Below are 144,179 nucleotides of genomic sequence, written 5' to 3' on the forward strand. Positions count from 1 at the left end.
CCCTACTCCTGATGTGTTTTCTGGGGACTAGTCTAAATTTTTGAATTTTAAGAATAATTGTAAACTATTTTTTGCTTTGAAACCTAACTCATCGGGGAGCTCTGTGCAGCAGGTTAAAATTGTCATCTCCCTGCTATGCGGTGATCCCCAGGATTGGGCCTTTTCTTTGACACCCGGAGATCCTATTCTGGCTAATATGGATGCATTTTTTCAAGCCTTGGGGTTGTTGTATGATGAACCTAATGCTGTTGATCAAGCTGAGAAAACTTTATTGGCATTGAACCAGGGTCAGGATTCTGCAGAGTTATATTGTCAAAAATTCCGAAAGTGGGCGGTCCTTACTAAATGGAATGACGATGCCCTAGCAGCTCTCTTTCGGAAGGGTTTGACAGAAACTGTAAAAGATGTTATGGTGGGATTTCCTGTTCCCTCTGGTCTTGACAACTCTATGTCGTTGGCCATTCAAATTGATCAGCGTTTACGTGAACGTAAAACTACACGAGAGGTGTTGCCACCTTTCAAACGAACTTCTGAACCCATGAAATGTGATAGGGTTTTGTCTAGGGCGCAACGTCAGGAGTTTAGAAGGCGTAATAAGTTGTGTTTTTTCTGCGGGGATGCCTCTCATACTATTGCTGTCTGCCCTAAACAGGAAAAGCGGTTTGCTCACACATTTGCGGTGGGCAGTGTACAGCCTAAGTTCTTTTTGGCAATTACCCTGATCTGCTCCTTGTCTACATTTTCTGCTAAGGCTTTTGTTGATTCAGGAGCAGCTTTGAATCTGATGGATTTGGACTTTGCTAAACGTTGTGGTTTTCCCTTGATACCCCTGCGGACTCCTATCCCTTTGAGAGGTATTGATGCTACTCCTTTGGTGGAGGATAAACCCCAGTTTTGGACCCAAGGTGATAATGCGGGTCGCCCCGGACCACCAAGAAAATTGTAAATTTTGGGTGTTGCACAATTTACATGATACTATTGTCCTGGGTTTCCCTTGGTTGCAAACTCATAATCCTGTTTTAGATTGGAAATCTGTGTCTGTGATAAGCTGGGGTTGTCAATGTGTTCTTAGTGACACTCCTGTTTTCTCCACCTCTCCCCAGTCTCATGATATTCCTGACTATTTGGCTGATTTTTCTGATGTATTCAGTGAGAGTAAGTCTGTGTCTTTGCCTCCTCATAGGAGTTATGATTGTGCAATTGAGTTAATGCCCGGGTGTAAATTTCCCAAGGGTCGGCTTTTCAACTTATCGGTACCCGAACATGATGCTATGCGATCTTATATCAAGGAGTCGTTGGAGAATGGTCATATTAGACCATCCACTTCACCTTTAGGTGCTGGTTTTTTTTGTGGCCAAGAAAGATGGTTCATTAAGGCCATGTATTGACCATCGTTCCCTTAACAAAATCACTGTTAAATATCAGTACCCTTACCCCTGATTTCTGATTTATTTTCCAGAGTTAAAAGTGCCTGTTGGTTTACCAAGCTTGACCTCAGGGGGGCGTATAATCTTATTCGCATCAAGCACGTGGATGAATGGAAGATGGCGTTTAATACTCCGGAGGGACATTTTGAGTACCTGGTGATTCCCTTTGGGCTCACTAATGCCCCTTCTGTCTTCCAGTCTTTTATGAATGATATTTTCCGGGACTTTGTGGATAAGTTTTTGATCATTTATCTGGATGATATTTTGATCTTTTCCAGTGATTGGGATTCTCATGTGGAACATGTCCGGACTGTGCTCCGGATTTTGAGGGAAAATTCTCTGTATGTTAAGGGATCGAAGTGCCTCTTTGGTGTACAGAGGATTTCATTTTTGGGATTCATTTTGTCCCCGTCTGCTTTTGAAATGGACCCGGCCAAGATACAGGCCATTTATGATTGGGTTCAACCCACTTCTTTGAAGGCTCTCCAGAAGTTTTTGGGTTTTGCTAATTTCTACCGTAAATTTATAAGTACTTTTTCTGGTATTGTTAAACCACTGACTGATTTGGCCAAAAAGGGTGCTGATGTGGTGAATTGGTCTCCAGAGGCAGTTTTGGCATTTCAGGAGCTTAAGCAGAGAGTCACTTCTGCTCCAGTTCTACGGCAACCTGATGCCTCACTCCCATTTCAGGTGGAGGTAGATGCTTCTGAGATTGGTGCAGGAGCCGTTTTGTCCCAAAGAGATCCGGTGACTTCGAAGATGAATCCCTGTGCCTTCTTTTCTTGAAAATTCTCCCCATCTGAACGTAACTATGATGTGGGGAATCGGGAATTGTTGGCCATGAAATGGGCATTTGAAGAGTGGAGACATTGGTTGGAGGGAGCTAGACATCAAGTTGTGATCCTCACCGACCACAAGAATTTGATTTATCTTGAATCAGCCAAACGCTTGAATCCTAGACAGGCTTGGTGGGCCTTGTTTTTCACGCATTTGAATTTTGTGGTCTCTTTTCTTCCAGACACTAAGAATGTTAATGCGGACGCCCTTTCTAGGAGTTTCTTTGCGGATTCTCTTGATGTGACCGAGCCTACTACCATTCTAAATGAGGGTGTAGTTCTTTCCACCATTTCACCTGATTTGAGATGTGCCCTGGAGGAATTTCAGGAGGACAAACCTGAACGTTGCCCTATGGGAAAATTGTATGTCTCTGACCAGTGGAGGAAAAGAGTAATGTCTGAAATTCATTGCTCCGCGTTGGCTGGTCATCCAGGTATTTTTGGTACCAGAGATTTGGTGAGTCGGTCTTTTTGGTGGCCTGCCTTATCTTGTGATGTCAGGAATTTTGTGCAGTCCTGTGGGACTTGTTTTCGGTCCAAGTCCTGTTCTCGTTCTAGTGGGTTGCTGATGCCCCTGCCGGTGCCCAGGAGGCCATGGACTCATATCTCAATGGATTTTATTTCTGATCTTCCTGTCTCTCAGAGAATGACTTATCTGGGTGATCTGTGATAGATTTTCTAAGATGGTCCATCTTGTACCACTCCCAAAGTTGCCATCTTCTTCTGAGTTGGTGCCCTTGTATTTACAACAGGTGGTTCGGTTGCACGGGATTCCTGAGAACATTGTGTCGGATAGCGGAGTCCAGTTTGTTCCAGATTTTGGAGAGCTTTTTATTCCAAACTGGGAATTCAGTTATCTTTCTCCTCTGCATTTCATCCTCAGACCAATGGGCAGACTGAGAGAACAAACCAGACTATGGAATCCTATTTGAGATGTTTCATATCTGCTGATCAGGATGACTGGGTCTCATTTTTGCCCTTGACCGAATTTGCGCTAAACAATAGGGCTAGTTCTGCCACTTTGATGTCGCCCTTTTTCTGTAACTTTGAGTTTCATCCTCGATTTTCTTCAGGGCAGGTGGAATCTTCAGCCTGCCCAAGTGTGGATTCAGTGGTAGAGAGAATGCAGCAGATTAAGGACCAAGTGGTGGATAAGTTGTCCCACTCTCAGGAAAAATCCCAACGGTTTTCCAACCAGCATAGGACCATTGGTCCCCGGTTTAAAGTGGGTGATATGGTTAGGTTGTCTTCAAAGAATATTCCTATGAAGGTTGCGTCTCCAAAATTCAAGCCAAGATTCATTGGACCTTACAGTATAAGATTTTGGAAATCCTTAATCCCGTTTCTTTCTGTTTAGCTCTTCCAGTTACGTTTAAGATTCATAACGTGTTCCATAAATCCTTGTTGAAGAGGATTGTAGAGCTAGTAGTTCCCATGGCGGCACCTCCTGACTCTGTATTGGTTAAAGGTAATTTGGAGTATGAGGTAGAGAAAATATTGGATTCTCGTTTGGCTAGACGGAGACTCCAGTACTTGGTCAAATGGAAGGGTTATGGCCAGGAGGATAATTCTTGGGTCTCTGCTTCTGACATTCATGCCGAAAGATTGGTTCGTGCTTTTCACCGGGCCCATCCTGACTGGCCTGGTGGCATGGATGAGGGTTCGGTGACCCCTCCTCAAGGGGGGGTACTGTTGTGAATTCTCACTCTGGCTTCCCTCTGGTGATTACTGAAGGTAGTGGAGCTGGTCAGATTGACAGAGGGGTTGTTAGTTCTCTTTCTGGACTCCCTCTGGTGGTTACTGGAGGTAGTGGAGCTGATCTGATTGACAGAGGCTTGCCACCTGATAATGAAGAAGACGATTGGAGATTGGGGTTTCTGATTGGAATTTAAGACAGCTGACTCCCTCTATCCCTGCTGGTGATTTTCTTCCTGTGCCTTCTGAGGTCTGATGTATCCTGCTCTTTCCCTGCATGGTTCAGCTAAGTGGATCATTTGTTATTCTGTTTGCATTTGATCTGGTTTTGTCTATCTCTGCTTTGTGCAGGTCAGCCAGCTCCGGCTGGGGCTGTGCTGAATCACCACCCATATGTTACTGCATGTGCCAGTTTGTTTTGTCCCCTGTTATATTGGTCTCTTTTTGCTTTGCTTTCAGAATATACCAGAGTGCTGATATAGTGGGGGCGAAGTCGTGCGATTTCAGTGTTTTTTGTGCATCAGACGTGTTGGACTTTTTGCAGGGTTTTTTGCGTGATTGCAGACAGTGTCTTTCCTTTCCTGTCCTGTCTAGTCAGTGTGGGCCCCATCATTTGCTCAGTCTATTTTTCTACCTGCATTTGCGTTTTCATCTTATCTCACCGACAATATATGTTTGGGGGCTATCTATTCCTTTGGGGGTCTGCTCCGGGGCAGTTTAGATTTCCCCTTTCTTGCTTTAGGCTTAGTTAGCTCTCCGGCTGTGCCTAGGCGTCTAGGATCATCGTAGGCACGCTCCACGGCTACTGCTAGTTGTGTGGACAGGATCAGGGGTCTGCATCCGCTTAGTTACCAACCTCTCTGGTTTTCTGTGGCTTAGCTTGGGCCTGCTATCCTCCTCGGTGCTCATTCATATCAGCCATGCTCTGTGCAAAGGAGGGAGGGGGAAGAACTATGGACTTTGTCCGCTAGGACTGTGGTGAATCCCAATGAGAACTGTGCATGGTTGAAGATACGTTTTATGAAAAAAACATGGACTCCAATATAGCAAAGAGACTTTTATTTAGACTTGTGGTGCTAGCTGGAGGTCTGTAACCAGGCACCTGTTTAAAGCTGCTAAAAAAGGACTCTTATGTAGAGCCCAAGGACATGTAGAGCCCAAGGACAGATGCAAATAAGTTTTATACAAGATAAATGTGTGTTTTATATTGAATTGGTGTTCTGCCAGTACTGTATGGTCGGGTACGACCATGTTTTAAGGAGAGAGTAGTGTAAGGGGGTACGGAGGCTAGTTCATGCCCCACACTCCTTTATTACGTCCCTGAGAAGCTGGTATATTTTATGTCTTATAATATTGCCATATTGTGTCATGTATTGTATAAATATATTCTTTTGTTAAACAGATATATGGAAAATATAGGATTTAGATTTAGCCCACTAGGAGGCACAATAGAGTAAGATAGGAGTAGGTTAGACCAATAGGATTTAGTGAGTTAGGAGGGGCCAACTGGGATAGTTGGGGAGCCTCCTGGGGTTAGTCAGTAAGGGCTGGGAGCCAGGACAGGAGAGTTGTGTCCCATAACGCTTAATCTGGGGAGCCCAGCCGTCCAAGGGCTTGGGGCTGACAGTCACATGGCAGTGGAGGAATACAGGGCAGCATCAAGATGGTAGCAGCTAACTTCGTAGGAACAACCCTAAACGTCCGGGGTCTACGACCTAGCAAGGAATAGAAGAGCCATACTTCAACTTTACCTCTGGAGAGGGAAGCAGGCGGGGGACTCTTGAAGCGTATTAGTCTGACCAGTCAGGAAGCTGCGGTACTGAAGGTGACGGCACGACCCTGCGATATTCCTGGAGAAGTGAGGGACAGCACAGGGAACAGAATGGTGATAATTTGTGAAGAACCTTGTGCTGTTTCTGTGACTAAACTGGATGAGCTGACTAAAGTTGTTTTGTTGAAACTGGATTTGGATCTCTGACTGTCATTGTGTAGTGCTGAAGGAAAAGAAGGCCCAGCAGTCCAGGGAGGACCCTGCCTTGCAAGTAAGTGCACTACAGAAGGGACAGTGTCTTTATGTGATGGAGGGCCAAAGTGCGACAGAGCAGCCACCGTTAGCCACGACTACCCCCCTGGCCTCTGTTTCAGCAGCATCATGCTGGGGGGTTGTTTTGCTGCAGGAGGGACTGGTGCACTTCAAAAAATATATGGCATCATGATAAAAGAAAATAATATAGGGCAATACTGAAGCAACATCCAAATGGACAATGACCCGAAGCATATTGCCAAATTGTGACAAAGTGACTTAAAGGGAATCTGCCAGCGAGATTGTGCACAGTAACCTACAGATAGTGTCAGGTCAGTGCCGTTATACTGATTAAAATGATACCTTGGTTGATGAAATTCTTGTGGTTGTTGTTTAATCTTTGACTAAAATCTTTATTTTCAGTTTTCAGTTAATGATATGCTCGTGTTCCGGGGCGGCCTGTGGAGGGGTTATCATGTGGTGCCCTGATTAGGTTTTCACCAGTATGGCTTCTGACAGGTCACTGATCCCTCAGTGACCTTCCCCCTATTTTACATAATGAATATATTGAAAAAGAAATCCCCTTCTGCAGGCATGCTCCAGCGGTGGCACCTGCGTTCCAGCATGATCGCACGTGTAATGTGCAGTTAATTATTTTTATTATGGTATACATTAATTCATAAAAAAAAAAATCAGTCTGAAAATGGCAGCAGCCGTGCCGATATCTGCTACTACGCAGGCGGAGCCATCATTGCTAGAGAGAAAAAAAATTTCCTCATTCAAGATGGCGGTGCCTGCGCTATAACAGCTATCGGCAATCGTCATCTCAGAGGAGGATTTTTTTTGTTTTCTGAATTAATGTATACCATAAAAAAAAATTAACTGCACATTGCACATGCGATCAAGCTGCAGTGCAGGCGCTGCCGACACCTGCCTGCAGAAGAGGACTTTTTTTAAATATATATATAATGTTCATTATGCAAAATAGGGGGCAGGTTAGTGACGGATCAGTGACCTGTGAAAAGGCATACTGGTGAATACATAAGCAGAGCACCACATGAAGACCCCTCCACAGGCCTGCACCAGGGCACAAGCATATCATTAACTCAAAACCCAGGTATTTTTGTAGTCAGTATAACAGTGCCAACCTGACTGACACTGTCTGTAGTTTACTCCGCACAATCCTGCTAACAGGTTCCCTTTAATGATATCAAAGTCAATGTTTTGGAGTGGCCATCATAAAGCACTGACCTCAATCCTATTGAAAATTTATTGGCAAAGCTGAAAAGGCAAGTGCGAGCAAGGCGACCTACAAGCCTGGATCAGTTGCACCAGTTTTGTCAGGAGGAATGGGCCCAAATTCTGACCAACTATTTTGAGAATCTTGTGGAAGAATATCCCAAACGTTTGATCCAAGTTTAAGGGCAATGGTGCCAAATACTAATGAAATGTATGTAAACTTTTGACTTTGCAGTAAGTAATAAAAATGCCTTAAAACATTCTCTTTCTCTCATTATTCTTACATCAGTATAATACATGTGTTGTGGAAGGTCGGCTCACTCAGCTTCTTCCCAAGGTAAACACAGGAACACTTTATATTAAAGTATCTAGGGGGTTTATTTCTTCATAAACCATAAAGCCAAAGTAATAACACAGAACAGCCTTTCTGGCACAAATGAAAATAAAAAGTCCATACAAAGTCCTTCCCAGTAGGACTCTAGCTGTCACGGGGGAGTTGGGACAAAGCAGGAGATGTGGAACCTGGGCCCCTGAACTGCCCTTCAGGCTAAGGGGGTGCCCTGACTCTCCTTAACTTGGGGGTACACTTGAAGGTAGTGAGGCCCAAGTCCCCCACCCGTCCCTATCTCCTGTTTAGCCCTGAGCTAAACCACCCACCCCCTCCCCAGGAGGTGAGACAGAGAATAAAGTGAACGGCCCCCATTAACTCACAAAGGAAAATAAAACAGACACCATGGGGTTAAAGCAACTAAAACCCAAAACTTAGCTTTGCTCTGCTGCAAATGCTCCAAGCAACAGAGTAAGGATCTGACCAGCATCCAGCAGCAACTCCACTGCTCCAGATAAGCTGAACCCCCTCTCCACCAGGTAGGTCCAGTCTTCACCACGAATGGATAACAAATGAACAATATTACCAACAGTGATTTACTGCACATGAAGACCTTTTATAGGAAGGAGGGGGGAGTAGTCATCACCTGTTGGTTAATTCAAACGTGTAGCAACCCCAGCGGCCAACGGGGGCAAAACAGCACCAAAACAACTACAATTGTAGTAAACCCCAGCGGCCACGGGGGAAAAAGGAAAAAGGTTTCTATAAGAATCCACATTCTGCCACGGCTCCAAAAATGGACCGTGACAGTACCCCTCCTTCAATGAGGGGCCTCTGGACCCTCAACACTGCACCTCACCCGAAAAACACCTACGGTGCGGACGCCTAGGTCACCAGAGTTCACCTCAGTGACCACCTGACTCGCAGGTTTATGGAAAATGTGGGCAGATGGAAATGGCAATGTATGCTCCGGAGGCACCACAAATCTCCAGAGCGCCGACCTGGGGAACGAGTTGTGTATGGGCATAATTGGGGGTAACTCCAGCTGGTAAGTCTCCAGGCCGAGGATGGCCGACACCCGATACGGCCTGATCACCCGAGAACTCCAGACCCCAGTAACACACTTCCACTGGATGTTTTTGGTGGCCACCCATACATACTCATTCACACACAGGTCCGGACCTGAACGATTATTACCATTCATGCATTTGCCACAAAATGGTGAACTCTTCAAAGGACTGACAATAGAGGCGTCCCCCTGTGTCGTCATACTCACACCCCCACAATGCTCAGAAGGAGTCACCAATCTCCTCCGACCCCTCCTCCTACGAGGACTCCGACACCCAGGGTTAGCATGTGGTGAGGGTAGAGACTTGCCCCTACTCCCTGGCAGCACCTCTGCTGCCCCCACTGGAGAAGAAGGGGATGGTTGTAGAAAGATGGCAGAGACAGTAGCCCCTGGGCAGCAGCCCTCACACTGATCCCAGCTGACTACTTCCCTAGACCGCCAATCTATGACCGGGTTGTGTTTTTCTAACCAAGGGAGGCCTAAAACGATAGGTGATGGCATTCCCCCCAAGACGTAGCATGACAGGGACTCTTCATGCTGAGTCCCTATGCGCAGATGTATATTTTCTACGACTTGGGTCAACCGCCCCTGGCTCAGTGGGACAGAGTCAATGGCCTGGATGCTTAGAGGTTTTGCCAGCGTCCTACACTTCAGGCCATGTGTCTGGACAAAGTGAGCGTCCACCAGATTGACTCCTGCTCCACTGTCCACAAACACTGGTATGCCCTCAGGTACCCCGCCAACCACCACCTCTGCTGACATGCAGTTGTGGCCAAAAGTATTGACACCCCTGCAATTCTGTCAGATAATACTCAGTTTCTTCCTGAAAATGATTGCAAACACAAATTCTTTGGTATTATTATCTTCATTTAATTTGTCTTGAATGAAAAAACACAAAAGAGAATGAAGCAAAAAGCAAAACATTGATCATTTCACACAAAACTCCAAAAATGGGCCAGACAAAAGTATTGACACCCTCAGCCTAATACTTGGTTGCACAACCTTTAGCCAAAATAACTGCGACCAACCGCTTCCGGTAACCATCAATGAGTTACTTACAATGCTCTGCTGGAATTTTAGACTATTCTTCTTTTGGCAAACTGCTCCAGGTCCCTGATATTTGAAGGGTGCCTTCTCCAAACTGCCATTTTTAGATCTCTCCACAGGTGTTCTATGAGATTCAGGTCTGGACTCATTGCTGGCCACCTTAGAAGTCTCCAGTGCTTTCTCTCAAACCATTTTCTAGTGCTTTTTGAAGTGTGTTTTGGGTCATTGTCCTGCTGGAAGACCCATGACCTCTGAGGGAGACCCAGCTTTCTCACACTGGGCCCTACATTATGCTGCAAAATTTGTTGGTAGTCTTCAGACTTCATAATGCCATGCACACGGTCAAGCAGTCCAGTGCCAGAGGCAGCAAAGCAACCACAAAACATCAGGGAACCTCCGCCATGTTTGACTGTAGGGACCGTGTTTTTTTCTTTGAATGCCTCTTTTTTTCTCCTGTAAACTCTATGTTGATGCCTTTGCTCAAAAAGCTCTACTTTTGTCTCATCTGACCAGAGAACATTCTTCCAAAACGTTTTAGGCTTTTTCAGGTAAGTTTTGGCAAACTCCAGCCTGGCTTTTTTATGTCTCGGGGTAAGAAGTGGGGTCTTCCTGGGTCTCCTACCATACAGGCCCTTTTCATTCAGACGCCGACGGATAGTATGGGTTGACACTAGAGTTGAGCGACTTTTGGTTTTTTAGGGTCGCGTTTCGTTTCGTGAAACCCGACTTTTCCAAAAGTCGGGTCGAGCAAGATCGTCCGATTATAGGGAAAAGTCGGGGTCGTACCGAAACACGAAACCCAATGTAAGTCAATGGGGAATAAAAGTCGGCAGTGAGAGGAGGACAGGAAACACACCAACAGTGCCCATTTGAATGCCAAAAGCATCAATTCTTCTTACTTAAGCTTGTCAACCTTAATTAACTTCATAATACAAGTTACGCACTGAAAAATGGGGGTTATTTGGCTACAGTTGTGGGGGGGGGAGGGCTGGATCCAGGTTTTCATGTGCCCTGGGCGAAAGAGCGCCCCTTTAACACATACCACAACTCATCATGCTCCGATACGGCAGAGAAATAGCGGTATAGTACAATGAAAAATACTTCACTTTTAACATCTCATGGCGAGGCCCATCTATTTCTCCATACAGAATCATTGGTCCCATATAATGTTTGAAACAGTATATGATGAGCTCCACATAATGCTACAGTATATGTTGGTCCCCATGGATGAAGCTCCACTGTCTTATGGGCCCAAATAATGCTCCAAACATAATGGGCCCCATTTCTAATGCTCTAGTGTATAATGGGCCCTGTAAATGCTGCTCCAGTGTCTGATGTCCACCTTTGGAATATTCCAGTGTATGGTGGGCCCCATCTATCATTCTCCAGAGTATAGTGCTCCCCAAAAATTGCTGTCCCAACATTGAAAACAATCAAATAAGTCTCCTCGCTAGGGAATCCCTGTACTTGTCTGGACTCCTCGTCGTCCCCATCTTCCATCTCACTGCACAGTATTTCAACTTTGCAAGTGCTGTGATCCTGAGCAAGCAGGGGGGGCCCACTCGTTGGCGACGGCACTGGCACAGGGCCCCTGATAGTACGGTGGTGTGTCTGATGGCGGGTGGGCCGAACCTGCACTTTCATCTGCAGCTTCCTCTTTGTCACCGTGTAAGATGGAACTGTATATGGGAAGGGTAACCTGAGTTTCATCAGGGTCAGATTCAGGCCGTGTAGCGTGCGAGGGGAATGTAGTGGTCTGGGTCAATGTACCAGCAGATTCATCGAGCAGTGGCTGGGCATCAGTGCACTTGTGTCGCCCCCAGGAGTACGGTCACCACAGTGGCATTACCTTCTTCCTAGGGAGTGTGATGTCATGCTTGGGAGCAACGAACGATCTCTCTAGCAGGTTAACTGATTGGGCGGCGTTATTCCCACGAGTCATGACCCTCCGAACAGCGTTCATGAAGGCAAAGTGTTTGTTTTACGTGGGCAGTATGGTTGCAAAGCTGAACCTTAAAGGAATGTCCAGAAGGGCACCACCAGGAGTGGAGCCTACGGTTAAATTTGACTCCACCTGGGAAACCTCAACCATGCCAGCTACAGAACAGATGCACACATTGCAAGCTTAATTCCGTTAACGAACGAGACTCCGTCATGCCCCGCGGTCCGAGTCCGGCTTACTAGAGGGACACGTGAGGCTCTGGCACATGAGATTGGCCAATAACTGGTGTGTCATGCCCTTACATGTCCGTGGCTGCATGTGCGCTACACTGAAAAGGCCAGCGTTTGTCGCTTACAGGTGCAGATAACCCGCTGAACAACGTTAGTGATGGGGATCACTGATTACAATTATTACCCGCGAACAATGATTTCCCAGTAAGTGCAGGTCAACCGCAGTTCCGGAATTAGGCCTAACCGTCATTCCTGAAAAAATGAAAAACTTACGTATGCAAACCACAGGTGCTGTAGCTTGCTTAACAGCTCGCCAGCCGTTCTCACGCCCAGTATGGATTACACGTGATTGCACAAAGGTGAGAAAGGGTACCGTATCCCCAGATAACATGTATGGATAGCGTACACATTCAAAATATATGTCTATACATCAGGAGGCAGGCTCAGATGGTGTTAGGCCCAGTATGGCTTGCACGTGATTGCACAAAGGTTAGAAAGGGTACCGTATCCCCAGATAACAGGTATGGATAGCGTACACATTCAAAATATATGTCTATACATCAGGAGGCAGGCTCAGACGGTGTTAGGCCCAGTATGGATTGCACGTGATTGCACAAAGGTTAGAAAGGGTACCGTATCCCCAGATAACATGTATGGATAGCGTACACATTCAAAATATATGTCTATACATCAGGAGGCAGGCTCAGACGGTGTTAGGCCCAGTATGGATTGCACGTGATTGCACAAAGGTTAGAAAGGGTACCGTATCCCCAGATAACATGTATGGATAGCGTACACATTCAAAATATATGTCTATACATCAGGAGGCAGGCTCAGACGGTGTTAGGCCCAGTATGGATTGCACGTGATTGCACAAAGGTGAGAAAGGGTACCGTATCCCCAGATAACATGTATGGATAGCGTACACATTCAAAATATATGTCTATACATCAGGAGGCAGGCTCAGATGGTGTTAGGCCCAGTATGGATTGCACGTGATTGCACAAAGGTTAGAAAGGGTACCGTATCCCCAGATAACATGTATGGATAGCGTACACATTCAAAATATATGTCTATACATCAGGAGGCAGGCTCAGACGGTGTTAGGCCCAGTATGGATTGCACGTGATTGCACAAAGGTTAGAAAGGGTACCGTATCCCCAGATAACATGTATGGATAGCGTACACATTCAAAATATATGTCTATACATCAGGAGGCAGGCTCAGACGGTGTTAGGCCCAGTATGGATTGCACGTGATTGCACAAAGGTTAGAAAGGGTACCGTATCCCCAGATAACATGTATGGATAGCGTACACATTCAAAATATTTGTCTATACATCAGGAGGCAGGCTCAGACGGTGTTAGGCCCAGTATGGATTGCACGTGATTGCACAAAGGTTAGAAAGGGTACCGTATCCCCAGATAACATGTATGGATAGCGTACACATTCAAAATATATGTCTATACATCAGGAGGCAGGCTCAGACGGTGTTAGGCCCAGTATGGATTGCACGTGATTGCACAAAGGTGAGAAAGGGTACCGTATCCCCAGATAACATGTATGGATAGCGTACACATTCAAAATATATGTCTATACATCAGGAGGCAGGCTCAAACGATGTCAGGCCCAGTATGGATTTGACGGCCCAGACTACACAGCGGAGGAGCAGGGAGAGGTAAAGATTGCAAATGCTGGGGCCCTGCCCAAGCAAGGGGGGCCCACTCGTGTGCGTCGGTACTGGCACTGGGCCCCTCATAGTACGGCGGTGTGTCTGATGGCGGGTGTGCACCACCACCATCAGAGACACTTGATTGCACTATGAGGGACCCTGTGCCAGTGCCTGCGCCCAAGAGTCGGCCTATCCACCTGTCCAGGGCAACGGCACTCGCACGGTGTCGTGCGCTAGGTGGTGACCCCGGCCATGGGGGGGGGAGGCAGCACAGTTAGGGAGTTTTAGAAAGTGGCATATGTTGATCTTGGACATTCAGCTGATGCAAAAGGTGAAATAGGTCAAGTCCCAGGAAGAGGTGGACCAAAGCAAGCCATTTTTCTGTCACCCTATGTGTCATCAGGGGAAGGTGGGACAAAATCCTTGGAAACCCATGCGTGGTTCATTTTAATGAAGGTGAGATCATCCACATTTTGGGTTGACAGACGGGTCCTTTTTTCTGTCAGGATTGATCCAGCTGCATTGAAGACTCTTTCCGATAGCACACTTGCAGCTGGGCAAGCGAGCTCCTGTAAGGCATATTGTGCCAATTCAGGCCAGGTGTCCAGTTTAGCGGCCCAATAGTCAAAGGGGAATGACCTGTGTGGGAGAACATCGATATGGGAGGAAAAGTAGTTTGTAACCATAGTTGACAACTGCTGTCTCCTGTCACTTTCCATCGATGCAGTATTACCAGTTGTGTGAGCGGTACTTGAAAAATCAGTCCACAACATTGTCATGAAACCCCTGTCTCCAACGCCACTTCTGCTGTGTGCACCACGAACACCTCTGCCAAGCTGACCCCAGCCCGTACGGCTCGTGTGAGAACCATCACCGCTGCTGTGTGCTGGGAATGCCTCAAGCAACCGATTTACCAGAGTTGCTTGTTTATTAGCCGATATTAGGTCAAGGTTCTCCTGTGGCATGATGTTTTGTAATTTGCCTTTATAGCGTGGATCCAGGATGCTGGCCAACCAGTAGTCGTCATCGTTCATCATTTTGGCAATGCGGGGGTCCCTTTTTAGGATCTGCAAGGCATAATCTGACATGTGGGCCAATGTTCCCAGTGTCAATGATGCACTGCGAGTGCTGGTTGGAGGAGCACTTTCTGGCAAATCCACATCCCTCCAGTCACGCACAAACCCTGTACCAGACCTTGCCATGCCAACATTTTCACTTGCCCCACGAGATGCATCCTCCTCCCCTAAGTAATCATCCCCATCATCCTCCTCCTCCTCCTCTTCTTCCTCCACCTCGTCCAGGAGAGGTCCCTGAGCAGACAATGGCTGAATGTCATCAAGGATTCCCTCCTCCTCTTCCTCCTCATCAACATTGGCTGCAGAAGCCTGCTCCTTAAGGTGCGTCAAAGTTTGCATGAGCAGACGCATAAGTGGGATGCTCATGCTTAGGATGGCGTCGTCTGCGCTTACCAGCCGTGTGCATTCCTCAAAACACTGAAGGACTTTACAGAGGTCTTTCAGCTTCGACCACTGCACACCTGTCAACTCCATGTCTGCTCTCAAAGTGCCTGGCCGTGTATCCTCCCACAAATGCATTATGGCCTGCCTCTGCTCGCACAGCCGCTCCACCATGTGCAGGGTGGAGTTCCACCTTGTTGCAATGTCGATAATGAGGCGGTGGTTGGGAAGGTGGAGCAATCGCTGCAGCTTCTGCATACGAACGGAGTGTACAGGCGACCGGCGGATGTGCGCGCACAGTCTTCGCACCTTCTGGAGCAGGGCTGTTAACTCCGGATAATTTTTGAGGAAGCACTGCACCACCAGGTTCAAGGTGTGAGCCAAGCAAGGTATGTGGCTGAGTTTTGAAAGGGCTATGGCTGCCACAAAATTACGGCCGTTATCACTAACTACCTTGCCTGCCTCAAGATGTACACTGCCCAGCCATGACTCAGTTTGTCGCTTCAAGTACTCGCCCAAACACATCATCTGCAACACAGCCTGCTGACGCTTTCCACTAGCTGCTCGATGGGGGACACCTCGTGTGCAACAGTGGCAGCTGCAGATGGAGTGCTCGTACGACTGCGCTCTGTGGACGAGCTTTCGCTTCTGGAGGAGGAGGAGGAGGGTCGAACGCCTACAGCCAACTGTTTCCTATACCGTTGGCTAGGCAGCACTGTCCCACCACCGCTGTCCCCTGTGGACCCTGCATCCACCACATTAACCCAGTGCGCAGTGATGGACACGTAACGGCCCTGGCCATGCCGACTGGACCATGCATCAGTTGTGAGGTGCACCTTTCCGCTCACTGACTGCTTGAGTGCATGGACAATGCGGTCTTTCACATGATGGTGGAGGGCTGGGATGGCTTTGCGAGAGAAGAAGTGGCGACTGGGTAGGTCATAGCGTGGTACTGTCGTAAAATGGCTGCACATACAGTTGGAAGAATGTCTCAAGTGGGGTACCACAGGGCTCTGTCCTGGGCCCTGTATTGTTCAACATCTTTATCAACGATTTAGATGAAGGAATTGAGGGTAAACTGATTAAATTTGCTGATGACACAAAGCTAGGAGGGATAGCTAATACTAGAGAAGAGAGAGAGGATTCAAAAAGATTTAAATAAACTGGAGAAGTGGGCAGCAACTAACAGAATGGTTTTTAACAGGGAGAAATGCAAAGTACTACATCTGGGCAATAAAAATGAAAAAAGCATATATAGAATGGGAGGAATAGGGCTAAGTGACAGCACATGTGAAAAAGACTTGGGTATACTAATAGATCACAGACTGAATATGAGTCAACAGTGTGATGCAGCAGCAAAAAAGGCAAATGCAATTCTAGGATGTATTAACAGAAGCATACAGTCTAGATCACGTGAAGTAATTATTTCCCTCTACTCCTCTTTGGTCAGACCTCATCTGGAATATTGTGTCCAATTTTGGGCACCACATTTTAAAAAAGACATCAACAAACTGGAGCAAGTTCAGAAAAGAGCGACCAGAACGGTGACCGGTCTGCAAACCCTGTCTTATGAGGAAAGGTTGCAGGATTTGGGAATGTTTAGTTTGCAAAAGAGAAGACTGAGAGGAGACTTAATAGCTGTCTACAAATATCTAAAGGGCTGTCACATTGTAGAAGGATCAACTTTATTCTCATTTGCACAAGGAAAGACTAGAAGCAATGGGATGAAGCTGAATGGGAGGAGACACAGATTAGATATTAGAAAAAACTTTTTGACAGTTAGAGTGATCAATGAGTGGAACAGGCTGCCACGAGAAGTGGTGAGTTCTCCTTCAATGGAAGTCTTCAAACAGAGGCTGGACAGACATCTAACTGGGATGATTTAGCGAATCCTGCTTTGTGCAGGGGGTTGGACCAGATGGCCCAGGAGGTCCCTTCCAACTCTATGATTCTATGATTCTATGATTCTATGACTGCATAGGCCATGAGTTCGCGGAAAGCTGCGCTTTCCACCAACCGAAAGGGCATCATCTCAAACGAGATTAGTTTGGCAATGTGGGCGTTCAAACCCAGTGTACGCGGATGAGAGACTGAGTACTTTCTTGACCTACTCTTAGTGTCTGGGAGGGTGAGCTGGACTTGAGAGCTGCATATGGTGGAAGTAGCGGTGGACAGGGCGGACTGAGAGAGGGTTGATGATGGTGATGGAGTTGGTGTTCTTTCTGATGGCCTAGAATCAGTCTTTCGTTGATATAACAGTGGGATTCCCTGACTGCTGTGGCCTTGCAACGACACCTCAACATTTGCTGCTGTGCTAACCGGTGGGCTTACAGTGGGGGAAACAATGTAGCGTTGCTGACTACCTTCGTTGTGATCAGTTGCACATGTGGCACTTGAGGTTTGGTGTTGTGTCCACGCTTGCAAGTGCATGGTGTTTAAATGTCTAAGCATGCAACTGGTATTCACATTTTTCAGATTTTTCCCTCGGCTAAAGTTCTTTGCGCACTTCTTACAGATAACCTTGGCCTGATCATGAGGATTTTGTTCAAAAAAGTGCCACACTGCACTCTTCCTACTTTGGCAGACATTTTGCGGCCTAGCACGCTGTGATCTTTTGACCCTCTGGACAAGCTGTCCAGCAACTCTTTTGATTTTTGGAACCTGTCTTTGGAGTGCTCCGGGCCTGCCAGATAACAGCTGTTGCGATGTCGATGTCTGCTGTGGATGCTCCTCATCTGAGCTATTGGAAGCAGCACCCTCTTCCCCCAATGGATGCCAATCTGGGTCAACAACTGGGTCATCCATCACCTCCTCTTCAATGTCATGTGCACATTCCTCTGTGTCACCGTGTAAGGTGGTATAGTGTGCGGGAAGGGGCACCTGAGTCTCATCAGGGTCAGAATCTGGCTCTGTACACTGCAAGGACAATGTAGTGCTCTGAGTGAATGTACCAGCAGAATCATCCATCAGCGGCTGTGCATCAGTGCACTCCATGTCAGATTCATCTTGGCCTGGGTAATTCACCATTTGACTTGATAATCCAGGCATGGTATGTGAAAACAGCTCCATGGAGTAATCAGTAGTATGGCCTGCGTCATTCTTCAATCTTGGTTGGGGTGAAGGACACAAGGAAAGGTGTGGTTCATGAACATGAGCCTCCAATGACGACTCAGTGCTTTTACTTTTTACAACTGAAGAAGAGGAGGCGATAGAGCTGGAGGCTGAGTCAGCAATGTAAGACAAAACTTTTTCCTGATGCTCTGGCTTTAAAAGCGGTTTGCCAACTCCTAGAAAACTAAGCCTTCGAAGCCTTATGGAGCCAGACGATGACGCAGGCTCAACACCTCCTGCATTCAGTCCTATTTTGCTCTTGCCACTACCATCAGATCCACCACCAACACCATCATTACCAGCTGCCAACCCCCGCCCAATTCCACGGCCTCTTCCACCAGCCTTCCTCATTTTTGGTAGAAATGTAGACAAAATCCAACAAACTATATAGTAATGTAAAACAAGGTACAAGGTGTCTATAGGACAGGGGAGAATTTGAATTTCTGCTCACACTAGTGGACACTGGACACTTTTGGATTGTGTGAGGCCCACTGAATATCTGAGCGCTATGTCACAGGCTCGATGGCACAGCTGTGACCAAAGTGACTAGAGGATAAGTGAGATTTTGAATTTCTGCTCACACTAGTGGACACTGGAAACTTTTGGATTGTGTGAGGCCCACTGAATATCTGAGCGCTATGTCACAGGCTCGATGGCACAGCTGTGACCAAAGTGACTAGAGGATAAGTGAGATTTTGAATTTCTGCAGACACTTGTGGACACTGGACACTTTTGGATTGTGTGAGGCCCACTGAATATCTGAGTGCTATGTCACAGGCTCGATGGCACAGCTGTGACCAAAGTGACTAGAGGATAAGTGAGATTTTGAATTTCTGCAGACACTTGTGGACACTGGACACTTTTGGATTGTGTGAGGCCCACTGAATATCTGAGCGCTATGTCACAGGCTCGATGGCACAGCTGTGACCAAAGTGACTAGAGGATAAGTGAGATTTTGAATTTCTGCAGACACTTGTGGACACTGGACACTTTTGGATTGTGTGAGGCCCACTGAATATCTGAGCACTATGTCACAGGCTCGATGGCACAGCTGTGACCAAAGTGACTAGAGGATAAATGAGATTTTGAATTTCTGCTCACACTAGTGGACACTGGACACTTTTGGATTGTGTGAGGCCCACTGAATATCTGAGCGCTATGTCACAGGCTCGATGGCACAGCTGTGACCAAAGTGACTAGAGGGTAAGTGAGATTTTGAATTTCTGCAGACACTTGTGGACACTGGACACTTTTGGATTGTGTGAGGCCCACTGAATATCTGAGCGCTATGTCACAGGCTCGATGGCACAGCTGTGACCAAAGTGACTAGAGGATAAGTGAGATTTTGAATTTCTGCAGACACTGGACACTTTTGGATTGTGTGAGGCCCACTGAATATCTGAGCGCTATGTCACAGGCTCGATGGCACAGCTGTGACCAAAGTGACTAGAGGATAAGGGAGATTTTGAATTTCTGCAGACACTTGTGGACACTGGACACTTTTGGATTGTGTGAGGCCCACTGAATATCACAGCGCTATGTCACAGGCAGAAATTGGCTAGTGTATCACAAACTACAAGGTGTATGTAGAATTGGGCAGAGTAGGAATCTCCCTAGAGTGCAGGTCTGTAAGAACGGAACATGTCCTCGACTTATTCTCACAGAGTGACACAGATAGCTTCACTGTAGCTGTGATAACAGCCGTTACACGGTACTGTGTGAGGAGCGTACACCGCTGTATGGTGTGAAAACATGCACGCTCAGTACCTCAGCAGGACAAAAAAAAAAAATTGGGATTGCTTTTAAAAAAGCAGTTTGCAGCTCAGTACCTCAGCAGGACAAAAAAAAAAAATTGGGATTGCTTTTAAAAAAGCAGTTTGCAGAGCAGTGGGTAAACAGCAATGCAGCTGTCAGGAAGCCTTAGAAGGCAGCCCAACAACCAACACCACTGATACACCACAATATAGCCTCCCCTTGCACTGCACACACAGTGACTGGTGTGTTGTACAGGCACAATCGCTAGCAGCAGAAGCAGTTTTTTTTTCTTCTTCCCTGCCTAACACTCTCCCTACAGAATCAGCAGCAACCTCTCCCTATGCTAAGATCGGCAGAAGTAAGATGGCGGTCAGCGTGCACGCCCTTTTATACCCCCTGTGACGCCCACCAAAGCAAGCCAATCACTTGCATGCCCTTCTGAAAGATGGTGGTGACCCGTGCCTATGTCATCACGTTGCCCACAGTGTCCTTGGATCCTGATTGGCTGAAAAAGAGCGCAAAACAAACTTTTGAAACGCGACTTTGGCGCGTAAGTCGCCGACCTCGTGGCCGACCTCATCCTAGGGTCGGGTTTCGTTTCATGAAACCCGACTTTGCCAAAAGTCGTCGACTTTTGAAATTTTTCGACCCGTTTCGCTCAACTCTAGTTGACACTGTTGTACCCTCGGACTGCAGGGCAGCTTGAACTTGTTTGGATGTTAGTCGAGGTTCTTTATCCAACATCCGCACAATCTTGCGTTGAAATCTCTTGTCAATTTTTCTTTTCCGTCCACATCTAGAGAGGTTAGCCACAGTGCCATGGGCTTTAAAATTCTTGATGACACTGCGCACGGTAGACACAGGAACATTCAGGTCTTTGGAGATGGACTTGTAGCCTTGAGATTGCTCATGCTTCCTCACAATTTGGTTTCTCAAGTCCTCAGACAGTTCTTTGGTCTTCTTTCTTTTCTCCATGCTCAATGTGGTACACACAAGGACACAGGACAGAGGTTGAGTCAACTTTAATCCATGTCAACTGACTGCAAGTGTGATTTAGTTATTGCCAACACCTGTTAGGTGCCACAGGTAAGTTACAGTTGCTGTAAATTACACAAATTACAGAAGCATCACATGATTTTTCGAACAGTGCCAATACTTTTGTCCACCCTCTTTTTTATGTTTGGTGTGGAATTATATCCAATTTGGCTTTAGGACAATTCTTTTTGTGTTTTTTCATTTAAGACAAATTAAATGAAGATAATAATACCAAAGAATTTGTGTTTGCAATCATTTTCAGGAAGAAACTGAGTATTATCTGACAGAATTGCAGGGGTGTCAATACTTTTGGCCATAACTGTAGTACACTGAGAGGGCAAAATGGAGGAAATATACACTCCCTGGTCGCCTCCTTCCACACGACCAGGGGGGTGCGGCTCCTTAGATGGTACAGAAGATTTGGCGTGGGCTGGGCAGACCCTGAAAACATGATCAGTCTGCCCACAGCTAAAACAAGCCCCCACATCACGACAATCCGCAAGCAACACCGCTGGGGAACCAACTCCTCCCACCTGCCTGGGCTCATCCACCTGCACTTGTGAGTCCTCCTCTTCAGCAAGGACCCCAGGGGGCACATTCGCCAAAGCCGCAAAAAACTCGTCCACCGACCGTAGGGATGGTGAATCGGCCGGCAGGGAGAAGGCCCAGGATAGGAGATCACCTTCAAGGAGGGCTATAATGAATCCCACCCGCTGTACCTCACTCCCTAATGAACGAGTGCAGAGCCTGAAGTGTATCTTGCAGGCCTCTTGAAAAAACAAAAAATTCTCTCTCCCTCCAGAAAACCTGTCTGGGAGAGATAACTCGGGCTCTGGTTGAGCCTGCATCTGAGCTGAGGCCCCGTACCCCTCCCACTGCTGCAGCTGCTGCTCCACCACACCACGCAGCACCCCAAGCTCCTCAGTGAGGGTCTGCAGCAATTGGAGACAGGTCTGCATTAGGGCCATGGCTCACCAGGAAAAAATGGATGGGTTGGTAGTAATGTCATGGGGCAGTTGGGACAAAGCAGGAGACGTGGAACCTGGGCCCCTGAACTGCCCCTCAGGCTAAGGGGGTGCCCTGAATCTCCTTAGCTTGGGGGTACACTTGAAGGTAGTGAGGCCCAAGTCCCCGACCTGTCCCTATCTCCAGTTTAGCCCTGAGCTAAACCACCAACCCCCTCCCCAGAAGGTGAGACAGGGAATAAAGTGAACGGCACCCAATAACTCACAAAGGAAAATGAAACAGACACCACGGGGTTAAAGCAACTAAAACCCAAAACTTAGCTTTGCTCTGCTGCAAATGCTCCAAGCAACAGAGTAAAGATCTGATCAGCATCCAGCAGCAACCCCACTGCTCCAGATAAGCTGAACCCCCTCTCCACCAGGTAGGTCCAGTATTCACCACGGTTGGATAACAAATGAACAATATTACCAACAGTGATTTACTGCACATGATGACCTTTTATAGGAAGGAGGGGGGAGTAGTCATCACCTGTTGGTTAATTCAAACGTGTAGTAACCCCAGCGGCCACCGGGGGCAAAACCAGCACCAAAACAACTACAGTTGTAGTAAACCCCAGCGGCCACCGGGGGAAAAAGGAAAAAGGTTTCTATAAGAATTCACATTCTACCACGGCTCCAAAAATGGAACGTGACACTAGCCTTCTGGGACAAACATACTGCAACTCCCACCGGAGCTTCAGCCTGGAGGCTTCCTTCCTCCAAACAGACCAGACAGAAAGAAAACAGTTGCAGGACATTTAACTCCCTCCAACCACACCCTTGAGGTGGAGATACGGTGAGTAGGCGTCTGGCCCATCTCTTACACCTTCTCACAATAAAACCCAGTCCCTGATAGCTGCTGATTTACTCTCATCGGCCATCACATATCATGCTGGAGGGAAACTTATTGGTTTCACATAACGCAGGATAACAACCTTTGATACACATATCTCCCCTCACATATGCCACCAGTGAACCTGTCACAGTATATATATACACTCACTGGCCACTTTATTAGGTACACCTGTCCAACTGTGTGTTAAGACTTAATTTCTAATCAGCCAATCACATGGCGGCAACTCAGTGCATTTAGGCATGTAGACATGGTCAAGACAATCTCCTGCAGTTCAAACCGAGCATCAGTATGGGGAAGAAAGGTGATTTGAGTGCCTTTGAACGTGGCATGATTGTTGGTGCCAGAAGGGCTGGTCTGAGTATTTCAGAAACTGCTGATCTACTGGGATTTTCACGCACAACCATCTCTAGGGTTTACAGAGAATGGTCCGAAAAAGAAAAAAAATCCAGTGAGCGGCAGTTCTGTGGCCGGAAATGCCTTGTTGATGCCAGAGGTCAGAGGAGAATGGGCATACTGGTTCGAGCTGATAGAAAGGCAACAGTGACTCAAATTGCCACCCGTTACAACCAAGGTAGGCAGAAGAGCATCTCTGAACGCACAGTGCGTCGAACTTTGAGGCAGATGGGCTACAGCAGCAGAAGACCACACTGGGTACCACTCCTCTCAGCTAAGAACAGGCATCTGATGGCTACTTTCAGCAGGATAATGCGCCATGTCATAAAGCTCGAATCATCTCAGATTGGTTTCTTGAACATGACAATGAGTTCACTGTACTCAAATGGCCTCCTCAGTCACCAGATCTCAATCCAATAGAGCATCTTTGGGATGTGGTGGAACGGGAGATTCGCATCAGGGATGTGCAGCCGACAAATCTGCGCCAACTGTGTGATGCCATCATGTCAATATGGTCCAAAATCTCTGAGGAATGCTTCCAGCACCTTGTTGAATCTCTGCCACGAAGAATTGAGGCAGTTCTGAAGGCAAAAGGGGGTCCAACCCGTTACTAGCATGGTGTACCTAATAAAGTGGCCAGTGAGTGTATATATATATATACTGCGGAATGTGTGTGTAAATGCAAGTCAAATTTCATATATTTAATTTTTACTTGCTATAGCACTTGTGGTGTGACTGGTGGTGGTCACGTGGTTAATGGGAGGTATATGTCACAGGGATGGATGCTCCCTGCGATGCAAACCGGAGTACTTTGTCTCTAGTGTACATGAGCACTAAAGATGTTATTTAGTGCACAGAGTAGCTATGAGAGACGGGAGGGTCTGGCTACCCATATTGCCTCACCTCTGGGTGAGGGTGTTGACTGTACCCTTGTTTTCCTTCAGGACCTGCAGGAGTTTCAGGACCTGCCTTGAGGTCATGCCCATGTGATCCATACCTCACCTGTGGGTGTGGTTACAACTCAAATAATGGAGGCTGTGTTTAGCACATGGGCAGTAAGTGTGAGGGAGTCTGTCAGAGTGTGAACAGACTTCCATGTGTCCAGGTGGGACACACTACAGAGTAGTCTGTGTTCTTGGGAAGGAGAAGCCCTCCTGTGTGTATGGCTCAAGTCGTAGCCTCCGGGCTGGACATTGCCCTGACCTGTGTGTGCACAGGGCCTGAGGGAACAAAGCCCAGCTAAGGACTGTTTATGTTGCTTTCGACTGCTGTGAAGGATGGAAAGCGTGTTTTGTTGCTGTGAGGTTTATGGAGCAAATAAACTGAATGGACTCATTTTAACCCTGAGTGTGCCAGTGTTTTACCTCCAAGACCGGCAACGTGAGTAATCCCCGTCCACTCACATGGTGGAACGTTACACACTACAGAGTGCAACTTTATTTGTTTCTCATCAGTGATGCGCGAATACATTCCAGTCCTGCATGCTCACCACGTGCTTGATCACACTCCGATGCGGAGTTGGCTCCTGTTCCCATGTCTCCTTGGCTACATCCAGCAACCCCCTCAGATGCCTTCCATACAATAGCTCAAATGGGGAAAAACCTGTGGATGCCTGTGGTACCTCGTGGATAGCGAACATTAGATAGGGCAATAACATGTCCCAATCCATCCTGTCCTTGGAGACCACCTTTTTAACCATGGATTTAAGGATTTTTTTAAATCTCTCTACTAGGCCATAGGTTTGTGGGTGGTACACCGTCGTATGTAGCTACTTGATCCAGAGCAGCTTACATAGCTCCTTTGTCACCTTGGACAAAAAAGAAGTCCCCTGATCTGTGAGGATCTCCTTTGGCAGCCTAAGGGGACAAAACATGGCAAACAGCTTGCGTGCTATTAGCTTTGCCAAGGTGTGGCAGAGAGGTATCGCCTCTGGGTACCGCGTCGTGTAGTCCACTATGACCAAAATATGTTGATGGCCCTGGGCGGATTTCACTATAGGCCCTACCAGATCCATTGCTATCCACTCAAATGGTGCTTCTATGATAGGTAGAGGTACCAAAGCACACCGGTAGTTTGCGGTGGGTGAGGTTAGTTGGCACTCTATACACGTGTCACAGTACCTCAGAACCTCCGTGTAGACCCTAGGCCAAAAGAAACTCTGCAGTATGCGCTCCTGCATCTTTTTGGCCCCCAAGTGCCCTCTCAGCATGCCAGAGTGAGCCATTTTGAGCACCGCCTGACAGTAGGTTTGGGGCACTACCAGTTGTTCCACCACCTCATCCCGGACTTTATCCATCCTGTATAACAAATCTTGGTGGATAGCCATGTAGGGAAAAACTGCCTTGACACCCGGTTGCTGAGTCACTCATTCCATTTATCTCTATCACCTTTTCCCATGCCCGGGCCAGAGTAGAATCCTGGAGTTGATCTGTCCCGAACTTACTAGGGGACACTCCAGCTCGGGGATCGGTGGGTTCTCCTCGACCTCTCCTGTCAATACCTCTAGGGGAAGTTTATTGGTGTTACACTCTGTTCCTAGGTTGGCGACTCCTATGGCAGGTGTCCCTGACTTGGGATCTTCAGGTTCTGCACCCGGAATAACATTTACCTTGGGAGGGTTAACCCTGGTCACCCACAGAGACCAGAACAGGGGCAAGTCTCTTCCCAACACAGTCCCATATGGAAGGGTCTTCACCACTCCCAGCACATTTTATTTCCCGCCTGTCACGATACTAGTGGATACAACTGGACACCAGTGGCTAGGTCAAAGAGACTACAGACACAGTGGGTTGCGCAAGCAATATTGTATTAATGATCTGAATGCAATATAGCATATAAGTCCAGATAAATGTTCAGTCAATATGATAAATGGTAATAGCAGAGCTGATACTCTGCGACACAGCATGCAAAGTCACTGAGCAATGCGGGCACAAGACACAGACTCTTGCAGAGCGGAGGAACACACTAGCTGGCTGGAGTTCTTACTTCACCGCAGGTGTAGTCAGGCAGAGGTTCAGCAATCACTCGGTCAGCAGGCAGGGATCCAGACATGCAGGTTGGCAGAGGACTCCGCCGTTAAGAGAGGACCAACAGGGATAGTAAGTCCAGGCTTGGGACTGCAGAGGCACAAAGTCCAATACATAATACACAAGCAATGAATCAGAGCAGGTGCTGGCTTTATATACAGCTTTGGCAGGAAGCAAGATGGCCGACGTGGAAACATCAAGATCCATGTTAACTAAGGGCAAGTCTAAGGGCAAGAGAAACAGATTCCAGGACTAGATACTGACACCGCCACGGTGTGGAAAAAGTAACCTCCGCGGTCGGGGACTCCCGGAGTTCCCTATGGATACACTCCACCCCCACTTTCTGTCCATTGGGGTTGTCCCCAGGAACAAGGGACCCATGGACCAGAGTCACTATGTTCCCCGAGTCCAAGAGAGCCCCTGTCTGGTACCCGTTAATGAGTAGCTTGCACAGTTCTGGTTCTCTGCCGGCAGTGCCTGTAGTGGCGGTGCAGACTGGCTGGGCATACATAGACACATTGCGAGTATACCTGCAGTCCATAGGTTCAGCTGTCAGGGGGCAGTTGGTAGCCATATGTCTGGGCCATTGGCACCGCCAAAACTTGATATCTGCGGCACGACTGAACCTTGAGGCCGATTTAGGGGAAACGGGTCTGTTGTCACTCTCACTCTGGGTTACCCCCTCAGTATGGTTTCAGTTCTGAATAGCCCAAAAAGAGGGTTATGGGCTTTTCCCATGCTCCTGGGCTGGCGGTGCCAAACGTGACAGCTGAAGTGGAACAGTGTCCCATATAAAGTCCTGAGTGGCCGTATACCGCTCAATCAGTCCCACCTCCTGGCCCAGACTGCCTGGGTCCCCTTGCCCCACCAAATGCTTTATGGCTGCTGTCCTCACCAGCCGGTCGACCCCCACCTTTTCTACCATCTGGAACAGGGTTAAGGTCTCATGCTGGAGCCATTTTTTTACCAGCAGCAGCAAGTCATATGCCTGAGACCTGGCGGGACAAGACTCCGCAAACAATCACTGGTACACCCGAACATTAGTATTAATCCCCAATCGGGCAAGGATCTCACCTCTTAGCTTCTCATAGTCCAGTGCATCGTCCTGACTGAGGTCCAGGTAGGCCTTCTGGGCATCTCCCGTCATTAAGGGGGACCACCACTTCAGCCCACTGGGTCATCGGTAGGCTCTCCCGCTTTGCTGTGCACACAAAGATGGTGAGGAATGCCTCCAAATCCTCAGGACTCATCTTCCTCAACACTGACCGGACTTTATACCGGGCCTCCGATCGGAACGTGGTTACAAGTGGGGCCACCTCACGCATAGCCACTATCTACTGCATAAACAGGGTATTTGTCTGCTGCTGTTGCTGATTATATAGCTCCCGCTGCCGTTTTTGATGCTACTGCTGCTGCAACTGCAGCGCCTCTTGCTGCTGCCGCTGAAACTGTAACTGCTGCTGTTGCTGAGTGAGGATCAACTGCTTCAAAAGCTCCTCCGTTTTGTCAGCAGACTTGGGCTGCAGCATTGCTGGCTTGATTACTGACATGCAGCACTCTTTGGGGTATGCCTCAGTTCACACTGCCGGCATTCTCAGACAGGCAGTGACCCAGGAAAGTTGGCTCTGTGTTGCTTCATAGTGGCCGAAGCTATGGCAGAGCCTTCTTCTCTGCAGGTTTGCATAACAAAACTGACACACCCAGGGCCGCCATCAGGGCATGACAGGCCTTACATGTGTATGGGGCCCGGTGATTAGGGGGGCCCGACCATGCTGGCAGCCCGATCTGCGCTGGGGCCCCCCTACATTTTATACAGGCTTCTGCAGCTTTATTTTAAATTCAGACTCAGCGCCTGCCGGGCCCCCCGGGCCCCTCGGGCAGGCCCCCCCCGCACCATGGTCCAGCCAGCGCCGAAATCCCCCCCTGCACAATGGTCCAGCCACAGCTCCGCCCTCACCTGACGTCACACACTGCTCTGCTCCTCCACTTCCTCATTCAGTCAGTGTGCCACGTGGGACTAGGAGAGGGAGGGAGCCTCGCCGCTGGAGCACAGCCAGATAACAAGGTAAGAAGAATTTTTTTTTTTTTTTTTTGAGAGCGGCTATCCAGGGGGCCTGGGGCAGAATGCTGGACGCTGGGGCAGAATGCTGGGGGCAGAATGCTGGATGCTGGGGGCAGAATGCTGGGGGCAGAATGCTGGAGGCAGAATGCTGGATGCTGGGGGCAGAATGCTGGGGGCAGAATGCTGGACTCTGGGGGCAGAATGCTGGACATGGGGCAGGAATGCTGGGGGCAGAATGGACATGGGGCAGAATGCTGGATGCTGGGGGCAGAATGCTGGATGCTGGGGCAGAATGCTGGATGCTGGGGGCAGAATGCAGGACGCTGGGGGCAGAATGCTGGATGTTGGGAGCAGAATGCTGGACGCTGGGGGCAGAATGCTGGGGGCAGAATGCTGGGGGCAGAATGCTGGATGCTGGGGGCAGAATGCTGGATGCTGGGGGCAGAATGCTGGGGGCAGAATGTTGGACGCTGGGGGCAGAATGCTGGGGGCAGAATGCTGGACGCTGGGGGCAGAATGCTGGGGGCAGAATGCTGGACGCTGGGGGCAGAATGCTGGACGCTAGGGGCAGAATGCTGGGAGCAGAATGCTGGACGCTGGGGGCAGAATGCTGGACATGGGGCAGAATGCTGGGGGCAGAATGCTGGACGCTGGGGGCAGAATGCTGGACACTGGGGGCAGAATGCTGGACGCTGGGGGCAGAATGCTGGGGGCAGAATGCTGGACGCTGGGGGCAGAATGCTGGGGGCAGAATGTTGGACACTGGGGGGCAGAATGCTGGGGGCAGAATGCTGGACGCTGGGGGCAGAATGCTGGACGCTAGGGGCAGAATGCTGGGAGCAGAATGCTGGACGCTGGGGGCAGAATGCTGGACATGGGGCAGAATGCTGGGGGCAGAATGGACATGGGGCAGAATGCTGGACATGGGGCATAATGCTGGACACTGGGGGCAGAATGGACATGGGGCAGAATGCTGGACGCTGGGGGCAGAATGCTGGACATAGGGCATAATGCTGGACACTGGGGGCAGAATGGACATGGGGCAGAATGCTGGACGCTGGGGACAGAATGCTGGACGCTGGTGGCAGAATGCTGGATATGAGGGCAGACTGTGAGACGGGGCAGAATGCTGGACATGGGGCAGAAGAATGCTGGACGCTGGGGCAGAATTCTGGACATGGGGCAGAATGCTCAAAACTGGGGCAGAATGCTGGAGACTGAGGCAGAATGCTGGACGCTGGGGGCAGAATGCTGGACATGGGGGCAGGCTGTGAGCTGGGGCAGAATGTTGGACGCTGCGGGCAGAATGGTGGACGCTGGGGGTAGAATGCAAGACACTGGGGCAGAATGCTGGACATGGGGGCAGAATGTTGGACATGGGGGCAGAATGTGACAGTGAGACACAGGAGGGGGCAGAATGTGACAGTGAGACACAGAAGGGGCAGAATGTGACAGTGAGACACAGGAGGGGGCAGAATGTGACAGTGAGACACAGGAGGGGGCAGAATGTGACAGTGAGACACAGGAGGGGGCAGAATGTGACAGTGAGACACAGGAGGGGGCAGAATGTGACAGTGAGACACAGGAGGGGGCAGAATGTGACAGTGAGACACAGGAGGGGGCAGAATGTGAGACACCGGGCATGATTGGAGATAGATGGAGCAGGGTCATGGGGCAGGATGGATACGATTTAGACAGATTGGTCAGGAGGGAGATCATATGGGGCAGAATGGATACTGATGAGGGTGGGATGGGAGAACATATGGCTGAAGCCAAAAATGAGACACACGGTAGTCAGGATGGGGGATATTATTACCATAGGGGCTAATTAAGGGATATTATTACTGCAGTGATGTATTTTATTTTCTTGAGGATACTGTTGTAAATGGGGGGGCGGTCCTGTTACTGTGTAGAGTGATACTATGTCGCCTTTTTTTCTTCATGTGGTGTAATGTAGAAGTTGGGAAAAAATAAGTAATGTGTTCTGCAAGCGGAGCTCTAGATAACTGTGTTATTTCCTGCAGAGACAAGTCCTGGCTGGAAGACGTGATGGCGATCTGTGCTGGATGAAAGATGAAAAACAAAGATGAAGGACTTCACCTAGAGACATCACTGGTGAGTTAGTGTGTTACCTGTACACTGACACTATGTACAGAGGTCCTGTGTATAATGTCACCGGTGATCACTGTGTTACCTGTACATTATATACAGAGCTCCTGTGTATAATGTCATTGATCACTATATTACCTGTACACAGACACTGCCTACTAAGTACAGATCTTGTGTGTATAATGTCTCTTATGGTCATAGTATTATGTTTTTTTAATTAATGTCAGTATTGCAGTATTCAGTCTCCATGTGGTGGTAATATGTGGTCTGGGCGTGGTGCAGTGGTATTTGTCCCTTGTATATTCTATTATTTGGTCACTTTGTGGTGGTAATTTGCGGTCTGTTCATGGTGCGGTGGTATTTGTTCGTTGTATGTGATATTATTCGGTCACTATGGTAGTAATATGTGGTCTGGTCATGGTATGGCGGTATTTGTTCCTTGTATGTCTTATTATAGGTCACTATGTGGTGGTAATATGTGGTCTGGACATGGTGTAGCGGTATTTGTTCCTTGTATGTGGTGGTAAGTTGTGGTCTGGACATGGTGCGGTGGTATTTGTTCCTTGTATGTGATATTATTGGTCATTTTAAAAAATTTAAAAATAAATAAAAATATACCTAAATTGTATTGCATATTTTAACAAATATTTAATAGGTTACAGTAGAGTAGGGCCTGGCCAAAAGTGTCTACCCTGTTATGGTGGCGACTTAAAACAATCTTTTGGCCAAAGCAAAAGCTGCTGGCTATATGTGTGACCTGGTGATGGGAACTGTTAATGTGTGATAGGTGAGAAGTGGAGTTTATCCAACAGAGAGCGGTGGGACTGTGGACAGTTCGAGTGGTGGAGGCGGGGCTGGATGGAGCCTGGGCGGAGTCTAAAGGGGGCCCCGAAAATTTTGCCAGTATGGGGCCCCGAAATTCTTAGTGGCAGCCCTGGACACACCCAACGCTTTAATACAGGGTTAGTACAAGGAACCTGTGGCTGTAGGCCACTTGGAAGATCTGTCCGGGAGGAAGCGGACCGCCCAACTACTATCCTGTAGTCTGCTTCAAAAATAAAAGCCCATGGCTGGTTTTCTTAAATCTGCCTTGGGCAAATAGCTTGCCCAAGACCAATTCTTACTTTTATTTTGCACCGCAATCACAGCTATGCCTGTGACTGTAATGGACTCCTGCGGCCTCAATGCGCTTCTGTGCACGTCCTGGGGGACACACAGCGACCGTCACACATGACATCCGTCACTGCCTCACAATAAGAATAAGAATGTTCTGGCTGCTACGACTGTGAATGAATAAACAAAAAATAAATCCATAGGTCCCAACTAATGATAAGCAGAATGCATAGATGACATCGCGCCGAACCTGGCTAATCAAAAGCCTGGGCCGGATTGTGAGAGATTTGCCACGTCCCATCCAGCTGCAAGGTACCACTGAATTGTATGCTGAACCTGAGTCCTGTGAATTGATTGGCTCATCTCTAGTGCCAACTGTCACGGATACAGTGGACTGTTTCGGATTTGTGTTTTCCCCCTGCAGTCTCTGGCATCTGCTGAATGTTCCTCATTGCCACAGCCCCTCTGACATCTCCTGCTGGGGTAGAAAGAAATGATAAATGGGTGTGGATGGGGTGTGGCCATGGGCATGGTCAAAATGTATCCCTCTTTCTCAGACAGGAGGTATGGTAATGCTAAGGCCTGTTTCACACATCGGTTTTAGTGTTCAGTCAAAATCCACTAAAATGGCGGATAGCGGATCCGTTCCTGAACTGACCACAGCGTTTGTCACCGGACCGTTATTTTAACGGATCCGTGAAAGGAAGAATTTTAAAGGAACCGCTGCCTGGGGAAGGAAGGAAGGAGAGAGAGAGAGAGATTTTCCAGCCGCCAGAACAGAGTTTAGGGTTAAATTTCCGGCTGAGTGAAGTCTTTCAGCCATGCGCAGTGAAAAGTGCGGTTCCTGCCGCCCGAAAAAACGTTACATGCTCCGTTAGGGCATGTCGGCGGACGTCAAAATTTTGGCGGATCCGCAAAAAAACGGATCCAACGGATGGCCATCCGTCAAGATCCGCCGGTAATGCAACTCAATGGGAAAAAAAAAGGATCCACCAAAAAAAATGGCAGATCCGTTTTTTTTCAAAACGGCGGATTTTGACTGATGGACAAAAACTGATGTGTGAAACAGGCCTAATCCTGTCATATGTGATGCGGTGTATCTAAGGCCTCTTTCACACATCATTTTTTTGCCTTCAGGCGCGATCAGGCTTTTTTTTGTAAAACCGGATCCGGCAAAATGCAATGCCGGATCCAGTTTTTCCCCATTGACTTGCATTAGCGCCGGATCGTGCCGGATGGCATTGCGTTTCATCCGTTTTTTGCCGGATCCGGCAACTTGTCTCATTCCGGCGTCTGGAAAAAACGGCTACTGTAACGTTTTTTGTCTCCGGCGAAAAAGCCGGAAGCGCCGGATCCGGCGCTTCCAGCTTTTTGCTACAATGAAAGTCTATGGGCGCCGGAATGCGCCGGATCCAGAAAAAGACGGATCCAGCCACCGGATCCGGTTTTTTTAAGTCTGCGCATGCTCAGATCCAATTGGCCAGCCCCCAGGAACAGATATAACCTGCTAGACGGATCCAGCAAAAAAACGGATCCGTTTCTACAGTTCTCCAAAATTTATGCCGGATCCGTTTTTTCTAAAAATAGCCGGATCCTGCCTGACGGCAAAAAACTGATGTGTGAAAGTAGCCTAATACTTTCCTGTGTGATACTATCTGCTGATCTGTGTATCTGATTCTATCCTGTTTGGTGCAGTCTGCTGAGCTATGTGTCTAATCCTATCCTGTGTGATACTGTCTACTGAGCTGTGTATCTAATTCTATCCTGTGTGATGCTGTCTGCCAAGCCATGTATCTAATCCTATCCTGTGTGATACTGTCTGCTGAGCCGTGTATCTAATCCCGTCCTGTGTGACACTGCCTGCTGAGCCGTGTATCTAATCCTATCCTGTGTGATACTGACTGCTGAGCCGTGTATCTAATCATACCCTGTGTGATACTGTCTACTGAGCTGTATATCTAATCCTATCCTGTGTGATGCTGTCTGCTGAGCTATGGGTCTAATCCTACCATGCATGATCCTGTCTGCTGAGAGCTATGTGTCTAATCGTAACATGTGCAGTACTGTCTGCTGAGCTGTGTATCTAATCCTATCCTGTGTGATACTGTCTGCTGAGCCTTGTATCTAATCCTACCATGTGTGCTACTTTCTGCTGAGCTATGTATCTAATCCTGCCATGTGTGATTCTGTCTGCTGAGCCATGTACCTAAGCCTACCTTGTGTGATACAGTCTGAAGAACTTCTGTAACTGAAACCATCATGTGTAATACTATCTCTGTCTACTCTATGCACTGCAGTCCTATTATGTGTGGTAATGTCTGTGAAGCTGTGTATCTAAACTGACAATATGTGATTAAAGCATGAAGGAATCAGAAAGAGCTATTACATATACAGGTGCCTCTCACAAAATTTCAATATCATCAAAAAGTGAATTTATTTCAGTTCTTCAATACAAAAAGTGAAACTCATATATTCCATGGAGTCATTACACACAGAGTGATCTATTTCAATTGCTTATTTCTGTTAATGTTGATGATTATGGCTTAGGCCGGTTTCACATTAGCGCTTTTTAAGCGCACGCACGGCCGGGGGTAGCTCCGCCCCCGAGCCGGCTCTCTGCCCGGCGTGCCCGCCCCTTGCTTGTAGCGCCGCCTACTAGCGGACAGCGGCGCCTGCGATCGGCGCACCCTATCTTTAGCATAGGGTGCGCAGATCGTGCGCAGGCCGTGCGCTAGTTGCGCTTTGACCTGCGCTGCGCACTTTTGACGGTGCGCCGTGCGCGCCAAAATCAAACTTTTCGGATTTTGGCGCGCACGGCGCACCGTCAAAAGTGCGCAGCGCAGGTCAAAGCGCAACTAGCGCACGGCCTGCGCACGATCTGCGCACCCTATGCTAAAGATAGGGTGCGCCGATCGCAGGCGCCGCTGTCCGCTAGTAGGCGGCGCTACAAGCAAGGGGCGGGCACGCCGGGCAGAGAGCCGGCTCGGGGGCGGAGCTACCCCCGGCCGTGCGTGCGCTTAAAAAGCGCTAATGTGAAACCGGCCTTACAGCCAATGAAAACCCAAAAGTCATTTTCTAAGTAAATTAGAATAATTAACAAAAAACACCTGCAAAGTCATCCAAAGTGTTTTAAAGGTCCCTTAGTTTGTTTCAGTAGGCGCCACAATCATGGGGAAGACTGCTGACATGACAGATGTCCAGAAGACAGTCATTGACACACTCCTCAAGGAGGGTAAGCCACAAAAGGTCATTTCTAAAGAAGCTGACTGTTCACAGAGTGCTATATCCAAACATATTAATGGAAAGTTGAGTGGAAGGAAAAAGTGTGGTAGAAAAATGTGCACAAACGGAATAACTGCAGCCTTGAAAGGATTGTTAAGAAAAGGCCATTCAAAAATTTGGGGGAGATTCACAAGGAGTGGACTCCTGCTGGAGTTATTGCTTCAAGAGTCACCATACACAGATGTATCCAGGACATGGGCTACAAGTGAATTTATTTCAGTTCTTCAATACAAAAAGTGAAACTCATATATTATATAAGTCATTACACACAGAGTGATCTATTTCAAGTGTTTATTTCTGTTAGTGTTGATGATTATGGCTTACAGCCGATGAAAACTCAAAAGACATTATCTCAGTAAATTAGAATACTTTATAAAACCAGCTTGAAAAATAATTTTAAAATACGAAATGTTGGCCTACTGAAATGTATGTTCAGTAAATGCACTCAATACATGGTCGGGGCTCCTTTTGGCAGTGCGGACAGGTGCCACGTGTTGCTGGAGAATGAAATTTCCATCTCCAAAAAGCTTTTCGGCAGAGGGAAGCATGAAGTGCTCTAAAATTTCCTGGTAGACGGCTGCGCCGACTTTGGTCTTGATAAAACACAGTGGACTTACACCAGCAGATGACATAGCTTCCAACATCACTGACTGTGGAAACTTCACACCAGACCTCAAGCAGCTTGGATTGTGGCCTCTCCACTCTTCCTTCAGACTCTGGGAACTTGATTTTCAAATGAAATGCAAAATTTACTTTCATCTGAAAACACCACCTTGGGCCACTGAGCAACAGTCCAGTTCTTTTTCTCCTTGGCCCAGGTAAGACGCTTCTGGCATTGTCTATTGGTCATGAGTGGCTTGACACAAGGAATGCGACACTTGTAGCCCATGTCCTGGATACGTCTGTGTATGGTGGATCTTGATGCAATAACTCCAGCAGCAGTTCACTCCTTGTGAATCTCCCCCAAATTTTTGAATGGCCTTTTCTTAACAATACTTTCAAGGCTGCAGTTATACCGGTTGTGCACCTTTTTCTACCACACTTTTTCCTTCCACTCCACTTTCCATTAATATGCTTGGATACAGCACTCTGTGAACAGCCAGCTTCTTTAGCAATGACCTTTTGTGGCTAAGGCTACTTTCACACATCAGGTTTTCGGCGTCAGGCGCGATCCGGCGTCGTGCCGGAACGCCGGATCCGGCAAATGTTTAGTAAAACCGGATGTGACGGATCCGGTTTTCTGCCGGATCCGTCTTTTTCTTGACAGACAAAACCGGATCCGTCTCATCCGGTTCATCCATTTTTCTATCCGTTTTTCGACGGATTACGCCGGATCCGGTTTTTAAAATTGACCCTTGTGGCCTTCCGAACGGGATTGGCTACTGGAAAACTATATATAGCATGTTCCTACAGCCCTTCTTTGACAGGTTGTAGAGGAGAAAGTGCAGGTTGGAGAGAAGAGCAAGTTTACTGGCGAAGATGGATGTTGTCATTGGAAATATTTTGAAGAATTTGGCGGATTTTACAGCGGAGGCAAATCGTTTGAGGGTGATTGTTCTGGAGAAGGAGAGAGCGAGACAGCAGCGCATCAGGCATCGTAGAAGACGTTTGTGGATCCACCCCATCACAGCCAAGAGAATGACGCGTGGGGTCTATTCTACACTATGCATGGACCTTCGACGAAACCCGGATAAATTTTTTGGATATGTTAGGATGAAAATGGAGAATTTTGATTACTTGGTGGAGCGCATTGCACACCTCATAAGAAAAGCGGACACCTATTGCCGCTTCTCCGTTTCACCCGCAGAGCGTCTGATGGTGACTTTAAGGTAAGCCACATTTATTGGATATGATCGCATCAGAGCACACTTTCACTGCAATCTTGTTGGTGGTAATTTGTATCTCCAAGTGTTAGGTCAGTTTTGGTATAATGCTGTGATTTAAAACTAATTTATTGTTTGTTAATTCCCCACAGATTTCTTGCAACTGGAGAATCACTTTCGTCACTGCATTTCCAGTACAGACTCGGGATTTCCACCATATCTGGAATAGTGAAGTACACATGCCGTGCACTGTGGGACTCCTTAGCTGAAGAGTTTTTACCAGAGCCCACAACAGAGAGGTGGATTGAAATTGCTGAGAAGTTTCAACAGATATGTCAGTTTCCAAACTGCTTGGGCGCTGTGGACGGGAAACATATCCGCATTGTAAAGCCAGCTGGATCTGGATCGGAATATTTCAATTACAAGAAATATTTTTCAATTGTCCTCATGGCCATCGCTGACGCGGAATACAAATTTATTGCGGTTGATATTGGGGCCTATGGCCGCTCCAATGACTCTCAAGTTTTCAAACTGTCTGCCATGGGGCGTAAACTGTATGGAAACACCTTCCAGTTCCCACCACCTAGACCGCTGCCGCAAACATCTGGTCCACCTATGCCATTTGTCTGTGTAGGGGATGAAGCCTTCCAGCTGTCAGAACACCTTTTGAAACCGTACTCTAGCAGAGGATTGACAAGACCAAAACGCATTTTTAATTACCGCCTCACAAGAGCAAGAAGAATGGTTGAATGTACCTTTGGTATTCTGACAGCCAAATGGCGGGTCCTATTGACTGCGATCAACCTCAAGACAGAAACTGTGGACGAGGTGATCAAAGCGTGCGTGGTACTCCACAATTTTGTTATATGCAAGGAACCCATTTCCATTGAGGACACCTCTGAAGAAACCACCTTGCAAGATTACCATGACATTACCACTAGAAGTTCTGTGTGTTTCAGTAATGAGGGACAATTTTGCACTATACTTTGTCACCTCAAGGCAGAGTACACTGGCAGGATGACAGAGTGTGAAAGATTTGTGCCCCAAACTTGTGTACCTTCTGTACCAACAGTATATACCTTTGCCAACCAAAGTTGGCTATCTTGTCATGGTCTCTATTTTTAGCTTTAGGCCACAGGTGTGTACCTGGTTGTGTTTTATGCAAAGTATTTCACCTTTTAACAAAAGTTGTGTACATTGTTAGGAAATCACCAACAATAAACACAACTTTTTAGGTGAAATACTTTGCTTCAAACACAACCAGGAACACAACTGTGGCAAAAAGCTAAAATTTACCCACAGTTATATACCTAGTTTTGAATACCATTTCACCTTTTAAATACCCTGTATTTAACCTTTTTCGCCGCAGAAAGAAATGACAGACAACCAGTGTAAAATAATTTAACTTTTATTGAAAAATGTTTTTTTTAGTAAACTTTTTTAAAATTTTAATAAACATGTTTAATAAAAATTTGAAACTATAAAACTGAAACCATAAAACTGGTCATTTTTATTTAAAAACACACATTATAATTCTGTGTAGTGTGTGGTGGAAATACTGCTGTAGGGGCTGCGGGACACTTCGACACTGGGAGTGTGGAGAGAGGACTGGGATCGTTGTGGGGAAGGAACAGTTAGAGGTGAAGGTGTGGAAAAAACTACAGAATGGGTGGACATGTGGGAAGCAGAAGAGGTGGTGGGTGGTGGAGTGGAGGGTTGGGCAGGGACTGTAGGAGCAGATGATGTTGATGGCAAGTTGTATGGGGAAGGAGTTTGGTACGGGGCAGGTTGCTGGAAGTGGGGAGATGTCTGGTACGGGGCAGGTTGCTGGAAGTGGGGAGATGTCTGGTACGAGGCAGGTTGCTGGAAGTGGGGAGATGTCTGGTACGAGGCAGGTTGCTGGAAGTGGGGAGATGTCTGGTACGGGGCAGGTTGCTGGAAGTGGGGAGATGTCTGGTACGGGGCAGGTTGCTGGAAGTGGGGAGATGTCTGGTACTGGGGAGGTTGCTGGTACTGGGGAGTTTGCAGGTACTGTGGAGGTTGCTGGTACTGGTGAGGTTGCTGGTGCTGGGGAGGTGGCTGGTGCTGGGGAGGTGGCTGGTGCTGGGGTGGTGGCTGGTGCTGGGGAGGTGGCTGGTGCTGGGGAGGTGGATGGTGCTGGGGAGGTGGATGGTGCTGGGGAGGTGGATGGTATGTAATAGGAGGGGGAGGATGGAAAGTGGCTGGAGGTGGATGGTATGTAATAGGAGGGGGAGGATGGAAAGTGGCTGGAGGGGGTGTAGATGTAATAGGAGGGGGAGGATGGAAAGTGGCTGGAGGGGGTGTAGATGTAATAGGAGGGGGAGGATGGAAAGTGGCTGGAGGGGGTGCAGGTGGAGGAACTACTGTGGTGGGAGGAGGAGGAGGAGGTTGGGAGGTAACTTGCTGGAGAGCAGCGTGGCATGAATGCATTACATGCATCTGCTGGGCAGGAGAGAGCATTTCCATGCGCTCCACAACAGACCTGAAAAAGGTGTGGTTTGGCGAAGATCTTGCTTCTGAATGCATGGTTTGCAGAAGTGTCTTCACCTCCAGAATGCTGGAGTTGATCTGCTGATAGCCTGCGGAGATTTGCTCTGACAAGACTTTTAGACAGTTCTGGAAAGATGCATTCAGATGCAAGAACTCTGGCGCATAAGTCTTTTCCTGACCCCTCTGCCGCTGCCGCCCAGTACCCGCAGGTGTACTAGAGGTGGCAGGGGCAGAAGGGTGGGGTAAAGGGAAAGCGATCTCCTCACCAGCAGCTTCATGTAATGTAGGCGGCCACGATGCTCCTGTGCTGGTGGATGGGACAGATGGGTCGAATGTGTGGGAAGGCTGGGAAGGTGCAGATGTACCGGGGCGGTCGAAGTGTCCCTCGGTGCCGGTCTCCTCAGGGATCGCCTCAGAAGGGTCCAATCGTGCAGGCTCCCGAGTGCTGCTCACCGTGCTGTGGAATAAAGAGAAAAAAAAACAATTAAAATACTGACATGGTATGGCCCTGGCTGAAAAAAAAATTTACATCTAACATTTTTTTTCACATGTGGTGTGTAATATTTACCTTCTGGTGACCATTGTTTCCCGGAGGAACGACAGGGCTTCTGCGTACTTGTACTTGCTCCTGCGTCCTCCAGATCCACTCGGGGCCCGCATCTCTTTATTGAACTCCTTCTTGAAACGATCCCTCACAGACCGCCACCGATTCACAATTCTGTTCCCTGAAACGAGAAAGGAGTGGTTAGTATACAACATCAGTGTTTCCCAAACTCCAGTCCTCATGGTCCCCAGGGGTCATGTTTTCAGGATTTCCATAGTAAATAGAAATCCTGAACACATGATCCGTGGGGACCACGAGGACTGGAGTTCGGGAAACACTGGTTTACATCAAGCAACCGGTACTGTATATACTTACGCTCTGTAATCTGGGCCCGAACATCGAGGTCCTCCCAGCGGCCCACAAGGAGCGAACAGATTTCCTCCCAGAGTCGTCGGGTAACGATCAGGTCAGCGTGGCGGCGGTCAGCCATATTCCAGAGCGGCTCCCTTTCTCTGACAAGATCGATGAGGCGGTCCATATCAATCCCTCCATCCTCAACGTCAGAGTCGGGAGCACGCTGTGAAGGCTGTTAAAGAAAAAGACAAAAATAACATAATTAGCCTCCACAAAAGAAATGAAATAAAAAGTGCAAAAAAACAAAGCAAAAATATTTATACTTACACGCTGGTGATCGCCGACGACCCTGGGAGGCACTGCGAGCACCTCTTGGCCAAGCACCAGATTGGGAAGACTAGAGAAGAAAACAAAAAAGTTATGTCTTTGGATGTAGGCATTTGTTTGCTGTGTGTGGTCTGCAGAACATTGTTTTCTATGTGTTGTGTGTAGTGTGATGTTGTGTTTCTGCGTTTGATGCAAAAAACTTACCAATTGTGAGCCCACTCCAGGTGTCTGTCCACCCCTTCCTTCTTCTTCTGGGAGCTCCTCTTCATCTTGTGATTCCTGTTTTGAAATAAAAGGCCATGAATAGACATATATTACAGAGAAGATGGATTTTGGAAATAAAAACTTACCGTCAAACGCTGACGATGTGAGGGAGGGCTCCCAGAAGATGATGTGCTGTCTTCCTGGTGGCCATACTCCATGCCTGTGGGTGGTGTTGAAGCTGCTGCCATTGCTGCTGCTGCTGCTGCATCTATTGGGCGGCTGTTGAATAAAGAGAAACAAAGGGCCAATGAATATCTTGATATTCAATAGCCCGAGTTTGGAGGAATGGGTTATTTGATAATTACCGTCTCTCCTCTGCTGCTGGCCTCCCCTCCTCAGCATGTTCTATTTGCTGCTCCATTTGGGGTGGTGGTGGTGCGGATGGTGCTGCAGTGGTCTCCTGCCTTCTCCTGCGCCTGGTTGCTGTCTTGGGTGGCATGTAGGGTGTGGCTGTGGGTCCCACTGTCTTGCTTTTATATATGTCTTGTGGGCAGAGCTACTGAGCATGCTCAGACCAAAAAACCGGATCCGGCCGCCGGATCAGGCTTTCGCCGGATCCGGCGCATTGCGGCGCTCATAGGCTTTCATTGTGTGAAAAAGCCGGACGCGCCGGATCCGGCGTGTCCGGCTTTTTCGCCGGAGACAAAAAACGTTACAGTAGACGTTTTTTCCAGACGCCGGATCGCGACACATTGCGACACATTGCCGGATCCGGCGATAACCGGATGAAACGCATGGCCATCCGGCGCGATCCGGCGCAAATGCAAGTCAATGGGGGGGAAACCGGATCCGGCATTGCATTTCGCCGGATCCGGTTTCTGTCAAAAGCGCCGGATCGCGCCTGACGGCGAAAACCTGATGTGTGAAAGAGGCCTTACCCTCCTTGTGGAGTGTGTCAATGACTGTCTTCTGGACATCTGTCATGTCAGCAGTCTTCCCCCTGATTGTGGAGCCTACTGAAACAGATTAGGGAACCTTTATAAATGTCTAGGAAGCCTTTGCAGATGTTTTTGTTAATTATTCTAATTTACTGAGATAATGACTTTTGGGTTTTCATTGGCTGTAAGCCAGAATCATCAACATTAACAGAAATAAACAATTGAAATAGATCACTCTGTGTGTAATGACTCCATATAATATATGACTTTCACTTATTGTATTGAAGAACTGAAATAAATTAACTTTTTGATGATATTCTAATTTTGTGAAAAGCACCTGTATATTATATCTATCTCGGTAGAGCAGCTGCTCTGGTACATGGAGTCTCATATGTGTCCATCTACATCTAGCGCATTAAGTGGGTAGATGAGAGATACTGTGCAGTCTATTCACTGTCACACAAGTGGCAGATGCTGGAGTTGAGCTGCCATTCACCCATCGTTATTGTAGGTCAGGTGAAAGCATTTAATACAGTTATGTACAATATGGGTTAAATCCGCTATATTATATTTTTTACCATCGGCTTCACACAAAAGCCTCATTCATGTGGATTTATGAGTCATCCTGGCCTGGTTTTTGGAATGTGCAGGAATAGGTGGAAACGAACAGTTTTCAGCATAACAATTATAAAAAAAATATAGCGAATGGGAGGACCACTCAACATCCAGGAGACAGGGCCTTAATGGATCACTCTGGTGGCGCATTGTACAAAGAGTGGAACATTTTATCACAGGGGCACAGGGCTCAGAGAGCGATGCATTAAATTGTCCTTAACCCATTATTGGCCAACGAGCTGAATAAAGTCTGAAAGCACAGTGTCTACAAGGTGCAAAAAAAATAAAGTAAATCTGTCAGAAAACTAAAGTCATACTATAGATTTTAATCCTACAGCGTGAATGTCTTAAAGGGGTTGCCCGGGCTTTTCACATAATCTCAGTACATATCTGGGCTGCAGAATTATGACAATAAGTAATTTACTTTCTGTCACTAGTTTGCACAGTTTTCTAGATATTCTGAACAGAACGTCCAAGGGGGGGTGTCATGGCATTGAAATGAGAACTAGTCGTAACCTCCTACTCTACTCCAAACATGCCCTCTATAGCAACTACCCCACCCTCCATATCTACAGGCCCTCCCCGTCCACATGAAGAAGCCCTCATCACACAGTAACAAATCCTCCCCCTCTAGCAGCCTCACTGCAGTGAGCAGCTGCTCCTCCCCCAGACACACACTGAACAGTGATCTATGGAAAGTGAAACTAGTGAGGAGGGAAAATCATCCTGTATTCTGGGACAGGCTGCTCCCATCAGTATTTGTGTCATTAGAGACACAGTGCTCACACATACACTGCACCAAATCTGCTGCTGTGTGAAGACATCAGTGACACAGAGCTGTCTCATTCACACAGCAGAGGCTTTGTCACACAACAGATTACATCAGTGACTGCCATCCCCTGTGCAGATTAGAAGCTGCAGACCCCAATCACTGGCCATCACACAGTCTGTTCTCACTGCTGCCAGCAGCCTGGGAGAGTGAGGGAAGGAATTACTGATAATGAGTTATGTATTGTAATCACGGAGTGGCCCAGAATACAGGTCGATTTTCCCTCCTCACTAGTTTCACTTTCCATAGAACACTGTTCAGCGTGTGTCTGGGAGAGGAGCAGCTGGGTGGTCTGCTCACTGTACTGAGGCTGCTAGAGGGGGAGGATTTGTTACTGTGTGATGAGGGCTTCTTCATGTGGACGGGGAGGGCCTGTAGCTATGGAGGGTGGGGTTGTATTTGAAAGGGACCAAGATCCTCACAATGTTCAAAAATTCACCTAGAAAACATCCAAACTCCCTGACAACACAGATCAAGTATAACACCAGCTGCATAAATCTAATTATAGACAGGCGATACCCAGGTTATACCAGCTGTACATATCTAATTATATATAGGAGATGCCAAGGTTATACCAGCTACACATACAGTGCCTTGCGAAAGTATTCGGCTCCTTGGAACTTTTCAACCTTTTCCTACATATCATGCATCAAACATAAAGATACCAAATGCAAATTTTTGGTGAAGAATCAATAAGTGGGACACAATTGTGAAGTTGAACGAAATTTATTGAACGAAATTTATTGGTTATTTAAAATTTTTGTGGAAATTCAGAAACTGAAAAGTGGGGCGTGCAATATTATTCGGCCCCTTTAGCTTAATAATTTGTTGCGCCACCTTTTGCTGCGATTACAGCTGCAAGTCGCTTGGATCTGGACATCTGGCGGAGGATATCAGGCACAGCACATCTGGAAGTGGTCATCAGACACCGACATCGGACCGTGGTCATCAGGCTCCGGATGAGAGGCCACGGTCATCGGGCTTCGGACATCTGGCAGCGACCTAAAAAGAAACCCAAGCGGTCTGGTGCAAGCCCCGCTGGGTTGGACTGGAATCGGCCGGGGATTGCACCGAATAACAAGCTGAGCACAGTAGCAGAAACTCAGCAGACACACCGGACTCCAACTTCCAAGATGAACCCAGGTTAGATCACAGAAAGTCAACTAGCAAACAATCACAGTCACTGGGCACAGGGTTCAAACGCAGAGGGATTCCAGAAACATAACAGCAGACACAGTTCAGACAGGGTCAGGTACAGGACAGGTAGAGGATCAAGGATTCATACCTGGATATACCGCCTCCAGGGCAGGGCGCAGGAACAGGACAAAGCAGGAATCAAGGCAGGGACTTTGGTACCAAAACAGAGACAGGAGAGGTCCAGGGACACAGACACCAAACACCAAAGTTCAGGAGCTATGTGAGTAGCTCTGGCCCCACCCAGCAGGGAAGGGAAAGTTTATATAGGAGCTGCCCCTCAGCAATTGGCTGGGGACAGCATTTCAAGTACACATACTAACACTGATAAAAGCAGAGGAGGTGTGGCCGTGCACCCCCCTAAGCACACAGAAACCATTGCAGCACAGTCAGTGCAGGAACTGAGGCTTAGAGCACCTGGCATCGTCTGCAAGCCTAGACACACATGGAAAGTCATGCACCAGCTGCAAATGATCTCGCAACCTGCAGACAGCTTCCACAGCGGCAACCAGGGACCACACATGCGGATGGTCAAGCAGCAGATTTCATTGCTCCACAAATCCAACCCACTTACCAAGCGCAGAGTTGAGCAATCTAGTCCACAACTAGCTGGGATCCGAGCCATCTCATCCGCTGGCCGAGCGGGGCTCAGAAAAAGTCCTACTGTCCATACATGCTCAGCTGAGTCCAAGGCCAGAGCTTCTGTCACGGACTGCGGCCATGGACGTGGCCCAGCAGGCACCTCCACGCCAACGGCGGGGGACGCCCACCCCTCGCCAACGGCGTGGAGGCACCTACTGGGCCGCGGCCGCTGCCGCAGTCGTGACAGAAGGAGATTTGCACTCAAAATCTCACGATACATGGCCCCATTCTTTCTTTCATTTGCACGGATCAGTCGTCTTGGTCCTTTTGCAGAGAAGCAGCCCCAAAGCATGATATTGCCACCCTCATGCTTCACAGTAGGTATGGTGTTCTTTGGATGCAACTCAACATTCTGTTTCCTCCAAACACGATGAGTTTTGTTTCTATAAAATAGTTCTACATTGGTTTCATCAGACCATATGACATTCTCCCAATACTTTTCTGGATAATCCAAATGCTCTCTAGCAAACTTCAGACGGGTCCGGATATGTACTGGCTTAAGCAGGGGGACATGTCTGGCAATGCAGGATCTGAGTCCCTGGTGGCATAGTGTGTTACTGATGATAGCCTTTGTTACGGTGGTTTCAGCTCTATGCAGGTCATTCACTAGGTCCCCCTCATGTGGTTCTGGGCAATTTGCTCACCGTTCTTGTGATCATTTTGACCCCATGGGGTGAGATCTGGCGTGGAGCCCCATAATCGAGGGAAGTTATCAGTGGTCTGTATGTCATCCATTTTCTTATTATTGCACCCACAGTTGATTTCATCACACCACGCTGCTTGCCTATTGCAGATTCAGTCTTCCCAGCCTGGTGCAGGGCTACAATTTTGTTTCTGGTGTCCTTCGACAGCTCTTTGGTCTTCACCATAGTGGAGTTTGGAGTGTGACTGTTTGAGGTTGTGGACAGGTGTCTTTTATACTGATAACAAGCTCAAACAGGTGCCATTACTACAGGTAATGAGGGTAAGACAGGGGAGCCTCTTAAAGAAGAAGTTACAGGTCTGTGAGTGCCAGAAATCTTGCATGTTTTTAAGTGACCAAATACTTATTTTCCACCATAATTTGCAATATAAATCTTGCCAAATCAGACAAGATAATTTTCTGGATTTGTTTTCTCATTTTGACCCTCATAGTTGTGGTCTACCTAGGATGTCAATTACAGGCTTCTCACATCTTTTTTTTGGACGGCATGTGACTTAAATATGAGTGTCTGAGCAAAGGGTCTGAATACTTATAACCATGTGATTTTTCAGGGTTTTTTTAATAAATTTGCAAGAATGTCTACATTTCTGTTTTTTTCAGTCATGATGGGGTGCAGAGTGTACATTAATGAGAAAAAAATGAACTTTTTTTTGAATTTACCAAATGGCTGCAATGAAACAAAGAGTGAAAAATTTAAAGGGGTCTGAATACTTTCCGTACCCACTGTATATAATTATATACTGCTTTCCATTCAAAGGTGAAACTCAAACAGAATATAAGTTCACATCGTGAATTGCACAAAACGTTCTATGAGCGCCACATACTTTCTGTCCCTAAAGTCTCTGCAGCCCTGTAATATAATTTAAGGGATGAACACCTTTTACAGGACCTGAGATGTTCGTCATTCCTCATGGATTAAATTGGATGTAGGGAGCAACTGAAAGATCAAGGTTAGAGAGTTCTGTAATGGGTCCTCAACTACCTGTAATCCTAAAACTGCACCATCAAAAGTCTCAACACCTACAATGACTCATACTGTATGATGAAATGTACAATATGTGTTGAGGAACAGATTGCAGAGGTGAAACATTACACATATGTAATACATAGAGAACATGACTATATTTTCTATAGGGAGCACGCAGCACTTATAAGGAATTTTGTCCTACCCTTCATCATAATTAAAATAATGCTCTCTGCACACCTAATATAACTGTCATATATTATAAATATAATATAAAAGAGAATGTGAGCATACTGTCTATCCATCACTAAAGATCACCGGGGACCTCCCTGAGAATGCCGCCATCACAAAAGGTCAGCAGTGACATCACTGAAAATGCCACGTATCCATCACTAGGGAGCAGTGGTGACATCACTGAGAATGCTGCCTATCCATCACTAGAGATGAGCGGTGACATCACTGAGAATGCCGCCCATCCATCACTAGGCATCAGCTGTGACATCACTGAAAATGCCACCTATCCTTCACGAGAGATCAGCGGTGACATCACTGAGAATGCTGCCTATCCATCACTAGAGATCAGCGGTGACATTATTATTATTATGCATTTATATTTCGCCATTTATTCCATGGCGCTTTACATGCGAAAAGGGGAAATATAGACAAGTATAATAAACATGTGTAAGACAAGGGACACACAAGTACATAAGGAGAGGGGACCCTGCCCGCGAGGGCTCACAGTCTACAGGGATGGGTGAGGATACAGTAGGAGAGGGTAGAGCAGGTCGTGCGGTGGTTCAGTAGACCGAGGATCATTGCAGGCTGTAGGCGCCGCGGAACAGGTGGGTCTTCAGGTTCTTCTTGAAGGTTTCCGTTGATGGTGAGAGTCTGATGTGTTGCGGCAGAGAGTTCCAGAGTATGGGAGAGGCATGGAAGAAGTCTTGTATGCTGTTGTGGGAAGAAGAGATAAGCGGGGAGTAGAGAAGGAGATCTTGAGATGATCGAAGGTTGCGTGCGGGTAGGTACCTAGAGACCATGTCACAGATGTATGGAGGAGGCAGGTTGTAGATGGCTTTGTATGTCATGGTTAGGGTTTTTAATTGGAGCCTCTGGGAAATAAGAAGCCAGTGAAGGGCCTGGCATAGGGGGGAGGCTGGGGAATAGCGGGAAGACAGGTGGATTAGTCGGGCAGCAGAGTGTAGGATGGACTGGAGCGGAGCCAGAGTACTAGAGGAGAGGCCAGAGAGTAGGAGGTTGCAGTAGTCGAGGCGGGAGATGCACTAGTGTTTTTGTGGTATCGCGGTTGAGGAATGAGCGGATCCGGGAAATATTTTTGAGTTTGAGTTTGAGATTGCCACCTATCAATCACTAGAGATCAGCAGTGACATCAATGAGAATGCCACTTATCCATCACTAGAGGTCAGTGGTGATATCACTGAGAATGCCACCTTTCCATCACTAGACATCAGCTGTGACATCACTGAGAATGCTGCCTATCCATCACTAGAGATCAGTGATGGCATCACTGAGAATGCCTCCTATCCATCACTAGATATCAGCTGTGACATCACTGAGAATGCCGCCTATCCATCACTAGAGATCAGCGATAACATCACTGAGAATGCCACCTATCCATCACTAGACATCGGCGATAACATCACTGAGAATGCCACCTATCCATCACTAGACATCGGCGATAACATCACTGAGAATGCCACCTATCCATCACTAGACATCAGCTGTGACATCACTGAGAATGCCGCCTATCCATCACTAGAGATCGGTCGTCACATTGCTTGGGATGCAGCTTGAGATTGCCACCTATCAATCACTAGAGATCAGCAGTGACATCACTGAGAATGCCACCTATCCATCACTAGAGATCAGCGATAACATCACTGAGAATGCCACCTATCCATCACTAGAGATCAGCGATAACATCACTGAGAATGCCACCTATCCATCACTAGACATCAGCTGTGACATCACTGAGAATGCCGCCTATCCATCACTAGAGATCGGTCGTCACATTGCTTGGGATGCAGCTTGAGATTGCCACCTATCAATCACTAGAGATCAGCAGTGACATCACTGAGAATGCCACTTATCCATCACTAGAGGTCAGTGGTGACATCACTGAGAATGCCACCTTTCCATCACTAGACATCAGCTGTGACATCACTGAGAATGCTGCCTATCCATCACTAGAGATCAGTGATGGCATCACTGAGAATGCCTCCTATCCATCACTAGATATCAGCTGTGACATCACTGAGAATGCCGCCTATCCATCACTAGAGATCACTGGTGACATCACTGAGAATGCCACCTATCCATCACTAGAGATCAGCGATAACATCACTGAGAATGCCACTTATCCATCACTAGACATCAGCGATAACATCACTGAGAATGCCACCTTTCCATCACTAGACATCAGCTGTGACATCACTGAGAATGCTGCCTATCCATCACTAGAGATCAGTGATGGCATCACTGAGAATGCCTCCTATCCTTCACTAGATATCAGCTGTGACATCACTGAGAATGCCGCCTATCCATCACTAGAAAGCAGCAGTGACATCACTGAGAATGCCGCCTATCCATCACTAGAGATCACTGGTGACATCACTGAGAATGCCGACTATCCATCAATAGAGATCACTGGTGACATCACTGAGAATGCCACCTATCCATCACTAGAGATCAGCGATAACATCACTGAGAATGCCACCTATCCATCACTAGACATCAGCTGTGACATCACTGAGAATGCCGCCTATCCATCACTAGAGATCGGTCGTCACATTGCTTGGGATGCAGCTTATGAATTCCTTTCAGCTGCATGGTGGACTTCTTACAATATTTGTAGCACAGGCATGGTTCTCATGATAGAGGTAGGTGAAGAGGCTAAATAAAGCCCCCGTGATACAACCTGGGCACAGTGGAACAGCAGTGACATTACTGAGAATGCCAAATATCTATCACTAAAGATCAGCAGTGACATCACTGAGAACGCCACAAATCCATCACTAGAGATCAGCAGTGACATCACTGAGATTGCCACCTATCCATCACTAGAGATCAGCAGTGACATCACTGAGAATGCCGCTTATCCATCACTAGAGGTCAGTGGTGACATCACTGAGAATGCCACCTATCCATCACTAGAGATTGGGCAGCAGAGTGTAGGATGGACTGGAGCGGAGCCAGAGTGCTAGAGGGGAGGCCAGAGAGTAGGAGGTTGCAGTAGTCGAGGCGGGAGATGCACTAGTGTTTTTGTGTTTTAGCGGTTGAGGAATGAGCGGATCCGGGAAATATTTTTGAGTTTGAGTTTGAGATTGCCACCTATCCATCATTAGAGATCAGCAGTGACATCACTGAGAATGCCACTTATCCATCACAAGAGGTCAGTGGTGACATCACTGAGAATGCCACCTATCCATCACTGGAGATCAGCGGTGACATCACTGAGAATGCTGCCTATCCATCACTAGAGATCAGCTGTGACATGACTGAGAATGCCTCCTATCCATCACTAGAAAGCAGCAGTGACATCACTGAGAATGCCGCCTATCCATCACTAGAGATCACTGGTGACATCACTGAGAATGCCGACTATCCATCACTAGAGATCACTGGTGACATCACTGAGAATGCCACCTATCCATCACTAGAGATCAGTGATAACATCACTGAGAATGCCACCTGTCCATCACTAGAAAGCAGCAGTGACATCACTGAGAATGCCGCCTATCCATCACTAGAGATCACTGGTGACATCACTGAGAATGCCGACTATCCATCACTAGAGATCACTGGTGACATCACTGAGAATGCCACCTATCCATCACTAGAGATCAGCGATAACATCACTGAGAATGCCTCCTATCCATCACTAGAAAGCAGCAGTGACATCACTGAGAATGCCGCCTATCCATCACTAGAGATCACTGGTGACATCACTGAGAATGCTGACTATCCATCACTAGAGATCAGTGATAACATCACTGAGAATGCCACCTATCCATCACTAGACATCAGCTGTGACATCACTGAGAATGCCGCCTATCCATCACTAGAGATCGGTCGTCACATTGCTTGGGATGCAGCTTATGAATTCCTTTCAGCTGCATGGTGGACTTCATACAATATTTGTAGCACAGGCATGGTTCTCATGATAGAGGTAGGTGAAGAGGCTAAATAAAGCCCCCGTGATACAACCTGGGCACAGTGGAACAGCAGTGACATTACTGAGAATGCCAAATATCTATCACTAAAGATCAGCAGTGACATCACTGAGAACGCCACAAATCCATCACTAGAGATCACCAGTGACATCACTTAGATTGCCACCTATCCATTACTGATCAGCAGTGACATCACTGAGATTACCACCTATCCATCACTAGAGATCAGCAGTGACATCACTGAGAATGCCACCTATCCATCACTAGAGATCAGCGATAACATCACTGAGAATGCCACCTATCCATCACTAGACATCAGCGATAACATCACTGAGAATGCCACCTTTCCATCACTAGACATCAGCTGTGACATCACTGAGAATGCTGCCTATCCATCACTAGAGATCAGTGATGGCATCACTGAGAATGCCTCCTATCCATCACTAGATATCAGCTGTGACATCACTGAGAATGCCGCCTATCCATCACTAGAAAGCAGCAGTGACATCACTGAGAATGCCGCCTATCCATCACTAGAGATCACTGGTGACATCACTGAGAATGCCGACTATCCATCAATAGAGATCACTGGTGACATCACTGAGAATGCCACCTATCCATCACTAGAGATCAGCGATAACATCACTGAGAATGCCACCTATCCATCACTAGACATCAGCTGTGACATCACTGAGAATGCCGCCTATCCATCACTAGAGATCGGTCGTCACATTGCGTGGGATGCAGCTTATGAATTCCTTTCAGCTGCATGGTGGACTTCTTACAATATTTGTAGCACAGGCATGGTTCTCATGATAGAGGTAGGTGAAGAGGCTAAATAAAGTCCCGGTGATACAACCTGGGCACAGTGGAACAGCAGTGACATTACTGAGAATGCCAAATATCTATCACTAAAGATCAGCAGTGACATCACTGAGAACGCCACAAATCCATCACTAGAGATCAGCAGTGACATCACTGAGATTGCCACCTATCCATCACTAGAGATCAGCAGTGACATCACTGAGAATGCCGCTTATCCATCACTAGAGGTCAGTGGTGACATCACTGAGAATGCCGCCTATCAATCACTAGAGATTGGGCAGCAGAGTGTAGGATGGACTGGAGTGGAGCCAGAGTGCTAGAGGGGAGGCCAGAGAGTAGGAGGTTGCAGTAGTCGAGGCGGAAGATGCACTAGTGTTTTTGTGTTTTCGCAGTTGAGGAATGAGCGGATCCGGGAAATATTTTTGAGTTTGAGATTGCCACCTATCCATCATTAGAGATCAGCAGTGACATCACTGAGAATGCCACTTATCCATCACAAGAGGTCAGTGGTGACATCACTGAGAATGCCACCTATCCATCATTGGAGATCAGCGGTCACATCACTGAGAATGCTGCCTATCCATCACTAGAGATCAGCTGTGACATGACTGAGAATGCCTCCTATCCATCACTAGAAAGCAGCAGTGACATCACTGAGAATGCCGCCTATCCATCACTAGAGATCACTGGTGACATCACTGAGAATGCCGACTATCCATCACTAGAGATCACTGGTGACATCACTGAGAATGCCACCTATCCATCACTAGAGATCAGTGATAACATCACTGAGAATGCCACCTGTCCATCACTAGAAAGCAGCAGTGACATCACTGAGAATGCCGCCTATCCATCACTAGAGACCACTGGTGACATCACTGAGAATGCCGACTATCCATCACTAGAGATCACTGGTGACATCACTGAGAATGCCACCTATCCATCACTAGAGATCAGCGATAACATCACTGAGAATGCCTCCTATCAATCACTAGAAAGCAGCAGTGACATCACTGAGAATGCCGCCTATCCATCACTAGAGATCACTGGTGACATCACTGAGAATACTGACTATCCATCACTAGAGATCAGCGATAACATCACTGAGAATGCCACCTATCCATCACTAGACATCAGCTGTGACATCACTGAGAATGCCGCCTATCCATCACTAGAGATCGGTCATCACATTGCTTGGGATGCAGCTTATGAATTCCTTTCAGCTGCATGGTGGACTTCTTACAATATTTGTAGCACAGGCATGGTTCTCATGATAGAGGTAGGTGAAGAGGCTAAATAAAGCCCCCGTGATACAACCTGGGCACAGTGGAACAGCAGTGACATTACTGAGAATGCCAAATATCTATCACTAAAGATCAGCAGTGACATCACTGAGAACGCCACAAATCCATCACTAGAGATCACCAGTGACATCACTTAGATTTCCACCTATCCATCACTAGAGATCAGCAGTGACATCACTGAGAATGCCGCTTATCCATCACTAGAGGTCAGTGGTGACATCACTGAGAATGCCACCTATCCATCACTAGAGATCAGCGATAACATCACTGAGAATGCCGCCTATCCATCACTAGACATCAGCGATAACATCACTGAGAATGCCACCTTTCCAACACTAGACATCAGCTGTGACATCACTGAGAATGCCACCTATCCATCACTAGTGATCAGCGGTGACATCACTGAGAATGCCTCCTATCCATCACTAGATATCAGCTGTGACATCATTGAGAATGCCGCCTATCCATCACTAGAAAGCAGCAGTGACATCACTGAGAATGCCGCCTATCCATCACTAGAGATCACTGGTGACATTACTGAGAATGCTGCCTATCCATCACTAGATCACTAGAGATCTGCGGTGACATCACTGAGAATGCCGCCTATCCATCACTAGAGATCAGAGGTGACATCACTGAGAATGCCGCCTATCCGTCACTAGAGATCACTGGAGACATCACTGAGAATGCCACCTATCCATCACTAGAGATCACTGGTGACATCACTGAGAATGCCACCTATCCATCACTACAGGGCAGAGATTACTTCAATCTAGCCAGCTGCTGTATACGTGTGCATGTAACAAGTGGCAGGTTTCTATGAGGTCTTGTAAATTATTTGATTCTACAAGCGAGTCAGCAGTAGTAAAACCTGACTGAGCTGAAAACCTTTATAGGAGATGATGGTCCAATTAAGCTTTACGTAATAAACCTGGAATATTGGTTTAACCCAAATCTGACAAATTCATCTGGCCATGGGGTGTTTTGGGACCCATTGTCATGGTGTCATGATCCAGTGTTGGATCTGGCAGTATTAAAAGCACAAAGTGAACTTTTTTTACTTTGGTTAAGTTCAAAGGTGTTTTGACTGTCCCCGGTGGTGGTTGTGGTATTGCACTTTGGGTTTTTGTGCACTTAATTAGGTATCAGGTGTGACATCCTATAAAGGTGTGCTAGAGGTGTGCAATCACTGCCTGTGATATTGTGAGTTTGTGTCCACTCTGTTTTTGGAGAGCCTGGATGAAGGATGGAGCTGGTGAGGAGTCCTGCGCAGCTTAGCCAGGGGGGACGTGTTGCAGCTATGGTGTCTGGACGAAGGGCTGGCATGGCGTGGTGGGGTCGCAGTGATGGTGTCAGCGGGAAGTGTCTGCATGGGCTGGTGGAGTGGCGACTATGGAGAGTGGCACTCACCATGTGGGACTTGGCCGCTAAGCTGGACTCAAGCATGCTCGACTTCGTGTCAGCAGCTGAACTCGTCCTTGGGACTCTGGTTCTAAGCAGCTGCAACTGGTGTTGGACTCTGCTCCAAGGTTGCACTAAGGTGAAGGATCCTGTTATGGTGATGGATCCGGGTGGAGGAGAAGATGCACTCAGGTGGAGGGCTCTGTTGCTAGGAGCGCACGCAACAGCGCAAAGCTAAGTGGTGTTTCCCCTGTATTGTCTCTTTCCTCATGTGTGTTATTAGTGCAGTGGTGGGATTAGTCTCCGCACCGACCCATTCCCTAGTGAGGGTTTAGGGTCAGGGCGAGCTAGGGCGTTGAGGTACGCGTGCGGCGCCCGGTGCGAAACCGGCATAGGGAACGTTAGGAGTGCAGGGACACTGGCTCAGGGGAGCTCAGGAGGTCTCCAATTCCCTTTTCCCTATTGCAGGGCCCACCATTGTTAAAGTTACCCAGGTTCCCCCCTTATTATTTAAATGCGCCTTACTGGAGGCGGTGTTTCCAGATATGTATGCATGGCGTGTAATACCTAAATCCGCCAGGTGGAGGCGGCGTATCCACCTGCACGTATTATTTAAATTCGCCCCACTGGAGGCGCTGTATCCAGGGTCACGTGTGTTATGGGTTCGCCTTGCGGTAACACCTGCACCCAGACACACGTGACCATGACATTATCACAGGCCATACAGTTTTTTTTTTTCTGGTGAGCTTTGGCCATGTGGAGACCACTGAGTAATTGCTGCCGGGCCTCACTGATGTGAGTGGGGAGCGGCAAGGTGTGTTAGAGCCGCTGCAGCAGCAGTTATCACGGTCTGGGGCCTCTGCTCAGATAACCAGAGGAAAAAAAAAGGCGGCTGCGGTCTGGCAAAAGCCCCTAGAGTCGCTGCTGGGGAGCGGGACTTGCTCTCGCACTGGGAGGTACCCAGGCAGGTGGGAGGAATGGTGCCCCACGGAGCTGCCTGGTACTCCCCGAGGTGAAGGGGTACATCCCTGTGGTGAGCAGACTAGGTGTGTAGTCGCTGCTGGGGAGCGGGACTTGCTCTTACAGGGGACGCACCCAGGCAGGTGGGAGGAATGGTGCCCCACGGAGCTGACTGGTATTCCCCGAGGTGAAGGGGTACGTCCCTGTAGTGAGCAGATTGGTGAATAGTCCGCGGGGCTCATGCCAAATCTTCGATGCCGCCCCTCCTGGTCGTGTGGAGGCGGCCAGCGAGTATATATATATTTTCCTCCATATTCCTGCGGCTATGGTACTAAAACCCCCTAGAGTCGCTGCTGGGGAGCAGGACTGGTTCATGCTGGCGGGCGCACCCAGGCAGGTGGGAGGAATGGTGCCCCACGGAGCTGCCTGGTATTCCCCGAGGTGAAGGGGTACGCCCCTGTGGTGAGCTGACTGGTGTGATAGTCCGCGGGGTTTTATGCCAAATCTTCATACCATCGAAGAAGCCGCCCTCCTGGTCGTTTGGAGGCGACCAGCGAGAGTATATTTCCTCCATTTCCCAGTCCCCTTCTCCTCCTGGTGTGTGCAGCAGGTGTGCTGCGGGGGAGTAGGGACAAATCTCTACCCTCGCCATTAACCAACCCTGGAGGCGCAGTCCTCATGGTGAAAGGGTTGGAGGGTGGTGTCCCTTGGTGTATAGCGGGGGTGTGAGTGTGGTGACACAGCGGGACGCCTCTGTTGTCAAGTCCAGAGTGAGTTCACCAAAAAATGACAAATGTATGTGTGCAATAAACGTTCAGGTCCGGACCTGTGTGTGAACGAGCATGTATGGGTCCCACCAAAAAACATCTTGGAAATGTGTTGTGGAGTCTGATCAGCTCTTAGCATACATACACATACATAATCTCGTTCCCCAGGTCGGCGCTGTGGAGATGAGTGGTGCCTCCAAAATGAACATGTATTGCCAATACCAGCGGTGTTTGTCATGAACCTGAAGTGTCAGGTAATGGTGGGGTGAACTCAGGATCTGGGCGTCCCCGCTGTAGGTGTTTCCCTAATGAGGGGTGGTCTTGAGGGTCCAGAGGCCCCTCATTAAGGAGGGGGTACTGTCATGATCCAGTGTTGAATCTGGCAGTATTAAAAGCACAAAGTGAACTTTTTTACTTTGGTTAAGTTCAAAGGTGTTTTGACTGTCCCCGGTGGTGGTTGTGGTATTGCACTTTGGGTTTTTGTGCACTTAATTAGGTATCAGGTGTGACATCCTATAAAGGTGTGCTAGAGGTGTGCAATCACTGCCTGTGATATTGTGAGTTTGTGTCCACTCTGTTTTTGGAGAGCCTGGATGAAGGATGGAGCTGGTGAGGAGTCCTGCGCAGCTTAGCCAGGGGGGACGTGTTGCAGCTATGGTGTCTGGACGAAGGGCTGGCATGGCGTGGTGGGGTCGCAGTGATGGTGTCAGCGGGAAGTGTCTGCATGGGCTGGTGGAGTGGCGACTATGGAGAGTGGCACTCACCATGTGGGACTTGGCCGCTGAGCTGGACTCAAGCATGCTCGACTTCGTGTCAGCAGCTGAACTCGTCCTTGGGACTCTGGTTCTAAGCAGCTGCAACTGGTGTTGGACTCTGCTCCAAGGTTGCACTAAGGTGAAGGATCCTGTTATGGTGATGGATCCGGGTGGAGGAGAAGATGCACTCAGGTGGAGGGCTCTGTTGCTAGGAGCGCACGCAACAGAGCAAAGCTAAGTGGTGTTTCCCCTGTATTGTCTCTTTCCTCATGTGTGTTATTAGTGCAGTGGTGGGATTAGTCTCCGCACCGACCCATTCCCTAGTGAGGGTTTAGGGTCAGGGTGAGCAAGGGCGTTAAGGTACGCGTGCGGCGCCCGGTGCGAAACCGGCATAGGGAACGTTAGGAGTGCAGGGACACTGGCTCAGGGGAGCTCAGGAGGTCTCCAATTCCCTTTTCCCTATTGCAGGGCCCACCATTGTTAAAGTTACCCAGGTTCCCCCCTTATTATTTAAATGCGCCTTACTGGAGGTGGTGTTTCCAGATATGTATGCATGGCGTGTAATACCTAAATCCGCCAGGTGGAGGCGGCGTATCCACCTGCACGTATTATTTAAATTCGCCCCACTGGAGGCGCTGTATCCAGGGTCACGTGTGTTATGGGTTCGCCTTGCGGTAACACCTGCACCCAGACACACGTGACCATGACACATGGACCCTAATGTCCTTAAAAACATAGGAACCGAGTCGGGCACAAAGAAGGATGGAGCAGAGGAAGTAGATTTGTTTCTGGAAGTATGACTTGTGCTGTCTATATAACCTGCCAGTTGTGAATGACTGTCTGTCAGGCATGTCAAGCATAACTTCAACCAGAGGCAACTGGATCTTGCATAGACTATTTTCTCAACTAGAAAATGAAATCTTCACTATCTAAAAAAATAGCTACCAAGGTGGGCACTTTAGAAAGTGTCTAACTCAGGTTGACTTGAAATATTTCCTATAAGACCCTTTGTTACCTATAGTTTATACACCACATGTTATAGCAATAACCCCATTTACCTACAGAGACCCATTTTACTAATGTATTTTGCTCATTAAAAAAATTGGCATGCTTCAAAGAAAATGACTGTGGTAAATGTGCAGAAAAAGGTTGATTGATGTCACCATTTGCTGTGTGATTTAGTGATATTAATAAAAATGTATAGAAATGAAGTTACCCCCCATAGTCTGGATCCAAAGTTTACTCTATGAATACACAATGTGAATATATAAGAGGGGATTGGGGTTTAAAATGCACCCTGATTCGGTATTAGGAAACTATTTTAAAATGAAAATTCATTTACAGGAATTGTTTTGTTTTTAGATGTAACTGTTGCAATTTCGTGTTTTATGTTCTATGCAGACGAGGCATGATTACAGTATGTTTACCATAATTATGGACTGACGTTTTCATTTTTCTCCATCTTTTGAAACTTTTTTCTCTAAATTGTTGTTAAATCGGTCGAAAGTTTAGGATTATGTTTGATGAATCTTTTTCAGCCCACGGTGTTTATGATGCTTTCAAGACGAAGGTAACGGACGATATGGAGCTACGGTGACATCACCACTCTCTATACGACCAGAGGGGCGTATTAATGCATACTCTTAAAAGGAGATGAAGGCTGGGGTCGTAGATGCGAGGGTTAAGATGAGCAAGGAACTTTAATGTTATTGCAGAGGGTTGCAGTAGAAAACATCTGATACTAAGGAGTAATGTGCTTCTTGTGATTCAAGTGGCTTGTTTTTGTTCTTAAAAGGATTTTCCATGGAGATTCTGGAGATGTTTGCTTTTGATGCTGTTGCCCCAGCTTTCTTTAGACAATTAGGCAACTGTTTTTGTCTGTGGGGGAAATACAGAGAGAATATAGAACAGATATTTACAGACAGTCCTTATCCTGGATGTGCCCCTATCCCTCATTCCCACAGTCCCTATCCTTCAATTCCTTATTTTCCACTTGCTTTACCAATGTCATTACGTATTATTATGTATTTGCTCTTGCCAATAAAGCTTAATGTATAACATATTGATCTGTTTATCTTTTATCTGTCTATCATTATATTTATTTGGTAAATCTTAATATCATGCAGTACATTATAAGCTCCATGACTCAGCCTTCCCATAGAAGAAAAGCATGTCTCTGAGCAGTCGGCAGGATTCAGGGACCTGTACAAGCATCTATTTGCTAAGAGATCTATCTCGGCAATTTAAATTAGTGTCTATAATTTGCATTTGTTACATAGTATCTTCTGGTTCCTAAGCAACATACTAGAACACGTCATCGGGATGGATGGACATCTACTTGGCGTTCCATTTCCGGATTTTATATATAGATACATATGTCAGGTTACATATGTTACAGCAGGAAGAGGTCTGACCTTGGTGACCTCCTGACGACAATATGGCATTATATAGACCCGGTAAAGTGGCAGACGCTGTCTGGAGATTTACCCTGTCTGGTTATTTTATTTCCCTCCCATAATCCTCTCTGTTTAACACCTGCTCTTAAATGATTACGCCATTTATAACAAGAGAAAATGCGACTGCATTATCAACCATTGTATACCGGCACAAAAATAACATTTGGTAGATGAAGTATGTGCCCCCGGGTGAGGGAGGCAACATGTACATGAATTAGGATGAGATTCTTTGTACATGCGGTGATGTATGGGATTAGAGTAAAAACGAATATTAGAAAATAAACATAGACAAAGAAAAACGTACTGTCGCTCCCTGTAGGTGACGACATCATGAAAAAACCACAGCCACAAATAAAGCTGACGCCTTATCTGACCTAGTCCTAAACCACTAGGAGAATGCCCACTGATCTGCCTGATCTGCTTTCTTAAAGGGATTGTGTCATCAGAAAATGAACAATTGTCTACAACCTGTTATCATGTAAAACAATGTTTAACCAGTTCAAGACCGGGCTATTAACCCCTGTTCCTGACCAAGTATATTTTCAGGGTTTTTCTCACAGAGCTGTAAATTTTTTTTGGATTCGGATATTCAAATAATTTTGTAATACTTTTTTTCATGAAGTATGTTGATGTAATTTTTGTTATTTTCATACTCTCTTTTTGCCAGTATCAGTAAAACAAAAGTGAATATATATGCTTTTCTCAGTTTTTTTTTTTTTATTATTTATTAATTTTTAAAACCACCATTTTTAAAAGGAAGACTGAAGTACATTTTTAAATTTGTTCACCTTTCCATAACAATCATTTTTATATATCAGACACTTTTTTTTTATTTTCGATAAGCACAAAACTAGTAGGAGAAAGCTGGATTTTTTTTCTGCCTATTTTTCTACATTTTTTTTAAATGTATTTCATATACAGTGGGGAAAATTAGTATTTGATACATTGTCGATTTTGCAAGTTTTCCCACCTACAAAGAATGGAGAGGTCTGTAATTTTTAACATAGGTACACTTCAACTGTGAGAGACATTTTTACATAATAAACTTGAAATAAGTATTTGATCACCTACTAACCAGCAAGAATTCTGGCTTTCACAGACCTGTTAGCTTTTCTTTAAGAAGCCCTCCTACTCTGCACTCATTACCTGTGTTAATTGCACCTGTTTGAATTCGTTACCTGTATAAAAGGTACCTGTTCACACAATCAAACACACTCCAACACCTCCACCATGGCCAAGACCAAAGAGCTGTTTAAGGACACCAGAAACAAAAACCAGCAAATAATTCCAGCGGATGCTTCCTACTTGGCCATAAAATCCATTTTATTTTTATCTTTTAAAAAAATTCCATGTAGCAGAAACCCAAATATATACAGGGGGTCAGAAGAAAAAAGGGCATACTGCTGCTTTATGCGTGCAGGCTACGCGTTTCGACCTTACTAGGTCTTCTTCTCCTATAAGAAGACCTAGTAAGGTCGAAACGCGTAGTCTGCACGCATAAAGCAGCAGTGTGCCCTTTTTTCTTCTGACCCCCTGTATATATTTGGGTTTCTGCCACATGGAACTATTTTAAAAGATAAAAATAAAATGGATTTTATGGCCAAGTAGGAAGCATCCGCTGGAATTATTTGCTGGTTTTTGTTTCTATTGCAACATGGGTGTGCCTCTCCCATTACAACTCCGTGCGGCTTCCTGGCAGTGAGCAGAACCACTAAGGACGTCTAACTGGGTGAGCTGGCTATAATTTTTCTTGTTTGTTTAAGGACACCAGGGACAAAATTGGAGACCTGCAGAAGGCTGGGATGGGCAACAGGACAATAGGCAAGCAGCTTGGTTAGAAGGCAACAACTCTTGGCACAATTATTAGAAAATGGAAAAAACACAAGATGACTTTCAGTGTTTCTCTGTCTGGGGCTCCATGCAATATCTCGCATGGTGGAGTAAGGATGATTCTGAGAAAGGTCAGATATTAGGCCAGAACTACACGGGAGGACCTGGTCAATGACCTGAAAAGAGCTGGGACCACAGTCTCAAATATTACCATTAGTAAAACAATATGCTGTCATGAATTAAAATCCTGCAGGGCAAGCAAGGTCTCCCTGTTCATGCCAGCACATGTCCAGGTCCATCTGAAGTTTGCCAGTGACCATCTGGATGATCCAGAGGAGGCAAGGGAGAAGGTCATGTAGTCAGATGAGACCAAAATAGAACTCCATTTGACGTGTTTGGAGGAAGAAGAATTGGGTCGCCCTCCCAGGGCCGTGGGGTACTCGGTACCGGGCCGGTGTCAGGGGGATGTGTCACAGCAGTGGTAACCCGGTCCGTGGCCCTGGGCGCCCAAGTAATCAGGGGTGTTGAATGGTGGTTTGTAGTTAATGGAATAGTTCGTGACGCCACCTGTGGTGTTCGGCAAGTGGGATGTTGGCCGACGCTGCATGCAAATCCTCTTGGGCTGGTGGTGTGTTGCAGCCAAGGTGGTGAAGCTCCCCTCAGGTGGAGCTGTAGCTCCAGGGCAGTGTAGATGTAGGGGCAGAGGAGAGGTACAGGCGGTGTAGAAGCTGGTACCCAGATGTAGTGGTACAGGGTGTGTTGGCGCAGGAATAATTGGTGGACAACAGAGGCGTGCAGTTCCAAAGCGTTACTCAGTCTGTAGCACACACTGATGCCTGCCTCCATGCCGTGTCCTCCGGGTCAGGGACTCAGTCAACCTCCAGATCAGATGGAATGCTCCCTTCCTACACTCCGCCAACATGTGCCTTTCCGAAAGTCTCCTCTCATAGCGCCTTTAAGTGTGAAGTACTCCTAGTACTGAGTTATACTGGAGTGCCTCCTGACAGATGTTCCCAAGAACTCTACTTGTACGGCAGACAGCTGTAGCCTGCTTCGGGGACTCCTCTCTCCTGAGTCCCGGCTCACTATTCACGTTGCTGTTGTGCCCCCAAGTCTTAGATGGGAGTAGTGCATCTACAGCCCACTACTCCACCAGTGTCTGCTGCAGGACCTTCAGTATCCATACAACCTCGGGGACCGGGACCCGGCCTTGCGCTTAGACTTCTAGGCAGGGTTCTCCTCTAACCCATGTCCTCTCTGTTCCCTTTTACTCCTTCGTTCCGTACTAATCTCTCTCTCTCATAGAAGATCAGGTTTCAGTCAAATGTCTTTCTCCTTCTTTCCTTTCCTGTGCCAGTTGGCTCAGATCACTGAGGCAGCTGCAGCACTCCTTCCTCCATCCCTCTTCCAGGCATCCTCACTCCTCTCTGAGTGACTCTCTCTGACTCACTGACTGACTGAAAACCTAAGCCTTCCCGCTCTTTATGTATTCTAAACTCCACCCGCCTCCCAGCACGTTTCGTGTTCCAAGCAGGGAGCCACCAAAGGTGCTCTGCTGATGTGAGTTCATTTTCCCCTTCACCATTGAGGTCTGATGAACTCCCTCTTCTGGTGAACGAAGGTAGTGAGGCTGATTACCAAGCACCTGGGCAGGATGATGATGACTGGGTGACGGGAATTACTGACTGGATATAAGGCAGCCGACGCCCTTCTGCCTTGCTGGTGATCTCTCTGAGGGATTCTAGGAGACCAGTCTGGTTCCTGCTCCTCAAAAGCTAAGTATTCTGCTCTACTTTTTGCATTTGTGTTTTGGTTTTGTTTTATTTCTGCCATTCCCTGCTGGGGTGAGCTGAATTCCTTTTTGCTCTGTCTTCAGAAAATACCTGAGTACTGATATAGTCTTTTTGAAGCCTAGCGTCTTCAGGGCTTTTTTTTCCTATCAGCTGTTGGCTCTTGTTTTGATAGGGTTTTGGCGGATTACAGACAGCAGCTTTTCTATCCTGTCCTATCTAGTTAGCTTGGGCCCCATCATTTGCTCAGCCTATCTTTCTATCTGTGTGAGTGTTTTTTCATCTTGCTTCACCGTCATTATGTTGGGGGCTGCCTATTGCTTTGGGGTCTGCTCTGGGGCAGTTTAGATTTCCCTTTCTGTCTTTAGGCTATGTAGTTCTCCGGCTGTGATCGAGGGGTCTAGGGCACCGTAGGAACCCCCCACGGCTACTGCTAGTTATTGTTGATAGGTTCAGGGGTCTGCAATCCGATAGCTGCCAACTTCTCTGGTTTTCTGGACTTAGCTAGTATTTCTTTTTTTGCCTCCTATGGTGACTCATTCATAACACTCTGCTACACTCCAAGCAGGGAGCCGCAATATGGCTTTGCTGAACTACCATGTTGTGTGGGATGCGAGTGGAGCGTGGTTAGGAGCCTCCAACTCACCTGGATGGTGGGGTACCACACCTCAGGAGGAAGTGCAGTACCTCTGTGGCAAGTGCAACCCAACTGTGAAGCATGGTGGGGGAAAGATCATACTTTGGGGGTGCTTTTCTGCAAAATGGACAGGATAACTGCACCGCATTTAAGAGAGGATGAATGAGGTCATGTATTGTGAGATTTTGGCCATCAACCTCCTTCCCTCAGTAAAAGCATTAAAGATGGGTCGTGGGTGGACCTTCCAGAAACTAAGGAGTGTTTCCTTAAGAAGTAGTTCAAGGTCCTGGAGTGGCCTATCCAGTCTCCAGACCTGAACTCAATAGAAAATCTTTGAAGGGAGTTGAAAATCAATGTTGTCTGGAGAAGATCTGTATGGAGGAGTGGGCCAAAATCTCTTCTGCAGTGGGTGCAAACTTGGTCAAAGACTACAAGAAATGCTTTTCTACTGTATCAAATATTTATTTCATGCAATAAAATGCTAATTAATTACCATGTGTAAAATAATACAATATGATTTTCTGGCTATCTTATGGACGCTGGGACTAGATGAAAAACCACAGTTACCGTTTCCTCAATGGTGTCATTAATTACAGCTTGCCTGAGGCAACAAAAAACCCCATCTAAAGACCATAAAACACAACCTTTAATAGCTGCTTAAAGAAATAAATTGTTTAAAATCCTAACAAAGGTCAGTGTGCAAAAGGAGCAGATCAGGTTTATCCTATCTCTTACTGATCATAGTTACAGTGCTCGTCTCCTTATTCATGTGCATTTGCCCTATATTGTGGTTTATAGGGATTTCATGGTTCAGCCGTTACCTAATTCCCTTCTGAGTACCCACGCACACAAGACCAGTGTAAACTAAATTTGCCCTAAAGCCTCCCCAAAATGTTTCACTAGAGACCTGACGTCATCAAAGGATAGAGGCTAAATGATATTCAGTACTCGCTCAGCTGTGTGCAGCGAGAATAACCTGTTATTACATCTCCACTGAGGTCACTTGTAGCACTGCCATTCTATTATGTGATACCAAGACATTTTTATATTTATAACCTATAGAGCCCTTATTGCTATTGATACTTGTCAGAATGTACAGTGGAGGGAGGGGTGAAGTAATAAATCAGTGTATGGCTAGTTTCACATTTATGGACGGAGGGCTGCGGACTTCCTCTGTGATGCCCCGCCCCCTGCTGCGCCTCCTCCGGTTAGCTCCGCCTATTTCTGCATGCGGCCTGCGTACCCTATCTTTAGCATTGGGTACGTAGGCCGTGCCGCAGTATGCGTATGCCGCCGCATGTGTCGTTTTGATGGTGCGGCGATCCGAGCAGAACGCATCATGTTGGAATTTTATGCGGGCGCCGCATCGTCAAAACAACGCATGCGGCGGCATACGCATACTGCGGCACGGCCTGCATACCCAATGTTAAAGATAGGGTGTGCAGGCCACATGCAGAAATAGGCAGAGCCAACTGGAGGAGGTGCGGCAGGGGCGGGACTTCACAGAGGAAGTCTGCAGCCCTCCGTCCGCAAATGTGAAACTAGCCTAAGCTCTAAGATGCATCACACCCCGCTGTTCTACCACCTGGAAAATCAGTAAATGTGCTTTTGGTTCATTTCCTTTAATAGCAGAAAAATAATGCACAGAAATTGAGCAGTGTTTTCTCAGAGCAAAGAATTACACTATAATTAATTTTGTGGCACGGGACGGTGTAACTGCTGGGATAAATGCACAGGGCTTCTGTTTATACATTTCTTTATTTAAGCCACAGCTACAGTAATGAAAGACAAAAAGTCTACTGATGAGTTATGTGCAGCTTACAATCCCAGCAGACATTACTTCTGACTCTCGAAGGCAGTACCAGCTTTAGTGTTGTCAGCAACACTGTGTGTCAGTATTATTGGAGAACTGTATGTGTGCTGTTATTTACAGTATAACAGTGGAGGCAGCACTGTTGTTGGTATTATTTGAGCACTTTATGCCTGGTGGCATTTATTACTTACATTTGCAATGTTTGGTGGTGTCACGCTGTGATGGACTTTCAGTAAAGGGAGGTGGCCTCAAATCGTCCCTGGAACTGGGACTCTAACTATCCCTGCCAAAGGGGTACTCTTGATAGTAGAGAGGCCCAAGTCTCTGACCTTACTGATCTCCAGTTATTCACTAAGCTGTCCCCTCCCCCATGAGGCCTGGGACAAGAAAGTTATTGTATCAACACATAGAACAGACAGGGGTAAAAGAAAGCAACAAACATACAAACCCTCCTCATAGTTACAGGGGTATAAAGGGATGGATAGGAATATACCAACCAAATTGTAACAGGAATATGTGGAAAGCATTCACCGAAAAACAGCACGCAACTATCTCCAGTAGCAACATGATCTCCAATACAGCACAGCATCTTCAAGGAGCTAGAAAGCAAAGATTTCTCTAGCAAGACAGAGAGGGTCTGGTCAGGTTTTATAGGGGGAGGTAAATGGAGCTGCAAGTTTCTGTCCAGAATAGAAAGGGTCATAACCTTTTCATCCCCAAAGGAAACAAAATTAATTTAATATGGTATCCAAACACACAAGCTACATGGAAAATCTGCCATTCACAATGTGCAGTGATCTTCTGCCCCCAGGTCTCCAAGGTTGAGGTGACATACTTATGACAGGTGATTCCAGCACTGTATGTTGGTATTATTTGAGCACTGTGTGTATGTTGTTATTTACTTATTTTACAGTGTATACTATAGGTAATAGACGAGCACTGTATGGTAATATTTATTACTTTTATTTATAGTGCATCATGGCTGTAATTGAATACCGTATGGTGGTATTTATTCAATATATAGTAGTGGTAATTGAGCACTATGTTTTTTTATTTGCAGTGTATAGCAGTGGCAGCACTACAATGGCATGCAAAAGTATTTACCCCCTTACCTTTTTACCTATTTTGTTACATCACAACCAATGTTTAAATATTTCTGTAATCAGATTTCTATGTGATGCATCAGCACTAAATAGTCTAAGTTGTTAAAGTGAAATGAGAAAATAGAGACATAAATTAAATTTATGGGATAAAATAACTAAAAATTGCCATGTACATATACACTCACTGGCCACTTTATTAGGTACACCTGTCCAACTGTGTGTTAAGACTTAATTTCTAATCTGCCAATCACATGGCGGCAACTCAGTGCATTTAGGCATGTAGACATGGTCAAGACAATCTCCTGCAGTTCAAACCGAGCATCAGTATGGGGAAGAAAGGTGATTTGAGTGCCTTTGAACGTGGCATGATTGTTGGTGCCAGAAGGGCTGGTCTGAGTATTTCAGAAACTGCTGATCTACTGGGATTTTCACGCACAACCATCTCTAGGGTTTACAGAGAATGGTCCGAAAAAGAAAAAAAATCCAGTGAGCGGCAGTTCTGTGGCCGGAAATGCCTTGTTGATGCCAGAGGTCAGAGGAGAATGGGCAGACTGGTTCGAGCTGATAGAAAGGCAACAGTGACTCAAATTGCCACCCGTTACAACCAAGGTAGGCAGAAGAGCATCTCTGAACGCACAGTGCGTCGAACTTTGAGGCAGATGGGCTACAGCAGCAGAAGACCACACCGGGTACCACTCCTCTCAGCTAAGAACAGGAAACTGAGGCTACAATTTGCACAAGCTCATCGAAATTGGACAGTAGAAGATTGGAAAAACGTTGCCTGGTCTGATGAGTCTCGATTTCTGCTGCGACATTCGGATGGTAGGGTCAGAATTTGGCGTAAACAACATGAAAGCATGGATCCATCCTGCCTTGTATCAACGGTTCAGGCTGGTGGTGGTGGTGTCATGGTGTGGGGAATTTTTTCTTGGCACTCTTTGGGCCCCTTGGTACCAATTGAGCATCGTTGCAACGCCACAGCCTACCTGAGTATTGTTGCTGACCATGTCCATCCCTTTATGACCACAATGTACCCAACATCTGATGGCTACTTTCAGCAGGATAATGCGCCATGTCATAAAGCTCGAATCATCTCAGATTGGTTTCTTGAACATGACAATGAGTTCACTGTACTCAAATGGCCTCCTCAGTCACCAGATCTCAATCCAATAGAGCATCTTTGGGATGTGGTGGAACGGGAGATTCGCATCAGGGATGTGCAGCCGACAAATCTGCGCCAACTGTGTGATGCCATCATGTCAATATGGTCCAAAATCTCTGAGGAATGCTTCCAGCACCTTGTTGAATCTCTGCCACGAAGAATTGAGGCAGTTCTGAAGGCAAAAGGGGGTCCAACCCGTTACTAGCATGGTGTACCTAATAAAGTGGCCAGTGAGTGTATGTATTCACCCCTTTTGCTATGAAGCCCCTAAAATGTTCTGGTGCATGTAATTACCTTCATTAGTCACATGCTTAGTGAAAGGAAGTCCACCTGTGTGCAATCTAAGTGTCACTGGGTCTGTCAGTATATACACACCTTTTCTGAAAGGCCACAGACATTGCAACACCATTAAAGGGAATCTGTCACCCTTTTTTTCGACTATTAGCTGCTGGCACTGACATCAGGGGCTTATCTACAGAATTGTGTAATGCTGTAGATAAGCCCCCCCCCCCCCGTTGTAACCTGAAAGATAAGAAAAACAAGTTAGATTATACTCACCCAGGGGGCGGTCCGGTCCGATTGGTGTCACGGTCCGGTCCAGCGCCTCCCATCTTCTAACGGTGATGTCTTCTTCTTTGCTGCCTGTCGTGGCTCCGGAGCAGGCACTCTGCTCTGCCCTGTTGAGGGCAGATCAGAATACTGCAGTGAGCAGGCGCCAGACCTCTCCCGGCGCCTGCGCACTGCAGGACTCTGCTCTACCCTCAACAGGGCAAAGCAGTGCGCCTGCGCAGGAGACACGACAGGAATAAAAGAAGAGGCCGGCATCGTATGAAGATGGGAGGTGCCGGACCGGACCGCGACACCCATCGGGCCGGACCGCCCCCCCCCCGGGTGAGTATAATCTAAAGTGTTTTTCTTATCTTTCAAGTTACATCGGGGGCTTATCTACAGCATTACAGAATGCTGTAGATAAGCCCCTGATGTCAGTGCTGGCAGCTAATAGTCAAAAAAAAGGTTGACAGATTCCCTTTAAGCAAGAGGCACCACAACCAAGCAACAACATGAAGACCAAGGAGATCTCCAAACAATTCAGCAACAAAGTTGTTGAGAAGTACAAATCAGGGTTGGGTTATAAAAAAAATAATCCCAAGCTCCAACTATTCCCCAGAACACCATGAAAAATCATTATCATCAAAGGGAAAGAACATGGTACCACAACAAACCTAAGAAAAGGCCGCTGAACAAAGATCTCAGCCCAGGCAAGGAGGGCATTAGTCAGAGTGGCAGCACAGAAACCAAAGGTAACCCTGAAGAAGATTCAGAGGTCCCAAGCAGAGACTGGAATATCTGTCCATACGACCACAATAAGCCATACGCTCCATAGAAGTGGCCTTTAAGAAAGAGTGGGCAGAAAAAAGCCTTTACTTTTACACAAAAATTGTAAGGCTCGTTTTGCCTTATGCCGAAAGACATGTGGGAGACTCCCCAAATGTATGAAGGAAAGTGCTGTCATCAGATGAGACCAAAATTGAACTTTGTGACCACCAACATAAATGCTATGCTGGTGCCAAACTAACAGCTCATCATCCCAAGAACACCATCCCCACAGTAAAACATGGTGGTGGCAGCATCATGCTGTGGGGATGTTTTTCAGCAGCAGGAACAGGGAAAATGCTCCGAATTGAAGGGAAGATGAATGGTGCAAAATACAGTAATATTCTGGAGCTAAACCTGTTTCTGTCTGTCAGTGATTTGAGACTGAGATGGGACAGAGGTTCACCTTCCAACAACACAATGACCCCAAGCATACTGGCAAAGCAATACTTGAGTGGTTTATCCCCTTCACGATCATGGGCATATCCAGGGACTTAATGACCTTGGACATATGGATACGTCCAGGCGATTTTGCGCTTGCAGGGGCTTTGCGCATGCGGTTTCTGCTAGTGTTCAGCTATTCTGACAGCTGACACCCGAAACTCAGTGCCAGAAGCAGTGCCTGCACCGCTCCCAGCCCTTTAACCCCCTCTGCCCTCTGATCATCGACCATGTGATGTCGTTGCAGGGGCCCTCATTCGTTGCCATGATGACTCTATGTTGTCATGACAACATCCAGGTCACCATGCTCTAGCGAGCTTGTGCTCAGTGCATGATCTAACAAGTTTGTGTGAGAGCAGGCTGACAGTTCTAATGCATAGAAATGCTGTTACTTTCTGTTTGTGAGTACGCTGTACATTAAACAAGACATTATTTTGAACTTTCCAAGGTCACTACCTTCTCACTACACAGCAAGGACACTACAATATATATACATTACATTATATATAATATATTTTAACAAATTTTTTACCTTCTTTACTTAGTCCCTCTATAGGACTTTCACTTTCAGCACTCTTATTGCTGTTCTAATGCATTGCAATGCACCAGCATATATACATATATGTGTGTATATATACAGTGGGGAAAAAAAGTATTTAGTCAGTCAGCAACAGTGCAAGTTCCACCACTTAAAAAGATGAGAGGCGTCTGTAATTTACATCATAGGTAGACCTCAACTATGGGAGACAAACTGAGAAAAAAAAATCCAGAAAATCACATTGTCTGTTTTTTTTTTTTCATTTTATTTGCATATTATGGTGGAAAATAAGTATTTGGTCAGAAACAAAATTTCATCTCAATACTTTGTGATATATCCTTTGTTGGCAATGACATAGGTCAAACGTTTTCTGTAAGTCTTCACAAGGTTGCCACACACTGTTGTTGGTATGTTGGCCCATTCCTCCATGCAGATCTCCTCTAGAGCAGTGATGTTTTTGGCTTTTCGCTTGGCAACACGGACTTTCAACTCCCTCCAAAGGTTTTCTATAGGGTTGAGATCTTGAGACTGGCTAGGCCACTCCAGGACCTTGAAATGCTTCTTACGAAGCCACTCCTTCATTGCCCTGGTGGTGTGCTTTGGATCATTGTCATGTTGAAAGACCCAGCCACGTTTCATCTTCAATGCCCTTGCTGATGGAAGGAGGTTTGCATGCAAAATCTCACGATACATGGCCCCATTCATTCTTTCATGTACCCGGATCAGTCATCCTGGCCCCTTTGCAGAGAAACAGCCCCAAAGCATGATGTTTCCACCACCATGCTTTACAGTAGGTATGGTGTTTGATGGATGCAACTCAGTATTCTTTTTCCTACAAACACGACAAGTTGTGTTTCTACCAAACAGTTCCAGTTTGGTTTCATCAGACCATAGGACATTCTCCCAAAACTCCTCTGGATCATCCAAATGCTCTCTAGCAAACTTCAGACGGGCCCGGACATGTACAGGCTTAAGCAGTGGGACACGTCTGGCACTGCAGGATCTGAGTTCATGGTGGCGTAGTGTTACTTATGGTAGGCCTTGTTACATTGGTCCCAGCTCTCTGCAGTTCATTCACTAGGTCCCCCCGCGTGGTTCTGGTTTTTTTGCTCACCGTTCTTGTGATCATTCTGACCCCACGGGGTGGGATTTTGCGTGGAGCACCAGATCGAGGGAGATTATCAGTGGTCTTGTATGTCTTCCATTTTCTAATTATTGCTCCCACAGTTGATTTCTTCACTCCAAGCTGGTTGGCTATTGCAGATTCAGTCTTCCCAGCCTGGTGCAGGGCTACAATTTTGTTTCTGGTGTCCTTTGACAGCTCTTTGGTCTTCACCATAGTGGAGTTTGGAGTCAGACTGTTTGAGGGTGTGCACAGGTGTCTTTTTATACTGATAACAAGTTTAAACAGGTGTCATTACTACAGGTAATGAGTGGAGGAAAGAGGAGACTCTTAAAGAAGAAGTTACAGGTCTGTGAGAGCCAGAAATCTTGATTGCTTGTTTCTGACCAAATACTTATTTTCCACCATAATATGCAAATAAAATGAAAAAAAAACAGACAATGTGATTTTCTGGATTTTTTTTCGCAGTTTGTCTCCCATAGTTGAGGTCTACCTATGATGTAAATTACAGACGCTTCTCATCTTTTTAAGTGGTGGAACTTGCACTATTGCTGACTGACTAAATACTTTTTTTCCCCACTGTATATATATCTAATATATAAAGCTCAAGTGTGTGTATGTATGTGTGTATGTCCGGGATTGGCATCCGCACCGTCGCAGCTACAGCCACAAAATTTGGCACAGTCACACGTCTGGACCCCGCGAGTGTCTTAGGCTATGTTGTGAGGCAAAATTTTGACCCCGCGTGTTCCAAATCACCAAACAATTTTGCCCCGATATACATAATGGGGGGAAAAAGTGTGTGTATCAAGTCCCGCCCCTCATTATGATGTCATAATGGTTGCCATGGCGACGCTGATGTCATCATAGGTTGCAAGCCCCGCCACTCACTATGATGTCATAATGGTTGAGTATGGGATGGAGGATGTGTGATGGGTATATGGGCACTGGACTATGGGATGGAGGATATGTATGACGGGTATATGGGCACGGGACTATGGGATGGCGGATATGTATGATGGGTATATAGGCACGGGACTATGGGATGGAAGATATGTATGATGGGTATATGGGCATGGGAGTATGAGATGAAGGATGTGTGATGGGTATATGGGCACTCGACTATGGGATGGCGAATATGTATGATGAGTATATGGGCATGGGACTAGAGGATGGAGGATGTGTGATGGCTATATGGGCATGGGTCTATGGGATGGAGGATGTGTGATGGGTATATGGGCACTCGACTATGGGATGGAGGATATGTATGATGAGCATATGGGCACGGGCCTATGGGATCGTGGATATGTATGATGGGTATATGGGCAAGGGACTATAGGATGGAGGATGTGTGATGGGTATATGGGCATGGGACTATGGGATGGAGGATGTGTGATGGGTATATGGGCACTCGACTATGGGATGGAGGATATGTATGATGGGTATATGGGCACGGGCCTATGGGATCGTGGATATGTATGATGGGTATATGGGCATGGGACTATGGGATGGAGGATAATTATAATTGGCTATAAATAACCACAGTTAGTTACTATGCCTGGGCAGCGCCGGGCTCTTCAGCTAGTGTGTGTGTGTGTATATATGTATATATATAGGAGGGGGAAAACTTTTCAAGATAGGTGGTGACCATGGTGGCCATTTTGAAGTCGGCCATTTTGGAACCAACTTTATTTTTTTCAATGGGAAGAGGGTCATGTGACACTCAAAATGGCTGCCATTGTTACCACCCATCTTGTAAAGTTTTCCCCCTCCCATATACTAATGTGCCACAAACAGGAAGTTGATATCACCAACCATTCCCATTTTATTTTGGTGTATCCATATAAATGGCCCACCCTGTATATATACACACTGCTCGGAAAAATAAAGCGAACACTAAAATACCACATCCTAGATATCATTGAATGAAATATTCCAGTTGCAAATCTTTATTCATTACATAGTGGTGTGTGTTGAGATCAATAAAACACGCAAAATCGTCAAAAAATAATCTCCAATGGAAGTCTGGAATTGGAATGATACTCAAAATCAAAGTGGAAAATCAAATTACAGACTGATCCAACTTCAGTGGGAATGCATCAAGGAAATGGTGCTCAATGCTCAGTAGTGTATGTGGCCTACACGTGCCTGGATGGCCTCCCTACAATGCCTGGGAATGCTCCTGATGAGGAGGGATTTTCTTTCAGACCTAAATTAAATCATCAGTCAACTCCTGGACAGTTTGTGGTCCAATGTGGCATTGGTGGATGGAACGAGAAATAATACCCCAGATGTGCTCGATTGGATTCAGGTCTGGGGAATGGGTAGGCCAGTCAATAGCATCAATGCCTTCATCATGCAGGAACTGCTGACACGCTTCAGCCACATGAGGCCTTCCATTGTCATGCATCAGAAGGAACCCAATGCCCACCTCACCTGCATATTGTCTCACAATGGTTCTGAGGATCTCATCCTGGTACCTAATGGCAGTCGGGGTACCTCTGCCAATGAGGGTGTTCCTTAGCAAATGCCAATCGACCTGCATGGTGTTGGGCTGTAAGCACAACAGCCAATTGTGGATGTTGGGCCCTCATACCACCCTCATGGAGTCTGTTTCTGACAGTTTGAGCAGAAACATGGATATTAGTGGCCTGCTGGAAGTCATTTTGCAGGGCTCTAGCACTGATCCTTTTGTTCTTCCTTGAACAAAGGAGGAGGTAGCAGTCCTGTTGAATGATTGTTGCCCTCCTACGGCTCCCCTCCACGTCTACTGATGTATTGGCCTGTCTCCTGGTATCTGCTCCATGCTCTAGACTCTGTGCAAACTTTGGTGCACCTTAGGGGCTCTGCTACTGTGACATGGCACCCTCAAACCAGTCCAGCAAAATCTGAACTCCAATATGGCGCTTCTTCCCTTCTGAACTTTGCACTGTGCCTCAAAGTAGTCTTTGACCACATATGGGGGTATGTGGTCGAAAACTACTATATATTTTTTTCATTTTTACAGATTGTTGTAAAATTCTGTGAAACACGTGTTGATTTAAGGTGCTCATCACACATCTAGATAAATTCTGTGAGGGGTCTAGTTTCCAAAATGGTGTTACTTGTGGGGGTTTTCCACTGTTTAGGCACATCAGGGGCTCTCCAAGTGTGACATGGCACCCACTAATTATTCCAGCGCATTTTCCATTCAAAAAGTCAAATGGCACTCCTTCTCTTCCAAACTTTGCTGTGCGCCCAAACAGCAGTTTTCCTCCAGCATATCGGGTATCGGCGTACTTAAAAGAAATTGCACAACAAATTGTATTGTGCAATTTCTCCTGTTACATTTATGAAAATGCAAAATGTATGGCTAAAAACTGTCATGGTTTGGACAGGGTTCTTGCCCTGCACCCGCAGGGTTAATTGTATGCGGCCTCTTTCTGGATCTGGGAGGGGTATTTATACTCACTCTTTACCAGGGTTCTCTGTCAGATATACTTTTGCCCTTGGCTTAGTTTAAGTGACCCCTGTGTGGTTGTGCCTCATGCAGTGCGCTTGCTTCTGTGTTTGATATCTTGGCTTCTGACCCCGTCTGTCCCCATTGTGCACTCGCCTGCTGATTCGGTACTGTATGTCTATTCTCCTGGTTTCTTACTTCGCCTATGTCTCTGGTTATTCTCCTGTCTGTGCCCCTGGTACTTCTGCTGTCCGTACGGTTGTGACCCTTAGCCTGTCTCTGACATCCCTCCTGTCTAGCGCTCATCGGCACTTCTGTTTGTGCTATACCTGCTGGTAGAGTATTCTCTGGCCAGCATCTCTCACTGCTCCTGCTCCCTCGGGGAGACCTGCGGCTGGCTCCGCCCCTTGGTAGTCACGTGGTGCAGGTCCTGTTAGTGCTCAGTCACGCTGGGACATGCTCCTCTCTCTAGGATCCCCGGTAAGCCCCTGCAGCAGTACGGATTTCTCAGGGTCCAGACTGACAGGATGCCAGTTCTGGATATTCTGACATTATACCTGACCTCTACATATTTTTTTCCCTTTTCCCTGTGATGGGTGCCTGTGCATGGGGGGAGGTTATGGATCCCATGCACGTGTTATCTGAACAGGTAAATCACTTGACTCGGATGTTCCAGAAACTAAATGGGGAACAGCGAGCCCTGGCCCAGTACCAGCAACGGGTGAGTGACACCGTGCAGGGGGCTATTGCTGGGGATATTGTTTTAGTGGCCCCGGAACCCCCGTTAAATTGCCTGACTTTTTCTGTGGGGATAAAAAAATTAAGGTTTTTAAGGAGGGGTGCAAACTTCTTTTTGTTAAGGCCACGCTCTTCTGGGGATGAGTCAGAGGGTTGGGGTCATTATGTCTTTATTAAGGGGCTCCCCTCAGGCTTGGGCGTTTTCCCTTCTCCCTACCGCCCCTCAGAGAATGTCAGTGAATGCATTCTTTGAAGCCCTCGGGCACATCTACGATGAACCTGTTCGTGTGAGTGTGGCCGAGGATATGGTGATGAGTATGTGCCAGGGGAAACACTCGGCTGAGTGGTTCTGCTCTGAATTCAGATGCTTGGCCACGGAGGTCTCCTGGGATGATGCCACCCTCTTGGGTTTTGTTCCATAGAGGCCTGTCTGAACGTTTGAAAGATGCCCTGGCCCTTCATCCTCCACTGGACTCTTTGGGGGACGCCATGATCCAGGCTGTCGGCATGGACCATAGGCTGCGGACGAGAGGGGTCATGCTGCAGGAGACCCCTTTATTCTCCAACCTGAGTGACACTGCATCTAGTCCTGAGCCCATGGAGGTTGGTGCCACCTCATTGAAGGAAAAAGAGAGGAGACGCCGTAGAAACAACTAACTGTGCTTTTACTGTGGAGCCTCTGGACATTGGAGAAGGGACTGTCCCTCTTGCCTTTCTTCGGTGAAGCTGTCAGGAAAACGACTGAGTCTGGGCAACAATTGAGGAGGTTACCCAGACTCCTAGGTACTTTTTTCCTCGCTTACTAAAATTCTGCTTCAGGTGGAACTGGAACTTGCAGGCAGTCCGGTTGTGACTATTGCCTTTGTTGAATGTGGTTCTTCTATTAATCTGATTGATGCCCAAGTTGTGACTCTTAATAAGATAGGGACAGTCAGGTTAAAAGATACTGTTAAAATTGTGCAATTGATTCCTCTCTTTTCACCCAGGAGGGAATTTGTTTCTTTTTTTTTTTTTTTGAAACATCATTTTTATTGATTTTGTAATGAAGTTTCATATTACAAGTTATAAACGTTGCATTGAATTGTTACAAAGAACATATTTAAACATGCTTATCACCTAGGCCTGAATAGAAGCAAAAATAAACTTAACAAATATAAAATTATCAAACCCCCTTACGTCCACATTTTCATAGATTACATTGACTGAAATCAGACACCTTATCTCCAGCTCCACCTTATCCTCCATATAGTTCATATATCACATTTCAGTTTACCCAGATTACCACTCAAATCCTCTAATTGATACCAATCTGAATCCACAAAGGCGCTCATTAAGTCTTGAATTTCTCTGGTGGTCAGTGACGTTTCTATAAACACTCTCCATTTTTAAAAAAAATGTCAGTCTGGAAGGTATTCCGGAGTACCTGAAGGACTTTGAAGATGTATTTTCCGAAAGTGATGCTGAGGCGCTACCACCACATAGACCCTTTGATTGTGCCATTGATCTAATCCCTAGAACCAAGTTACCCAAGGCTCGCCTGTTCAATTTGTCCGGGCCCGAACATCTAGCCATGAAGGAATACATCACCGAGAGTCTCCACAAAGGGCATATTTGGCCTTCTGTTTCACCTGTGGCAGCAGGCTTCTTGTTTGGTAAGAAAAAAGATGGTGGTTTGCGGCCATGCCTCGACTTTCGGGAATTAAATAAAATTACTGTGAAAAATGCATACCCTCTTCTCCTAATTCCCGATCTATGTAACCAACTCACCGGGGCCAAATGGTTCTCTAAACTGGATTTACGTGGGGCATATAACCTTATAAATGTCCGGGAAAGGGACTTATGGAAAACAGCATTCCTGACGACTGAAGGGCTGTTCGAAAACTTGGTTATGCCCTTTGGTCTCACTAACACTCCTTCTGTTTTTCAGAATTTTATTAATGTAATTTTCTCTGATTTAATTGGGCGTTTTGTAGTTATCTATTTGGATGACATTTTGGTGTACTCGGCAGACAGACAATCTCACTTGCACCATTTGCAGATGGTTCTCATGAGACTGAGGGAGAATCATTTGTATGCCAAGTTGGAAAAATGCTCATTTTTCGTGCAAGAATTATCCTTTCTGGGTTTGATTGTGTCAGGGAAGGGGTTCTGCAGGGATCCTAAGAAGGTCCAGGCTGTTACGGATTGGGTGCAGCCTCATGACTTAAAAGGGTTGCAGCAATTTTTGGGTTTTGCTAACTTCTATAGGAAGATTAAGGGCTTCTCGCAGGAGGTAAAGCCTTTAACGGACCTCACTCTCAAGGGAGCTGATGTAAAAAATTGGTCTGTAGCTGCAAAAAATTCTTTCATGATGTTAAAAAAATGCTTTTCTTCAGCCCCTGTATTGGTACAACCTGACCCATCAAGACCTTTAGTCATGGAGGTAGACGCTTCGGAAGTAGGGCTGGGGGCAGTTTGGTCTCAGGGCCCGTCTACCTTTACCAATCTGAAGCCTTGCGCCTTCTCTAAAAAATTTTCCTCTGCCGAGAGAAATTACGATGTCGGCAATAGGAAGTTGTTGGCAGTAAAGTTGGCTTTTGAAGAATGGAGGCATTTCCTGGAGGGGCCGTTCATCCCATTACAGTCATCACTGATCATAAAAATTTGGCCTATATCGAGTCTGCCAAGAGATTGATCCCCAGACAGGCTCGGTGGGCACTTTTTTTTCTCGATTTCAGTTTACCATCACATTCCGCCCAGGATCTAAAAACATCAAGGCTGAAGCGTTATCCCGAAGCTTTGATTCTGTGTCCCCTCCAGAACCTCCATCCTCCACTCTTTAGCCAGGAGTAGTGGTGGCTGAAATCTCATCTGAGTTACAGAGAGGGATTTTGGAGGCCCAGGCACAGGCTCCTGGTGGTAAACCCCCTGGTAAATTGTTTGCACCGGAATGTTTCCATCTCGGACTTATGCGGGAATTTCACAATTCTATGTTGAGTGCTCATCCTGGGATTGCAGCTACCTGGGGGGCAATTGCGAGGAGTTTCTGGTGGCCATCTATGGTAACAGACATTAAAAAGTTTGTGACTGGATTTGGGTGTGCGCTCGTTCTAAAAGGCAGGTCCGGCCGGACGGGGAATTGGTGCCTTTGCCAATTCCGGATAGACCATAGACATATTTGTCCATGGATTTTATCACAAATCTTCCTCCTTTCAGGGGCAACTTGGTGATATGGGTGGTGGTGGATACATTCTCTAAACAAGCCAACTTTGTACTTCTCCCCGCGTTACCATCTGCTGAAACCCTGGCCCGCTTATTTATTCAGCATGTAGTTCGGTTGCATGGAGTGCCTGTGAATGTGGTGTCAGACAGAGGGGTACAGTTTGTGGCCAGGTTCTGGAGGGCTTTTTGTAAAAAGCTGGGGATTTTATTGTCCTTCTCCTCTGCCTGTCACCCGGAGTCTAATGGACAGACTGAGCACACGTACCAATCGTTGGAGCAGATTCTGAGATGCTTGGCCTCTTCCAGACAGGAGGGCTTGTGTGAGGCATTGCGCATGGCAGAGTTTGTGTTAAACGGTCGTGTGAGTCAGTCTACTGGGAAGTCTCCCTTTCAGATCAACTATGGGTTTAACCCACATTTTGGAGAGTTTTCCCGTATGAATTCAGGTTGTCCTGGAGCTGAGGGCATGGTACAACGTCTTAGAATTCTCTGGAGGGAGGTTCAGAGGAATATTTCCAAGGCAAAAACTATAAGCGGTTTGCTGACAGGAGGAGGGGGCCAGGTCCAGCATTTGTAGCAGGGGAGAAGGTGTGGCTCTCCACCCACAATATCAAGCTGAAGATACCCTCTATGAAGCTGGGCCCCAAGTTTATTGGCCCATACAAAGTTGTGGAGGTTGTTAACTCAGTAGCCTACCAACTGCAGCTTCCCACCTCCTTTAAAATTTCAGATGTCTTCCACAGGTCCCTGTTAAAGCCTGTGGGCATGGTGAGGGAGGATTCCTCATGCAATGCTCTGCCAGTGCTGGTAGAGGGGCAGCTGGAGTATGAAGTAGGGCACATCATCGACTCCCGGTGGGTGTGCTGGAGACTCCAGTATCTGAAACACTGGAAGGGTACTCTCTGGAGGATCGGTCATGGGTTCTGGCCAGTTTGGTGCATGCCGATTGTCTGGTGCGGGCTTTCCATGCCAGATACCTGAAGAAGCCTGAGGTCCAGTGGCCTCCCCTTAAGAGGGGGTTACTGTCATGGTTTGAACAGGGTTCTTGCCCTGCACTCGCAGAGTTAATTGTATGTGGCTTCTCTCTGGATCTGGGAGGGGTATGTATACTCACTCTATACCACAGTTCTCTGTCAGCTATACTTTTGCCCTTGGCTTAGTTTAAGTGACCCCTGTGTGTTTGTGCCTCGTGCAGTGCACTTGCTTCTGTGTTTGATATCTTGGCTTCTGACCTGGTCTGTCCCCGTTGTGCGCTTGCCTGCTGATTCAGTACTGTGTGTCTATTCTCCTGGTTTCTGACTTAGGCTACATCTCTGGTTATTCTTCTGTCTTCGCCCTTGGTACTTCTGCTGTCAGTATGGTTGTGACCCTTAGCCTGTTCCTGACATCCCTCCTGTCTAGCGGTCATTGGCGCTTCTGTTTGTGCTATACCTGCTGGTAAAGTCTTTATTCTCGGGCCAGCATCTCTCTCTGCTCCTGCTCCCTCGGGGAGACCTGCGGCCGGCTCCACCACTCGGCAGTCACGTGGTGTAGGTCCTGCTAGTGCTCAGTCACACTGGGACATGCTCCTCTCCCTAGGGACCCCAGTAAGCCCCTGCAGCCGTGCAGTTTTTTCAGGGTCAAGACACTGACTGGATGTCAGTTCAGGATATCCTGACAAAAACATTTTTGTGGGATTTTTTTATTTTCACGGATCAACGTTATAAACATCTGTGAAGCACCTGGGGTTCAAGGTGCTCACCATACATCTAGATAAGTTCCCTGAGGTGTTCAGTTTCTAAAATGGTGTCAATTGTGGGCAGTTTCCACTGTTTAAGCACATCAGGGGCTCACCAAACGGTACATGGTGTCAATTAATTATTTCAGCAAATTTTACTTTAAAAAAGTCTAATTGGGTCGCCCTCTCAGGGCTGTGGGGTACTCGGTACCGGGACGGTGTCAGGGGGATGTGTCACAGCAGCGGTGACCCGGTCCGTGGCCCTGGGCGCCCAAGCAATGGGGAGATGTAGTTAATGGTAGGATAGTTCGTGACGCCACCCGTGGTGTTTAGCAAATATGGTGTTAGGCCAACGCTGCATACAGAACCGCTGGGACTGATGGTATGTGCAGCTTAGATGGTAAAGCTCCCCACAGGTGGAGCTGTAGTCCCTGGGCAGTGTAGATGTAGCTGGCACGGGGATGTAGCAGTGCCGAAAGCGTAGGGAACAGACAAGACACAGCGGTTGTAGTTTCTGTACCTTTACTGAGTATATGCAGTCCTGATTACAGATGGTATTGGAGCAGGTTAGCCTGGAAGCAGATCAGGATTCTCTCTCAGCAGAAGGGCTGTGCAGTCTCCTTCCTAGCGCTTTGTAGTGTGAACCACTCCAGTACTTAGTTACTCTGAAATGCCTCTCTTCAGATGTTCCTAGAACTTTACTTGGATGACAGACAGCTCTAGCCTCTCTTGGGGACTCCTCTCCTGAGTCCTGGCTCACTAGTCAATTGCTGTTGTGTCCCAAGTCTTTGCTGGGAGCAGGGCATTTACAGCCTCCTACTCCTCTGGTGTCTGTGGTAGGACCGTCAGTATCCGTACCACCATGGAGACCAGGCTCCAGTTCTGTGCTGTTAAGGATGAGTCACCGAAGGAGGAAAAAACAAAAATAATAGCTAAGTCCAGAAAACCAGAGAAGTTGGCAGCTATCGGATTGCAGACCCCTGAACCTATCCACAACAACTAGCAGTAGCCGTGGGGGGTTCCTACGGTGCCCTAGATCCCTCGATCACAGCCGGAGAACTAAATTAGCCTAAAGACAGAAAGGGGAAATCTAAACTGCCCCAGAGCTGACCCCAAAGCAATAGGCAGCCCCCAACATATAATGACTGTGAAGCAAGATGAAAAACACAAACACAGATAGAAAGATAGGTTGAGCAAATGATGGGGCCCAAGCTAACCAAATAGGACAGGATAGAAAAGCTACTGTCTGCAATCCGCAAAAACCCTATCCAAAAATGTACCAACAGACTGATAGGAGAAACAGGCCCTGAAGTCGCTAGGCTTCAAAAGACTATATCAGCACTCAGGTATATTCTGAAGACAAAGCCAGAGATCAAAAGATCAGAGACAAAAATGGAATTCAGCTCACCCCCGGCCGGGGATGGCTGAACTCCAAAAAAACAAGGCAAACAAAACCAGAACTAAAGTGTACAAAAGGCAGAGCAAAACTTAGCTTTGAGAAGCAGAAATCAGACTGGTCTCCAAGAATCCAGCAGGAAAATCACCGGCAAGGCAGCAGGGCGTCGGCTGCCTTATATCCAGTCATCAGTTCCTGTGACCCAGTCATCATCTACCTGCTCAGCTGTTTGGTAATCAGCCTCACTACCTTCCTTTGCCAGAAGAGGGAGTTCATCAGACCTCACTGGTGAAGGGAAAAATGAACTCACAACACTGTGCGCTCTCAAGCTGAGGGAGCTCGCCTTCTGCAGCTCAACCTCTCAGCTTCGCACCTCCGGTCCGCACACTTCACCCTCCGCAGACTATCTGATCTCTTTTCCTCCTGGCCCTCAGAGGACACTCCTCTCCAGAATCCTGGTTCAGAGTTCCCCCTGCTGGCCCGGAGTGGAACTGTGTTGCATGCATTAGGTTAACTGCTGGAGAGACCCATCACTGCTTCCAAGCCTGGCATTACCCTCCCCTGGAAGAAGGCAAAGCCAGTGAGGCGACCATACTCCTGGAGGCGCCACATTCCACCCTAGTGCAAGTCAGCACTCCTGGGCTGAATAAAAGAAAACATGAATAACATATAAACAATTGAACAATAATAATTTGTACAAGATTTGAAAAAGGGAAAAATGTACAAAAAACAAGAGCTCAAATATGGTCCTATGATAAGTCCAGCATCAATGTCCATGGTCCATTCCTGGGCAAATGGTGAAAGTTTTTGACCACACACAAGTCTTGTCGTTAAGTGTCCATAAAACAAACCAAAGGGAACTCTTACAGGTCACCTGTAGGTACAAAACTTGAAAAACAGTTACATATTTACACAATTTCAACAATTACATTACTTTATATATGGTATCTAACTGGTAGTATGCCTTGTGTGGTGCGGGTAGATCTGCGTACGACTGGTGCAGTGGGTAATATACTGAATACACTACTAGGTGTTCCACATGGCACAGGGATTCTAGATTGTCTAGTAACTCTTGGACTCACCATGGGCATAACAGGTTCACCACTGGCAGGGCGAGGGTTCTCTGGCTCCACTGCTGGTGTGGCCTCTGTTGCCTGATTTTCTCGATCTTCAAGGTCTTCTTGAGTCCTATTCTCCTGTGCTTCTACTTGGGGAAATGACAACACCGGCACCACAATTGCATCATTAACTCTAGTCCAATTCGCAGGGAACTCTCCCAGCACGGTACTGACTGTCTTTTCTTCCTCTGTAGGTGGGATGTTATCCGATCCTCCCTCTTTTTCTTTCAACTGGTCAGGGCATAACTTCAAGTGATCCCTGGATACCGCCGCTGAGGTCTCTCCTCCATCTTTGCTAACAAGGCATACTTTGGAATTATCAAAGTTCGAGGGCAGAATTGTATAGGGCTCCTCTTCCCATTGATCATCCAGTTTATGCAGTCTTCTCTTTCTCTTGAGAACTTGTTCTCCCAGCGAAAAAGGAACAGGTAGGTGCATATTGGTTATAAAGTCTCTCCTGCCTTGCCTGAGCCAGACTCTTCTCCACACACTCCAGTACCCTTCTGTACTGCTGCTGCCTCTCCTTGTCCCAGGTAGCATCTGGTGACATTACTTCAGGTGTCAGGACTCCCATGTCCAAGTCAATTGGCAGCTTACCAGGCCTTGCTCTCATCAGGTACGCTAGAGTACAGTTGGTAGAGTTCACTGGGATATGGTTGTAGAGATCTACCAGATCGGGTAACTTTTCTGGCCACAGATTTCTCTCCTCCAAGGGCAATGTCTTCAGTAAATCAATCACTACCTGGTTCATCTTCTCGCACATGCCGTTGGTCTGTGGGTGATAAGGTGTTGTCCGGATCTTCTTACAACCATACAAGTTGCAGAACTCATAGAACACTTCTGCCTCGAAAGCTGGACCTTGATCTGTGAGTACTCTTTCAGGATACCCATGTGGCCTACAGAAGTGCTGTTGGAAGGCTCTGGCCACTGTCCTGGCCGTTAGATCTTTGACGGGCACAACCACCAGGAATCTTGAATAGTGGTCCACAATGGTAAGGGCATAGAGGTAGCCTGACCGGCTTGGAACCAGCTTCACATGGTCCAGGGCTACCAACTCCAGGGGCTGTTTGGTGATGATTGGCTGTAAGGGAGCTCTCTGGCTGTCTCGATCCTTTCTGTGCAGGTTACACTGTCCACACTCCCAGCACCACCTCTCAATGGCCTTCCGCATGCCAGTCCAGTAGAACCTCTCTCGGAGCAATGTTTCCAACTTCTTCCAACCAAAGTGTCCAGCTCCATTGTGGTGTGCTCCTAGGACCATTGATGCATCTCTCTTTGGGACCACCACCTGCCAGACCAGCTCATGTGTGCGGGCATTGATACTCCTCCGACACAGCTTCCCTTCATAAATGAACAGTCGACCTCTTTCCTTCCATAACTGATGAGTTTCTTCAGGAGCATTCAACTCTGGGCGTGAGTCACCTTGTGTCAGCAGCTCTTTCACTAGGCGGACTGCAGGGTCATTATCTTGCGCTTCTGCCCAATCATGATGGGGCAACGGATTCAGAGTGACTTCCTTCAAGCCAAGCTGCCTGTTTCTCACTCCTTGAGAACGTTGGGCCGCCAGTGGCAGGTGGAAGGGAGGCAATTCTACCTCTTCCAGAGCCTCAGGGTCTTCTCCTGCATCTGGCAGATTAGGCATCCTGGATAGCGCATCAGCATTGGCATTCTTGTGCCCTGCCCGGTACTTGATGGTAAACTCATAATTGGATAACCGAGCCATCCATCGCTGCTCCAGTGCTCCTAGCTTGGCAGTGTCCATGTGGGTCAACGGGTTGTTGTCCATGAAGATTGTAAATTTGGCCGAAACTAGGTAATGCCTGAACCTTTTGGTGACAGCCCAGACTATGGCAAGGAACTCCAGCTTAAAAGAACTGTAATTATCAGGGTTCCTCTCAGTGGGACGCAGCTTCCTGCTGGCGTAGGAGATCACTCTCTCTTTTCCATTCTGTACCTGCGACAGTACTGCTCCTAATCCCACGTTGCTGTCATCCGTGTACAGCACAAAGGGTTTGTCATAATCTGGGTAGGCCAGAACTTCGTCACCTGTGAGAGCCATCTTCAATCTGGTGAAAAACCTCTCCAACTCTTCAGTCCATTCAAATGTGGAATTCTTCTGCTTGCCTTTCTTGGACTGCCCCACCAGAAGGTTTTGCATCGGGGTGGCTATTTCAGTAAAGCCTTTGATGAATCTTCGGTAGTAGCCTACCAGTCCAAGGAATTGGCGTACCTCATGGAGGTTGCTGGGCTTCGTCCAGTCCCGGATGACCGTGACCTTGTCAGGATCTGGTGCAAATTGGGTCGCCATCGCACACCCAGGGCAGCGGGGTACTTGGTACCGGGCCGGTGTCAAGGCGGGAATGTGTCACAGCAGCGGTGACCCGGTCCGTGGCCCTGGGCGCCCAATATCAATGGCAGTGATGTTAATGGTGTTAAAGTTTATATGAATAGTTCGTGACGCCACCCGTGGTGTTTGGCAAGTAAGATGGTAAGCCAACGCTGCATACAGATCCGCTAGGACTGATGGTGTGGTGCAGCAGAGATGGTATAGCTCCCCATAGGTGGAGCTGTAGTCCCAGGGCAGTGTAGGTGCAATGGATGAGGAGAGGCGCAGAATGGTATGGATGATGTTACCCAGAGGTAGCGGTGCTGGAATAACTGGAGGACACCAGAGCATGCAGTTCCAAAGCTTTACTCACTGTTTGCAGTTCACACAACCGCTTGCCTCTGTACTGTGTTCTCCAGGTCAGGGCTCCAGCCAACCTCCAGGCAGGATAGGATTCTCCCTTCCACACTCCACAAACATGTACCTTACTGAACAACTCCTCCAATGCGCCTTTAGGTGCGACGCACTCCAGTACTTAGTTACCCTGGAATGCCTCTCTCTAGGTGTTCCTAGTCTTTACTTGTATGACAGACAGCTGTAGCCTGCTTCGGGGACTCCTCACTGCATCCCGGCTCTCTATTCAGTTGCTGTTGTGTCCCAAGTCTATGATGGGAGCAAGGCGTTAGCGGCTCACTACTCCTCCGGTGTCTGTTGCCAGACATAAAGATCCAATCAACCTCGGGGACCGGGCCCCGGCCTTTGCGCTCTCTGGACTAGAAGGGTTCTCTCTCTTTCTCCACCTGCTTCCCACCATCCTTCTATTCTCCTTCGTTCCGATCTGTTCTCTCTCTTATGGAAGGTTAGGTTATCAATCTTATCAGTCTCTTTCTCTGGTCTTTCCCGTGCCAGCAGCCCAGATCACTGGGACCTGCTGCAGCACGTCCCTCAGACACCCATCTTCTCTCTTCTCTCTCCTCTAACCAACTAACTAACTTTCACTCTTCCCACTCTTTTGTATCATCTCTCTCCACCCGCCTCCCATCACATCTCGTGTTACGAAGCAGGGTTCCACGAGGGGTGCTCTGCTAACCCCCAGCCTGAAGCTGTTAGGTGGCCACACTGAACTATCCTGTGTGTGGAATGCAGGTGTGGAGTGTGGTCAGGAGTTCCCACCTTAACTGGATGGTGGGGCACTACACCTTAGGAGAAGGTGCAGTACCTCTGTGGCGACTGAAGCCTCAGGGGCGACACTTAATGACGCTCCGTCCCTTCCAAGCTCTGCCCTTTGCCCAAACAGCAGTTTGGCGTACTCAGGAGAAATTGCACAGCAAGTTGAATGTAGCAATTTCTCCTGTTACCCTTGTGAAAATACAAAATTTAGGGCTAAAAACATTTTTGTGGGAAAATTGTGATTTTTTTTTTTTTTTTTTTTTTTTTTTTTTTTTTTTTATTTTCACGGCTCAACATTATAAACTTCTGTGAAACAACCTGAGGATTCAAGGTGATACTGCAGAAAATTTTACATTCAAAAAGTCAAATGGCACTCCTTCCCTTCCAAGCCTTGTCATGTGCCTATACAGTTGTTTTCCCCTGGCATATGGGGTATCGACATGCTCAGGAGAAATTGCACAATAAATTTTGGGGTCTATTTTATTCTGTTACCCCTTGTGAAAATAAAAAAAAATTGGATATCAAATAAAATTTTTATGAAAAAGTTAAATGTTCAATTTTCTCCTTCTAAATTCAATTAATTCCAGTGAAGCACCTACAGGAATAATACATTTCTTGAATGTGGTTTTGAGCACCTTTAGGGGTGCAGTTTTTAGAATGGTTTCATTTTTGTGTATTTTCTGTCATATAGACCCCTCAAAGTCATTTCAAATGTGATGTGGTCCATAAAAATAATGGTTTTGCAAATTTTGTTGGAAAAATTAGAAATCGCAGGTCAACTTTTAACCTTTATAACTTCCTGGCAAAAAAATTATGTTTCAAAAATTGTGGTGATGTTAAGCAGACATGTTGGAAATTGTATTTATTAACTATTTTGTGTGACATAACTCTCTGGTTTAAGAGCACAAAAATTACCTTTTTGCCAGAAAAAAGTTATATTGAAATTTTTTTTACCACTGTCATAAAAGTACAATATTTCACGAAAAAACAGTCTCCGAATCAGTGGCATCAATTGAACCATTCCACAGTTATTACCTCATAAAGTGACCCTGGTAAGAATTGTAAAATTTGGCCTGGTCATGAAGGTGAAAACAAGCTTGTTGGGTAAAGGAGTTAAGAGGAAACATGGAAATGTTTAGGAATGGCCCAGGCCTTAATCCAATAGAAAATCTGCTGTCAGTTTTGAAGATAGCTGTTCATCAGAGTAAACCATCTAACTTGAAGGAGCTGGAGCAGTTTTGCCTTGAGTAATGGGCAAAAATCCCAGTGGCCAGATGTGGAGAGCTCATAGAGACTTCTCCAAAGTGACTTGCAGCTGTAATTGCCACAAAAGGAGGCTCTACAAAAGTACTAACTTTAGGAAGATGAATAATTATGCACACTTACGTTTTCAGTTATTTTGTTCTATTTGTTCATAGTTGTAGGCAGGGCCAGCGTCAGCACCCAGCGCACCCGGTCAAGTGCCATGGCCCTGAGCAGGCCATGGAACTTGGAAATTGTACACGCTATGGGGTCCCGTTGCCTGTGTCAGTGCCGACACCCGTGAGTGGACTCCCCGCTCCTTGCTCCAGGCCCTGGCATTGCAATACTTACCTCTCCCCACTCCACTGCTGTGGCATCTTCCGCATCTCCTGACTGTGACATTCAGGGCAGAGGGTGCGGTGATGTCAATACTGTGCCCCCTATGTTTGAGCAGTCACAGATAGCAGATAGCCGGAAGACGCCGACTCTGAGACGTCTGGAGCAAAGCATCGGCCAGCGACGAGAGGTGAGTATTTAATTTTTTTTTTATGTTTGGAGCATTATATATGGGGACCATCATACTCTGGAGCATCATATATGGGGCCTATTATATATTGAGCATTATATGGGTCCATCATACGCTGGAGCATAATATAGGGCCCATTATATATGGAGCACTATATGGAGCCCATTCTATATGGAGCATTACATGGGGACTATTCTGTATGGAGCCCATTCTGTATAGAGCAATATATGGGGCCCATCATGTACTGTATGGAGCATTATATGGAACGCAACATACTGTATTGAGCAACATATGGGGCTCATTATACTCTATGGGGCCCATCCTATACTGTATGGAGAATTATATGGGGCCCATCCTATACTGTAGGGAGCATTATATGGGGCCCATCATATACTGGAGCATTATATGGAGCCTATCATATGCTGTATGGAACATTATATGGGACATATTATGTATTGAGCAATATATGGGACTCGTTATTCTTTATGGAGCATTATATGAGGTCCATTATACAGAGTGGAGCAATGTATGGGGCTCATTATACTGTATGGCGCAATATATGGGGCGTATTATATACTGTATGGAGCAATATATGGGGCTAATTATTCTGTATTGAGCAATATATGTTGCTCATACGGTCTGGAGCATTGTATGGGGTCTATTATTCTGTATGGAGCATTATATGTGGCTCATTATACTATAAGAAGCATTATATGGGCTTCACACTAGACCTCAGGCAGCTTGGATTGTGTGCCTCTCCACTCTTCCTCTGGACTCTGGGACCTTGATTTCCAAATTAAATGCAAAATGTACTTTCATCTGAAAACAAAACCTTGAACAACAGTCTAGTTCTTTTTCTCTTTGGCCCAGGTAAGATGCTTCTGGCATTGTGTATTGGCCATGAGTGGCTTGACACAAGGAATGAGACACTTGTAGCCCATATCATGGATATGTCTGTGTATGGTGGCTCTTGAAGCAATGACCCCAGCAGCAGTCCACTCCTTGTGAATCTCTCCCAAATGTTTGATTGGCCTTTTCTTAACAATCATTTCAAAGCTGCAGTTATCCCGGTTGCTTGTGCACCTTTTTCGACCACACTTTTTCCTTCCACTCAACTTTCCATTAATATGCTTGGATACAGCACTCTGTGAACAGCCAGCTTCTTTAGCAATGATCTTTTTGTTGCTTACCCTCCTTGTGGAGTGGTCAATGACTGCCTTCTGGACATCTGTCAAGTCAGCAGTCTTCCCCATGATTGTGGAGCCTACTGAAACAGACTAGGGAACCTTTTTAAATGCGTAGGAAGCCTTTGCAGATGTTTTTGCTAATTATTCTAATTTACTGAGATAATGACTTTTAGTTTTTCATTGGCTGTAAGCCATAATCATCAACATTATCATAAATACACACTTGAAATAGATCACTCTGTTTCTAGTGACTCTGTATAATATGAGATTCACTTTTTGTATTGAAGAACTGAAATAAATTAACTTTTTGCTGATATTCTAATTTTGTGAGAAGCACCTGTATTCGTACTCTCTGTAACACTATAAAATATAATTGGGGTGTGTCTTTAGGAGGCACTACAAAGGCACTGTACAACAGAAGGCCAGCAAGGACACCTGTATATTTACAGTATATGGCTAAAGAGCTACAAACATCAATATTTGATATATATATATAAGATATCAATATATCTGCAGTTATTTAGATTTCAAATACAAACGCATGGGCCATGCACATACAGTGAACAAGTCGGTAAGACAGTGTTCACACCACCAAGAGACTGGAACACAGAGAAACACAATACAACAAATGTGAAAAAATACTCTGCTGTAAAAAAATTTTCAACAATAAACAGCAAGTGCTAGTAAACAGATGATAGCAAAACACGGTATTTAGTTGATACTTTTTTGCAAAAATTGTATGCCAGGCTGCTCTACCAATGCCAAGGTATACCCATCAGAGCAGTCCTATCCAATGTATTTAAAACCTGACCATGTGAACAGTACCTACAGTATATGAGCAGGGTTCAGAGAGGTAATGTTTGATGTCGACATGCTGTGTGAGACGGCTTTATATGTGCATGGCCCACATGAGATGGGTGGAGTCCTCCCAAAAACTTGCAGAAGCAAGAAACCAATAGAATACAAGTGCATGGGCCATGCACATACGGTGAACAAGTCGGTAAGACAGTGTTCACACCACCAAGAAACAGGAACACAGAGAAACACAATACAACAAATGTGAAAAAATACTCTGCCGTAAAAAAAATGTCAACAATAAACAGCAAGTGCTAGTAAAAAGATGATCGCAAAACACGGTATTTAGTTGATACTTTTTTGCAAAAATTGTATGCCAAGCCGCTCTACCAACGCCAAGGTATACCCATCAGAGCAGTCCTATCCAATGTATTTAAAACCTGGCCATGTGAACAGTACCTACAGTATATGAGCAGGGTTCAGAGAGGTAATGTTTGATGTCGACATGCTGTGTGAGACGGCTTTATATGTGCATGGCCCACATGAGATGGGTGGAGTCCTCCCAAAAAACTTGCAGAAGCAAGAAACCAATAGAATACAAGTGCATGGGCCATGCACATACGGTGAACAAGTCGGTAAGACAGTGTTCACACCACCAAGAAACTGGAACACAGAGAAACACAATACAACAAGCGTGAAAAAATACTCTGCTGTAAAAAAATTTTCAACATGCACATACACTCACTGGCCACTTTATTAGGTACACCATGCTAGTAAGGGGTTGGACCCCCTTTTGCCTTCAGAACTGCCTCAATTCTTCGTGGCAGAGATTCAACAAGGTGCTGGAAGCATTCCTCAGAGATTTTGGACCATATTGACATGATGGCATCACACAGTTGGCGCAGATTTGTCGGCTGCACATCCCTGATGCGAATCTCCCGTTCCACCACATCCCAAAGATGCTCTATTGGATTGAGATCTGGTGACTGAGGAGGCCATTTGAGTACAGTAAACTCATTGTCATGTTCAAGAAACCAATCTGAGATGATTCGAGCTTTATGACATGGCGCATTATCCTGCTGAAAGTAGCCATCAGATGTTGGGTACATTGTGGTCATAAAGGGATGGACATGGTCAGCAACAATACTCAGGTAGGCTGTGGCGTTGCAACGATGCTCAATTGGTACCAAGGGGCCCAAAGAGTGCCCAGAAAAAATTCCCCACACCATGACACCACCACCACCAGCCTGAACCGTTGATACAAGGCAGGATGGATCCATGCTTTCATGTTGTTTACGCCAAATTCTGACCCTACCATCCGAATGTCGCAGCAGAAATCGAGACTCATCAGACCAGGCAACGTTTTTCCAATCTTCTACTGTCCAATTTCGATGAGCTTGTGCAAATTGTAGCCTCAGTTTCCTGTTCTTAGCTGAGAGGAGTGGTACCCAGTGTGGTCTTCTGCTGCTGTAGCCCATCTGCCTCAAAGTTCGACGCACTGTGCGTTCAGAGATGCTCTTCTGCCTACCTTGGTTGTAACGGGTGGCAATTTGAGTCACTGTTGCCTTTCTATCAGCTCGAACCAGTCTGCCCATTCTCCTCTGACCTCTGGCATCAACATGGCATTTCCGGCCACAGAACTGCCGCTCACTGGATTTTTTTTCTTTTTCGGACCATTCTCTGTAAACCCTAGAGATGGTTGTGCGTGAAAATCCCAGTAGATCAGCAGTTTCTGAAATTCTCAGACCAGCCCTTCTGGCACCAACAATCATGCCACGTTCAAAGGCACTCAAATCACCTTTCTTCCCCATACTGATGCTCGGTTTGAACTGCAGGAGATTGTCTTGACCATGTCTACATGCCTAAATGCACTGAGTTGCCGCCATGTGATTGGCTGATTAGAAATTAAGTCTTAACACACAGTTGGACAGGTGTACCTAATAAAGTGGCCAGTGAGTGTATAAAGCCGTCTCACACAGCATGTCCACATTAGACATTACCTCTCTGAACCCTGCTCATATAGATACTGTTCACAAGGTCAGGTTTTAAATATAATGGATAGGACTTCTCTGATCGGTATACCTTGGCGTTGGTAGAGCAGCTTGGCATATATTTTTTGCAAAAAACGTATCAACTAAATACCCTGTTTTGCTATCATCTTTTTACTAGCACTTGCTGTTTATTGTTGAAAATTGTTTTACAGCAGAGTATTTTTTCATGTTTGCTGTATTGTGTTTTTCTGTTTTCCAATCTCTTGATGGTGTGAATACTGTCTTACCGACCTTGTTCACTGTATGTGCATGGCCCATGCGTTTGCATTCTATTGGTTTCTTGATTCTGCAAGTTTTTGGGAGGACTCCACCCTCTCATGTGGGCCATGCACATATAAAGCCATCTCACACAGTATGTCGACATCAGACATTACCTCTCTGAACCCTGTTCATATAGGTATTGTTCACATGGTCAGGTTTTAAGTACATTGGACAAGACTGCTCTGATGGATATACCTTGGCGTTGGTAGAACGGCTTGGCATATATTTTTTGCAAAACACGCATCAACTAAATATCCTGTTTTGCTATCATCTTTTTACTAGCACTTGCTGTTTATTGTTGAAATTTTTTTTACAGCAGAGTATTTTTTCACGTTTGTTGTATTGTGTTTCTCTGTGTTCAAGCTATTTAGATTTGTCCTAAGTAACATACCGTATATATTAGTGTATAAGTGGAGTTTTTCAGCACATTTGTGTGTGCTGAAACTGCCCCCCCTCCCCCCCTCGGCTTATACATGAGTCATTTGTCCCAGAGGGCCAGCAGGGGAGTGGGAGCGGTGGGTCAGAGAAGCAGGAGCCAGCGGGGGAGGGGGGAGCGGTTGGTCACAGAGGCAGGAGCTGGCAGGGGAGGGGGAGCAGCGGGTCACAGAGGCAGGAGCAGGCGGCTGGCACTGTGCCCACTGCTAGAGAGAAATGAATATTCATTTCACTTATAGCGTGCACAGTGACACCCACAGCCGCCAGCTTCCAGAAGGTATCCTACTCACCTTCCTGTGCACCCTCGCTGCGCCTCGTTGGTTCCGACACCAGCAGCATTTCACGATCACGTGGCCTCGCACATTAAGGTAATGAATATGCACGCCTCTCCACTCCCATAAGCGTGGAGTGAATATTCATCACCTTAATGAGTTGGGCCACGTGATCGCTCAGCACAAAGAGCTGCAGGCTCCAGAATGAGATGCTGCGAGGGCAAGCAGGCAAGGTGAGTAGGATGCTTGTTTTTTTAATAGGAAACATGCATGCATACAATGATAGGGGATAAGGAGCCATGCATACAAGGATGAGACGGGGAGCCATGCATACAAGGACAGGGACTGGAGAGCCATGCATACATGGACAGGGACCAAGGAGCCATGCATACAAGGATAGGGGAAAAGGAGCCATGCATACCAGGACAGGGATGAGTAGACAATGCATACCTGGCTTATACTCGAGTCAATAAGCTTACCCAGTTTTTCAGGGCAAAATTAGGTGCCTCGGCTTATACTCGAGTTGGCTTATACTCGAGTATATACGGTACATCTACACACAGCCTTGAACTGGCCCACAACAGAACAGGTTAATCCCCAAAGGGAGTCCTTCTGGTGGGACGTTGGCACCCCAGTTCGACACTGGGTACACAGCATTTGAAAGAAATTTCCAATCTCTTTTAAGAAAAAGCAGGGTGACAACCAATAAGGCTGCTCAGAGGATATTACCCAACTTTCCCAAAACCCCAAACAAATATACCTAAGTAGAAGGCAATAAAGGAGCCATAATGATTGCCACTTAGCTTTTCCAAAACTGACAGAAGACAATTTAAAAACGTATAATTCCATTCTTTTAAAGGGAAATCTCTTCTAACATGCAGAAATTCTCACTGGTTCCAATAATAAAATATTAGAAAAATTTGCAGCACTGTTGTGAATAGAGTTAAATGATTTAAGTCAATATGTCAGTCAGATGGTGGAATGTAAAATTATCCCACTTTACATCTGCCTGGTTGCTCCCTGCTATTTGTTTTTGCTTTGCTGGTCGACTGTGATGAATTTCCCGGTTGTCTGCTGCAAATCTTGAACTTGGGTCCTTAAAACTTGCGTGACAAGAGAGCGTTGGGGGAATTCAGTGGCTGCTGCTGCATAGACAGATGAGCAGCTTCCACTGACATCTGTGAGCAGAGGAAGGAGGGGGCAGCCAGAGCGCAGTATGGAATCAAATCATATGAGTCATCTGTCCTTGTCTAATCTGCTCTGAAATCGTTACCAATTAAGCTCAAGGTTTTCTTTGAGTGAAGCTGGTGAACACCCTGCATGGGCCCCAAAGATGAGACCACCAGAATAGTGCAACCCCACAAATGAGACAGAGGAAAGTTGTCTAAGGTCAAGGCCAGTGTACAGAGGCGCTGCCTGACATGTGGACCTTAAATAGATAGAGATAGAAATATTGTGTGTATATAATGTATATACGGTCAAGGTAGAAAGTGTTGTCACTCTTGAAATTGATCTAGAAAATAATGTATTTCTCCTAGAAAATTATTATTATTGCAATTACACATTTTGTTATACACATGTTTATTTCCTTTGTGTGTATTGGAACAACACAAAAAAAAATGAAAAAAAAGACAAAGTGAACATAATTTTACACTAAACCCCAAAAATGGGCTGGACAAATTGTTGACACTTTTCCAAAAATATGGGTAAACAATTCTGTTCCCAGCATGTGATGATCGTTCAAACTCACTTGTGGCAAGTAACAGGTGTGGGCAATATGAAAATCACACATGAAACCAGGTAAAAAGGTGAGAAGTTGACTCAATCTTTGCATTGTGTGTCTGTGTGCACCACACTAAGCATGGAGAACAGAAAGAGCTGTCTGAGGACTTGAGAACCACAATTGTTGAAAAATATCAATGACATCAAGATTAGAGGTCCATCTCCATAGATCTTGATGTTCCTTAGTCCATAGTGCGCAACATAATCAAGAAGTTTACAACCCATGGCTCTGTATCTAGTCTCCCTGGACGTGGTCGGCAGAGAAAAATTGCTGAAACGTTGCAACGCAGGATGGTTCAGATGGTCAATAAGCAGCCCCAATCAAGCTGCAAAGAAATTCAAGCTGTCCTGCAGGCTCAGGGTGCATCAGTGTCAGAGTGAACTATTTTTTGACATTTGAATGACATGAAACGCTATGGCAGGAGATTCAGGAGGACCCCAGTGCTAGCAGAGTGATAAAAAAGCTAGACGGCAGTTTGCCAATAGGTATGTGAGTAAGCCAAATTCCTTCTGGGAATGCCTCTTTTGGACAGTTGAGACCAAGATAGAGCACATAATTCTACTGTTTACCCAAAACCGAATAAGGCCTACAAAGAAAAGAACACAATACCTATAGTCAAATATGGTGGAGGTTCAAGTATGTTTTGGGGTTGTTTGGCACTGGGTGTTTTGGCTTTGTGCAAGGCATAATGAAAACTAAAGGTTACCAAAGGATTTTGGGTCTCAATGTAATGCCCAGTGTCAGAAAGCTGTGCTTGCGTTCAAGGTCATGAGTCTTCCAGCAGGTCATTGACCTCAAACATACTTCAAGAAGCATCCAGAAATGGATGGAAACAAAGCTCTAGAGAGTTCTGAAGTGGCCAGCAATGAGTCTGGAGCTAAATCCCATCGAACATCTGTGGAGAAATCTTAAAATTGCTGTTGGGAAAAGGCACCTTTCAAATATGATAGACCTGGAACAGTTTGCAAGAGAAGAGCGGTCCAAACTTCGAGTTGAGAGGTGTAAGAAGCTTGTTGATGGTTATAGGAAGCGATTGATTGCAGTTATTTATTCCAAAGGGAGTGCAACCACATATTAAGTTGAAGATGCCAACAATTTTGTCCTGCCTATTTTGGATGTTTTGAGTGAAATTATGTCCAAATTGCCTTTTTCCCCCTCTGTTTTTTTGTGTTGTCCCAATACACACAAAGGAAATAAACGTATGTATAACAAAACATTTGTAATTGCAATAATTTTGGGAGAAATACTTCATTTTCTGTAAAAAGTTCAAGAGTGCTCACACTTTTGGCCATGACTGTATATATATATAATATTTCCTTTTTTTGTCTATGTGTCACATATATTCCATTTCTGCTGTGGGTATGTGTACACATACTGTGTGTGAACATGTCAGCAAGACAATGATCCCAAACACACAGCCTAGAAAACTCTTGATTAGTTTTAGAGAAAGAAAATAAAGCTGCTAGAATGGACCAGCCAATTACCTGACCGGGATCCAATAGAAAATTTATTGAAGGAACTAAAGCTCAGAGTCCATAGAAAGAGCCCAATGAATTTTCAGGATGTGAAGACCGTTTGTGTGGAAGAATGGGCGAAAATCACACCTGAGCAATGCATGCGACTAGTTTCTCCATACAGGAGGCCAAAGACTTGCATAGGCGCCATACCTGCATTGGGATTCCACTATCACCTTGCGCTGTAGTTCATGGAAGTTTTCAGCATCTTTTTGTGTCACATACTCTATGGGCAATCTGTCATCTGAAGAAGGTCTACAATAGATGAAACATATATTTTACCGCGGATTGCAATTAAAATGGTTTTCTCGCATTATACTTGAATGCCAAGTTCTTCATATATTGGATTACGCATTGAGCCCCGTAGTTGCGCACCTTCATTCAGGAGTGCCTTGTTCTACTATACGTTTCTCATTATTATACATACACACGGTCAAAATTGTTGGTACCCCTCTTTAATGACAGAAAATCCCACAATGGTGACAGAAATAACATCAATCTGACATAAGTAATAATAAATCAAAAATGTATTAAAATGAACAAATGAAAGTCAGACATTGCTTTTCAACCATGCTTCCACAGAATTTAAAAAAAAACAAAACATTCATGAAATAGGCTTGGACAGAAAATAACTTAATATTTTGTTGCACAACCTTTTGAGGCAATCACTGCAATCAAACGATTCCAGTATCTGTCAATGAGACTTCTGCACCTCTCAACAGGTATTTTGGCCCACTGCTCCAGTTATATTATGTTTGAAGGTTGCCTTTTCCAGACAGCATGTTTCAGCGCTTTCCAAAAATGCTCAGTAGGATTTATGTCAGGGCTCATAGAAGGCCACTTCAGAATAGTCCAATGTTTTCCTCTTAGCCATTCTTAGGTGTTTTTAGCTGTGTGTTTTGGGTCATTATCCTGTTGCAAGACCCATGACCTGCGACTGAGACCAAGCTTTCTGACACTGGGCAGCACATTTCTCTCTAGAATCCCTTGATAGTCTTGAGATTTCATTGTACCCTGCACAGATTCTAGACACCCTGTTCCAGATGCAGCAAAGCAGCCCCAGAACATAACAGAGCCTTCTCCATGTTTCACAGTTGGGACAGTGTTCTTTTCTTGATATGCTTCATTTTTCCGTTTGTGAACCTAGAGCTGATGTGCCTTGCCAAAAAGTTCCATTTTTGTCTCATCTGTCCATAGGACATTCTCCCAGAAGCTTTGCAGCTTGTCAACATGTAGTTTGGCAAATTCCAGTCTGGCTTTTTTATGATTTTTTTTCAACAATAGTGTCCTCCTTGGTCATCTCCCATGAAGTCCACTTTGGCTCATAAAACGAGGGATGGTTTGATCTGACACTGATGTTCCTTGAGCTTGAGGTTCACCTTTAATCTGTTTAGAAGTTTTTCTGGGCTCTTTTGTTACCATTCGTATTATCTGTCTCTTTGATTTGTCATCAATTTTCCTCCTGTGGCCACGTCCAGGGAGGTTGGCTACAGTCCCATGGAGCTTAAATATCTGAATAATATGTGCAACTGTAGTCACAGGAACATCAAGCTCTTAGAGATGGTATTATAACTTTTACCTTTAACATGTTTGTCTATAATTTTCTTTCTAATCTCCTGAGACAACTCTTTCCTTCGCTTCCTCTGGTCCATGTTGAGTGTGATACACACCATGTCACCAAACAGCACAATGAGTATCTGTAGCCCTCTATACAGGCCCACTCAATGATTCCAAGATTGTAGACGCCTGTGATGCTAATTAGAGGAATAGAATAGATTATAATAGAATAGATAGAATAGATGTATAAACATAGAATAGGTGTGTATATATATATGTCAATGACACACATATATATATATATATATATATATATATATATATATCTCTTTATATTGCATAGAGATATAAATAGAAGATTAGCCATTAATTTATTTGTCGGGAAAGTCAATGCAGGAGCCGACAGGATAGGAGACATGGTTTACATACAGTAAACATATGCATAATTGATATATAGATGTCAGTTACCAATATGATTAGTATAGTGTGTGTGCAAATTATGGGACATGTGTGTATAAAAAAAATCTTTTCGTGGAAAAAAAATGGCATGGGCTCCCACGCAATTTTCCAAGCCAGAGAGGGAAAGCCAGCGACTGGGGGCAGATATTCATAGCCAAGGACGGGACCATAGTTCCCCCCCCCCACTGGCTACAAACATCTGCCTCCAGCTGCCCCAGAAATGGCGCATCTCTAAAATACGCCAATTCCGGTACTTAGCCTCTCTCTTCCCACTGCTCTGTAGCGGGTGGCATATGGGGTAATAGTTGGGGGTTGATGCCACCTTTCTATTGTAAGGTGACATCAAGCCCGGCTTAGTAATGGAAAGTTGTCAATAAGACACCTATCCATTATTAATCCTAGAGTTGTTAAGTGGTTAAAAAAGCACACAGCCAGAATAAAGTCTTTTAATGAAATAAAACAATAAACACAGTTTGCCATCTTTATTGTTCTGCTAATCCATGCGACGCCCTCGTTCTCCTGTAATAAGGAAAAAATAATAAACCAACAATATACCAAACCTGTCCGGCATTCAGTCCCACGCCGTAATCCATATCTGGGAGCTATACAGTTTACAACCAGGAGCGGTGCTAAATGCGCCCGCCCCAGCTGTAAACAACTGATGAAAATTTTCAAACAGACCCTCGTAGGTGAGAAATGCCGTTTTCCACTGATCCCCTTCCCGAATGCAGATAAGGTTATATGCTCCCCTGAGAAAGTGTGGAAAACCACTTAGCCCCTGACAATTGGTTAACGAGATCAGGAATGAGTGGGAGAAGATAGGTATTTCTCACCGTAATTTTATTTAGTTACCGGAAATTGAGGCATGGGCGTAAACCACCATCTTTCTTGACAAAAAAGAATCCAGTGGCCACAGGTGAGACAGAGGGATGGATGTGACCTTTGCGTAGACTATCAGAGATATAGTTTTTCATAGCGGTACGTTCTGGGCCAGAAAGATTGTATAAATGGGCTTTGGGCACTTTAGAACCTGAAATAAGATTAATGGTACAATCATAAGGACGATGTGATGGGAAGACCTCAGCCTCTGTTTTGGAGAGCACGTCTCCAAAGTCTTTCAGGTACTCCAGAATACCCTCTGGACTAATGACAGACACAAAAACAGCAGAAAGACAACCATTGAAACAATTAGGACCCCATTTAACAATATCACGAGATCCCCAGTCTATAACAGGATTATGCCTCTGTAACTAGGGGAACTCCAACACCAGACCCGCAGGAAGATTATTCATAACATAACATGAAATTTGTTCCTGGTGCAAGGAACCCACCTTGAGGAGGAATTACTCAAAGACAAACTTAATAACATTTTAAGCCAATGGTGTCTTATCAATGGCAATGATATGGATGGGAGTCTCTAACCTAAATGTCTCTAACTTTAACTTGGACCCCAGACTAGACTCAATGAAGTTCATGGAAGATCCACAGTCCACAAAGGCTGAAGTGGATGCAAAACCACCTCCATAACACAGTTCTACCTCTAACAAAACTTTTTGGAATGATGAAAATGGTACCTGACAGTCTGGGTGGCCTCCTCGACAATCACCTAGACTCAGCAGCTTGTTACTTGGTGGACAAGAGTGGCAGTCCTTCTTCCAATGTCCCTGATCTCCACAATAAAAACATAATTTACCATCACGTCATCGCTTCCTCTCTTTCTCCTTGAGGTAGGTGGCACCAACCTCCATAGTCCCCGTGAATTATATCATCTCAGACTGGATAATTCCTCTCTCCCGTAACCTCCAGTCCATATGAATAGCCTGGGTCATGGCCTCCTCCAGGGAACTGGGTGGCAGATGGAGGGCCAGCTCGTCCTTGAGATGATCAGAAAGTCCTCTCCTGAACTGGCATCTCAAAGCAGAGTCATCCCAAGACACCTCAGTAGACCACAATCTAAACTCAGAAAAATACCATCCAGCAGTGAGTTTACTCTGGGAGAGACCCATGATCATGTCCTCTGCTACCCTGACCCAGTCTGGTTCATCATAAATCAGACCTAAAGACTCAAAGAACCTGTCCACAGAAGTACGTTCAGGGGCAAAAACAGGTATAGAAAAAGCTCAGGTTAGAGGCCCCTCCCAGAGTAATGAAATAATTATCCCCACCTGTTGACTCTCATCTCCAGAGGATCTGGGTCTGAGGGAAAAAATAGCTTACAACTTTCTCTGAATGCAAGAAATCTCTCTTTCTCTCCAGAGATAGTGTCAGGGAGCGAGACCGTAGGTTCAGGAGAGTGTAAGGACACATCAGTGGGGTTAGATTACCTAACAGCAGATTTAGTCATGGAACCCTGAAAAGCAAAAGGATTAGCAATGGTCAGAATCGAATAAGACAAAGACAAAAAACAGAAGCAGGTCCGAATGCAAGCAAAGTCAAAACCAGGGAGTCAACAAACTTACAGGGAAACACCAAATCAGGACAAACAGAGGGAATAACCAGACACGGGGAAAGTCAGGGATCACAGCAGGACAAATCAGGATATGCCAGAGTCAGATACACACAGGCAGAACTATAGCTGACACCACCTGCAGGATGCAGCTGTCAGGATTCGTACCGGGGTCTAGTCTGGGTTCCACAGCAAGTTTCGCTGCCTTACTGGCTGTGCCACACAGCCAGTCGGAATATTCAGTTTCTGATCAACTAGTTCTTTTTCGTTCATCATTCTTCCCCGTTCTGGTGATTGGCTGCTTCACTGTTTCCTGTTCGTATGTCCCGCCTTCTTCCTATTTAGCACTCCTCAGGGCTTTCACTCCTTGCCGGTGATTCTTTTGTGGTACAGATTCCTGCCTTCTCCACTGCGCTGCCCGGTACAACCTCTGACAGCCTCCCGGTCTCTCTTTCGTCTGAGTACCTCTGGACTCTAGCTTTCCGCTTTGTCTTTGCTGAAAGTTTAGTACTGTTTGGTGTGTTAGTTTTGGGTTTCGTGGATTAACCCTTCAGGTTCGTTCTCTCTTTAGTATCACTCTTGTAGTCCTCCTTGCTGCTGCTTGTCTCCCTTAGGTTGTCCAGCATTAATTCCACCCTCGGTTTACCCTCACTGTAGCTCCCTGCACTTACGCCGAGGAAGGGACCGCCGCCCAGTTGTCGCCCACCGGCTAGGGTGGGACCGGCAAGTAGGTAGGGTCAGTGGGGGGGTGGAGCTCAGTGGCACCTTCTTTCCCCGCCGTGTGGTGGAATCATAACATAATCACCGGCCCCCCAAATGGACGCTATGACCTCCTTAGTCAATCAGATGCAGGGTCTTACTCAGCTGGTGCAAGATCTTGCTGCGCAGGTCCAGCGTCAGGAGCAAATTCAAGCAGCTGCCGTGGCAGGGACAACTAATTCTGAGCCTAGAGTTAACTTACCCGAGCCATTTTTCAGAGACAGAAGCCAATTTGTTTCTTTTAGAGAAAATTGTAAATTACACTGGTCAACAGCATTTTTGGTGCCAAAGATATTTCATCGAATTTAGGGTATTTTTGGGGTGCTGATTCTGAATATGTCATCAGTTTTGCCAGATTGGCTCAAGTTTTTGAGATTTTTGGTATCTTATTTATAGCACTTGTTGGTAAATGCGACGCATCATCTCATTAATTTCTTTGGATTAGTACTTGAACTGAGCAGTTCTCAATATAGTTTTGTGTTAATTAGTGTTCTAAAAGTTTGTTCATAGCTTGATTTTTGCACTAACTTTATGTTGTTGTCTGTTTTCCAGTGAAAAGCATGAACTCATCATGAAGAAGTTGTCTTAACGATCCAGACTCATTCTGTTACATTTGTGGTGAATATACACTGCCAAAACATAGAAGAAACATAACACACTTCGTAAAAAAAGTGTATTTTGCCTATTTTGGGGTTATGCTTGGGGACCAAGACAAGTTTTGGGCACCACACATAGTGTGCAAAGCATGTATCGAATTATTACGAAAATGGAGCAAAGGACAAAGAAAAAGCTTCAAATTTGGTGTTCCAATGGTGTGGAGAGAGCCAAAAAATCATCATGATGACTGTTATTTCTGTGCAGTGCAAGTGCAAGGATTCAATAAGCATAAGAAACGAAAATGGGAGTAACATGGAATCTGCAAGAAGGCCTGTCCCTCATTGTGAAGATGTGCCTGTACCTGTGTTTACCATAAATAACAGTCATCATGATGATTTTTTGGCTCTCTCCACACCATTGGAACACCAAATTTGAAGCTTTTTCTTTGTCCTTTGCTCCATTTTCGTAATAATTCGATACATGCTTTGCACACTATGTGTGGTGCCCAAAACTTGTCTTGGTCCCCAAGCATAACCCCAAAATAGGCAAAATACACTTTTTTTACGAAGTGTGTTATGTTTCTTCTATGTTTTGGCAGTGTATATTCACCACAAATGTAACAGAATGAGTCTGGATCGTTAAGACAACTTCTTCATGATGAGTTCATGCTTTTCACTGGAAAACAGACAACAACATAAAGTTAGTGCAAAAATCAAGCTATGAACAAACTTTTAGAACACTAATTAACACAAAACTATATTGAGAACTGCTCAGTTCAAGTACTAATCCAAAGAAATTAATGAGATGATGCGTCGCATTTACCAACAAGTGCTATAAATAAGATACCAAAAATCTCAAAAACTTGAGCCAATCTGGCAAAACTGATGACATATTCAGAATCAGCACCCCAAAAATACCCCAAATTCATTAAAATATTTTGGACACCAGAAAAAAAAATTTTTTTCGTTGACCTGTGTTATATTTTCAATTACGACCTCTTTCTTCTGGTCCTCCAGCTCAAAGAGTCCGTATCATAATCTCTCGCTTACGGGAGGGGCCCCAAGAGTGGGCCTTCTCTCTGCCGCCAGATTCAAATCTCCGTGTTTCAGTAGACGACTTCTTTCAAGCCTTAGGGAATATTTATGATGAGCCTGACCAAGTAGCTCTGGCCGAGGCAAATCTCACCTCCCTGTTCCAGGGTGATCAGGAGGTAGAGATTTATTGCACCCAGTTTCGTAGATGGAGCTTAGCTACCCGTTGGAATGATCCTGCCCTACGGAATCAATTTCAGCGGGGCCTTTCTCCAGCCCTAAAGGATGAACTGGTACATTACACCCTGCCCCAGTCTCTAGAGGAGCTGATGGCCTTAATGGTCAGAATTGATCACAGTTTAAGGGCGAGGAGATCGGAGCAGGCAGCAGCGCAGGTTTCTGTTTTTTCTAGGGTCACTCCGGCTGTTCCGAGTCTGCCAGCTGCCGAACCCATGGAAGTGGGAGCCATGCAAACTACCACAGAACCTAGTCCTTTCCCCCATTCCCCGAGACCGACAAACAGACCTGGTGGTGGAGTCGGCATACTCCTGTCCCCACAATGCACTTTCCAGGTCATCCCCCCCAGTTCCATCACTCTCATTCCCTTCTTTTGAAGTCCACACCATCAGGCTCTTTCGTCCCCTCTCCCTCAGAGTAGCGGTCATATACCGGCCCCCAGGCTCACCCACCCACTTCCTGGACCATTTCTCTGCCTGGCTGCCGCACTTCATGTCCTCAGAACTACCAACCCTTATCCTGGGAGACTTCAACATCCCCATTAACAGCCCCACTTCCACATCTGCATCCCAGCTTCTATCACTAACCACTTCTCTAGGCCTCTCTCAGCTCTCAACCTCTGAAACACACAAAGACGGTAACACCCTGGACCTGGTTTTCGCCCGGCTCTGCTCAATCTCCTACATAGATAACTCACCGCTTCCCCTCTCTGACCACAACATTCTCTCCTTTACACTCACAAATCCTCGCTCACCCCAGCACCCTCCTACCTACCATTCAGTCAGAAATCTACAAGCCATTAACCCTCATACACTTTCAGACTCCCTACACTCATCACTGTCCCCAATCTCTTCTTTGTCCTGTCCTGATCTGGCTGTACATCACTTCAATGACACTCTTAGAAGCACCCTTGACCAAGTAGCTCCCCTCACCCTCAGAACCTCCAAACACAGAGTGAAACAGCCCTGGCTCACATCGCAAACCCGATTTCTCCAGCGATGCTCTAGGTGTGCTGAACGCTTATGGAGGAAAACACGCACACCAGAAGACTTCATACACTTCAAATTTATGTTAAGGACATATAACTCTGCCCTTCACCTCGCCAAACAGACCTACTTCACCACCCTGATCTCCTCACTATCCAACAACCCCAAGAAACTTTTTGACACCTTTCACTCCCTCCTCAGGCCAAAAGCACAAGCCCCTATCACAGATATTTGCGCTGATGACCTTGCCTCCCACTTTATAGAGAAAATAGACAATATCTGTCAGGAAATCCGCTCCCAATCACCAAATTCAGTGACTCCCATCCCTCCCTGCATTCCCCCTGGCTCACTCTCCACATTCGATCCCATCACAGAAGAAGAAGTCTCCAGGCTCCTCTCCTCTTCTCGTCCGACTACATGCACAACCGACCCCATTCCCTCACATCTCCTCCAGTCTCTCTCCCCAGTCGTCACAACTCACCTAACTACAATCTTTAATCTCTCCCTCTCCTCTGGCATTTTCCCCTCCTCCTTCAAACACTCTATCATTACTCCATTACTAAAGAAACCCACCCTCGACCCATCCTGCACAAACAACTACAGACCAGTCTCCAATCTCCCCTTCATCTCTAAACTCTTGGAGCGCCTGATATACTCACGCCTTACCCGTTACCTCTCCACTCACTCCCTCCTAGACCCTTCACAGTCCGGTTTCCGCCCCCTACATTCGACAGAAACTACACTCATCAAAGTGACCAATGACCTTCTGACAGCAAAACGTAATGGTGACCACTCTCTGCTCATTCTTCTCGACCTTTCTGCAGCTTTCGACACTGTTGACCATCCTCTCCTACTCTCTAGGCTCCAGTCACTAGGCATTAAGGACACTGCTCTTTCCTGGTTCTCCTCCTATCTTTCCGACCGCTCCTTCAGTGTTCTGTTTTCTGGCTCTACTTCATCTCCTCTTCCTCTCACTGTTGGGGTACCTCAGGGCTCAGTCCTTGGCCCCCTTCTCTTCTCTCTCTATACGGCCCCAATTGGACAGACCATCAGCAGATTTGGCTTTCAGTACCATCTTTATGCTGATGACACACAACTGTACACATCATCCCCTGACCTTACCTCCGCTGTACTACAGAACGCCACTGAATGTCTGTCTGCAGTCTCCAACATCATATCTGCTCTCTATCTGAAACTCAACCTCTCCAAAACTGAACTTCTTCTGCTCCCACCATCTACTAACCTCCCTAAATCTGACATTTCCCTCTCTGTGGGTGGCACCATAATAACACCCCGACAGCAGGCACGCTGTCTGGGTGTTATGTTCGACTCCGATCTCTCCTTCACCTCCCATATACAATCTCTTGCCCGCTCATGCCGCTTACACCTAAAGAACATCTCTAGAATCCGCCCTTTTCTCACCATGGAAACAACAAAAACTCTCACTGTCGCCCTGATCCACTCCCACCTGGACTACTGTAATGCTCTATTAATTGGCCTCCCTCTCACTCGACTCTCCCCTCTCCAGTCTATCCTTAATGCAGCAGCCAGGGTTGTCCATCTGGCTGATCGTTACTCAGACGCGTCCGCTCTTCGCCAGTCGTTACACTGGCTGCCAATTCATTACAGGGTACAATTCAAAGTACTTGTTCTCACCCACAAAGCTCTCCACAGTGCGGCACCCCCTTACATCTCCTCCCTCATTTCTGTCTATCGGCCTAACCGACCGCTGCGCTCTGCAAATGACTGTCGACTAACCTCTGCCCTAATCCGTACCTCCCACTCCCGACTCCAAGACTTCTCCCGTGCTGCGCCAATCCTCTGGAATGCTCTACCCCAAGATATTAGGATCATCCACAATTTGAATAGTTTTAGGCGCTCGCTCAAAACGCATTTGTTCAGAGCGGCCTATCACATTCAGTAATCAAAGTCATGTTATGTTTGTGTGTGTGTGTGTGTGTGTGTAGCCCATTCACTATCTCCATCTAACCCCCACCCCCTGAAGATGGCTGGACCGTCATTGTAAATACAAACCTATGCTTTGTATCTCCCCCACCTCATTGTAGATTGTAAGCTCCACAAGCAGGGTCGTCTTATTTCGCTTTAATTATTGTATTGTTAACGTTGTTACTTATGACTGTTGTGTTTGAAACTGTTCAACTGTAAAGCGCTGCGGAATATGTTGGCGCTATATAAATAAAGATTATTATTATTATTATTATTATTATTAGTCCTTGCCGTCCACGCCACGCACCTGGAACCTGTTTTTACTGCGGGGATCCTCGGCACTGGATAAAGGATTGCCCGCGGTGCCCTTCCACTCCACAAGAATCTTCTCGGAATACACCACCTAGGCCTGTGGGTGGACAGGTAATTCCTTTAAGTTCTAAGAGACTTAGTGCCAATTTCTATCGCTTTCTCCTCCTCTAAGGGAGAAGGAGTGGCCATGATTGATTCAGGGGCTACTGCTAATTTTATGTGTTATGAGTTTGCTGTCTCTTTGGGTATTTCTTTAATTCCACTTGCTCACCCCACTAAATTAGTTGGTATTGCTAACACCCCACTAGCTAATGGGGAGATTAGTCTCTGTACTCCATTGCTATCATTTCAGGTTGGTGTACTGCATGTGGAACAACTGTCATTTTTGGTTATGCATGACCTCCCAACTAGTGTCATACTGGGGCTCCCATGGCTCCAGCTCCATAATCCCAACATTAACTGGGTTTCTGGTGAATTAGAGAAGTGGGGTGCAGATTGTTCACAGAAATGCCTGTTAACACACGTTTGTGGTATCGTCTCCGTACAAGCTTCTCTTCAGAGTCTTTTGGGCCAATTCGCAGATGTTTTTTCTATGAAGGAGTCTGAGCGGTTGCCACCTCATCGCTCTTATGACTGTACTATCAATTTGGTTCCCAATTGTAAATTCCCTAAGGGACGCTTATACAATTTATCTCCTCCTGAAAGAGAAGCTTTACGTGAGTATGTACAAGAGGCTCTAAGAAAGGGGCATATTCGTCCGTCCACCTCACCCCTGGCCGCAGGTTTCTTTTTTGTCAGTAAAAAGGATGGAGGACTCAGGCCGTGTGTAGATTACCGAGGTCTTAATGAGATAACTGTCCGTAACCAATATCCACTACCGTTGATTCCGGACCTGTTTAACCAGGTTCAGGGGGCTCGATGGTTCTCGAAGTTGGACCTGAGAGGGGCGTATAATCTCATTCGTGTAAAGGCTGGCGACGAGTGGAAGACCGCCTTCAATACCCCCGAGGGCCACTTCGAGTGTCTGGTTATGCCCTTTGGGCTGTGCAATGCTCCGGCGATTTTTCAAAATTTCACCAATGATATTTTCCAACATGCTATTGGCCGCTATGTAATTGTCTATCTGGATGATATTTTGGTGTTCTCTCCTGACTGGGACTCGCATTTGAATCATGTAAGGGATGTACTCCGCAATAACCAACTTTTCGCCAAGCAAGAAAAGTGTATTTTCGGGGTCCAAAGTCTATCTTTTTTGGGTCATATTTTGACACCCCAGGCCATCACAATGGAGCCGGAGAAGGTAAAAGCGGTTCTTAATTGGGCTCGTCCTGCATCTTTGAAAGCTCTTCAAAGATTTCTGGGGTTTGCCAACTTTTACCGCAAGTTTACAAAAAACTTCTCTATTGTGGTGAAACCTCTCACAGATCTTACTGTGAAAGGTTCCGACTTGGTAAACTGGAGTAAGGATGCAGTGGACGCCTTCACGTTTCTTAAGGAGAGCTTTGCCACTGCTCCTGTTCTTACCCAGCCCGATCAGGAGAGACCCTTTGTTGTTGAGGTTGACGCCTCGGAAGCGAGGGTGGGGGCAGTACTTTCACAGGGGACTTCGTCTTTGACTCATTTGAAACCCTGTGCATTCTTCTCAAAGAAGTTTTTCCCCAGCGGAAAAAAACTATGATATTGGGAACAGGGAACTACTCGCTATAAAGTTGGCCTTTGAGGAATGGCGGCATTTCCTGCAGGGGGCCAAACATCCTGTTACTGTCCTCACCGACCATAAGGATCTTGAATATCTCAAAACGGCCAAACGGCTAAATCCAAGACAGGCAAGGTAGGCGTTGTACTTTTCACGTTTTAATTTTGTGATTTCTTTCAGACCCGGCTGCAAAAACGCCAGAGCAGACGCGCTATCTAGAAGCTTCTTGCCTGAACAACCGTCAAACATCCCACCTGTTCCCATTTTACCTGAGAAAGTGTTTTTGGCTGCTAATACCTCTGATTTGTTTGCTGAAGTTAAACAATTTCAACATTTGTCTCCGTCCGGCTCTCCTGATAATAAATGGTTCGTTCCCTGTCATTTGCGTTTGAGACTGCTGAATGAATACCACAACTCTCCTCTTTCAGGTCACCCTGGTATTTCGGGTACTATGGAGTCAATCTCCAGAAATTTTTGGTGGCCGACTTTACGCCGGGATGCCACTGCCTATGTCAAGGCGTGTGACATTTGTGCCCGGTCTAAGGTTAACCGCTCACGGCCTTTGGGAGAACTATGTCCTCTACCTGTTCCCTCCAAGCCATGGACCCATCTGTCCATGGACTTTGTTACTGATTTACCTCCCTCCCTGGGAATGACGACCTTGTGGGTTGTGGTAGATCGCTTTAGTAAGATGGCGCACTTTATTCCTTTACCCAAATTACCATCCGCCAAGCAATTGGTCCCCTTGTTTCTAAATCATGTGGTGCGGCTGCATGGAATTCCTTCTAATATTGTCTCAGATAGGGGTACCCAATTTGTCTCCAAATTCTGGAGAGCTTTCTGTAGTAAAATTGGCGTTTCCCTTGCTTTCTCATCGGCCTTTCACCCGGAGACCAATGGGCAGACAGAACGGGCCAATCAAGCCCTTGAACAATTCTTACGTTGCTATGTGGCTGATAAGCAAGAGACCTGGGCATCTTTTATTCCCTTGGCAGAGTTTGCCATAAATAATAGGGTGAACTCTTCCACAGGGATGTCTCCCTTCTTCTGCAACATGGGATTTCACCCTAAATCAAGCTCTTTCTCTGAGGACCCCTCGGACAGTCCTGAGGTAGAGATTGTTTCCTCTGATCTGCGGTCGGTTTGGGAGCAGGTCCAAAGCAACATCAAAAAGGCTCATGACTCACAGTGCCGCTTTGCTAATAGGAAGCGGAGGAGAAGTCCTTCCTTTGAAGTTGGGCAGAAAGTGTGGCTTTCTACTAAAAATCTGAAACTGAGAGTCCCCTCTGGTAAACTGGCTCCCCGGTACATTGGGCCCTTTAAAATATCTCAGATAATCAACTCTGTTTCTGTCAAATTGGACCTCCCCCAGGCGATGAGAGTGCATAGGGTATTCCATGTTTCTCTCCTAAAACCTTATGTACCTCCAGTTTGTCCTGCTGACACACCTCCTGTTGTTGTACTTGGTCACCCCGAGTTTGAGGTAAGAAAGATCTTGGACTCCAGGAAAGTTCGTGGGGTCCTGCAGTACCTGGTGGACTGGAAGGGGTGTGGCCCTGAGGAGATGTCATGGGTGTCTCATTCCGAGGTTCATGCCCCCAGGTTGTGTAGGAGGTTCCATGTCGATTTTCCTGAGAAGCCTTCCCCGGGTGAGGGTCCGGAGGCCCCTCATAAAGGAGGGGGTAATGTCAGGATTCGTACCGGGGTCTAGTCTTGGTTCCACAGCAAGTTTCGCTGCCTTACTGGCTGTGCCACACAGCCAGTCAGAATATTCAGTTTCTGATCAACTAGTTCTTTTTCGTTCATCATTCTTCCCCGTTCTGGTGATTGGCTGCTTCACTGTTTCCTGTTCGTATGTCCCGCCTTCTTCCTATTTAGCACTCCTCAGGGCTTTCACTCCTTGCCGGTGATTCTTTTGTGGTACGGATTCCTGCCTTCTCCACTGCGCTGCCCGGTACAACCTCTGACAGCCTCCCGGTCTCTCTTTCGTCTGAGTACCTCTGGACTCTAGCTTTCCGCTTTGTCTTTGCTGAAAGTTTAGTACTGTTTGGTGTGTTAGTTTTGGGTTTCGTGGATTAACCCTTCAGGTTCGTTCTCTCTTTAGTATCACTCTTGTAGTCCTCCTTGCTGCTGCTTGTCTCCCTTAGGTTGTCCAGCATTAATTCCACCCTCGGTTTACCCTCACTGTAGCTCCCTGCACTTACGCCGAGGAAGGGACCGCCGCCCAGTTGTCGCCCACCGGCTAGGGTGGGACCGGCAAGTAGGTAGGGTCAGCGGGGGGGTGGAGCTCAGTGGCACCTTCTTTCCCTGCCGTGTGGTGGAATCCTAACAGCAGCGGAGCTAAATAGCAAACCTGAAACCAGACTGAGGCTGAGAAAAGTTAACCCCTGAAAAGACCAGACCGGGAACATAGAAAGACAGGACTCAAAACCTGGTCTGGATCATGACACCCCTATTGCGGGATGCAAACCGTTTTCTGTTTGCAAACACAGCATGTCGCGATTTTTTTCCAGCTCGATCGTGATCCAATCTGAGCTTGAAAAAAAAATGGAGATGAGCACACAATCATAGATTAACATTAGTCTGAATTCATTCCGATTTTTTATCGGATTGAATTTGTCCGTTTTCATCACAGGTGGGCATGAGCCCTTAGAAATATATTTGCTTAAAAAGTTGGTGATGTGCTCAATACATATTTCACCCACTGTTTGAGATACTATGCTTGGTTGAGTATGAAAATCTTTCTACTCCAATAACAGCTTTTTTGGTATCTTTTTTTACTGTGACATCATTGTTGCAGTGTGACACACATGTAACGTTTTGCCATGCCAGCTAATCAAAGGAATTGGGTCGCCCTCCCAGGGCTGTGGGGTACTCGGTACCGGGCCGGTGTCAGGGGGATGTGTCACAGCAGCTGTGACCCGATCCGTGGCCCTGGGTGCCCAAGCAATGGGGAAATGTAGTTAATGGAATGGAATAGTTTGTGACGCCACCTGTGGTGTTTGGCAAGCAAGATGTTAAGCCAATGCTGCGTGCAGATCCTCTGGGGCTGATGGTGTGTTGCAGCATAGATGGTGTAGCTCCCCACAGGTGAAGCTGTAACCCCAGGGCAGTGTATAGGCGCAGGCGGTGTGAGGAATGTTGGTACCCAGATGTAATGCATTTACAGCCAACTACTCCACCGGTGTCTGCTGCAGAACCATAAGTGTCCATACAACCTCGGGGACCGGGCCCTGACCTTGCGCTGAGAACCTATAGGCAGGGTTCCTCTTCCATCCCACAACTCCTCTCTGTTCTCCTCCTCCTTCGTTCCGCACTGTTCCTTCTCTCTCTTATGGAAGCTTAGGTTGCAGTTCTACGTCTTTCTCCTTCTGTTCCTTTCCCGTGGCAGCTGGCTCAGATCACTGAGGCAGCTGCAACACTCCTCCTCGGACCCGTCCTCAGACTCTCCTGACTGACTGTCCTTCTCCTGCCTGACCTCCCATCAGACTGCTCTCTCAGACTGATCTGATCTGTAATTCTAAACCTTCCCATCCTTTTATATATCTCAGCTCCACCCACCTCCCAGCACATCTCGTGTTACGAAGCAAGGACCCACGAAAGGTGCTCTGCTACCCTCTAAGCATGAAGCCGCAATGTGGTCAGTGCTGAACTATCCTGTGTGTGGGATGCAGGTGTTGGAGTGTGGAAAGGAGTTCCCAACTTACCTAGGTGGTGGGGCACTACACCTTAGGAGAAGGTGCAGTACCTCTGTGGCGACTGAGTCTCAGGGGCGCCACAGATGCCGTCAGGTAAGAGTCAGTTTTCAGGGCCATGGGTATAACTATAGTAGGCAGTAGCGTAGCTACTGGAGGAGGCAGAGGGGGCCATCGCCCCGGGCCCCATCCCATGAAGGGGCCCACCCGGATCCATGGTCTCTTCTGAAATGAAAAAATGAAATGAAAAAAGCATATACAGAATGGGAGGAATAGGGCTAAGCAACAGCACATGTGAAAAAGACTTGGGTATACTAATAGATCACAGATTGAATATGAGTCAACAGTGTGATGCAGCAGCAAAAAAGGCAAATGCAATTCTAGGATGTATTAACAGAAGCATACAGTCTAGATCATGTGAAGTCATTATTTCCCTCTACTCCTCTTTGGTCAGACCTCATCTGGAATATTGTGTCCAGTTTTGGGCACCACATTTTAAAAAAGACATCAACAAACTGGAGCAAGTTCAGAAAAGAGCGACCAGAATGGTGACCGGTCTGCAAACCCTGTCTTATGAGGAACGGTTGCAGGATTTGGGAATGTTTAGTTTGCAAAAGAGAAGACTGAGAGGAGACTTAGTAGCTGTCTACAAATATCTAAAGGGCTGTCACATTGTAGAAGGATCAACTTTATTCTCATTTGCACAAGGAAAGACTAGAAGCAATGTGATGAAACTGAATGGGAGGAGACACAGATTAGATATTAGAAAAAACTTTTTGACAGTTAGAGTGATCAATGAGTGGAACAAGCTGCCATGAGAAGTGGTGAGTTCTCCTTCAATGGAAGTCTTCAAACAGAGGCTGGACAGACATCTGACTGGGATGATTTAGCGACTCCTGCTTTGAGCAGGGGGTTGGACCAGATGGCCCAGGAGGTCCCTTCCAACTCTGCGATTCTATGATTCTATGATTCTGTCATAAGGCTGCATTGAAGGTGAACACAGCAAATATCTTGCTCCCCTATCTTCCCTCAGGGCTCATACTCAGTTGCAAGAGACTCGCGTGATTCTCGTGCGAGTCTCTCGCATGAAAACCTGGCACTGCCGCTGGCACTCAGACCGGAGAATGCGGCTACATGTATTTCTATGCAGCTGCACGCTCCTGTCCCAGTGCTGGAGGCAGTGCCGGGTTTCCATACGAGAGACTCGCACCGAGAATCGTGCAAGTCTCTTGCAAGTGAGTATGAGCCCTGAGACTCGACACACTCAAAGCTCCCAACCATCCCGATTTTCGCGGGACAGTCCAGATTTTGACACCCCCACCCTCGTCCCACCCAGGACGATATTTTTCCCGCATTGCACTGAGCCACCATGCCCCCCCATGCAGCGACCCCATCCTCGCAGTCCCAGAGAGCCACCACAGCCTGCAATGATGTGGCTGGGCTGTGTGTTCTGTGTGTATAGGACCTGTGAGAGGGGAGGAGTCGGGGTCAAAGGATCAGGGGCCTCCGTGTCTGCACTCTGCAGGACTCTGCTGTGCTGGTTGTCATGGTGCTGGATGAAGTAAAGTTTCTGTGTGGGGTCAGGAGGGGTTTACAGTGTGGATGTAGCAGAGCTGTGTGTGTACGAGGTGGACGGAGCGGAGCCACGTGTGTGTACGAGGTTTATGGAGTGGAGCCGCGTGTCTGCGGAACGGAGCCCTATGTGTACAAAGTGGACGGAGCTGAGCCATGTGTTTGCAGAGCAGAGCCATGTGTATACGGAGCAGAGCCGCGTGTGTACGAGGTCTATGGAGCAAAGTCGCATGTGTACAAGGTTTACGGAGCGGAGCCATGTGTGTACAAGGTTTACAGAGCGTGGCCGCGTGTGTACAAGGTGTACGGAGCAGAGCCGCATGTGTACAGGGTTTACGGAGTGGAGCCGTGTGTGCGAGGTGTACGGAGCGGAGCCGTGTGTGTACGAGGCATACAAAGCGGAACCGTGTGTGTATGAGGTGTGCTAAGCCATGCGTGTACAAGGTGTATGGTGGGGAGTATTCATACCTCCCAACCATCCCAGATCCAGCGGGACAGTCCCGATTTTGAGAGTCTGCCCCACTGCCCCGGCCAGGAGCTTTCTTTTCCCGCGGACACAGGAGTACACGACGGAGCCCCGAGGAGCACTTTAAAACTCGCACGTGACGTTCCATCGGAAGTGACGCGCAGGAAGCTGATTGAAAATTAGGTAATTTCGGAAGGAGATTATGATGGAACCAAGGAGGATAGCAGGCCCAGGCTAAGCCACAGAAAACCAGAGAGGTTGGTAACTAAGTGGATTGCAGACCCCTGATCCTATCCACACAACTAGCAGTAGCCATGGAGCATACCTACGATGATCCTAGACGCCTCGGCACAGCCGGAGAGCTAACTAAGCCTACAGCAAGAAAGGGGAAATCTAAACTGCCCCGGAGCAGACCCAAAGGAATAGATAGCCCCCAAACATATATTGTCGGTGAAACAAGATGAAAACACAAACGCAGGCAGAAAAATAGACTGAAAAAACGATGGGGCCCACACTGACTAGACAGGAACGAAAGGAAAGACACTGTCTGCAATCACACAAAAAACCCTGCAAAAAGTCCAACACGTCTGATGCACAAAAAACACTGAAGTCGCACGACTTCGCCCCCACTATATCAGCACTCTGGTATATTCTGAAAGCAAAGCAAAAAGAGACCAATATAACAGTGACAAAACAAACTGGCACAAGCAGTAACATATGGGCGATGATTCAGCACAGCCCCAGCCGAAGCTAGCTGACCCGCACAAAGCAGAGATAGGCAAAACCAGATCAAATGCAAACAGAATAGCAAATGGACCACTTAGCTGAACCATGCAGGGAAAGAGCAGGAGACATCAGACCTCAGAAGGCACAGGAAGAAAATCACCAGCAGGGATAGAGGGAGTCAGCTGTCTTAAATCCCAATCAGAAACCCCAGATCTCCAATCGTCTTCCTCATTATCAGGTGGCAAGCCTCTGTCAATCAGATCAGCTCCACTACCTCCAGTAACCACCAGAGGGAGCCCAGAAAGAGAACTTGCAACCTCTCTGTCAATCTGACCAGCTCCACTACCTTCAGTAATCACCTTTCCCCTCTTTCTTTTTCTTTCTCTCTCTGTTCTTTCTTTCCCCTCTTTCTTTCTCTGTTCTTTCTTTCTCTCTCTGTTTCTTTCTTTCTTTCTCTCTATCTGTTCTTTCTTTCCCCTTTCTTTCTTTCTCTGTTCTTTCTTCCCCTCTCCCTCTCTGTTCTTTCTTTCCCCCTTTCTTTCTTTCTCTCTCTGTTCTTTCTTTCCCCTCTTTTTTCTCTTTCTCTCTGTTCTTTATTTCCCCTCTTTATGTCTCTCTCCCTCTCTGTTGTTTCCTTCTCTTTCTTTCACTCTCTATTCTTTCTTTCCCCTATTTCTTTCTCTCTCCCTCTCTGTTCTTTCCACTTTCTTTTCTTTCTTTCTCTCTCTGTTCTTTATTTCCCCTCTTTATTTCTCTCTCCCTCTCTGTTCTTTCTTTCCCCTCTTTCTTTTTCTCTCTCTGTTCTTTTTTTCTGTCCCCTCTTTCTTTCTCTCTGTTCTTTCTTTCTTTCTCTCCTGTCTTTCTCTCTCTCTGTCCTTTCTTTCATTTCCTCAGTACCAGCCACTGTGCCCACAATGCCAGCCACTGTGCCCATACTGCCAGTCACTGTGCCCTCAGTACCAGTCAGTGTGATCAGCAGTGCTAAATGGTTGTGGTTGGGGCATGGACATGAGTGTGTCTAGTTGTGAAATGGGTGTGGTTGGGGCGTGGCCTAAAATTTGCCGCAGCGCGCTGAGCACACTGCAGCCTTTGTCAAAAGTTGGGAGGTATGAGTAATTGGCAGCGCTTTGGACACAGCACACGCCACTGTGTCCAAAGTACTGCCGGCTTTTGAATGTAGGTGATTCTGCATGTGTTCATTGAACTGTGCAAAATCATCGCGTCTAAAACCTTGTCGGGGAAAATTTATTTTGCGGAGACTGAGTGTCTCCATGAGATAAATTCACATGCTGCGGTCTGGAAAGACGTGCCACATGTCCGTCTCCGTGGGTTATCCGCGGGTGTCTCAGCATGCATAGTGGACATGGTATATCCACTATGCTGTAACATCTGGATGCTGCGAATTGGGCACTGTGGATCTACAGTGTCCAACCCGCAGTGTTTACTGACCGCGGGAACATACCCAGCTGGGACACTACAGCCGCTGCTGATAGACGCCGCTCCGTACACATCCCCATACACACACAGCTCCGCTCCGTACACCTCGTACACATCTCCGCTCCGTACACCTCATACACACGTGGCTCTGCTCCGTACACCTTGTAAACGTGCGGCTCCGCTCCGTACACCTCGTACACGCGCGGCTCCGCTCCGTACACCTCATACACACGGCTCCACTCCGTACACCTCATACACACGGTTCCGCTCCGTACACATCGCACACGCGCGACTCTGCTACATCCACCCTGTAAACCCCTCCTGATCCCACACATACTTGCCTCATCCAGCACGATGACAACCAGCACAGCAGAGTCCTGCATACACCGAGGGCTGTGCGCACAGAACCTGAGATGAGGTCACAGGAGGGGAGGAGTCAGGGGTCACATGATCAGGGGTCTCGAACCGAGGTCCCTAATCATGTGACCCCCTGACTCCTCCCCTCCTGTGACCTCATCACAGGTCCTGTGCGCACAGAGCAGGGATTTATCAGTGAGGGGCTGCAGTGGCCGGTGGGTCTGTCTGAGAGGGCAAGGATGGGGTCGGTGCATGGGGGGGCGTGGTGGCTCAGTGCAATGCAGGAAAAATAAGCTCCCACCCGGGACAGCGGGACAGGCAAACAAAAAGGGGACTGTCCCGCCAGATTCAGGATGGTTGGGAGCTATGCAGTTACTGATTGTGTGCACCTACCCAAAAGCTGCGGTGTTTCAGAGAAAAACATACTAATAACTGCTGGGGAGTGAGCGGCACTGTGCACTAGTCCTACAGACAGGTCTCCGGCAGCATCTTCCTGCCCGATGACAGTGACTGATAAGTCTCTGCTATATGCACACGTAGGATGATAGTTGTCAAATCACTCTTAGTGGGCAGGAGAAGCCGCTGGGGACCTGTCTGTAGGACCAGTGCACAGCGTCGCTCAGTACTCAGCAGCTATTAGTATGTTTTTCTCTCAAACACCGCAGCTTTACTGAGACAAACATACCTGGTGAGATACTACAGCCGGTGCTGATACAAGCTGTACATAGTTTGAGCAGCCTGTATCACTTGTCAGACTCCCTTTAAAGGGGTAGTCCAGTCTTGGTATAAACGTCTGCAGTCAACCTATGTGACTGCAGACTGCGATATCATGACAAGGTGCAGTGCGCCTGCTGCCATGAATCCGATCGGGTGCGATCAGGCGGTCATGCAAGCTCATGTATGCTATTTACACAATCTGACTAGATACGTTTGGCGTCTTTCAATAAAAAAGAATTGAGAGAAGCCGAAAGAGTGTAGTCAACACATGACTGCAAGTTGTATACCTTCGGTCACATGACCGCCTGCTCACATCACTGATACAGGGGCCTTTATTACTGTACATGGGGGACTCAAGGGACATTATTACTGTACATGGGGGGGACTCATGGACCATTATTACTGTACATGGGGGGACTCATGGACCATTATTACTGTACAAGGGGGGGACTCATGGACCATTATTAAATGTTAATATAAGTAGAACTCCGCACTCAAGAGGAATGCAACAAGAATTACATTATATTCATAATCCAATTAGTTCATTGTGAATTTTCAGGGGGCCCTCATATAGTGTGGAAGCCAATATAAAGTGTGGGGACTGCTGTGGGGCCATTATACAGTGTGAGAGCTAATATGAGCACCATTCTACAGTTTAGGGGCCATCATATAGTGTGGAGACTACTGTAGAGGCTAATATAAAAAGTGTGAGGGCCAATACGTAGTATTGGGGCTACTACGGCTATTGTGGGCCCCGTAGAATGTAAGTCCGCAAGGACAGGGTCCTCTCCCCTCTGCACCAGTCTGTCATTGTAAATTTGTTTACTGTTAACGATATCTATAACTTTGTATGTAACCCCTTCTCATGTACAGCACCATGGAATTAATGGTGCTATATAAATAAATAATAATACTGTGGGAGCAAGTAGACCACGTGGAGTCCATTATACAGTGTGGGTGTTACTGTGGGGGTCATTATATTGTGTTTGAGGGAGCAGTGGGTCCATCATACTGTGCATAGAGGAGCTGTGGACCCCCTCCTATGTATAGGGCAGCTTTGGGCCCTTCATACTGTGCATAGAGAAGCTGTGGACACATCATACTGTGTATAGGGAACATGTTGGCCCATCATACTGTATATATGGAAACTGTGGGTCCCTCATACTGTGTATAGGGGAGCTGTACATTTTGTGGACTCGGGACCATATTACATGTTAAGCGGGCACTTAAGAAGCACTATTGTTATAGAGGCACTCAAAGTTTTGTGACTGTAAAGGTGGCAGTATCAGTAGGAAAGTTGTGCGGGCATGGAATATATGGGAACAGTGCTGGAAAAGTGACAAATCATATGTGTCTGTTGTATTCTCTGCAGCTGAGTCCTGGCTGGAGAAGTTGTCATGTTGGTCTGGGCTAGATGGAAAAGACCGGAGAAGTGAACGATTCCATCAGAAAGAACGTCAGCGGTAAGTCACTATTTATAAGTGTAGTGTAATTTCCTGTATGTCCTGCAGTAGTGGGATCTAGCACCATATGGCAGTAATAACACTGTTTTTTTTATAGAGATTTATTTTCAGTAATACCATGGTCATCAGCAGTTGTTCCCCTATGCCGACAATAAGGTGTGCGCCACTATAGTTGTAATCAGGGTTACCTGGGTAGGGGCCCACTCAGATGTTTCGCCCCTCTGAGCTAAACCCATAGCTACACCTCTGATAGTAGGTGTAGGGGTTCCAATCGCACCCGGGCCGTGGGGCCTAGAGGGGGCCCAAAAAGTGCTTTTGGCCCATATGAACAGACAATTACTTTTTAAAGACCTGTGATAGTTGAATAACCTGTTGGAGATTTTGCATTGGGGCCCAAGTGGGTGAAGTTATGAGACTGTTCAGCGCTCTCATACACCGACCACAGATTACCAATGTGGCCACTGGATTTGGTCCTGCGAATTGATTCTACCAATTCTAGTGTCAATCCATTCTCCGATGAGTTGAAGTGAAACTTCAGACCCTATGTAGCATTCGTGACTTGTGTGAAGTCTTAAAGGGGTTGTCCAGTCTAAAATGACAAGTCTGCAGTTACGATTATGGCTCACTGCGTGCTATTAAGATTATCCGGTATCAGTGCTGAGATTGGTAGTCACATGACCCCAAGTATATAATATGCATACTCCCAACCACAACCCAACTAGATTGTTTCCGACCTTGTGCAATGCGCTTGTATTGAGCGCACTGGAAAGTGTCTAGTCAGGTTCTGGTCAGGAGTCTGCATGCTGCATACTTGCAGTCACGCGAATGCTGACAATGGCGAATCCTCACAGTGCGCAGTGCATGTGCTGATAGAGTGACGGTAGAATTGTCATTTTAGACCACACAACCCCCTTTAAGTCGGCCATACACATTAAATAGTTGTTGGTCAAACGATACTTTAGCTGATCATTCTGCTGACAATCATTGCAGCCGACTCTCCCATACACAAGTGTACTCATTTGACTGAGCGCTACTGTGTTCTCTATGAAAGCACTGCTGGCTGACACGGTGACTTATCTCTGGTAGAACTTTGCAATCGGCAGTTCGAAATCGGACATATGTGATCGACATCCCCCAACCATCAGTTGTCTGGCGCCACAACATTAGTCCAATATGCATGGGGGCCTTAGGGTACCGTTACACCTAGCGACTCACCAGCGATCCCGACCAGCGATATGATGTGGTCAGGATCGCTGGTGAATCGCTGGGTGGTCGCTAGTGAGCTGCTACTCAGGCAGATCTCACCAGCGACATCGCAGGGGACGGGGATCGCTACTTACCTGTAAGACGCGGCGATCCTGCGTCCTCCCGCACGGCTCCACGCATCGCTCATCGTCACAGCAGGAAGCGCCGCAGGAGGTGCCCGACAAGAAATGGTCCAGCAGCTTCTCGCGCGATCAGCGATAACCAGCGGGGGAGCCGGTCGGAGGTAAGTATCACATGCAGCGATATCGCTAGCAATATCGCTATAACGTCACAAAATCGGTGACTTTACAGCGATATTGCTACCGATATCGCAGTGTGTAACAGGGGCTTTAAGTTTGGAACTTCTTGTGTGGTTAATATCTCTTTTATCTGACATAATGTACTAGGCAAATGCAAACATTCTAGATGATCAAACATAATTTGCAACAACTCTGCAGCACAAAGATATCAGAATTCTCCAGTAATCTGTTACTGATGAGCTGTAAGGTTATTACATTGTATCCAGGTGTATATGCATCTTTGTTAATAATGCATCTCGATCTTATTAATTGTCATACACCCCGCTGATCTCATGAGGCATTTTGATTTGTTTCCTCAGTCATCACTTGTTTAGCAGCAAACAGCCATGAAAATGAGTCCTAGCAGATGTCAGCTAACTGACGGCTTATATCCCCTTGTATTTTGCATTTCACTGTTCGGAGGCAATTTTCCATCTAGTGAGCTGGCACGAGGGCCCGAGGACCGACAACTACAAGCCAAACAATCCCTGGGCAGTAAAACAAGTCATTGTTCCATGTCAGTGGAGATTGTCCATCCATTCCTCTTAAACAGATATGAGCACATGGAGAGACACTGAAAGCACTAGTTATCAAAATCTTGTTGAAAAGAAAACACCCCCAAAAAATTTGCTATATGAACATTAATGTGAATTTCCCATAGAAATCAATTTTATTGGAAGCCGATTTTAAAGCAGATTGTATAGCTGAATAATTTTCTAAATCCAAGTGAAAAAAAAAAAATTATGAATGATGCTACACGAGTTGATTGTTATCCCTGCTCGATATGTCATTCAGTTTCAAAATGAATAAAAATTATATATTATAAAAGTTTTAAAAATTACTAATATTTAATTTTTATTAATTATTAAACTTAAAATAATTACACTTTTATTTCTTAAAGTTTTTTTTGCTTTCTTCATATTACTATTTAATTTTCTTTTTGCTGTCAATATTTTCTGTAAAAATGTTGCTTAACGTCTGAGATTCCATGTATTATACGTGTAAGCAGTTTGTACCTCTCTGTAACTATCACATCTGTTCCCAATAAAAGGACATTTATTTTATGATTCAAGATTTACTTTGAAAATAATTCAATTTTTTTTTTCTTTTTCCTCCTCTAAACAAAAATAAAAGGTGATGAAATGTCTCATTTTTCAAATGTCTTTGCTTTCAAAATTATCAAATTAATCTGTGGGATTGTGAATGACAGAACAAAGGCAAGGAAGGAGCTGAACCTCCCAGTCTATGTGCAGGGATGTGCTAACATCTGACTATCTCCACACATCTTCACCTATATTAGCCAATTGTGTCTAGATAAGCGGAGGACAATGCTCTGTGCCGGTCATTACCATTTTTCTTAACTCCACTTATCCAAACTGCTAAAAAGATCCAGAGCCACTGCAGACAATTAGGCTTAAGGGAAGTAATATATCTCAATAAGTATCAGGCAGAGTTTCCCTCTCCCTGCTTGAAAGAACATATATAATTTGATTGGTTGCTGAGCTCATTCCCTCTGGGGAATTCTAAAGAAAATAGCATTTTTTTAAACACTAACCAGCACAAACCTCCAGCCCTGTGAAACCAAAGGGGAAGGCGGAGATCGGCATCCCCAAAAATTTAGAAGGCAGATTGTTGACATACAAGTAATTATACTGAGTTTATTTTAGTATGAAAGAAATAAATAGTTACCCATGGATATTTATTTTTTTTCGTTACAGGAGAGTTTTCTTGTATTTGTATTGGTAAAAATAGAGCTTTTCTTCTAAATATACAATATGTTCGCAAAGCGTAGATTGTGTGCATCACAAATAATCCCCACCCAATATGAAATGACCGAACCATAACAGATGTAAGATAAATGACACATGGGACCGATTTACTTTGGTGTGTATGCCTCAACTTTGACATATATAAGTGTAAAAGAGTGCCAATTTTTTATGTATGTGTATATATATATATATATATATATATATATAAAATTTAACTACAAACAAGACAGTAAAACGGTTACTAATATTACATGTAAAACTGGTCCGACTGATACAATTACTGAAGGGTGCCCCTAAGGAGGATGTAAGGGATGTCTAAAGCCATGATATACATGCCTTTTATTTTTGTTAAGTATATTTAATGTTGATTAATGTCCACCGTATAATTCTGTGTATGCTTTGCTATTATCGTATTTATGTAGGGCAAGCACGGTCGGACTGGAGTTTCTGGGGTCCACCAGGGGAATGGACTCTAGAGACCCACCCTACAGTTATATGCAAATATCTGTCAGTCGTTATCCCCATTATAGTGAAGCTTCGGCTGTAAAACACAGGCGGCTCCTGCACATATGCTGTGCGCCCCCATAACTAGGATGTATAATTATGGTAGTTTACATTAATGGGGTTCTTTGGTTGAAACAAGTTATCACCAATCCATGGGCTTCACAGGATAGGTGATCACTTAGGTCCGACCATTAGAAACTGCACCAATTGGAAGAATGGCAAAGTTTTATCATTGATAGAACACTTATCCCCATTTTAAAATGGAGCGGTAAGTGGGATGTCTGACCACATCTCCATTCATTCTCTTTGGGGCTTCTAGAAAAAAACAAGTGCAGCCACGGAGGGAATGAATGGATCAGTGGTCAAGTCAGACATGCCACTCCAGTCTAATGGGGATAAAAAGTTCCACATTTTGCCGAATGGGTCCCAGCAGTCAGACCCCCACCAATCAATACGTTATCACTTATCCTGCGGAGAGGTGATTTATTTTTTCCACAGGAAACCCCTGTAAGTGCATCTCTGCAGCTGTGTACAAAGTATTTATTATCTATTGTAAATAAAGAATCTTCTCCTAATTAATAGAACAAATGACTGCCATACACAACACAATCCCCTTTACCAATACTACTACATACAGGGGAGAAATCACACCATGACCAGACCACAGTGACCGAATAATACTACACACAAGGAACAAATACCGCCACACCATGACCAGACCACATAGTGACCGAATAATACTACTTACAAGGAAAAATACTGCCACACCATCACCAGACCACATATTACCACCACATAGTGACCGAATAATATGACATATTACCAGCATATAGGGACGAAATAATACCACATACAAGGAGAAATACTGCCATACCATGACCTGACCACAAATTACCACCACATACTGACCGAATACCACAATACTGATTATGAATATAAACCACAATACTAACAACACTGTTATTACCACCAGTCACATTATACACAGGAGTTCTGTATATAGTGTAAATGCACAGGTAATACAGTGATCACCAGTGACATTATACATAGGATCTCTGTATATAGTGTGAGTGTACAGCTAATACAGTGATCATTAGTGACATTATACACAGGAGCTCTGTATATAGTGTCAGTGTACAGGTAATACAGTGATCACCAGTGACATTATACATAGGATCTCTGTATATAGTGTCAGTGTACAGCTAATACAGTGATCATTAGTGACATTATACACAGGAGCTCTGTATATAGTGTCAGTGTACAGGTAATACAGTGATCACCAGTGATATTATACATAGGATCTCTGTATATAGTGTCAGTGTACAGCTAATACAGTGATCACTAGTTACATTATACACAGGAGCTCTGTATATAGAGTCAGTGTACAGGTAATACAGTGATCACCAGTGACATTATACACAGGAGCTCTGTATATAGTGTCAGTGTACCGGTAATACAGTGATCACCAGTGACATTACACACAGGAGCTCTGTACACAGTGTATAGTGTGTGTGTACATGTAATATATGTGCAAAGAAAATTGTTTCAGCTCACCCCCATCTGTTTTCCATGAGATGTATTCAATCCGAGCACGAACCCGTCTCCAACAACGTCAGAAATATAAAAAAAAAAAGTAGAAGTCCAGCTCAAGGAATAAAACTGAAGTTTTATTGCAAAAATCCAATAAAAACAATTTTTCAAGAAAAGGCTGCTATGTCCATAGAAAGTATACCCCGAAGGGATTACTTGGAACTGATCTGCAAGGCACCTGGACACGTTTCGAACATCTAGTGTTCTTAAACTCGAAAAGTAATTAAGTCTCTCATCCTGGCCCCCTTTATTTAATAATCTCACACAGCCTGGCCCCCTATGTCCCTTGTCCTGCCTGGCCCCAGATATCCATCCCGCTTCCTCAGCTATACATACTGGCCCACATATGTCCCATGTCCTGGCCCCCCATATATATGCTTCTTGGTCTCTTGTACTGCCCTCTCGTATATCCTTCCTGCCCCCCCATATATATGCTTCCTGGTCTCTTTTACTGCTCCCCCCCAAAATATAACCAACCTGGCCCCCCATATATATCCATCCTGGTCCCTTGGCCTGCCTCTCACCCATATATCCATCCTGGCCCCCATATATGCATTCTGGCCCCCTCATATATATCCATCCTGCCCCCCATCCATATATTCATCCTACCCCCATATATCCATTTTGGCCCCCCATATAAATGCATTCTGGTCCCTTGTCCTGCCCCCCATAAATCCATCCTGCCCCCCATATGTGTATCCATCCTGGCCCCTTGTCCTGCCCCTGGACCCCATGTGTATCCATCCTGGCCACCCCCGTATGTGTATCCATCCTGGCCCCCTCCCCCCGTATGTGTATACATCCTGGCCATCCCTGTATATATATCCATCTTGGCCCCATCCCCAGTATATATATCCATCCTGGGCCCCTTCCCCCATATATATATATATCCATCCTGGGCCCCTTCCCCCGTATATATATATATCCTGGGCCCCTTCCCCCCGTATACATATCCATATCCATCCTGGGCACCTTCCCCAGTATATATATATATCCATCCTGGGCCCCTTCCCCCTGTATATATATATCCTGGGCCCCTTCCCCCCGTATATATACCCATCCTGGGCCCCTTCCCCCTGTATATATATTTATCCTGGGCCCCTTCCCCCTGTATATATATATCCATCCTGGGCCCCTTCCCCCTGTATATATATATATATATATATATATATCCATCCTGGCATCTTCTCCCTGTGTATATATATATATATATATATATATCCATCCTGGCCCCTTCCCCTATATATATATCCATCCTGGCCCCTTCCCTTGTATATATATATATCCATCCTGGCCCCTTCCCCATATATATATCCATCCTGGCCCCTTCCCCTATATATATATCCATCCTGGCCCCTTCCCTTGTATATATATATCCATCCTGGCCCCTTTCCCCATATATATATCCATCCTGGGCCCCTTCCCCCGTATATATATATCCATCCTGACCCTTTCTCCCTGTGTATATATATATATATATATATATATATATATATATATATATCCTGGGCCCCTTCCCTTGTATATATATCCATCCTGGGCTGGCCCCTTCCCCCTGTGTATATATATATATATATATATATATATATATATCCTGGGCCATTTCCCTTGTATATACACTGTGTTCCAAATTATTATGCAAAAAATATTTCCTCATATTTTCTCTAAATTACCTATATGAATTGCAGTCATTGTTATTTTCCAGTCATCTAATATTCTAGTATAATTGCAATGTTTTTGAACAAACTGCCTATGAAAACAGTATATTTTTAAAAATAAGAAACACTCAAAATGCATGTTCCAAATTATTATGCACAGCAGAGTTTTCAACCTTTTTATTTTGAAAAAAAAATGGTCAATTGTGAAATTATAAGCATTATCAGCTTATTACAAAATGAAATCAAACAGTTTTCAAGTCAAAACTTTATTCTAGGTGATGTTACATTTGCACATAGGACCCATTGTTGGAAAGAAGCTTCTGAACTCTCTCGTCCATTGAATTTGTCAGTTTTTGGATGGTTTGTGCTTCAATTGTTTTGAATGTGGACAGAATCCCCTCCCAGAGCTGTTGCTTAGATGTGAACTGCCTCCCGCCATCATAGACACTCCTTTTGATGATGCTCCAGATGTTCTCAATGAGGTTGAGGACAGGGGAAGATGGTGGCCACACCATAAGATTGCCCATAGCAGCCAGAGATGCAGATGTGCTATTTGCAGCATGAGACGGTGCATTATCATGCATGAAAATAATCTTGCTGCAGAAAGAACGGTTCTTCCTCTTGAACCATGGCAGGAAGTGCTGTTTTAGAAACTCCACATAGATTATGGAGTTCATCTTTACCCCTTCAGGGATCCTAAAGGGGCCGACAATCTCCCTCCCATGATTCCAGCCCAAAACATTACTCCACCTCCTCCTTGTTGACGCCTTAGCCGTGTTTTCATGGGGTGTCCATCAACCAGCCATCCTCCACTCCATCCATCTGGACCATCGAGCGTTGCACGGCACTCATCGGTGAACAAAACAGTTTGGAAGTCAGTCTTCATGTATCGTTTGGCCCACTGGAGCCGTTTCTACTTGTGTGCAGTGGATAGAGGTGGTCGACAGGATGGCTTACGCACAGCTGCAAACCTCTGAAGGACCCTGCATCTTGTTGTTCGGGGGACGTTGGAGGCACCAGCAGCTTCAAAAACTTGTCTGCTGCTATGACAAGGCATTTTTGCAGCTGCTCTTTTAACCTGACGCAATTGCCTGTTGGAAAGAGTCCTCAATTTTTCCTTATCAGCACGCACACGTGTATGCTGGGAATCAGCTACATACTTCTTGATTGTGCGATGATCACGATGAAGTGTCTTGGCAATGTTGATTGTAGTCATGCCTTGACCTAAATACTCCACAATTTGTTGCTTCTCAGCAGCCGACACATCCTTTTTCTTTCCCATTTTGGCAAAAAATGTAGGCTGCTTAATAATGTGGAACAGCCTTCTTAAGTAGTCTTGCCTTTATCTGGACACACCTGCCAAACTAATTTGCACAGGTATCTGCAATTGCTTTCAGTGATATAAAGAGCCCTGACACACATCACCATCAATGAGTTTAAATGGCAAACAAAAAAATTCTAACCTTATCACTCCTAAAGTCTTTTTGCATAATAATTTGGAACACAGTTTATATATCCATCCTGGGCTGGCCCCTTCCCTCTGTACCTCAAGCATTTCAGAATCGCTCCTGTCTGAGCCTGCATTGCCCTTCATCTGTGTTTGCTGGTTAGGCAGTGTGTGGAGGTCAAACCTGAGATGTCTGTGTTCAGACCTGGTTGGCCTTTATCTGCACCTGCTCCATCTGGCTGCACGGGAGTGATGCAGATATGCTTCAGGTATGGATTGCATTTGATATGGTCTTGCTTTTAAAACATTTAGGAGGCCGCAATGGCACAGTGAATAAATAAAAGTGTAGAGTAGGACCCCCCATATGAGATTGCCTTGGCGTGGCGGGGTGGCTCAATATATTGATCAATATTTTGCTAAATGTCTCATTTTGAATGCAGTAAGATATGTGCATATGCACCTCATGTTATGCGTTCTGACCACTGGCAGTGCTGGCTCTTCTCTTTTTTTATTGCAAATTGGTTTTGTGGCTGACCACCACTGTTGCCGTGCACGCTGGGTCATGTTCGCCATCTTTTCTGTGTTTATTGTGATTGATCTAGGCTGCTGTGCACACTCACGGCAGCCCCGCCCTGCCCCAGGCTTTATTTATTTTTGCATCCCTGTCTGAGCCTGCATTGCCCTTCATCTGTGTTTGCTGGTTAGGCAGTGTGTGGAGGTCAAACCTGAGATGTCTGTGTTCAGACCTGGTTGGCCTTTATCTGCACCTGCTCCATCTGGCTGCACGGGAGTGATGCAGATATTCTTCAGGTATGGATTGCATTTGATATGGTCTTGCTTTTAAAACATTTAGGAGGCCGCAATGGCACAGTGAATAAATAAAAATGTAGAGTAGGACCCCCCATATGAGATTGCCTTGGCATGGCGGGGTGGCCCAATATATTGATCAATATTTTGCTAAATGTCTCATTTTGAATGCATTAAGATATGTGCATATGCACCTCATGTTATGCGTTCTGACCAGTGGCAGTGCTGGCTCTTCTCTTTTTTTATTATATATATATATATATATATATATATATATATATATATATATATATATATATATCTTGTGCCCCATCCCTTGTATATATATCCATCCTGGGCTGGCCCCTTCCCCCTGTATATACAGTATATATATATATATATATCCTGGGCCCCTTTCCTTGTATATATATCCATCTTGGGCTGGCCCCTTCCCCCTGTGTGTGTATATATATATATATATATATACTGTATATCCTGGGCCCCTTCCCCGTATGAGAGAGACAGAAAGAAGTAAAAAAAAACAAAAAAAAACATTGCTCTTACCTACCTGCGCTTCCGGCGGCGTCCTCCTCCTCCTCTGCTTGTCGGCGCGCTCATACTAAAATGGTCGCCGACATAGCAGAGGCCAGTGAATGTGTGTGCCCGGCGCATGACACTGACGTCATACTGTGGGCGCACACTTGTTAGTATCAATCGGGACGCGCGCCGCAGTGGTTCAGGTAATGAACACTGCGAGTATGAGTCCCTGCACATAGCAGCCTGCGCTTTTAAAGGGCCCATGCCCCTTAAAACCGCAGACTTTTTTTTTCTTCTTCTTCTGCTTCTTCTCTCCTTCCCGGGCCTACTGGGGGAATCCTCGGTACCCCGCCAGGCCAGACCGACGCTGAGGGCAAGCGTAGTTCCCTAGTAAGCCCACTAAACTGGGATATAGTTATGCTCAGAATGTAAATAGTTAATGTAGGAGGAGCTAACTGTGGTTAAGCCAGGGGGCATCTGGCATTTTAGTCAGTTGGGCTTAGTAGCCCTGACTGGGCAGGTAGCACCGTAACGTTTAAGGACACGAGCCCAGCCGCTCAGGGCCTGAGGGCCACAGATGACAGCAGTGCAGAACATTGCAGCACCGAGCACTACACTGCAAATGGTAGTGAGACAGTTGGCAGCAGTATGACACCACAGATCGCTCATTATGAGGCAGCTTGCTATGTGGGCAGATGCCCTTTTGTCTGGGGCGAAACAGACAGGGGAACTCCCAAAGATGGTGAAGCTGGACAGGAAGGATGCTGTGATGCTGACTGGGATGGGACGACCCGGGAATGTTCTGGAAGGTGACAGTGAGAAACTAGGGAAAGTGAAGAAGGCAAATTGTGTGTTACCTGATGTTAATGCTGTAACTGAAGAGAATGGACTGAGAATACAAAACAGTAAAGTTTATTGTTTAAAGTTGGAATTGGACTGTGTCTTCGTTTTTGCCAAAAGAGTTGGAAAAAAATGCTCAGCCACCTGGGGAAGGCCCTGAAGGTGAGAAGAATGGAGCAACAGGTATGCTGACAGAGAACTGTCATGTCTATGTGAGGGAAGACCAGGGCGTGCCTGAGCCGTTTACCTCAACCATGACTACCACCCTGGCTGACCCTTACAAGGAGGTCAAATTTTATTGCAAATTGTTACATTTAGTTTGAAACTAATTTATTGGTTTGTTCCCAAAATTAAAAGTTATCCTCTATAAATACTGTAAATGATACAGTAAGTTACTGATTGCTAGGAGTTTGTCTGTTGGTGCCTAGCAGAGCAGGGCTGTGGATCCCAAGAACTTAGATGTGCAAAGCACCATCTTAATTGGTGTGGAGGTGCACAAGCTTGACTTTCACGTATTTCATTGTCTAAAGCACTACCGGTGAAAGCCAAATGTATCATAAAGCATAAGACTCTGTAACAATTTTTTTCTATAACTCGTTCTATTGAACTATCAACTCAAGAATATACAACAAATTGAATAAGTAAGGTTAAATACAGATTCATAGTAAAAACTTTCTCAAGAAGTCAACACACTCAAGATTTCCTTACTCGATAAAGAGCTGTAGATAAGTAGGTACAAAATAATCTGCTGCAAGGTTACATTAACACTCACACAAATGTGATAAATGAACGGAAATAACCTCAATACAGTTAAGTCAGTATTGTAGTACTAAATTCCTCTCCAACATCAGCCAACAATAAAGCCGTGAAGTCACATTAGCTCAGACCTCAAGATCATGGCTAGAATATAGATGGTAGTCTGAGAGTGTTGATGAATAGGAGGGCCTGGAAGACACACCAATCAACTCCACACTTTTGAGGATTTCTGAGGGCATCTCCATTTTTGAACAGCAGGTTGCATTAAGGAAATACTAACTTAACCAGCATTTTTCATTGAAAAAGAGGGAGCTCTGTCACGAATCCGTCTAAGAGCTTTCAGGAAAGGAAGAGTTTGCTGTAAAAAAATTACGATTACTATGGGTCCACAAGGACTCCTCTAGGATACCCAGTAAACAGACCTCTGATGTGTGCGAGATTGAAATTCCCAAGATGTGCTCCAATATTTCTCCCTAGAATTATTATAAACAGTATGAGAGCACTCCTATATCATGTGCCAAAAATCCACACCAAACATTGCACAACAACAATAAGAGTGAGACACCCAGCCCATTTCCTGGGGCTATGTGGGGGACTAATAAATATTGCCCCTAGTATATGTGTGTATAATATAGAAATTAGCCCTTTAAGTCTCTGGGTCATAAGAATACCTATCACAGGAGAGCTTGACATTAGGCTACCAGTTATAGAGAATTAAGTCTGTAAAGCATGTTGACTTTGTAGATATTTATAAAAAAAAGTTCTATGGATTTTATGTCCTTCATGTGATTGGGAGAATGCCTTAATGGTGTTTTCCAAATAGATGATGCTTAGAGTGACAACATTAAATGTAACATCTTCTAATGTAGACAGATGATAAAACATAGGGTTGTCCCACAGCTGAACCACAGGTGGGAGGCCCATGTGATGACCTAGACTCTTAAGGCCCCGTCTCACATAGCGAGATCGCTAGCGAGATCGCTGATGCGTCACCGATTTGTGAGGCAACAGCGATCTCGCCTGCGATCTCGCTACATGTGACACATAGCAGCGACCGGCCCCCCTGCTGGATATCGCTGATCGTGCTCGAATGTCCTGGGCCATTTTTTCATCATCGGCTTCCCGCTGGTCAGCATGCATCGCTGTGTTTGACGCCGACGAGCGACCTCGTTGGCAACGCAGAACTCAGGGACGCAGGCTGGAATCATTCAGAATAGCTGCTGTGTGGCAACACACCAGCGATCCTTACCAGGTCGCATCGTTGTCGGGAATGCTGGTGCGTCGTTGAAGCGATCTGCCTGTTTGGCAGCTTACTAGCGACCATGTAGCGACGCACCAGCGATCCATACCAGGTTGTATCGTTGTCGTGATCGCTGGTGCGTCGCTATGTGAAACGGGACCCTTAGTTGTATGCCATACCTGCGTCACATTGCCTTTGCTCTGTGTAACAAATGTTGTTATATGGGACTGTAATCTGGTAAACACAGATTTGAGGATAGGACAAGAAGCGTGTGCCAACAGGTAGAGAGCCCTCATTAGTAATATAATTTTAACTAAGTTAATACGCCCAATTCTCTAGTAAATTTGGTGTATTTTTATGTTGTCTGCTCTATGTTTACACGGTCTACATATTGCTTTGAAAGAATCATTTATACTGAAGGCATCCCATTTGGGATGATCACTTGCAGTTAGCAATCCTCATAACTGATCCCTTCTATTTTCAATATATCCAGGTAATCAAAGATGAATGAAAAAAACAGAACTGATCATTCAACTGAGTTACTATTTTCCTATTACCTCCTTAAAGACTAAGCCACTTCGTAAGTTAATGACCAGGCCTAAATTTTCAAATCTGACCAGCGTCACATTATGTGTTAATATCTCTGGAAAGCTTCCATGGATCCCACTGATTTTGAGATTGTTTTATCGTGACATGTACTTTACAATGATTTTTCTTGAATTGTACTTCATGACTTCATGATAGTGGTAAAATTTCTTCGATATGACTTGTGTTTATTTGTGAAAAAATTGTAAACTTGCCAAAAATTTAGAAAATGTCACAATTTTCAAACTTTTAATTTGTATGCCCTTAAATCAGAGAGTTATGTCACACAAAATAGTTAATAAATAACATTTACCCCATGTCTACTTTAAAATCAGCACAATTTTTCAAACATAACTTTTTTTTTGTTAGGAAGTGTCTTTGAGGGATCAGTGTGACAGAAAATAACCAAAAATGACACCATGGTAAAACTACGAAGGCAAGTAACACTGTTTGACTTATTGAACATAAAAATGTCTGGAACCGAGATCGGACGTCATGTCGCATTTGGACCGCATTTGGACCTACGGAATCTGATTGCTTGAGATAATACGAGACTGAGACCAAAGTTGATGCAAATGAGTATATTAACAAGAGATACAAAACTAACAGAGCAATTCCTGCAATAGTAACGAAAACAGCACAATATAGAATGATGCAAGTAAAGCAAAACTAAGGCTGGTTTCACATTTGTGTCTGTGCGAGCAGTGTTTGCTCTGCATAGATCCGCATGCGTCATGCATACATATCTTTAACATGGTATATGCAGGGACATGCGTTTGCATGCATTCGTATGAAAACGCGTACGCATGCGTCGTTTCGCGGTGTGCAAAGACATGCGTACACATGCGTTCGAAATGCATGCATTTTTCACAATCATGTCTGGGAAATGAGACACACCCATTGGATGTGGCTTGTGTCAAGGAAGTTCTCCGAATGCATGCGCTGAAAAATAGGCAAACGCATGTAAAAATGCATGCAAACGCAACTTTTTTTGCCACCATGCGTAAGCTGATGCGGATAAAAAAATGCTGCATAAACATGTGTTTGTATGCATTTTGACATGCGTTTGCGTTCTTTTCAGCGCATGCGTTTGGAGATTTTCCTTTGCGCATGCAGACGATACGCTGCGCACACAAACGCTAATGTGAACCTAGCCTAATAGAGCATTTTCTGCAACAGTGACTAATGCACAGCACAATATGGAAATGTCCAGTCTAACTGAAGAGCGGGGCGCAACCGCTAATATCAACCAGTCCAAAAGTAATATGACACAGGTGTGCAAGAGGCACTAAATGTGGGAGTGCAGCAGTAAGTATGAGAGTAATCGCACCGCGTTTAATAAGGAAGTCCAGCTATATTATGAATGAGCACGCACACATCATTAAAGTGTAGAAGTCCAGCAATCATATGGGTGAAAATGCACACGGCACTAAAAAAGTAGAAGACCAGCATTATACAGGAGTGGCATTAACAGGAGAAGGTCACTATATGTACCCTTTTGAGCTGAAAGCCCCGCACAAGTTCAGCACCGCAGCCCAACAAACACAGGCCTAGAGAAGATGGTGATGTCAGGATTCTTTACATGCCACAGCAGATCCAGAGGTGAATAGCTCCACACTAGAAGTCCAGACAGTATTTAAGCACAGACAGCATCAGAAAGATGCACAGAGGACTGTAGGCAGCATAACATGGAGAGGCACTGAGTAACGAGCAGCAGCAGCAGCAGGGAGTTCACCAGTAGACAGGCAGGAGCTCAGGAGCCAACAGCAACAAAATACTACAGCAAAGAAGAGCACACGGCCTGGACTTAAATAATCAGAACAGACAGGAAGTTCCATGACAAGGCGAGATACAAGACTCCATCTTGGATAAGGGCGAACAGGCACAAAGGAAAGTCCGGAATCCTTACAGACTCCATTTTGGAAACTAGACCCCTCAAGGAACTTATCTAGTTGTGTCATTGCATTCTAAGAACTACACCCCTCCTTCAGGTGCTTCACAAAAACTGAAGCAATGTTGAAGGAAAAAATGAATAATTAACTTTTTTCACCAAAATTTTACTTAGAACCCAATTTTTTTTATTTTCACAGGGGTATCAGGTGAACCCTAATATTTGTTGTTCAATTTCTCCTGAGTAGACAGATACTCCCGTGTGGAGAAAGACCACTGTTTAGATACAAGGTAGGGCTCGGAAGGAAAGGAGCACCGTTTGACGTTTTGAACGTAGAATTGGCTGGAATCGAGAGCGGATGCTATGTTGCAGCTGGAGAGCCTCTAATGTGCATAAACAGTGGAAACTCCTCACAACTGACCCCATTTTGGAAGCTAGACCCCTCAAGGAACTTATTTAGCTGTTGGTGAGCACCATGAACCCCCAGGTGCTTCACATAAGTTTATAACATAGAGATGTGAAAATTAAAAATCTAATTTTTTCCACAAAAATCATTTTTAGCTCCATTGTTTTAATTTTAACAAGGGTGGCAGGAGAAAATGGACTGCAAAAATGGTTGTGTAATTTCTTAGAAGTACGCTGATACCTCATGTGTGGAGGAAGACCACTGTTTGGGAGCACAGCATGGCTCGGAAGGGAAGGAGTACCATTTGACGTTTTCAGTGTAAAATTGACTGGAATCGAGAGTGGATGCCATGTCACATTTGGAGAGCCCCTGATGTGCCTAAACAATGGAAATCCCCCACAAGTGACCCCATTTTGGAAACTAGACCCCTCAAGGAACTTATCTAGCTGTTTGGTGTGCACCTTGAACACCCAGGTACTTCACATGTTTATAACGTAGAGCTGTGGAAATTAATAATGAAATTTTTTTCCACAAAAATAATCTTTTAGCACCAATCTATGTTTTCACAACAGGAGAGAATCAATCCCAAAAATCGTTGTGCAATTTTTCTTGAGTACTCTGAAACTGCATGTATGGAGTAAAACCACTGTTTGAGCCCACAGCAGGACACGAAAGGCAAGGAGCAAGGTTTAACTTATTGAACACAAAATTTGCTGGAATCGAGAGCGGACGCCATGTCAAGTTTGGAGGGCCCCTGATGTGCCTAAACAGTGGAAACCCCCCACAAGTGACATCATTTTGGAAACTAGACCACTTAAGGAACTTATCTAGATGTGTGGTGAGCATCTTAAGCCAATAGGTTCTTCACAGAAGCCTATAAGATAGAGCAAAGAAAATAAATAGTCAAATTTTTCCAGCAAAATGTTTTTTTAGCCCCAATTTTTTTATTTTTTCTTCTCAAGGCTAACGGGAGAAAATGGACACCAAAATTTGTTGTGCAATTTGTCCTGAGTGTGCCAATACCCCATGTGTGGGTGAAAACTTTTTTTAAGGCACAGTGCAAAGCTCAAAAAGTAAGAAACGCCATATTGGAGTTCAGATTTTGCTGGAATAGTTTGAGGGTGCCATTTCACATTGGCAAAGCCCCTGAGGTGCCAGAAAAGCAGAAATCCCCTATAAGTGTTGTCATTTTACAAGCTATATCTCTCAATAAATTCATCTAAGGGTGCAGTGATCATTTTGACACCACATGTGCCTCACAGAAATTTAAACTATTAGGTGGTGAAGAAAGAATAATTACATTTCTTTCACTAAAATGTTGTTTTAGCCTCAAATGTTTAATTTTAAGGCTGAGTTCACACGTGTCGTTTTTTTCGCGTTTCCACGGCAGTTTTAACCGCGCGATTTTGCCGCGAAAACTCGAAAAATAAGCATCCCATGCATTCCTATGGGATTCCGCAATGCTGTGCTAATGCTGCGGTTTTTACCGTGGCGGAATCGCTTCGCGGTAAAAACCGCAGCATGCTCATTAATTTTGCGGAATCGCGCCGATCCCGCACCCATAGGAATGCATTGTTCCGCTTACTTCCCGCATGTGGCTGTGCACACCATGCGGAAAGTAAGCAGAACATTTGCGGATGGTACCCACGGTCTGGAGGAGAGGAGACTGTCCTCCGGGCTTTGGGTACCATATCCCTGTAAAATATAGAATTTAAAATAAAAAATATTGTTATTCTTACCTTCCCGCTTCTCTCCACCCTCTCGTTCCCAGTATTCCTTTGCGAAAATGCCCATGATGACGTCCGTTCTCGCGGGATCGCGAAGTCTCATGGTCATTTGCGCGACGTCATCGCGAATTACCGCGAGACATCGCGATCCCGCGAGAACGGACGTCATCGTGGGCATTTTCGCAAAGGATTACTGGGAACGGCTGCGCGGGACGTCGGAAGGTAAGAATAACACCATTTTTTATTTTTTTTTACATTTTATCTTTTACTACTGATGCTGCATAGGCGGCCTCAGTAGTAAAAAGCTGGTCACACTTGTCAAACACTATGTTTGACGAGTGTGACCAACCTGTCAATCAGTTCTCCAAGCGATGCTACAGATCGCTTGGAAAACGCTAGCATTTTGCAAGCTAATTACGCTTGCAAAATGCTAGTTTTTCCGCGGGAAAATCGCGGGAATTTAAAATGCGATTTTCCCGCGGAATGGAATTCCGGAATTCTCGCGGTAATTTCCGCAAGAGTTCCGGTACGTGTGAACTTAGCCTTATAAAGGCTAATAGGAAAAAAATGGACATGTCAGCTTGTTATGCAATTTCTCCTGAGCGTTCTAAAACCCTACATGTAATCGAGATCTACTTTTGAGGCACAGTGCAAAGCTCAAAAGGAAGGAGCTCCATATTATTGTGCAGATTTTACTATTATGGTTTGAGGGTGCCATGACCCACAAGGAGAGCCCCTGAGGTTCCAGAACAGCAGAACTCCTCATAAATGACCCCATTTTACAATATACCCCTGTTGATCAATTAATCTAGTGGTTCAGTGATCATATTGACACCACAGTGAAGAAAACATAATTATATTTTTACCACAAAAAATTTGTTTTAGTCCCATATTTTATATTTTCACAAGGGAAATGAGTAAACATGGCACCAGAATTTATCCCACAATTTCTACTGAATGTAGAAATACCCCATATGTGGCTGTACAGAACTGATTAGCCACACGGCGAGAATTGGAACAGACGGAGCTCTATTTGCCTCATGGAGAGCAGATTTACCTAAAATAGTTTGTAGATTCCATATACACAGCCCCTAAGCGCTAGAAAAGCACTTAAAAAATTCAGTTATCTTTTTTAATAAATTTGCAAAAATAATAACCTTCTCAAAAGATGAATAAACCAAAAAAGAGTCCAGATTGATAAAGACTCAAGTGAATTTATTAAATTACACAAACAGGGGAATAACAGAACGAATGGACATAATAAATTACCATAAGATAATATCTAAAGGAGATAGATACATAATAGACACATTGGCCATAATAACAAAGTAATCATATGAATGCATAATGTGAACAGGCTGAAAAAAACAATCATAAAAGTGCATAAGAATAACTAGATCATAGATACCCGTAATAAGTGGCTCAGTACGTCTAAGTCTCCCTCCAACATACATTTCGCCTACCGTGGCTTTTTCAAGGACTCCTTGAAAAAGCCACGGTAGGCGAAACGTACGTTGGAGGGAGCCTAAGACGCACTGAGCCACTTATTACGGGTATCTATGATCTAGTTATTCTTATGGGGTAGAGCATTTTAGAGGATTGGCGAAGCACGGATGAAGTCTTGGATTCGGGAGTGGGAAGTACGGATTAGTGCAGAGGTTAGTCAAAAGTCATTTGCAGAGCACAGCGGTCGGTTAGGCCGATAGACAGAAATGAGGGAGGAGATGTAGGGGGGTGCTGCACTGTGGAGAGCTTTGTGGGTGAGAACAAGTACTTTGAATTGGATCCTATAATGAATGGGCAGCCAATGTAAGGACTGGCAAAGAGCGGACATGGCCGAGTACCGATTAGCCAGATGGACGATCCTGCATTAAGTATGGACTGGAGAGGGAATAGTCGAGTAACGGGGAGGCCAATTAATAGAGCGTTGCAGTAATCCAGGCGGGAGTGGATCAATGCTACAGTGAGGGTTTTTGTAGTTTCCATGGTGAGAAACGGGCGGATTCTAGAGATGTTCTTTAGGTGTAAGCGGCAAGAGCGGGCAAGAGATTGTATATAGGATGTGAAGGAGAGATTGGTGTCAAACATAACACCCTGACAGCGTGCCTGCTGCCGGGGTGTTATTGTGGTGCCACCCACAGAGAGAGAAATGTCAGATTTAGGGAGGTTAGTAGATGGCGGGAGCAGAAGAAGTTCATTTTTGGAGAGGTTGAGTTTCAGATAGAGAGCGGACATGATGCGGACATGATGCGGACAGACAGACAGACAGTCACTGGCGTTCTTTAGTACAGCGGGGGTAAGGTCGGGGAATGACGTATATGGTTGTGTGTCATCAGCATAAAGATGGTACTGAAAGCCAAATCTGCTGATGGTCTGTCCAATTGGGGCCGGGTAGAGAGAGAAGAGAAGGGGGCCAAGGACTGAGCCCTGAGGTACCCCGACAGCAAGAGGAACGTGGAGCCAGAGAACAAAACACTGAAGGAGCAGTCAGAAAGATAGGAAGAGAACCAGGAGAGAGCAGTGTCCTTAATGCCAAGTGACTGGAGTCTAGAGAGTAGAAGATGGTGGTCAACAGTGTTTAAAGCTGCAGATAGGTCAAGGAGAATGAGCAGAGAGTGGTCACCGGTACGTTTTGCTGTCAGAAGGTCATTGGTCACTTTGATGAGTGCAGTTTCAGTCGAATGTAGGGGGCAGAAGCCGGACTGTGAAGGGTCTAGGAGGGAGTGAGTGGAGAGGTAATGGGTAAGGCGGGAGTAAACTAGGCACTCCAAAAGTTTAGAGATGAAGGGGAGATTGGATATTGGTCTGTAGTTGTTTGTGCAGGATGGGTCGAGAGCAGGTTTATTTAGTAATGGAGTAACGATGGCATGTTTGAAGGAGGATGGGAAAATGCCTGAGGAGAGGAAGAGATTAAAGATTGCAGTTAGGTGAGTTGTGACGACTGGAGAGAGAGACTGGGGGAGATGTGAGGGAATGGGGTAGGTAGTGCATGTGGTCGGATGAGAGGAAGAGAGGCGTCTGGAGACTTCTTCTGTGATGGGATCAAATGTGGAAAGTGAGCCAGAGGAGATGCTTTCTCAGAAGCTTTCCGTAGCTTGGTGACCTGCGGGTCGTCATGACGACCCCGGGTCACTATGGTAATGAATAGGCCCCTGTGATTATGTCACGGGGGTGCTGATCTGAAGGCAGAAGGAGTGTTAGCACCACACCAGATCCCTGCTCTGACAGGCAGGGTCTCTGGTGTGTCTCTTCACTCACCCATGCTGCAGTCAGTTCTTCCCTTCCCCATGCTCTGCATGATTCCAGCCGGACCTCCAGCCATGTCCTTAGGACACGCACGCGCACTCCCGCCCTCTTAAAGGGTCAGCCCTCTTAAAGGGTATATACTGCTTTCTCCCTACTGGGAAGGTGCCTGAACAACCTTCCTGTTTTGCAGTCTATGTTGTGTAAGGTTGCATACCAGTCCCTGCTGCTCTCTGGTGCAGATCCTGCCTGCTTCACTCTGGTGAAAATCCTGCCTGCTGCACTCTGGTGCAAATCCTGCCTGCTGCACTCTGGTGCAGACCCTGTCTGCTGTACTCTATTACAAACTCTTCCTACTGTTCCAGCCAGTCTGTCCTCTGGGTCCAGCTGCTGCTCGTCCGTTGGTCTGTCCTGGAGTGGCACCTGGCGTTCATCGGGAGCCAAGTCAAGCCTCACCATCAGAGGCTCTAGTGAACAGTCAGGTGCTCGCTCAGTCATGCCCCTCCAGGCTCTCCGTGGTCCATGGCACAGTGGTTCCACAAACCAAGTTTGTGACAGAGAGCTCCCATCCCTCTTCCTGCCTCCTGAATGTTGCAATCGCATGACGGACATAGCCCATCCTGGTGCAGGAGATGACACCCGTTCGTGACGGGCTATGTCCATCAGTGGACGTTAAGGGGTTAAGCAAAAATGTCATTTTCATTAAAAATGGCATGATGTGGGCACCGACTCCAGTAGTCACTGTGATAGCTGATACTATCTAATATGCAATCTATCTAAGAATCTATTCCCAGCTTTTAGCGAGTCGATAGTGACTTGTAGGATCACTACTCTATAGAGTTCTAGTCCTCTTCCACTTTGAATTGAATGGAATGCCAGGACCGGTATGTCACTCTCCACAAGGAGAAACATGACCCCTTAGAACTCAGTCCATAGCCTCTCACCTAGCCAAATCAGATATACTTTGCAATGATGGAGACAATACCCCAAAATACCTTGTATGCATATTGGGATTCTGATTTGGCTTTATCCTAAGGGTACCGTTACACCTAGCGATGCACCAGCGATACCCAACCAGCGATATGACGCGGTCAGGATCGCTGGTGCATCGCTAGGTGGTCGCTAGTGAGCTGCCACACAGGCAGATCTCACCAGCGACATCGCTGGGGACGGGGATCGCTACTTACTTGTCAGACGCGGCGATCCTGCGTCCTCCCGCCCGGCTCCACGCGTCGCTCGTCGGCACCACAGGAAGCGCCGCAGGAAGTGACCGACGAGGAATGGTCCAGGAGCTTCTCGCGCGATCAGCGATAACCAGCGGGGGAGCCGGTCGGAGGTAAGTATCACATGCAGCGATATCGCTAGCAATATCGCTGCAACGTCACAAAATCGGTGACTTTACAGCGATATTGCTAGCGATATCGCAGTGTGTAACGGGGGCTTAAGTCATACTGAAAAACTCGTTAACGTGTCAATAGTGACTTGCAGGATTGCTGCTTCCAAAAGGTGATGCTATACAGTTCTAGTCCTCTTCCTCTCTGACCAGGCAATTTGTAGCTGTAAATCTCTGAAATAAGTGATTAGATGGAACCCACGACCTAAGATTCCCTATAATGAGGCAGATGAAGACACTGTGAATGCAGTATGGCCTGTGATTTGGCAGTGTCTGTCTTTTTAAGCCTGTATAAAACTGTGGTCGGCCACAGTTTTGTGCACCTCTCAAAAGAAGGAAACTGCTGAATAGAGTCCAGAGTAACTCTGCTGCCTCATTATAGTGAATGGAGACTTAAATGGAAACCTAGATGTAAATGCTCAGCGTACAGCGCAGGATAAATGTGATCCAAAATTTTATGTAAAATGTTCCCAATAAAAGCTTCAACTCAATCCACAAAAAAGCCCACCACTAAGGTCCATCATCAGTCAATAGACAAATAGGGGTTTCACACTACTGGTAGCACAAAAGCTCTGGAGAATCGCTATGGCTTCCTCCAAAAGAAATCCAATGAAATCTGCACTCCCAAATCTAAATGCCCCTCTTCCTTCTGAGCACCAGAGTGCCTAAACCACATTTAGAGTTCACATGTTTGGCATCTCGGTAGTGATGAGAGCCTGATTAATTTATGGGTGTGTTGTTAGGGCTGGTGGAACGCACCAAATAATAAAGATGGTAATAAGGTGCGTTCACAGCCCGGGGTCCACCGTGCAGGGGTGGTAACCTGCTGCTCAGTAATGGCGGATGCTATATGGCGGTAAATTATAAAAACACACGCGGGTTATCGTCACCCAGTGTGTACGGGGGCGGACTCTGTTGCTTCACAGAGCCGCACTACTGCTGAACATAAACGCCGGAGCCTGTTTGTGCTCACAGAGCTCGGCTAAAAGAGCGCACAGTGTACGGCCACAGAACGCTACCCCAAGGACACAGGGTTAGAGTCCCTCTAGGCCCACTGAGCGCGCGGCGTCGCTGCCACGAGCGCCGCTAAAGACGCTGGCAGTGGAGTGTGGAGCACGTGCACTGAGGCGTGCTGGATCACTGGTGAGGACCAATGTCTGACTCAAACCCAGACCTACCTACACCTAAGCCTGGACGCTAGCAGGCTAGGCTGCACAACACATGCGTACCAAGGGTAGGGGGTTTCATAATGAGTCAGTCACCAGATACATTTATGCGTGCATAGATCTCTCACACCTTATAGTCTGTAAATAAAGTCTGATCCTAGCGCATGGGCGAGCGGCCATGCGAACCTTTTATTGCCACGGGCGTCCAGGACCTTCCTGGCTTCTCGGATGGGCCAATCCAAACACGAGCAGGACCTGAGCATGAGACCCTTGATCTCCAATGGGAGATCACTCCACAGGCATGCTCAGTGGCCCGACATGAGGACTTAGTCCCTGGAGAATCTCGCTGCTGAGAAGCATGCATTGTCATAGCTGTGCCAGAGGTGGCAGCAGCAAGCAAACCCACGGAGTTGACCTGGGCAGAGTGCCGGGACCGACGAATCTGCTGAGCAGGCTCCACTGTGGCCAAAAAAGAATGGGAGACCGCTGGGTGCAAGGCTCTGGATTACCGCTGTGCAGTGGCAGGAACCCGACGCCTAACATGTGTAATGGTAATGTAAAATATGATGTGAGATTCCCCGGACTATCACATTGCAGAATCTTCTATTTACACACTGAACTATGCTATGTCAGTGTGGGGGCTTGGCCCCCCTTCCATTGCTTAGCTTGTCACACATTGCAGCTCTGTGCCTGCAGCACACACACACTCTCTGTAACACTACACCAGGTCTTTCCTCTCTCCTCCTCACTGCAAGGAATGTTAATTAGATAGTAGAAAGACTTTTCTTTGTCTGAGCACATGTGGTCGTATATAAGTGTGGGAAATATTAAAGAGACCGTATCTCAGACCCCGTCCGTGACAGAAATATGAAACTGACATATTGGGCCGTGCTCCAATCAGGCTTCACTAGCGTGGTTCTTGCTAAATCCTAGTATCACCAGATCCAGGGAAACGGATTTCTCCTGAACGGTGTGGAATAACTCGTTCGAGTCTGGTCTTGAATTAATGCCAGTGACAGGCTGGAAAAGATGATGCTATGTGTGTTTCACAAGCCCAGACTTATAAGTCTGCAACTGAGCCCCCCCTAGTTAGTTGCTGCTTGCGAGCTCTGTGCCAGAAGATCTCATCCATGAACTATGATGTCTGGCTCCACCCTCAGCATGGTTTTGCCTGAAATGAGCTAAGCATCATGTGAGTGTTCATTTTCTGTTTTCATCTTTATTTTGTAATTTGCATTGTACATGTTAAGCGTCGGGTTCCTTTCACTGCACAGCAGGAACCTCAAGCCTTGCCTTTGGCGGTCTCCCATTCCTCTCCGGCTGCAAAGGAGGCTGCTCAGCAGACTTGGCGATCCTGGCGCTCTGCTCAGACTACCACTGTGGGTTTGGTTGCTGCTGCCACCTCTGGTCCAGCTATATCAACGCATGCTGGTCAGCAGCGAGCTATTCCAGGGACTAAGTCCTCCTTTCGGTCTACTGAGCATGCCCGTGGGACGATCTCATTGGCGATCAGAGGTCACATGCGCAGGTCCTTCTCCAGTTCGGATTGGACCATCAGGAAGGTCCCGGATGGATGCTGCTATAAAAGGTTCGCATGACCGCTCAGCCATGCGCTAGTATAGACAGTTATTATAACTTGTGTGTGTGATGATGGATGCATGGATCTGGTGAATGACTTATTATGAAACCCTTTTCCTTTGTTACGCATGTTGTAGGGTTATCTTAGTTTAAGTCAGCGCCTTGTAGTGGCTAAGCATAGTGCCACAGTCCTTCCTAATCACAGCACCTCTCTCAGTGCCATATTGTGAATTTCACCTGCTGGAGGCGGTGTATCCGGCTGCACGTTATATTATTTAAATTCACCCTACTGGAGGCGGTGTTTCCAGGGTCACGTGTGTCAGAGAAATTCGCCCCGCTGGAGGCGGTGTGTCCAGTCACACGTTGACCATCACATTATCACCAACCCAAACATTTTTCTCTGTTGAGCCATGGGCCAAGTGCAGACCGGTGAGGAGTTGCTGCTGACCCTCACTGAGGTTAGTGAGGAGCTGAATGATGTGTTTCAGCAGCACCTGCAGGGTCATGTGTGTCAGAGAAATTCACCCCGCTGGAGGCAGTGTGTCCAGTCACACGTTGACCATCACACGGGCACTACAATGACAGATTTGCAATTTTCATTCTGCAACATCCAGTGCAGCTTGTTTCTGTAAAACACCCATGGTGTAAAAATGATCACTACACCTGTAGATAAATTACCAGAGAAGTATAATTTCCAGATTGGGGTCACTTGAGGGTGGTTTCTGCTTTTCTGGCACTTAGGGGCTCTGTTTGTATAGTCTGCAAACTATTCTACGCTAATTCATTCTCCGAGAGTCAAATGTCGATGTGTGGCTACTTGTAAGCATATATGGGATATTTCCACATTTAGCAGAAATTCTGTAACAAATTTTGGTACCATTTTTACCCATTTCCCCGTGTGAAAATATAAAATCTAGGGCTAAAATTGTAATGTACATAGTAACATAGTAGCATAGTTATTAAGGTTGAAGGGAGATTTTAAGTCCATCTAGTTCAACCCATATCGTATATTAACTTGCCCTAACATGTTGATCCAGAGGAAGGCAAAAAAAACCCATGT

The 144,179-nt window shown here is 46.2% G+C and overlaps 1 long non-coding RNA gene across 1 annotated transcript; it reads left to right on the top strand.

The window, feature by feature from the left end:
* Positions 1-56,363: 56,363 nt before the first annotated feature.
* Positions 56,364-120,724, top strand: LOC141067557 (uncharacterized). Its single transcript, XR_012226452.1, has 3 exons — positions 56,364-56,415; positions 118,369-118,459; positions 120,324-120,724. It is a non-coding gene; the product is annotated as an uncharacterized lncRNA (long non-coding RNA).
* Positions 120,725-144,179: the final 23,455 nt, after the last annotated feature.

The sequence above is a fragment of the Dendrobates tinctorius genome, unplaced genomic scaffold (assembly GCF_039654945.1).
Source record: "Dendrobates tinctorius isolate UK_male_01 unplaced genomic scaffold, ASM3965494v1 ptg000013l, whole genome shotgun sequence".
NCBI lineage: Eukaryota > Metazoa > Chordata > Amphibia > Anura > Dendrobatidae > Dendrobates > Dendrobates tinctorius.